The sequence below is a fragment of the Myotis daubentonii genome, chromosome 2, assembly GCF_963259705.1.
Source record: "Myotis daubentonii chromosome 2, mMyoDau2.1, whole genome shotgun sequence".
In the NCBI taxonomy this organism is placed as follows: domain Eukaryota; kingdom Metazoa; phylum Chordata; class Mammalia; order Chiroptera; family Vespertilionidae; genus Myotis; species Myotis daubentonii.
The window spans coordinates 9,510,055-9,651,887 of record NC_081841.1 but is presented as its reverse complement, the minus strand read 5'-3'; the positions used below and the strand labels follow the sequence as shown (position 1 = coordinate 9,651,887).

Here is a 141,833-nt window from a genome sequence, read left to right as displayed (position 1 = left end):
GGTCCCAGCCCGGCCCTAACAGCCAAATTCACACACCACACCCACTGAACCAACATCTCTGTTTGGGGGGCACCTGCAGCCAGCATCCTGTTTTCCTGGCCACGACAAACACCTGGGAACCTCCAGGCCTTCATATACTCACCCCCCCTGCCTCCATTCTATCCACCTGGAGGCCTGCTGCTCTTGCTTCAATATCCAACTTCAATATCCCCTCCCTGAGGCCTCACAGAGGAATCGACTGCCCCTCCCCTGAGAGGGTCTCACAGCAGGGCCTGCAGTCCCGCTCAGGGCACTAACCACATTGCATTGCAGCGCGAACTGAAAGGTGGTCCCTCCCACCAGCTGTAAGTAATGTGAGGGCAGAGGCTGTGGTCTCTTTCCCTCTATCCCCAGAGCCCAGGGCAGGGCCTGGCTCGCAGGGGAAGCAAATAAATATCTGATGAATGGATTCATAAGGGAATTAGAGTCAGCCTGGAAAGACAGAAAAAGCTCAAAAGCACAGCCTGAGAGGGTGGGGGTGGTCTACCCTTCGCTGTTCTCCGTGGGTTCCAGAGCCAGCCGCATCAGCACCAGCATCGCCTGGGAGGCTGCAAGCGATGCCCAATCTCAGGACCGCTCGGACCCACCGCGTCACAGTCTGCATTTAACGCGATGCCCAGGTACCTCGTGCATTTTCAGGTTTGAGAAACCCTGCAAGGGGCTGCCTCGCCCTCTGCGGTCACGCTTCAAGTATCATCATCGGGTGGGTTGTATGTGCACAGAACACGTTTTTAAGACGGCTAAAGCTACTCTCTTCTCCTCCTGGGAAAACTCCCAAACTTGACACCTTCCAGAAAACAGAGGGGCCCAGGGACATGTGCCCACACCCAGGACATAGCTGCTGAGACCACTTCCGCTCTCCCCCGGATTCTTGGCGCCGCAAAGACGTCCAAGGAAGAGACACAGCTTAGTTCTGGTGGGAAAGTCTCCGCTCGCCTGAGAAAGCGATCCATAACGGCAGGGGAGATCGATGGCGCGGAGATCGATCCCTGTGTATTTATGGAGCACGGGTCCCAGCTGCAGGGAGGTTCCGGGGACCAGACAGCATCTCCGAGCTTCCCCGGGACCCTGCTTCCCTTCCCAAGAATTATGGGATGTCCTTTGTCTCCGCTCAATACCGCCCTGGAGTTACAGAGCCATTTAGGAACGAATTGGCTCGTTTTTTTTCTGCCTCCCCCTTGCTCCCGGTGACAGGTCGCCCGGGCCCAGGAGTTATGAAAGGGACAGATAGGACACTTCACCGGCTCCCTCTGTCACCAGCCGGCCCTGCAGCGATAACTCCTCGCCAGATGTATCACATTTCAGGAAAAGAGAAAAGGTGAAAATTTGAGGTAGGCATTTTATTTTATCCCAGGTATGTTTACCCCTTGGAGGGAGAACATCGCATTTTTTTTCTGAAAAATTTCCCATTTTTCCCACCTCTCAACATGCCATACCTAGGAATCCCGACAAAGTGACAATGCAGGGTTTATATTTCCCCAAATTAGCAAAGCTACCTCCTAAAAGTAAACCTACTGCCAGAGTAGGATTGAGACAAGGCACTGTACCTCGCTGGGCCTCAGTTTCCCCACCTGTGAGGGTGGTAATCCCAGCTGCTAACACCACCTGCAGGAAAGTGCTACACACGGTGCCTGGAGCGTAGAGTAATTAATTCATACCCACCTATGACGTATTATTGTAAGAATATTAGCTGCCATGTGCTGAGCTTACATATCTCAGGCTCTCTGTGAAGTTAGATTCACTTACCACAGGGAATGTGCTGCACAGTGGTTAAGGCTTTGTGCCTGCTGGTTATTAGCTGGGGATGGGACGCCGGGTGAGTCATCTAACCCCAGAACATCCTCATCTGTGAAGTAAGGATGATAAGAATATCACAGGTTAAACGAGAGTCTACTTAGAACCCCATTAGGAACAGCGCTTGGAATGGGGTAAACCACCATCAGAGTTCATCTTCGCAGGAACGTGGTTGTAATTGTCACTGTCCCCATTATGCCAGCGTGGACTCTGAGTCTCACCTACAATAAACCACTCAAGGTCCCCCAGCGGGCAAGCGGCAGAGCCGGGAATTAAACTCAGGGGCCTGGCTGCACTGGGTCTCCCTGATTTCTGAGTAAAACCAGCTCACCTTCCGGGAAACCCATTAGAGCTGCCCCCACAATTGCCCTGACGCGCTTCCGGGTCAAGGTCACCCTGCTTCAGGTCACGCAGAAGCTCCCTGGCCCTCCTGCTTCCTGTGGGGTTCAGCCAATAGGAGGCAGCAGAGAGGGATTAGAGGACAGGGGGAGAGAGAGGGTGGAGCATTTGTTCTCTACTCCCTGCTTGCTGGGCAATGGTTGGCCATGGCCCTCTTCCTCAACCCCAGGCCCAGCTCCTGCCGGCCTTTCCCAGACTACAACTCTCTTCCTGACAAGCTCCCTCCCTTGCAACTTCAGGGGCTGATAGAGGCTCCAGGTGTTCCCAGGCTCAGGAACCTTCGCCATGCCCTGAAGGTTTCCTTAGCTCCACCTACACCTTGTAAGTAACCCCATGAGTAACTCAACCCCCACCGGTCCTGCTATGTGGAGGGCAGAGTTGGACTGACTGCCTTTGAACTCTAGGGAAAGGTCCAGGTAGGGGGTAGGATAGGTACCACCTGGCCTAGGATGTCATTTCCTCAGAGAAAAGGGACTCAGAGGGAAAGGGACTCAGAGAAAAGCATGCCCCCCAGATAAATTCTGGTTCCCAGGGATGGCCCTAGCGTCAGAAACATCTCCCAGCACACTCAGAAGGACACCCCTGGAGAAGGGGTCCCCTGGGCAAACCCAACTGGCTTTTAGCTAATGCTGAAATGGACGTCTGAGTATGAGTCATGAGTGTCAGGTGACCCTGGGATAAGCAGCACAGTGGGTAAGAGCAAGGGACTCAGCAGCCAGAAGTCTCTGAGTTTGAATCCTGGTTCTGCCTTTTTGGTTTGGGTAAGTTAATTCTTCTGTGCTTCTATTTCCTCATCTACATAGATGACACATTAAGTACTCAGTAAATAAGTAAATATCAGTAATATGAGTAAACTAGAGGCCTGGTGCACAAAAATTTGTGCACTTGGGGGGTCCCTCAGCCCGGACTATGCCCCCTTGCAGTCTAGGACCCCTCAGAGGATGTCCACCTGCTGGCTTAGGCCCACTCCCTGGGGGATCGGGACCAAGCCGGCAGTCAGACATCCCTCTGGCAGCCCGGCAGCCCTTGGGAGATGTCCACTTGCCAGCGGGGAGCAGGCCTAAGCTGCAGTCAGACATCCTTAGTGCTGCTGAGGAGGCGGGAGAGGCTCTCACCACCACCGCTGTACTGGCAGCCATCAGCCTGGCTTGTGGCTGAGCAGAGCTCCCCCTGTGGGAGCGCACTGACCACCAGGGGGCACCTCCTGCATTGAGCATCTGCCCCCTGGTGGTCAGTGTGTGTCATAGTGACCAGTCATTCCCAGTCGTTCTGCTGTTAGGGTCAATTGCATATTATCCTTTTATTATATAGGATAGAGGCCTGGTACATGGGTGGGGGCCGGCTGGTTTGCCCTGAAGGGTGTCCCAGATCAGGGTGGGGGTCCCGCTGGGGTGCCTGGCCAGCCTTGGTGAGGGGCTGATGGGTGTTTGCAGGCTGGTCAAGCCCCCCATCAGTGGGGACCCTCACCCCATGGAGGTTTGGCCAGCCTGGGTGAGGGGCTGATGGCTGTTTTCAGGCTGGCCACACCCCCTTTAGGGTGGGGGGGTCCCCACTGGGGTGCCTGGCCAGTCTGGGTGAGGGGCTGAGGGCCATCTTCAGGCTGGCCAAGCCCCCGACGGAAGCTCCCAGCCTCTCTTTTTTTTTAATCTGGGATTTATTTACCTTCTATAATTGAAACTTTGTTGCTTTGAGTGGAGCTCAGAGCCTGACACGGCAAGCGGGAAGCTTGGCTTTCTCCATCTTTGGGGCAACCATGCCTCCTGCTTGCTCCAGCTCCGTGGCTGCCGACTGCCATCTTGGTTGGGTTCATTTGCATATAGTCGCTCTGATTGGCTGGTGGGCATAGCGAAGGTGCAGTCAATTTGCATGTTTGTCTTTTATTAGTGTAGATATGAGTAAATATCAGCTACTATTCTGAGTTGGATCCCCTTTTATGCTTCTGTATCTTTGCACGTGCTGTTCCCTCTATTCAAAATTCTCTCTCAAGCAAGGATAGTTGCCCTTCCTCCCTACTCTATAGCAGCAGTTGCCAACCTGGGGGCATCAGATCCTAGAAGTGGAGTGGGTGCAAGGGCCCTCAAACACACACACACCACCATCTACAGGTTAAATAAGTACAATGCCCCACAATGCATGAACAGCTGTTCTGCAAATGGCCGCTGCTACTCCAATCAATAAGATATGAGAACAATCTGGAAGAAATGGACAAAATCATAGAAACATACAATTGTCCAAGCTGAATCAAGAAGAAAGAGAAAATCTGAGAAGACAGCTTACTACCAAAAAGATCGAATCAGTAATCAAAAAACTCCCAACAAACAAATGTCCTGGACCAGATGGCCTCACAGGTGAATTTTACCAAATAGTAAAAGAAGAATTAACAGCTACCTTTCCAAACTATTCCAAAAAATTCAGGAGGAGGAAAGGGCCCCAAGATCATTTTGTGAGACTACCATTATCCTGATTCCAAAACCAGACAAAGACATTACAAAACAAGAAAATTATAGGCCAATATCCGTGATAAATATAGATGCAAAAATCCTCAACAAGATATTAGGAAATTGAATTCAGCAATACATTAAAAAGATCACATACCATGATCAAGTGGGTTTTATTCATGGGATGCAAGATTGGTTCAATATCTGTGAAGATGAAATACCACATAAACAAAATGAAGGAGCCCTAACTGGTTTGGCTCAGTGGATAGAGTGTTGGCCTGTGGAGTGAAGGGTCCCGGGTTCGATTCCAGTTAAGGGCACAGGCCTGGATTGTGGGCTCGATCTCCAGTGGGGAGCCTGCAGGAGGCAAACAATCAATGATTCACTCTCATCCTTGATGTTTCTCTCTCTCTCTTTCCCCTTTCCCTCTCCTTTTCTCTCTGAAATCAATTAAAAATACATATTTTAAAAAATAAAGGATAAAAATCATCTGATCATATAAACAGATGCAGAAAAAAAAGCATTTGACAAAATCTGGCATCCATTTATGATCAAAACTCTCAGAAGGGCCATATATGCCAAATCCACACCTAACCTCACTCAATGGGGAAAAGCTTAAAGTGTTTTCCTTACAATCAGGAACAAGACAGGGTTGTCCACTCTCACCACCTTTATTCAACATAGTATTGTAAGTCCTAGTCACAGCAATAAGACAAGAAAAAGAAATAAAGGGCATCCAAAATTGCAAAGAAAGAAGTAAAACTGTCATTTGCAGATGACATGATATTTTATAGACAAAACCATAAAGATCTCACCAAAAACTACTAGAACTATTAAGTGAATTCAGTAAAGTAGCAGGATACAAAGTAAATATTCAGAAGTAGGTTGTATTTTTATACTATCCAGAAAATTAAGAAAATAATCCCATTTACCATTGCATAAAAAAAAAATACCTAGGAATAAATTCAACCAAGGAGGTAAAAGACCTGTACTTGGGAATGCAGATGGTGCAGCCACTATGGAAAACAGTGACTTGTGTATCCCTTCAAAGAATTTTAATATTGTGCCTCAAAAAAAAATTATTATAATAACTGTATGGGTCCAGGTGAGCACTAGATTGCTTCATAAATTATATAATTGTCTAACCCTGTGCTGTACACTCGAAACTAATATAAAGTAATATTGAATGTCAACTGTAATTGAAAAGTAAAACTAAAATAATTTTAATAAGATTTGAAATAATTAGTGTTGCTAAATTCATATAGTCTCCTACAATTCTTCTCTTACTAAAAGTGCAATGAGAGAGAACCAAGATGGCGGCATAGGTTAACGCCGGAGTTTGCTGCTTTGAACAACTACTTCAAAAGTGAAACTAAAAGACGGAACGGACATCACCCAGAGCCACAGGAACGCTGGCTGAGTGGAAATCCTACAACTAGGAGGAAAGAGAAACGCATACGGACACTCAGAGGAGGCGCAGTGCTGAAGTCAAATTCTGAGGTGCGGAGTGCGAGGAGCGGGCTGGCGGCGGAGGGCGCGGTTGTTGTTTTCAATCGGGAGGGAGTCGCAGACTCTGAGCTCCAGATACAGGCGAGTCTTTAGGGACCCAGACTCAAACAGGAGAAGCGGGACTGTCTGGCTTCGGTCAGAGCCAGTGCAGCTTTCTCTCCCAGCTTTGCAGTGGGTGCTGGGACTCAGAGAGGCAGAGCCCCTGGGGACAAGACTGAGAGCCGCCATAACTGCTCTATCCGGCCCACCCTGTTGATCCTGTGCGACCCGCCCTACCCAAGCCCTGCACAAAGGCATTTGCCGGATAGCCTCAGGCAAAGGCTAGATTAGCACCTCCCTAGAGGACAGAAGTTCTCTCACTGCTGACACAGCTGATTCTCATAGCCACTTGGCCTGGAGGTCAAACCCTCCCTGGTATTAGCTACAACAATCAAGGTTTAACTATAAGCATAACAAAATGCGGAGACAAAGAAACAGGACAAAATTGTCAATGGAAGATATAGAGTTCAGAACCACACTTTTAAGGTCTCTCAAGAACTGTTTAGAAGCCGCCGATAAACTTAATGAGCTCTACAAGAAAACTAATGAGACCCTCGATGTTATATTGGGGAACCAACTAGAAATTAAGCATACACGGACTGAAATAACGAATATTATACAGACTCCCGACAGCAGACCAGAGGAGCGCAAGAATCAAGTCAATGATTTGAAATGCGAGGAAGCAAAAAACACCCAACCGGAAAAGCAAAATGAAAAAAGAATCCAAAAATGCGAAGATAGTGTAAGGAGCCTCTGGGACAGCTTCAAGCGCACCAACATCAGAATTATAGGGGTGCCAGAAGATGAGAGAGAGCAAGATATTGAAAACCTATTTGAAGAAATAATGACAGAAAACTTCCCCCACCTGGTGAAAGAAATGGACTTACAGGTCCAAGAAGCGCGGAGAACCCCAAACAAAAGGAATCCAAAGAGGACCACACCAAGACACATCATAATTAAAATGCCAAGAGCAAAAGATAAAGAGAGAATCTTAAAAACAGCAAGAGAAAGTAACTCAGTTACCTACAAGGGAATACCCATACGACTGTCAGCTGATTTCTCAACAGAAACTTTGCAGGCCAGAAGGGAGTGGCAAGAAATATTCAAAGTGATGAATACCAAGAACCTACAACCAAGATTACTTTATCCAGCAAAGCTATCATTCAGAATTGAAGGTCAGATAAAGAGCTTCACAGATAAGGAAAAGCTAGAGGAGTTCATCACCACCAAACCAGGATTATATGAAATGCTGAAAGGTATCCTTTAAGAAGAGGAAGAGGAAGAAAAAGGTAAAGATACAAATTATGAACAACAAATATGCATCTATCAACAAGCAAATCTAAGAATCAAGTGAATAAATAATCTGATGAACAGAATGAACTGGTGATTATAATAGAATCAGGGACATAGAAAGGGAATGGACTGACTATTCTTGGGCGGGAAAGGGGTGTGGGAGATTTGGGAAGAGACTGGACAAAAATCGTGCACCTATGGATGAGGACAGTGGGTGGGGAGTGAGGGCGGAGGGTGGGGCGGGAACTGGGAGGAGGGGAGTTATGGGGGGAAAAAAGAGGAACAAATGTAATAATCTGAACAATAAAGACTTAATTAAAAAAATAAAATAAAATAAAATAAAAAATAAAAAAATAAAAGTGCAATGAGATATCTTCCATTATATTTCTGTCACTAATTATGTGTGTGTGTGTGTATGTGTGTGCCTTTATGCTTACAGAACAAGGTCTAAAGGACACACCACCAGCCAACAGCGCCCACCCTGGAACGTGGACAGTAGAGGGACCCCTGTGCTCTCAGGGGAGACTTCTGCTCTCCTGGGTGCTCAGGGTGGGCTGGGAAGAGCTAAAGCCTTGCCTTGGGTCAGAGACCCCCTTTTCCCTCTGAGCACCCCTCACCTAAGCCCTTCCTGCGCACCTACCCCTGACCCCCACAAAACTGTCTTGTGCTTGACTGGGCTCTTAGACTCCCTCCCTCCCCACCCCTAAACACCCAGAGTTACCTGGAGAAGCAGAAAATGAGATGGCCAGTGAGTGAATGAATGAGCGAGTGAATGCGTGGAAGCAAATGAAGGAGTCATACTGTAACATTAAGGACCCATGCAAACCTCAAAAAGCCCAGGCTTTTCAGGCAAGACTATGAAGCAGAGAAAGATGTTTTAAATCCTCAGTAAAAATAAACACAATAGTGCTGTTCTGCAAAGGCGTGCTTCTGCGACTGATGGAGGGTCTCAGGAAAGGACCAGCCAGAGTCAAGGCCAGGAAGGTTAGCAGGGCTATGAGGCTTGCCCGTGGGGTGACATTGGCAAGGGGTGCAGTCAGTAGGCTGGTCAGGGCCATTTGTCTAAAAGAAATTACAAATAGTCTAGGCAATCCTAGCAATGAGGCCTGGGGGTAGGGCACAGGCTAGGGTGCCTCGGGTATCAGGATGTGTGGTCGGCAAGTGGGGCCTCACTGTGTCAGTCCTCACTGCAAGACCCTGAGTGACTCCATGCCCTCTGTGGGCCTTGGTTTTCCCATATTGAAATGACTGGATCTACACCTAGTGGTGGCTGCTGGCCAGGAGCCATTCCCCTTCTAAGAGCTGTCATTTCTTCAGACAGATGCCCAGAGCCCAGAATTCCCAAAGGGAGCAGGAGGAGGAAGAAAAGGGTCTCCCTCCTCTGATGGACCAGGAAAGGACCAGCAAGCACTAAGTATAAAGCGACACAACCTGTGAGAAATGACAGAGAGAAAGGAAATGGGGAAATGAACAATTTCAAGCCTGCAAAGTAGCTTTGCTCCCAAAGGAGCTAAGGAAGGCGCTTAAAGTTCAACTCTCTCTCGGAAGACAGAATGAAAGATTCGGGAGCCAGAGGCTGTGAACACAAGGTGAGAGCAAACGTTTACCAGAAATATTACAGGACAGGGGGTTATGTCCTTCTATTCAAAGATAGCATACAAATCGGTAGGAAGACACAGTAACCCCTCGTGGGAAAATGAGCAAAGAACAGTCAATTAATAAGAAGGGCGGGAATAAATGGTTACAAAACCAAAAAAAAAAAAAATGGAAACTCTAACTAACATAGACATGTACATTAAAATAACTATTAGACACAATTTTTTGCCCATGAGAGAAGCAAAGTTCTTTGCTTTTAATAAATGTTCATTGGAACGTGCCAAACATTGAGATGATATATTCCCTTAATAGGTGTAAATTTCCCCAACCTTCTTTGAATGCATAACTATAGCCATTGAAAGTTCATATCCTTTGGTCATTTAATTCTGTTCCTCGGAATTTAAGCCAAGGAGATAATTAAAGATATGTACAGAGATTCATATAATAAAGAAGCAGCAGAAACCACCCAGACATTAACAAGGAAATGAGTTAAGTACATTCATATAATGAGCATATAGGTACATTCATATGATGAAATGCAAGCATGGGTGGGAAGTCGTTTTTTCCCAAAAACATTCACTGGCATGAAGAATCCCTCACAATATAATGTTAGATGAAAATATAAGACACAAAACTGAATATGTAATGATACCCACAGGTAAAAATATGCAATGTTGGAATGCATAAACATGGGCATGGGAAGGAACGGGGGGAGGTGCATCAAAATGGTAACAGAGAGTCTCATCAGGAAAAAATTGTTTAAGATATAAAAGGCTTTCAGATAAAACTTGGGATCCTCCAGGAACAATTAGGCTGCAATCAGATTTCCTTTTAAATTATCCTATATAATAAAAAGCTAATATGCTAATTAGACCAGATGGCAGAACAACCTTCCAGAACAACCAGTGGGTGGGGCCTCAGGGCCACGAGGCAGCCGTGCTGTGAGGGCCGAGTCCCTTGCACGAATTTTGTGCATTGGGCCTCTAGTATGAAATAAGCCTTGAATCCCACTCTCTCTAAGTAGAATTACACAAAAAGAAAAAAAATATATTAGTCGTTCATTCCACAAACTCAGAGTACTTTTATGCCCAACATTATAGTAGGTTTTAAAGCTATACAGACAATAAATAAGTCAGAGACCCCAATACCAAAGACCTTGTTTGTGGCCAGATAGGGAAAAAGTAGCCCCTCAGTGTGGCTCAGTTAAGCATCGACCTATGAACCAGGAAGGTCACAGTTCGATTCCCAGTCATGACATACGCCCGGGTTGTAGGTTCAGTCCCCAATGTGGGGCATGCAGGAGGCAGCTGATCAATGATTCTCTCTCATAACTGAAGTTTCTATCTCTCTCTGTGTCTCCCTCTCCCTTCTCTGAAATCAATAAAAATATTTTTTTAAAATATAGGGAGAAAGCATGCACTATTAATTATGGTAGAATGCAGATGGCCCAATTAGAAACCTAGGCAGAGAGAGACTAACTCCCAGCACCCAAGAAGTGCAGGTAAACTTTTTGGAGGGAAAGGGGGGAGGGAGACGGGGGGAGAGAGGAGAAAGCTATTCTAATAAGTCTTGAAAGGCCTATAATGGTCAGTCAGGTGGACCAAGAGAAGGCAGGAAATTCAAGGTGGAGGGAACTGCATATGTGTGGGAGGCAAAACAATGCTCACTGCCGGGGTCCAACCCCAGCAGGTCCAGGGGTCCCCAAAGGTGTGGACGGAGTCGGTGAAGAAGGAATGGTCTCGATCTCCAGAGAGGTTCTGCTTAGGATCTCTAGCCAGGTTCTGTACAGGTTCTCCAGTCAGGTTCAGTCACCAGGTTCTAGTCAGGCTCTCCTGCCAATCTCCGCAGTCAGGTTCAGTCCAGGATCCCCTGCCATGCTCTCTCGCCAGGCTCCGCCTCCAGGCTCCGAGGCCAGTTCCTGTCCAGGATCCTCCGGCATGCTCTCGCCAGCGAAGTTCTTCTGTCTCTAGAGCATGTTCTGTGTAGGTTCTGTGCCTAGGCTCTGTCTCTCTTGGTCCTGTCTTCCAAGCCCTGTGTCCTTAGTTCTGTGTTCTGAGTTCTGTGTCTGAAGTTCTGAGTGTTTCTGTCTTGTTACAACTGTATTTATACCAGTTGATTCAATCCTATCAATCTCTATTACAAAGGTTAGGGCGTTTCTTATCTCCATTCCAGGGAGAAAAGATTATGTAGTTTAAGCATGATTGTTCGTAGTTAAAGGGATTAATTACCCGCCTGGCACTTAGTTGAGGGGTTTTATTCCCTCCCTAACTTCAGGGGAAAATCCCTACCTGGGGAAAACAACCTTTCTCAGAGACCTTGGTTAAAACACATAGTGCCAAGAAGGTGAGCAAACATATTAAGAACAGTATGCCATATATGCCAGGTCCCTTGAAACAGCAAGCATGGACCGGCTCCCGACAGCTCACCCCAAAGATGTCCATGTCCTAATCCCTGGAACCTGTGAATATGTCGCTTTACATGGCAAAAGGGACTTTGCAGATGTGATAAAGGTTGAGGACCTTCATATGGAGAGATTAGCCTACATTAGCTACTTGGGCCCAACCTAATCACAGGGGTCCTTTAAATCAAAGGATCCTTCCTGGCTGTGTTCACAGGGAGATGTGACTACACAAGAGTGGCCAGAGAGATACCATGTTACTGGCTTTGAAAACGGAGGGAAGGATGCAACAGCCTCCATCCAGAAGCTGGCAAAGATAAGGAAATGGGTCTTCCCTCGAGCCCCCAGAAAGGAATGAGGCCCTGTCAACACTCCTGATTCTTAGCCCAGTGAGACATGCTTCAGACTCTAACCCACAGACATGTAGCGGAATAAATGTATGTTGTTTCAAGCCACAAGGTTTGTTGTCACCTGTTACAGCAGCAATAGAAAACTAGTACATTGTGCAAAGGCGTGGAGATGGGAGACTGAGCTGCATATGGAAGGAACGATGGTGAGCAACATGTATTGATCACCTGCCAAACTCGGTTCCTCACTTCTGCTTTGTGCAAGACCCTCTCGCAGCTCACAGACCAGGGATAGAAAAGTGGCAGAGGGCTCAGGGAGGCTCCAAGGAGGGCAAGACCAATGTGCCTGGGGGACTGGGTCAGGGCTCCATTGAAAAGGAGATCGCTGGGTTGGTCTCGAAGAGTGAATAGCCATGACCAGGGAGAAGGGCCTTCCAGATTGAGGAGCAGCATGAGCCAAATCACTGAAAATAGTTTATCTGGGGAACGGCAAGTGGTCCAGGGCAACCCAGTGGTCCAGGGCAGAGCTGAAGTGTTGGGGACTCAAGCTGGGCAGGAATGACCAGCTGGTGAAGGGCCTTGAATGGTGGGTTAAGGACTTTGAACTCTACCCTGTAGGGAACAGAATGGGGCATTTGACTCTTGGCAAAGAATGAGCCTGCTTTTCTTCTAAGTCCCTGATGCACTGGGACTTTCTGGAGAAGAGGACTTCCAGGTCTGGGCCAGCAAAAGACACTCAGACCGCACTGAGCCGGGAGGCTAGGAGGCTGGGAGGCTGAGCCATTGGGGAGACCAGCCTGGGACTGGCTGGCAACAGCTTTACTCACACCTGTCCCCAGGCCTCTAGCATCACTCCTCTCCATGACACATTTCCAAACAGCAGCAGACAGGGATTGGGGGGTGGGACTCCTTCTCCCCAGAAGAAGATTGGCCCGGACACCGAGGGCAGGCCTGGGCCTTCAGGTCAAGGAGCCGTGGCTCTGGGGGAGGAAGGCGGAGGGCAGGGAGCAGGCAGGCCGTGACCCCTGGAGTCTCCTTCCCACCAGAAGTGGGGCTCTGATGCCCGCATCCCCACAGGGCAGGGAGAATCAGCAGCTTTGGCCACTGCCTGGACACCCCTTGCAATGCCTTGAGCACTTTGGTGAAAGGTGACTCCTTTTTCCATCCTTCTGGGCCTGTGGGACTTATCATAAAAGACTCTCTGCTGCCAAGTCTATAGGAGAAGATGCCTTCTAAATCCATTAAGTTGCTAACGCCTGCACTCGCAGACCAGCGAGAAGGGTGCGGGATTGATGGATGTACTTGTCATATTTATGGTTTGTAGCCGTGTGATTAATGGGCTTTGTGGTTTATAATGCAATGCTCATTTCACTCTGCTCTTTAAGCTCCAGGTGATTTATCGGGCCTGGCATTGCAGTGCATTGCAATGGGGTGACAGTGATAACATTTTATCACCCTGGATTATCAATTAGTCTCCTCTGAGAAAAGCATGTCCCAGGGTCAGGATGAGAGCAGGATGGGGAGAGGGGTGCTTCTTGACACATCTGCGCCCACCACCTGGGGACCCCAGCCTTTCTCCCGGAGAGCCAGCTCTCTGTCCACCTCTGCTCCACCAGCCCTGTCTCACCGAGGGACTGTGAGGGCCTGGAGGGTGGGACTGTGAGGGCCTGGAGGTGGATTGTGAGTGCCTAGAGCAGCGGTTCTCAACCTGTGGGTCGCGACCCCTTTGGCAGTCGAATGACCCTTTCACAGGGGTTGCCTAAGACCATCCTGCATATCAGATATTTACATGACGATTCATAACAGTAGCAACATTACAGTGATGAAGTAGCAACGAAAATAATTTTATGGTTGGGTCACAACATGAGGAACTGTATTTAAAGGGCCAGAAGGTTGAGAACCACTGGCCTAGAGGGTGGGCTGTGAGCGCCTGGGGGGTGGACTGTGAGCACCTGGAGGGTGGGAGTGAGTGCAAGCCTCCCCTATCACCCACACCTAGTGCGGGGCCTGGCACACAGGAAGTGCTCAACCCAAGCACTCATAAGGGCCAAAGGCAGGGTGAGCAGGAACCTGGGGCAGAGGCAGGAGCCCAGGCACATCCTGGTGAGATCTTGGGAACCAGACAGGACACAGTCAAGTAAGAAACCCAAGTGTAGGTCTGACCTACTCACATGCAGTCACCTACCCCTCCACTTTCATCCCAGCCTCTCCCTCTAGGCCAGTGGTCGGCAAACTCATTAGTCAACAGAGCCAAATATCAACAGTACAACGATTGAAATTTCTTTTGAGAGCCCAATTTTTTAAACTTAAACTATATAGGTAGGTATATTGTTATTAACTTAATTAGGGTACTCCTAAGGCTTAGGAAGGGCCATACTCAAGGGGCCAAAGAGCCGCATGTGGCTCTCGAGCCGCAGTTTACCGACCACGGTTCTAGGCGCTCACAATCCACCTCCAGGCGCTCACCCCCTGTTCTGCTTCTGCCACTGGTGGGTCATCCAATCAGTGCCCACCAGAGCCAGGTGCAGATACACACAGGGAGCCAGACGGAGGGGGCCCGGCCCTCGGGGCCTTGCAGCTGATGGGGAGTCCAGTAACACATAAGTGAGCGGGCACTTAAGTGCACAACTACAAATTAACATGAGCTGTGAAGACCAGAGAGGGAAGTGAGGACCAGACTAGCAGGGGCGGCCTTCTCCAGATGGGGCTCTGGGGGAGCCTCTCCAAGGGCCTGGTGTTCAAGTTCAAGGATAGAAAAGCAGGGCTGGCAGTCAGGGTCCACGTGGGGCCTTCGTGTGAGTCAGACACGGCCTGAGCAAGTGCTCACAGTGGGAGGACAGGCAGGAGGTGTCCCCGCGTGCAGTTCACAACCTGCACAACTGAACACAGTGTATGCCTGACCCATTTCCGGGCTCCACCCATGTCTGGACTTGGCGACCCAGTTGGACCTTCTGATTTTTTTTAATATGTATTTTTATTTCAGAGAGGAAGCGAGAGAGATAGAGAGATAGAAACATCAATGATGAGAGAGAATCATTGATAGGCTGCCTCCTGCAGCCCCCACACTGGGAATCAAGCCCGCAACCCAGGCATGTGTCCTAACCGGGAATCGAACCGTGACCTCCTGGTTCATAGGTCGATGCTCCTGGTCTGGGCTTTCTGATTTTGACCTTTCGTGCTTCCAAGGGCCTCTGCTCACATTCACCACTGGTCCCCTCCCGCTTTGGGCTGCCCTGCCTACACCCCACCCCACAGACCCAGCTCTGGACTCAGGGAAAGCAGGTGTTGGTGTGAGCCCTGAACAAGAGGACACAGACACTGAAGCAGAAAATGAGTCAGTGAGTTAGCGGTTAGCACAGAGGAAGCAGAGAGGACCGCGGACAAGGCGCTCCCTTAGGGCGGGGGCCACGGAGCCATCACCTCTGGATCCCAGCAGCCCCAGAGCCTGGCACAGAGGAGGCACCCAGCAACGCTGATGGGAGGGGCCAGATGAGGGAGGACAGAAGGGAAAGAGAGGAAGGGAGAACCTCGGGGACAGAACCCAGACAGGCAGCCCCAGCAGCAGATCCACGGAGCAAGGGTGGGAGAGGGACAGCCATTAAGGCCACTGCTGTCATCCAGCTGAGAGACGATAGTGGACGTAGAGGACATAACAGCGGACAGAGAGAGAGGGCACATAATTGAGATGTATTCTCTGGCGGGCTGGATGGGGAGTGCCAAGGGGCAAGGAGGGATTAAGGATGATTTCTGAGTCTCTGCCTTGATAAAAAACCATGAGTGAGATGGGGAAGATGGGGAGAAGAGCAGGGGTGAGAAGCCGGGGCTGCTTGTAGAGTTCTGAGTTTGAAATGTCTGTGAAATATACAAGTGGGAATAGACAGCTGCCAAGGAGACGGTTGGATACACACATCCGAAGTTCAAGTTCACGTGGGCTGAAGAGAGGAGTCAGGGACAGACGAGGCCCAGGAGGAGGTCAGCCTTTGGAGGCTGAAGAACCAGACAAGAAGTGTGCGTGAGCGTGAGCAGGGCAGCAGGAGGAAAACCAGCGAAAGTGTGGCTTCATGAACCCAAGACAGAGCAGTGTTCCTAGAAGAACCGGAATGAGCCCCAGGAAGAGATGCCGAGAGGCCAGTTAAGTCAGGAACACAAACATCCGCTAAATGTGGCCGTTTGGGGTTCAAGTTGGTGGATGTAGGAGCCAGTGTCTGATTGGAGTGGAGAGCGAACGAGAGGAGAGGAATTCATTGGAGAGCGAATGACAGGAGGGTAATAAACTCTTTCAACAAGTTTTACTGAACAGGGGAATAAAGAAGGGGGGAGGGGAGAGCAGGAGGGAAATTTGGAGTCAAAGAAGGGTTTTGTTTAAGATGGGGAATACTACAGCTTGTTTGTCTGCGATGGGAATGATCCAGACTTTAGAAGGAAAATTGATGCCACAGGAGGGGAGAGTCGCTGCAGCATATCTAGCGCCCGGGTGGAGGGGGGCCTGGGAAGGGACAGCTCATCATTTGTACCAGGAGGAAGCAGAGCTGGACACACACAAGCCTCGCACACATGAGACGCTCAGTGTACGTGAAAATTATACTCTACCGCCCGCCTGTCTTCTTGGCCCAGACCCACTGCCTGCTCTCTGCTTATTCCCGACAGACCCGTGGCTGCCTGGTGTGCTGCCGCTCCTCTTCCCAGGCACACCCCCACACCCCGCTGTTCCTCACCTGGCCTGGCCATAGCTGGCCTCCGTTCTCAGCACTCCCATGCCTGAGGCGTCCAGCAAGGTGCCAACAAGCAGGACAGGCCCTGAAAGGCAGGAGAACGTGGCCGTGCCCTTGGGGACACGGGGAAGGTTCAAGGAGCTGGCAGCCCAGGAACTGGGCCGCCTGCACAGCCACACAAAGCCAGGGACCTCTTGCCAAATGGTAGTGACATGTCTGAATGGAAAATTAAAATGCTGTGAGTCCCCGTTCACTGCAAAGGGAATCACCGTCCAAAAGTTCAGGGATGTAAGAAACAAAACTTATTTTTGCCATCACTGAATTTAATTCCTCTCTTAAGCTTTTTTTTTGTTGTTGTTTTGTGTTTTTTTTTTGTGGCAGCAACTAAACCTCATGTTGTTTCTGGTCTACTCTCTACTGGGTAGTACCATATCCTCCAGAGCTTAAATAATGTCAAAGCACAGGCGTAAAGAACAGGATTTGATCTTCAGGCCTCTCACCATTTGCGTCTCCGGAGAGTCTGCTCTGCTGTGTGTCCTTGTCCCAGCAGCAGGGCCTGCAGGCTCTCTCACAGCTGAATTCCGCTCGGGGCCCTCAGAAAAACCGCTGGAAACGGGTGAGGCTTCTCGTGGCCTCTGTGGTGCAACTGGGGTCCAGAAAAGTCATTCTCTGCTCCCCGGGAAACTCATGAGCCTCGCCCAGTAATCTGTACCTGACAAACACCTACAAACATTTCTACTGAATTTCACAAGCCAAGTGGGGCTCAGAAGAACTACGGGGTGTTTCCATCTCCCAAGGCTCACGCAGGAAAAGGGGCACATGTTTCCTCGCTATCAGACACCAACATTAATTGGGAAATTCTCTCATTTCTCCTCCCCTTTGTTTTCCCTGGAAAGAAAAAACAAATAGAGCTCTTTCTAGGGACTAAACATCTAAGCTCCAGTTTTCACTGACTATTGTTTCTTCCTTATTCCAGAAGATTTGGATCTCCTGAGGGGAGGGAGCGGGGGTTAAAACATATGTATTCTTGAGTAGAGATTTTATGTGGTGAATTCATCAAAGCTTCAATTTTTTTTTAAATTTTTTTTAAACTCCATCTCTATATGAAATTAATTTTTTTTTATTTTAGAGCCACATACCCAATAAGAACCCCAAGCAGGATAAATACAAATAAATCCTCACTTAAGCGCATCACAGTCAAACGCTGAAAAGATAAAGAGAATATCTGTAAAGTATCAAGAGAAAAACGCCACGTCATATACGGAAGGGACAATAATAAGAAGAATGACGGCTGACGTCTCAGTGGAAACAAAAGTGGCCAGAAAACAGTGGAACAGCATCTTTGAAGTGATGAGATAAAGATACATGTTGTAATCTCTAGAAAAATCACTTTACAAAACCATAGAGTACAGCTAAAAATAATAAAGGAGATTCAATTAAATACTAAAAATTACTTGACTCACCAAAAAAAAATAGTCAAGAACCCTAGCTGGTTTGGTTCAGTGAATAGAGCATCAGCCTGTGGATTGAAGGATCCCAGGTTCAATTCTGATCAAGGACACATGCCCAGGTTGCAGGCTCAATCCCCATTGGGGGTAGGGGGGGTGCAGGAGGCAGCCGATCAATGATTCTCTTTCATCATTGATATTTCTATCGCTCCCTCTCCCTCCCTTCCTTTTCTCTCTGAAACCAATAAAAAACATATTTTTAAAAATATATTTTTATTGATTTTTTTACAGAGAGGAAGGGAGAGGGATAGAGAGTTAGACACATCGATGAGAGAGAAATATTGATCAGCTGCCTCCTGCACACCCCCCATCGGGGATGTGCCCACAACCAAGGTACATGCCCTTGACCGGAATCGAACCTGTTACCCTTCAGTCCGCAGGCCGACGCTCCATCCACTGAGCCAAACCGGTCAGGGCTAAAAAACATATTTTTAAAAAAAACAAACAGTCAAGAAAGGAAGAACAGAGGAACAAAGAATAGATGAGACAAACGAAAAACATCTATCAGGATGGACGATCAATACTTTCATTAAATGGCAAAGGACTAAGAATTGTAATTCTAAACCAGAGAGTTTGAGTAAATTTTATAAAAGAACTAACTACATGCTATGAGAAACAAAAACTCTTTCAATATCAAAACTGACAGATTAAAAGTAAAAAAGTGTAAAAAAAAAAAAAAACACCTGTAAACACTAAGCACAAGAAAGCTGGTACATCTATATTAGACAACGTGGGGAAAGGATAAAGTGAACAAATTTCTTGAAAAACACAACTTACCAAAACCAACACAAGAAGACAGAGAAAGTCCACATAGCCTTATACCTGTTAAAGAAATTGAATTATTCAATAACCTTCCCACAAGGATAATTCCAAGTCAAGATGGTTTAACTAATAAATTATAACAATAAATAAATAAAACCAACTTTACAGAAACTGTCATAAATTGAGCTCCCCAAGAAATAGGCTTTGAGAGAGAGTTTTGGTGAAGTGGTTCATTGGAGGGTGTTCTTAGGAACACCTATCATGGAGCAAAGGAAGAAAGATTGAGGAGGAGAAGTTGAACAATGATGGAGTTGCAACAGAGGTTTCGGCCTCTTTAAAGCTGCCCCAGAGGAAGGACCAACCCTTTGTAGTCCCACATCAACCTAGTCATTGTGTGTAGACGAGGCAAGAGGGCAGCACTGGCCCAAGGGCAATTCCTGGGCAGGAATCGTCAGCAGGCACCATCCCCAGAAGCTGGAAGATGACTGCTTCACTTCAGAAAACGAGTTTCTGGAGTGGATGAGGGTACCACAGGGCCTATCATAAACTTTTTCAGAAAGTAGGAAAGGAAGAAACATTTTGCAACTCATTCTGAGACCAGCAAAGATTCAATAGCAAAAACTGAGAAATATATGACAAGAAAGAAAATTACAAGCCAATATTCCCCTTGAGCATGAATGCAAAATTCCTTAATAAAATGTTAGCTACTTGAATCTGCAATATGGTAAAAGGATAATACATCATGACCCAGTGCTCTTTGTTCCAGGCACTTAAGATTGATTTAATATAAAAAAGAAAGCAATGCAATTCTCCATACTAGAGGAATGAAAGATGAAAATCACATAATCATCGCAAAAGATGCAGAAAAGGCATTTGACGAAACTCAATTCCCATTCATATATTTTTAATCCTCAGAAAACTAGGACTAGAAAGGAGCTTTCTTAATCTGATAAAGGGCATCTGTGAAAAATCTACAGCTAGCATCCCTCTTAATAGTGAAACATTGAATATTTTCTCCCTGAGATTGGGAACAAGTCAAGAATATCTGCTCTCACCACTCCCATTTAGCATTGTACTGGAAGTCCTATCCAGAGCAACAAAGAAAAAAAAAAGGGAAATAAAAAGCACAAAGATTGGAAAGGAAGACATAAAGATATCTTTATACACAAATAAAATTATTGTTTACATAGAAAACTCTAAGGAATCTACAAAAACACTAATAAAACCAATAGGTGAATATAACAAGTCCCCAGGATACAAGACCGGTGCATAAAAATTAATTGTATTTCTATATACTAGAAAGGAACACTGGCATATTAATATATTTAAAACAACCTAATTAAAAACAGCATCAAAAATTAATTACCAAAGAAAGAACCTAACAAAAGATGTGCAAGACCTCTCTATTAAAAATTAAAGATCTAAATAAATGAGGAGATACCATGTCCATTCTCTCAAATTTATTTATAATTCAATGCAATCTTAATTAAAATCCCAGCAGGCTTTTTAAAGAAACTGCTATGCTTATTCTAAAATATATGGACATGTAAAAGACCTAAGATGGTCAGAAAATCTTGAAAAAGAACAAAGTTGAAGGACTTTCACTATGACTCCAAGGTTTACCATAACACTGAGCAATCGAGACAGCATGGTATCCGTGTAAGGCAAGGATAGAGGGAACTTAAAGTATGACAGAGAAATAAGAGACAATCAAGATTGCCAGGCATCTTTTAAAAATAGAATTACAGAAATTGCCAAAACCGGTTTGGCTCAGTGGATAGAGCGTCAGCCTGTGGACTGAAAGGTCCCAGGTTCGATTCCGGTCAAGGGCATGTACCTGGGTTGCGGGCATATCCCCAGTAAGAGATGTGCAGGAGGCAGCTGATCGATGTTTCTCTCTCATCGATGTTTCTAACTATCTCTCTCCCTTCCTCTCTGTAAAAAATCAATAAAATATATATTTTTTAAAAAAATAAAAATAAAAATAGAATTACAGAAATAAAATTATAATTAAAATTTTAAATTCAGTGGATAGATTAAATTTGAAACAGCAAAAGAGATGATCAGCAAAACAGAAAACAGATTTGAAGAAAATGTCCAAAATGCCCATGAGATAGAAATGGGGTAGAAAAACAAAAAGGAAAAGTGAAGAGTAATAGAGAATAGAGTGAAAATGTTGAACAAATGTCTAATTAGAATTCAAAGTGAGAGAACAGAGTGAATGAGGAAGAGGCTATATTTGAAAAGATAAAAAGAAAAATATTAAGATGTTAGCAAAACTAATCCTATATAATAAAAGGCTAATATGCAAATAGACCAAATGGCAGAACGATTGGTCATTATGATACACACTGACCCCCAGGGGGCAGATGCTCAACGCAGGATCTGCCCCTGGTGGTCAGTGCGTTCCCACAGGGGGAGCGCTGCTCAGCCGGAAGCCGGGCTCATGGTGATGAACGCAGCGGCGGTAGCAGGCCTAAGCCAGCAGTCAGACAACCCCCCAGGGGTCCCAGACTTCAAGAGGGAGCAGGCTGGGCTGAGGGACGAATGTCATGCACCAGTCCTCTAGTGAAAGACATAAACCTAAAAATTCAAGAAAGCTCCAAGCAGGATAATTAAAAGAAAACCCTATCTTGCTACATCAAAGGCAAATTTCAGAATACCAAAGATCCTAGAATGTAGGCTCCATGATGGGAAAAAGCACCACCCACATAATAACCATCAACAAATACTTGTGCAATGGATGAATTAAACAGGAATGTTAAAAGAAGTCAGAGAACCCTGGCCGGTTTGGCTCAGTGGATAGAGCATTGACCTGCGGACTGAAGGGTCCCAGGTTTGATTCCAGTCAAGGGCATGTGCCTTGGTTGCGGGCACATCCCCAGTGAGGGGTGTACAGGAGGCAGCTGATCGATGTTTCTCTCTCATCGATGTTTCTAACTCTCTATCTCTCTCCCTTCCTCTCTGTAAAAAAAATCAATAAAATATATTTTTAAAAAATAACAATAAATTTAAAAAGTCAGAGAAAAGGGATCTATTACCTACATAGAAATATTTAAATTAATAACTGACTTTTTAGACACAATGGAAGCCACATGAAAGTGAATTAATATTTTCTAAGTGCTGAAAGTAACTGCCAACCTAGAAATCTGTACCAAGAGAAAAACTATAAGAATGATTTCTTACCCTTTGAGACAATTAATAATAATAATAATAATAATAATCCTAAATGGGTTAAACCAGTTAAAAGATAAAGACTGTAACAATAGATTAAATATCCAATTATATGGGTTCGCAGAAGGTTTGCCTGGCAGCCTGTAGTGGTTTTCTGGTCTGGTGCAGTTTCTGGGGTCTGGATAGGGTGGAACAAGAAGATGGATGAATATTTATTCACTGAAATCCTACTTGGTGATATTCAAAAGGAAATAATGTGGCTTACACAGATGCATGAAGCAAAACAGGATTTTTATAATGAAATCAAAGCTAAAGAAAAACAGGGTGAAAAGATAACGTGAAATCAGATTAGCTCACAATGCATCCATAAGGTCTTGAAGTTGGCTGGTGAGTTAACCCTGAGACTCCTACCAGCAAAAGCAAAGAGGAAAACATGGACATTATTCCATTCCCAACGTTCAAAGCATTCAATACAAACCAGTCAAGAGAATGGCAGCTTTTCCTGGTACAGAGACCTGAGAGAAAGTAGTCCTCAATAAAGGGAAAGTATGCAAGGTAATGAACACCACTTTCAACATATCCCAATAACAAATACAAGGACCTATTTGTTTGTCCTAATCTTACCTAATAATAGACAAACATGCAAATTGACTGTGCCTTTGCTATGCCTTAAGCCACGCCCACCAGCCAATCAGAGTGACTATGCAAATCAACCCAACCAAGATGGCGGCCAGCAGCCATGGAGCTGGAGCAAGCAGGAGGCTTGGTTGACCCAATGATGGAGGAAGTCAAGCTTCCTGGCCGGCTCTGAGCTCACTCAAAGCAACAAAGTTTCAATTATAGAAGGTAAATAAACCCCAGATACCTGCTTCCAGTCGCCATGGCCATGGAGCTGGAGCAAATAAAAAAAATAAAAAAAATAAAGGAAAGGCTGGGAGCTTCAGTTGCCCAGGGGTTTGGTCAGTCTGAAAACAGCCATCAGCCCCTCACTCAGGCTGGCCAGGCACCCCAGTGGGGACCCCCACCCTGAAGGGGGTGTGGGCAGCCTGAAAACGGCCATCAGCCCCTCACCCAGACTAGACAGGCACCCTAGTGGGGACCCCCACCCTGAAGGGGATTTGGGAAGCCTGAAATCAGCCATCAGCCCCTCACCCAGGCTGGCCAAACCCCCATGGGGTGAGGGTCCCCACTGGGGGGCTTGACCAGCCTGCAAACAGCCATCAGCCCCTCACCCAGGCTGGCCAGGCACCCCAGCAAGACCCCCACCCTGATCCAGGACACCCTTCAGGGCAAACCAGTTGGCCCCCACCCATGCACCAGGCCTCTATTCTATATAATAAAAGGGTAATATGCAAACTGACCCTAACAGCAGAACGACTGGGAATGACTGGTCAGTATGACACACACTGACCACCAGGGGGCAGATGCTCAATGCAGGAGCTGCCCCCTGGTGGTCAGTGCGCTCCCACAGGGGGAGCTCTGCTCAGCCACAAGCCAGGCTGATGGCTGCCAGCACAGCAGTGGTGGCAGGAGCCTCTCCCGCCTCCTCAGCAGCACTAAGGATGTCCGACTGCAGCTTAGGTCTACTCCCCACTGGCAAGTGGACATCCCCAAGAGCTGCCGGGCTGCCAGAGGGATGTCTGACTGCCAGCTTGGTCCCGATCCACCAGGGAGTGGGCCTAAGCCAGCAGGTGGACATCCTCCAAGGGGTCCCAGACTGCAAGGGGGCATAGGCCGGACTGAGGGACATCCCCCCCCCCCCCGAGTGCACAAATTTTTGTGCATCGGGCCTCTAGTTTCTTATAATGTCCTTCAATGAAGGCCAATAGGAAAGCAATTCTACAAGGGCCCAGACAGTAAAGTTCAAATATATGTCCCACTTGACCCAAGGACAAAATTGATAAGAACTGGGTAATGGCTCTTGACTGTTTGGGGTGTGGGCCACTCTGAGGACCCAGAGAAAGCACAGGGGTGTCAAGAGTGTCTCCTGGAAGAAGTGACACCTTTGCTGAGTCTCAATGCCATGCTCACGAGGTCCTCATGTGTTGGTTTGTTACCCTTGGATCCCATTAGAGCTGAATAACAACAGCAACAATGATAGCAGTAATAACAGCAGCAGAAACATCTATATATGAGAGGCCCAGTGCACAAAATTCATGCACTGGGGGGGTGGGGGGTATCCCTCAGCCCAGCCTGCACCCTCTCCAAACTGGGACTCCTCAGGGGATGTCCGACTGCTGGTTTAGGCCCGATCCCCACAGGCCAGGCCAAGGGACCCCACTGGGCCTCTAGTAATACATAACATGCTTACATAGGACCATGGATCAGACACTTCTTTAAACACTTGGACAAGTTTTGTAAACCCCTCCCCCATGCACACACACAATTCTTCAGCAAGCTTGTATAGATTTCCTTTCCTAGACAAGGAGTAGGCATTAAAAGGCCACACAGTAGGTTTTTTAAGAAGTGGAATAAGACAGAGACACCCTGTTTCCTCTCTCAGAAAGCTAAGCAACCTGAGACAAGGAGCAGGAAGACCAGTGTGGAGGGGCTGCAGCAATCTTAGTACGAGATGGTAGAGAAAGGATTACATATACTAGCATATAGAAATGGGAGAGGCAAGGATGTCAGGCCAGTGTGATGAGGGGCCATGGAGAGGGAAGAGTTAAATCGAGGTTGTTTTGCTCCTCTGTCCCCATCTGTAACACAAGGGCAGTCTCTGACCCTCTGATTATGTGAGCGGGCCTGTGGGCACAGCAGCAGCGCAAAGGTGGGTGATGCTCATCGTGTCTGTTGATTGATTTTACACTGATGGTCTTGACGTGCTACCGAGCCTTCTGAACAGAGGAAATGAACTCACAGCCACTGCAGCTTTGTTCTTGGGTGTCTTTTCATGACTGTCCAGAGGTTTTAGAAAGGCTCCCAGGTGTCGTACACTGAGCTGGGGACCCCAAGATAAGACTCAGCTCCTAGCCTGGAGGAGCACCCAGGCCGCAGTCCCGACTTGGGGAAGAAAGGTCTCCTTGGATGCTCAAAGGCCAGCCTGGGAGACAGACATGAAGAGCCAGGGGAGACCCGGCCAGGCCATGCTGCCTGGGACTCACAGGAGGGCCGGATGGATTCCAGGGCTGCCACTTAGAAACAGACTGTCAGTCACGGGAAAACCCATGAGGATGATTTTGTTCTCGAAAACAAGTAAATCTTAAAACCTTATTACATGGGGAGGAAACTGTCAGAGGGATTTGAATGCCGTTAAAATATAATCAGGACTTTTCAGCACGTAGGTTGTTTCCTTGCCTATGAAAACACAAGCTCTTGTCAAAAAAGAAATAAACAGCTGAATGCCACTGTGACCCTTGAGAAGTGGCCTGGTGGGGCAGGAAGGACAATGGAGAGGGACTTTGTCTCGTCCATCCTTTCCAAGTCATACCACCTCTGTGGATGTTAACGTCCCCACGTCTGCGACCCCTGCAACTGTGTTTGCCCTGCCCTTTGCCCTGAGTCCACAGCAGCTGGTCACTGCACCTACCACGTGCCAGGCGCCCCACCAGGAAGTCCACCTGCATTTACCATCTCTATTCGCAGGGACAGGCTGTTACTATTTCATTGTGGTCGAGGCCACAGAGAGCTGACATTACTTCCTGAGTTCAGAGGGCTGTGTGGGTGGACCCAGAGCTGTCTCTCGCTTTAAACCATGTGCAACTGCCCGGCCCATGTGGCTCAGTGGTTGAGCATCAGCCTATGAACCAGGAGGTCATGGTTTGATTCCCAATCAGGACGCATGCCTGGGTTGTGGGCTCAATCCCCAGTAGGGGATGTGCAGGAGGCAGCGGATCGATGATTCTCTCTCATCATTGATGTTTCTATCTCTCTCTCCCTCTCCCTTCCCTTTTAAAAAAATAAAGAAAGAATAATATTTTTTGTTAACTGTGCAACTGAAGTCGTCTTTGGGAGTCTGGGCCTCCGAGGAAATAACCCTGGTAGACACACACCTGACTGTGACGCGCTGGAGGGACGAGCTAACACCATCCACTCTTCTGACCTAGGCAACTCTGCAGCCAAAATGAAGGACCCAGGTGTCTGAAGAAGACATGCGTTCCCACCACTTGCCTCTCTGTGGCAGGTGCTCATGAAGAAATAGTCCCGAGTGGATGGAGTTGCCTGAAGTAAAGCCATACATCCCAGCCTCTGTCTTCCTCCTGCCTCAGTCCCTCCCAGAGCTTCCCACCCACCCACCCACCCCCCATCGCCACAGAGCCCAGCGCGCCTGCAGATCCACATAGGAATCCCAAATTAGCTCAACCTGCCTCCCAGCTGCTGGATGAGCCTAATTAGACCAAATTAATAATTTATTCAAGCAAAATGAGACATGCCAAGACTCTCCGGGGAGGCCAGGAAACGATAATGCCATCTTATTAGAGAAATGTGTCAACACCCCATGCAGACACTTTGATTCTGGGACGGAAGCGGGAGGCCGGCAAGTTTGACATAATTCGCCTTCTGAGGCCAGCGCTGGGTCCTCCCTCCTGCACCCTCCAGGCCTGGCACCTCCCGCCCCAGGTGGGGCACTCCCGGGCTCCCCCTTCTCCTACCCCTCCCCCTCCTCCCCGCCTCTTCCTTCACCTGACATGTCATTAACCTAAACTCTCAGGATCACACTCCCCCACCAGAAAGGAAAGCCGACGACAAGCTAATATTTTCATGTCACACACTGAGTGATTCCTACATAAAAATTAACAGGCACTTGACAAAGTCATAATTACTAACTAATGATGCATTATGCCATTTCCATAATTAGTCGTGTTATTGATATTTCCTTCCGACCACAGAGCCGGTGGGGCCACCTTTACTCATAGTGAGAGACTTGGCTAGTCTGTGTGTAGGCTAAGAGAGAACTTCCGGGGAACACTTTCCTTCTAACACCTGAGGCTCCCTCGCTCCTGGGGGCCAGTCCCCTCTGGAGCTGCTTCCTCTCTTCGGAGAAACAGGAGCACCGCCCATCACCCCAATCCGTGGGCACAGTGTCCATTGGAGGACATTGGATTTCTCCCATGTCCCAGCCCTGCGGGGCATGTCAGGTGAAATGTGGAAGTCTAAGACGTCTATGGAACTTTGCAAGCAGCCTCCTTCACTCACCATGCTCACAGCCACCCCCCTGGAAAGTGAGTCTGTTAATCCATTTTACAGATGAGAAGACTGAGGCTTGGAGAGGTGAACTGATGCGCCAAGTGCACAGTGAGCATGCAACGCTGGGATGCAAATGCTCATCTTCTGATTAAAAGCCTGGGAGGCTGCCCTGGCCAGTGGCTCAGTTGGTTGGAGCCATCGTCCTGTGCACCAAAAGACTGCAGGTTTAATTCCCCATCAGGGCACATGCCTAGGTTGAGGTTTGATCCTCAGTCAGGGCTCATGCAGGAGGCAACCAATCAATGTTTCTCTCTCTCTCTCTCTCTCTCTCTCTCTCTCTCTCTCTCTCTCTCTCTTAAATCAGTAAAAACATATCTTTGGTTGAAGGTTGAAAAAAAAACCCTGAGAGGCTGTGGCATCTAGTGGGGTCAGACAGCAGGTTCAAGCACTCGCTCATCCTACAGGATGTTGTGAAGAGTAAATAAATTCCCACTCTTATACGATGAATTCTATTACCCTGTGTTACATTCTATCATCTTACAGTGTCCTTCGAGTGCCCTGCACTTGACTTGTGAGTGACAGGACAGATACTCGGGAGAGAAGCACGTGCCTGGGGAGTAGAGCATCTTGGGAGGAGCTATTTTAGAGGGACGATCAGAGGAGGCCTCTCCAAGGAGGTCACCTTCATGGGGACCCAGTGATGGGAGGGAGTGTGCACGCTCCTCATTGGATTGGGGAGGGGGGGTTAGGCAGACGTCTCGCTCTCATGCGCTTTCTGTTTTGGAGGCAGTCTGGACCTGTGAGTGAGGGTGACAGGAGGTGGCCCTGGCCACTAGATGACATTTCTGCTCGCTTACCGTCCGTCTCCTTGTGAGAACCGAAATGAACGGGACCCCCTTGGGGCCGGGCCTTATTTCCTGGGCTCTCCACTGAAGGCGCAGTGCCTGGCCTGGGCAGCACCCAGTAACCGTGGTGAGTGAGCGACCAGTGCTGGCGGGGAACTCGGTGGAATCATGGATGCCCCCAGCTCAGCAAAGCACCTCATTAAGGGCGAGGGCTCCGTCACTGCTCACTGCTCTCTCTGCCTCCACCTCTACTGTGTGTGCTTCCTGGCCACTGACCACGCCCAGCTCTGTGCCAGGCGCAGTGAGCGGCGCGGCCAACACACGCGGAGCTGGAGCTGAGAGCTTCACACGGGTTATTTCACACAAGCTGCGCAAAGACCCCAGCAGGTAAGAATGATTATTATCCCCAGGTTACAGATAAGAAAACTGAGGCACAGAGAGGTTAATTAACCTGCCCCAGGTCACACAGCTAAGGGGCAGAGCCAGGACTGGGACCCAGGAAGTCTGGCACCAGCATCCATCACTAACTAAACAGCCTGTGCCTTGTGGAGATAAGTGAGGCAGAATCTTACTTATCAAGTGGACCAGATGCACAAAACAGAGTAAGGGCTCCACACATAATGACTTACTTAATCAATTAATTACTCACACATGGCATTGAGGGAGAGGGGAGCCACTCTGGCCACAGGAGCCACACTTACACTGTCCCTTCTCGTGGTCAGCATGGATTTACCCTCACTGAAGCTAGGAGGTCATTTAAGTCATCATTTCAACTTCCTGCAGCTCTGGGTAAATCAGAAAAGGGCAACCTGCCCTGGCCGCTGTGGCTCAGTGGTTAGAGCATCAGCTTACCCACCAAAGGGTCATGGGTTCAATTCCCAGTCAAGGGCACATACCTGGGTTGCAAGTTGCATCCTGACCCCTGCCGGGGCGCATATGGGAAGTAACCAATCAATGTGTGTGTCTCTCTCACATCGATGTCTCTCTCTCTCTTTCTCTCTCCTCTTCCTCCTTCTTCTTCTCCTCCTCCTTCTCCTCCTCCCCCCTCCACTCTCTCTAAAAATCAATAGAAAAATATCTGACCGGCCAGCATGGCTCAGTGGTTGAGCGTCGACCTATGAACCAGGAGGTCAAGGCTCGATTCCCAGTGCGGAGCGTGCACAAGGCAGCGATCAATGATTCTCTCTCATCACTGATGTTTCTCTCTCTCTCTCCTCCCTTCCTCTCTGAAATAAATAAAAATATATTTTTATTTTTACGAAAAGAAGAAGAAATATCCTCTGGTGAGGATTAACAGTAACAACAAAAAGGGCAACTTGCCGAAGATCTTTTCCTTTGAAGATTGGTGGGGAAGGAGGCGGGAGTGCAGGGAGGGCGGGAGGCGGAGGGGGACTGTGGGTTACAGCAATCAAGATTAGATTTGAAATAACTTACGAGGTGTCACATGGAAAATGGGCCTTTAAGTGGAGCCCAGTGCGCCTTCGCCGGCCATTTCTCTTCTCCCACCCGCAGAGGTGTTCTCGCTGCGCTCTCCGCCTCCCTCCCACCTCTGAGCTGCGCACGGGCACATTTCGGAGGAGCTGAGAATTAAATCAGAATTACATGTCTCTGGCTGTCTCTTGGACGAGTGAAACAGTTCCCTCTCATTGGCGCCTGGAGGCTCGGGGGGCCAGGGGCGGGTTAATAATAATAATGATGCTGGGTATTCACAGGCCACTGTTCAGCATGAAGCTCCTGCAAACATTATCTCGCGGCGCCTGTATCATTAACTGGTAACGGAGCTTTCAGCCCGAAGACACGGGCTGGAACGGCCCCCAGGGCTAGTGAGCACGGAAAGCAGCTTCAGACAGCCTGGATCAAAGGGCTAGTGCCCTGTAGAACCACCAGTGTCTCCCGGACCCTCACCCCCCTGCACAGGCCGCCCCCCTGTCTGAAGGCCCCAGGGCCTTCGCCGAGGAGGTGGAGCTCAGCAAGGGGAAGGCAGAGGGGCCAGGTCGGGTAGGGGCGCTTCCTGCTGCCAGTCACAGAACATCAGACTGACATCGACAAGCCAGGGGCTGCCAGAGCCATCGCAGCATCTCAGGGAGGCCAGGCTGTGTCCCTGCAACTCTGTCCTTCCCTCGCGGTGTAAGACGGCTGCGGCTGCTCCAGGCACTGTGCGCACGTTCCAGGAAGGGTGAGAGGAGGCAGGGGAGAGTCTAGACAACCCTATCTAACCCTCTTACCAGAACAGCAAAAAATGTCTTGCCCAGCCAGTGTGGTTCAGCAATGGAGCGTCAACCTATGAGCCATGGTTCGATTCAGGTCAGGCCGCCTGCCTGGACTGTGGGCTCGATCCCAGTAGGGGTCACGCAGGAGGCAAGATTCTCTCTCGTCATTGATGTTTTTATCTCTCTCTCCCTCTCCCTCTCCCTTCCTCTCTGAAATCAATAATTTATTTTTTTTTTAAACTGTCTCAAGCCCTAACCAGTTTGGCTCAGTGGATAGAGCGTCGGCCTGCAGACTGAAAGGTCCCAGGTTCGATTCTGGTCAAGGGCATGTACCTTGGTTGTGGGCACATCCCCAGTAGGAGGTGTGCAGGAGGCAGCTGATCGATGTTTCTAGCTCTCTATCCTTCTCCCTTTCTCTCTGTAAAAAATCAATAAAATATATTTTAAAAAAATAAATAAATAAAAATAAAAAATAAAAACTGTCTCAAGAGCCCTGCCCCCACACCCAGCGGATGCCCACTTACATCTCATTGGCTGAAATGGGATCACATAAACCACCCAGCTCTACTCTGGATGAGTCACCAAGGGAGAAAGTGTTCGGAGGGGCTGTGGGCCTAACCAGCCAGCAGTGCAGGGCCGTGAAAAGAGCACTGTGCAGTCGGACAATCGGGTTCTTCTATCATCCGGATCTAGGGTCTCAGTTTTCTCACCTGTGAAATGGGCAGCATTGAGCCAGATGAGCTCTGGCTCACACTGAGTCCATCTGAACTGCTACGGAAGTGCCCAGCGCTGACACGGAAAGAGGCTATTTCCTTGACCCTCGGCTGTAACCCCCAGCTCCCTGCTCTGCTCCGAGGTTGTCAGCCCTGAGCAGTGGGGGTCGGACCCTAGTATGAGAGGACAAAAAATTCAGGCCATGGGGAAATCAGAGGGACTGGGAGGTCAAGACTCCTGGGTTCCCTTTCATCGTTCAAACTGCTCACTCCCCAAGGGTCTGGCTGTGTCCAGTGTAGAGTCTTCCAATCAAAACTCATGTCATCTGCAATAATAAGAATGTCAAACATTGAAGGAAGCTTCACTATTCACCAGACGTTATGCTAAGAGCTTCACCTGGGTTATCTTATCAAATCCTGACAATCCCATAATGCAGGGGTTATTAATACACCCATTTGATAGATGAGTAAACTGAGGCTCCAAGGCCTGCCCTTGCCTGACCTCACACAGCTAGGAAGTGGAGGAGCTGAGGTTCAAACCCAGAGTCTTGCCAAGAGCCCAGGGTGTTAACACAACATAAACTTTCTCCTCTACCCATTCATTATTCTGCTTTTCCTATCCCCCACTCCCTCCCCCACCTCCCCCCATGGCAACCCCCTGGGGTCCGCACTGTCCTCCCCTTTTATAGGTGAGAAAAGCAAATCTCTGACGTGTAGCATGACGGTCCTAAAGAGACCGGCTGTGGAGGGCAAATGGGAACGGGGCACTGGCCCTGGCCAAGCTCTTGCCACGATGCCACGCCATGCGGGAGCATGTCTGGGAGGCTCCCCGCCTTTGCAGAGGCCCTGTGTCAGCCTGGCCGGCATGGAAGTTTCCAGAAAGCCAATCAGCGCTGACCCTGCTTGGCCTCTCCTGCTAACTCTGGAATTTCCCGTCAGTAGCAGCCTGGGAGGGGCACCCTGAGTGGGCTGTTATTCCATGTAGCCCCCATAATACCCAGCTGCCTTGGGGTCCTGCCTGAACACAGTATGGCTGGCGTTTGAAGAAGTATTGTATTCTAAGCGAACAGTCTCTACACTGTGGGGTTGTCTTTTGAGAAGCAGCATCCATCCCGATGTGAAGTCTCTCACAAAACTTCGAGCGAAGGACATTGTAATACACAACAAACATCTCACAGTCCTCTTTCCCCAATTTCCTCAACGTCTCCCACGAGCACCCCCCCCCCCCAAAAAAATCCTCTTTCCCTTTCTCCAAACCTCCCCAAACGCTTCTTGTCTTTCTCCCATTCTTGCTCAACTTCCAGATGCAATCCTTTTGCCTGGAGCGGGAGCTGTTCCTCCTCTTCCGGCATCGGTCAGCCAGCCTAAGTGCCCACTTCTGCCTGGCTGGTTATCCCAGCCCTGAACCAAGGCCAGGAGCCGACCCGGCAAAGACAGAGCCCTCCGCAGCCTGGGAGGGCAGGGGAGGCGCCCCGACAGGGGCTAGTCTGTTTCCTGTCCCAGGCACAAGTCACAGTTCAAAGGGCTTCTCACACCACGCTGCTCGCTGCGAGGACACATTCCTAACCTGCTCCACATCGGTGGCGCCTTCTCGGGTCTAGAAAGCAGTTCCCTTCACATCTCTCCTCTAATCCTCACAGCAAGCCTGCTCGGTGACTGTCAGGATCGCCCACACTTTGTAGACAACGGCATGAAGAACCCCACAAATAGAGTGGTTTTTCCCAAGGACAGAGCCAGAGGGAGACCTAGAGCAGTGATGGCGAACCTTTTGGGCTCGGCGTGTCAGCATTTTGGAAAACCCTAACTTAACTCTGGCGCCGTGTCACATAGAGAAATTTTTTTATCTTTGCAACCACAGTAAAACAAAGATTTATATTTTTGATATTTATTTTATATATTTAAATGCCATTTAACAAAGAAAAATCAACCATCGCTGACCTAGAGCAATCCTGCAGGCGCGTAGCGGCTGCCTCAGTGAATGCCGGCTGGGATGCACGCGGGCGTGGACGGATGGGAGGCTGGCTGGGTGAACGACTCGTAGGCCCACACGTGTTCCCCCCACATCGCCTTGTCCCCAAGACGAATGCTACTTGGGAAACCTCCCCAAAGAGCTCTTCTCTGAATTTCCTCCTCTGGTCACCGCTCCCCTTGCTGAGATGGGGGCCTGGGTGGAAGGGGGTTTCCCGGCAGGAACTGCAGAGTCCATTTGACGGCGGCCCTGGTTTCAGCCTGTGGTCCCCCACCCCTCAACGCCCCCCACACCTGATCCCCAGAACCTTCCTCCCACCACCACCAAGGCCATTAGCACCTCTGCCCCTGCTGTGGGCTCAGCTTCTCACTCTCTCACGTCAGACGCAGAGTGAGCACTGAGCCTCCGTGGGATGGATGTAAACACTCGACACCCAAAGTGGAATCCCCAGACCCACAGCTTCAGCATCCCCCCCACACACACACACACCCCAGGAGCCTGTTGGAAATTCGGAATTCCATGAAGGTCTATTTCCCCAACCATTAGCATTGGCTGTGATCACATGACTGCCCTTGGCCAGTGACTGTGAGTGGACGTGAAATGGGTGGAGACTCTTCATGTGCTTACCTGGTTTGACATCTTGTGCTCCATCCTACCTTGAGGGGAGTCAGGGGAGCATGTCTTGGGTAGGCGCTGACCCAGACATATGGGGCCGACTGAACCTGGAGCCACACCCACCCAGCCCAGAGAGCCCTCAAGAGCCACAGCTGGCCCCCAGGCCCAGGCCAGAGGAGCAAGTGCTTGTTGCTGCATGTCGGTGGTTGGGAGGAGGTGGGCGGAGGGGGGGGTTGTTAATCAGCCGTATCTCAGCAGACACCTGACCAATACAGGAAGTAACTGATGCAGGAAGTACTCACCACACAACAGGCACTGTGCTAGGAGCCCGGCCTGTGTCTTCTGGTGCAATCTTCACCATCAACCTGCGAGATAGATGTTATCACCAATGAGGCAACTGAAGCTCACAGGGGTTATTTCCCAAATTAACATCACGGAGAGTGACAGAACCAGATTTTGTTGTTGTTGTTGTTAATCCTCAACAGAGGACACCCTTCCATTGATTTTTAGAGAGAGTGGAGTGGAGGGGGAGAGACAGAGAGAGAAACCCCCATGTGAGAGACACATCAAGCGGTTGCCTCCCACATGCGTCCCAACGGGGGCCCGGATTCAAGCCTGCAAGTGAGGCCCATGCCCTTGACTGGAATTGAACCCAGGACCCTCCAGTCCGCAGGCCGATGCTCTATCCCAGCCGTGGGCAAACTACAGCCCGTTTGAAATGAATAAAACTAAAAAAAAAAAAAAGACCGTACCCTTTTATGTAATGATGTTTACTTTGAATTTATATTAGTTCACACAAACACTCCATCCATGCTTTTGTTCCGGCCCTCCGGTCCAGTTTAAGAACCCATTGTGGCCCGCGAGTCAAAAAGTTTGCCCACCCCTGCTCTATCCACTGAGCCAAACCGACTAGGGCAACAAGACCAGATTCTGACACCTACCAACTCATTACATGATAATGCACAGTCCTCTTATGATGCATACATTTTTTTAGTTAGAAAAAAAATAAAGTCTTTAAAAATAAAACTTTAAAAGGTCTCCGCCTGGATCGTTGGAGAGCTGTTGTCATCAGAACCGCTCTGGTGGGATTCGGGGGAGCTCCGTGGGTGCGGTGTCAGCCCGAGGGAGAGAAACTTCCTTCTGTCTCCTGCCAGGCCGCGGGAGACCTGCTGTGCAGGTTCAATGTGCGGGAAAGGTCATACACGCTCCTCCCCATTGATACTCCGTGTTGTTCCGGGCAGATCCCAAAGGAGGCCTGTCAGGGTGCCACTCCTCCTCCCCTGTCAATAAATCATCGGTTTCATTCAGGGGACAAAGTGCCCGGGTCAGGAGATGAACCAGGACTGATCGGTCCAAGCTAGTCATGCTATCTGGGTTTTTTTTATATATATATAGCTATATATATTTTTTTATTGATCTCCGAGAGGAAGGGAGAGGGAGAGAGAGATAGAAACATCAGTGATGAGAGAGAATCATCAATCGGCTGCCTCCCGCACGCCCCTCACTGGGGATCAAGCCCACAACCCAGGCATGTGCCCTGACTGGGAATCGAACTGTGACCTCCTGGTTCATTGGTTGATGCTCAACCACTGAGCCACCCAGCCAGGCTCATGCAATCTTATTCCCCTTTGTAGGCATTAGGGCCAGGAATAGGCATTAGGGCCAGGAATAGGCATTCGCCCCAGTTCTGGAAGGATCGCTCAGGGAAGCCTACAGGTATTTCTGGAAAAGCTACTTCTCCCTAACCAGAGAGAGACACCCTCTCCCTTACTGCTGGGTCACTGGGGCGAGGACATGATGCTCGAGGCTGAAGCAACCACCTTTCAATCCTGATAGGAGACATCGCCAACACACCGAGAATGACAGAGAAGAAAGACAGAAAGATCTGGGCCCATGATGGCATTGCTGAGTTGCTGAAACAGTCCTACCACTACTTAACCTCCCATTACACCAACAATTCGTCTTCTTGGGCTTTAACCCTTTGTACGCCATAAGCGTCTATCGACGCTTTAAGAAATCATTTTTCGTGAGAATTTTCAACTGAAAATATTCAAGAACACCTGAATTGTGAGTGATACATTTATTTTTATAATATTCATTGCAAATTGATTTTTTAAATTAAATTCAAAATACCACGGCGTGTGGGGATGGTTTCCGTTTTGGAGGCGTGGCTGTTAACTGGTTAAGCCCCTAGCAGTTGGGTTTTCTATTCCTAAGCAACAAACATCTGTTTTCATTATCTACTGCTGCATAAAACTACACAGACTTCTCCTTTTAAAACAATGCACATTTGTTATCTCGTCGTTTCTGGAGGCCAGGAATCTGGGCTGCGCTGAGCTGGGGCTTGGGCTGCAATCGAGGTGTCTGCTGGGCCTGGGATCTCATTGGGGAGGACTCTGGTTGGGACAGCATTTGGGCCTCTCCACAGACAAAAAAAAAAAAAAAAAAAAAAAGGCTTCTCATTCATTTCAGGATCCACAGTGATTAACACAGGGCTTGGCACATGGTAAGTGCTACATAAATGTTTGTTGAATGAATAAATGATTGCATGAATAAATAAGTGAAAAAATCCAGCGCCTTGCAACAACATCTACATGCCCAAATCACTCTATCGGTTGGCAAGGGGTGAGTCCTGGAAGAGCTTCTGCTGACTCGGTAATTTCTGCCACTCTGCCCTGCCCTCGCCCGCCATCTGCGTCTTCCTTGGTCTAAATACGGGATCACTGCGAACCCCAATGCAGAAGAGACCCCAGGACTCTAAAACTAAGACACACCACCAAGTGCAATTCCAGTGTAGCTCGGAAATAAGCACCTAAAACCATTCCTAGAGAGAAGCTTCCGGAATTGTCTTGGTCTCTTAGACAAAACAACGGGGCTCTGTGATGGGAAGGCAGATTTGGGCTCACCCTGAAGAAGAATTTTCTGCCAGGTCTCTGGACCTATGTTGTTCGTCAGTTTTATTTAGTTCGTGAGATTCCACGTGTAAGTGAATTCGTGTGGTACTTGTCTTTCTCTGACCAGCTTATTTCACTCAGCGTGATCCTCTCCAGGTCCCTCCATGCTGTCTCAAAGGGTAAGACAGCTGCATAGCATTCCATGGTGTAGATGTACCACAGCTTTTTTATCCACTCATCAACAATAAAAATAAATTTAGGAAAAAGAAGAAGAACTTTCTTCGAAGGTTGGAGTTGTACAATAGTGGAACAGGCTGTCTCAGAGAACCAGGAGCTCCCCATTCATCCACGTTAACAGTTCCCTACGGAGCACCCACTGGCCCCCGGCGTTGGATTAGTGCAGGGCACCACATGGGAAGGTAACAGCCCCCCGGGAAGGTAACAGCCCCCCGGGAAGATACGCTGGAGAAGCCCAGGCAAGCCTGTGCGATTCCAAGAATCCTGCAGACAGGGTCCTCTCCATCGCAACCCCAAGACACTGGACCAGGTGACTTCCAAATATTAGATTTTTTTTTTTATCCTGATGACCCTTTTCCAGTTAATTTCATGGAGGACTAGTAGCTTCTAGGGATCTCCTGGAGAGACTGGAGAAGATACCAGATATCCCTGTCAAGAAATAGTGGGTAACTTAAGTACATTTAATTATCTCTCAAGAAAACTGGGGTACGGGGACGTAGATATGAACCTTTGCTCATCCTTCCTCCTCGGCACTCAGGCCCCTTCTGTGGCTCAGGTGCCCCTGGCACCCCTCAAATCTCCAAACAAACCTCACCCCTCCTTCAAAGTATTCCTGACCCTCCTCGCGTTGGCCCTGCACAGTAATCGTGAGAGCAACAATGGACATCGGGCACTCTGCTGTGCATTTGTCATTTAATCCTTTCAGAGGCACTACCATGCCCATTTTACAGATAAGTAAACTGAGGGTAATTCCAGCCCTGGCTCTGGCTCCAGAGCCCGCGACCTTGCCACTCTCATAGCACGTTAACCTGCATCACCTGACCTGCTTGTCGCATTGTCTCCCCCCACCACCAGGCTCTGAGCTCCGCAGGGCTGGGCCTTGTCTGACCTGTGGATCCCTCTCCTCATCTCTGTGTTTCCAATGCCAAGTTCAACGCCAGGTGCATCCTGGGCCTCACAAAGGCTCGGGGAACGAACGAACGAACGAACGAACGAACGAACGAACGAAGGCATGGCTCCGCCTCACACTGGTAGCCGCCTGTCGCAGTGATCAGGAAATCTGCTGTCCCTTTGACTGCGGTTGTTAACAAAGAATCTCAGTGTGGGATAATGAAAGTTACAGCATGTGCCGTCTGTCCATGCCGCCTCCCTCTGTCTCGGTGCATGCCCGTCTGAGTGAACAGATAGCTCACGCTGGGATTTACTAAAAAGGCATTTAATTCAGCGCACACGTCCCCGACCAAGCCTAGTACTGGCAGCAATCTCTTCCATGCATTACCATTCTGATTCCCAGCGCGGAGAGACGGTGGTGGCTTGGTAGACTTTTTTTCTCCTCTCACCGGTTGAGTTACTGTCTGCTTTTGTGGAATAAATTGCTATAAATTGAGTTACCAACACTCTAAAATGGGGAAATATATTCTCGGTGCTATACGGGCAGTTGACAACATTATGGAAATACACAAAGTGTGCGTCCAAGTTTATGCGCATGGTGATGAGTGGTGATGGATGGTGGGAGGATGGGGGTGACGGTGGTGGCCTCGGGCAGAGGGACACACACTGCCTGCTTCTCGGCCACTGCACCTGGGCCCAGGAGGGAGCCTTAGAGGTGGACCGCTAGGAAGATTACAGCTCAGGATAAACAAGGGGGCCGATCGCTGGGAAATAAAGTAAGAGCAGCCCAGTAAGAAGCCTCCTGGGGACATTGTTGGCCCCCACCTTCCTCCCTCACACGGCTCTTCCCTGTCCTGTGACCACCTCCCAGCTTCCAGGGGCTTTGCCTCCAAGGGTGGCACCTGCAAACACCCGTTGGAAGCCAGGCCTTGGGTTACGGGAGTGGCCCTGCAGCTTTGCAGACCCCTGGATGCAGATCTTGGCCAAAGACTGTGGGGCTTGCTCAGAGAGGTGGTCAGAGGGCCCCCTGGAGCTGTGGCCCGTGTCAGAGGGCAGGACAGTGGGGATGTCCCCGCGGGCCCCTCTGAGGGACTCAGGGGCCCCTTTGCTCTCACTGTTCCCATCCCCTTGCCAGTGCAGGCCCCTGGGGACACAGGTCGAGCCTGAGCTGGAGAGAGGGAGGCGAGCACCAAGGGGAACACAAATTGAGGTTCTGAGCTACAAAGAGCCAGAGAGCCTCAGGATCTGCCCTGTAGTGGAGGGTCAAGGTAGCACCCAATGCGCCCCCACCTGGTTAAGAAGGTCCAATGCATCCACAGGCACCAGCTGCTGAGTGCCAGTCGCTGAGAGCCAGCCATTGAGTGCCAGCCGCTGAGTACCAGCCACTGAGTACCAACCGCTAAGTACCAGTCGCTGAGTACCAACCACTGAGTGCCAGTCGCTGAGTACCAGCCACTGAGTACCAGCCGCTGAGTACCGGCCACTGAGTACCAGCCACTGAGTGCCAGCCTCTGAGTACCAACCACTGAGTACCAGCCGCTGAGTACCAGCCACTGAGTACTGGTCACTGAGTACCAGCCACTGAGTACCAGCCACTGAGTGCCAGCCGCTGAGAGCCAGCGCCAGCGCTTCTCCTGGGTGAGCTTGTTCCATCCTCTCAGTAGCCTCAGGAGGAAGGCAGCCTGGCCTAGTGTGCAGCTGAGACACGGGAGCCTTAGAGATGACTCTGTCTGCTCGGGAGCATACAGGTGACATGAGCAGAGTCTACATTCACACCCAAGTCGGTCTGTCTGGGCTTTAGGTTCATTTTGGATGCCTTCTTCATGGACTGGTAGGGGAATAAACAAGTTATGGTATAGCCACACAACAGAATACTACTCGGTAATATATAAAATGTAATAAAAAGGGAAAGAATTACTGATGCATGACACATGGGTGAATTCTCAAAAATACTGGTAGTATGCTCAGGGAAAGGAGCCAGACACAAAAACCACCTTCTGTAGGATTCCACTTTTATGAAACTAGAGGCCCGGTGCACGAAAATTCATGCATTTGGGGGGGAGGGGTCCCTCAGCCCAGCCTGCGCCCTCTCGCAGTCTGGGACCCCTTGGGGGATGTCTGACTGATGGCTTAGGCCCACTCTCCGGGGGGATTGGGCCTAACCTGACAGTCAGATATCCCTCTGGCAGCCTGGGAGCCCTCGAGGGATATCCAAATAATGGCTTAGGCCTGCTCCCCGCTGGAGGCAACACAATCAAAGTGTCTCTCTCACATTGATGTTTCTCTCTGTCTCTCCCCCTCCCTTCCACCACTCTCTCTAAAACTCAATGGAAAAATACCCTCAGGTGAGGATTAACCAAAAAAAAAGAAGAAGAAGAAAGAAAGAAAGAAAGAAAGAAAGAAAGAAAGAAAGAAAGAAAGAAAGAAAGAAAGAAAGAAAGAAAACAAAAACAATGAAAGGAGAATCAGAAAGTGTGTCCAAAAAGAGGCCAGGTGGCTCTTGTCTCAGTCCTTAACTTTCCCCGGCTGCTGGGGCCCTGGAGACCGGGAGGTGAGTTGGGGGCAGAGTGAAGCTAAGGGAGGCAGCAGAGGAGGACCAGTAGGGGGAGCAGAGTCCTTCCTGGTCCTGGAGGGAGAACTGATGTTGGCTGGCCCACCCCCTCCCCCCATCATCCCCTGCCCCTCCCCCCCCCATCCACTCAGGTTATCCTTGGGTCCTCAGATACCTGACTCCACCAGGATTCAAGACCTCCCCCTAAGGGTATGAGCAGAAGCAAGGAAGCTCTGGCCACATTAAGGCCTGGGCTGGAGGGGGTGATGGGAATAGAGAAATAAGAAGAAATCAGATGAAAGGTGGCAGAGTAGAAGGGACAGAGGAGCGGGAGTCAATATCTGGCTGGAAGGAGCCTTAGAGATGAAAGAGACCTTGAAGCCTAAACTCTTTTGGCTTTTATAGCAATTCCTCCCTCCTCTGACCACACTTACTAGTAAGAGGGGAAAGTACTTCTAAACTGGGCCAGCAGCACCCTCTAGTGGCCACTGGGAGGAAAGCCTCAAAGGGCCCAGAACCTCCCTGACACACCCACCTGCCCGCACATCCTAAAGCCTGGCAGGTCCATTTGGCCATCAGCTTCCAGGAAGTTTCTCCTCAGCCTGTACCCCCACCCTCCGACCCCAGAGTGTATCATCATGATGAGAGGCTCAGAGATCAGCATCTCTATGTACAGTTAGTCATAGTTTGATCAGAAGCAAGGAACTACCCTGTTGAGCTTCAATTTCCTTTTCTGCAAGTAAGTGTCTACCTCAGAGGGTGGGTGCTGGGAGCCGGTCCATCCTTGCTGTTTCAAGGGACCTGGCATATATGGCATACGGTTCTTAATATGTTTGCTCACCTTCTTGGCCCTGTGTTTTAACCAAGGTCACCTCTCCGAGAAAGGTTGAATCCGCAGGTAGGGATTTTCCCCTGAAGTTAGGGAGGGAATAAAACCCCTCAACTAAGTGCCAGGCGGGTAATTAATCCCTTTAACTACGAACAATCATGCTTAAACTACATAATCTTTTCTCCCTGGAATGGAGATAAGAAACGCCCTAACCTTTGTAATAGAGATTGATAGGATTGAATCAACTGGTATAAATACAGTTGTAACAAGACAGAAACACTCAGAACTCAGGAGACAGAATTCAGAAGACAGAACCTACACGGAGCCTAGAGACAGAAGAACTTCGCTGGCGAGAGCATGCCAGAGGATCCTGGAGAGGGACTGGCCTCAGAGCCTAGAGACAGAGCCTAGCGGGAGAACATGGCAAGGGATCCTGGACTGAACCTGACTACAGAGATTGGCAGGAGAACCTGACTGGAACCTGGACACTGAACCTGACTGGAGAGCCTGGACAGAACCTGGCTGGAGAACCTAGCGAGGGAACATGGCTACAGAACCTCGCTGGAGATCCGAAGCAGAACCTCTCTGGAGATCCGGGCTAGAGATCCTGGCTAGGCTGCTGATCAACTGAACGCTGTCTCCGTGTCATTCCTTCTTCGCCGACTCTGTCCACACCTTTGGGGAACCCCTGGACCTGCTGGGATTGGACCCCGGCAGGTGGGTCTAAGGATTTCATAAGGTGACACGTGGAAGTGCTTTAAACAAAGGCATTTTGACATGTAAGTTATTTTTCAAGGAAAATGTATTGACGTTGGCATGTTTTTCCGTGTCTGAATCAACTCTTCTGGAGATATCACCTTTACTCGGCACTCGAGGCCCCAATCCCACTGTGCAGGGTAGAGAGGGTGTGTGTGAATGCACCTCACGCACCTCTCCGCAGACCCCCAAGGAGTGAGGAGGGAGTGTAGTCGCCTCCAGAGTCCCTGCATTTCCCTGCCTAGTGGGCCATACAGGCTTTCTAAACCGTCAGCGTGAGCGAATGAATGACTGGAGAGGGTCGCTACACAGATGCCAGATGAATGAAGCTCAATGAGCTGTTTTGTTTTATTTTTTTCTTCTGACTATATTTTGGCGTAAGTTCCGATTTAGAGAAAGTTTCCAAGACTAGCACAGACTTCTCATGCACCCTTCACCCAAACTCCCCTCCTGTGCAGGGTCCCTCCTGCGCTCGCCCTTCTCTCTCCACAGAGGTGAGTGTGCGGTGCCTTCTGAATCTTCTGGGGGAGCTGCAGACACGATGCTCTTTGCTCCCAAATCTTCTTTACATGTTTCCTCAAAACAAGGTCACTCTCTTACATAACTGCAGTCCAATGACCAGAATCAGACAGTTACCCTGAAGGCAATACTACTGCCTACTGCATGGACCTTAGATTTCACCAATTGTCCCAATGATGTCACCCAGACAAAAGAAAATCCGGGACCATGCATGGCATTCATTGCATTCAGCTGGTATGTCTTTTTGGTCTTCGTTAATCTGCCAACGCTCCCCAGGGCATGTGTGTGTGTGTGTGTGTGTGTGTGTGTGTGTGTACATGTGCACACTCATCATGTCCATGCACATGTGGTGACATTTTTAAAGAGTTGTTTTAGGCTGACAACAAAACTGAGAGGGAGCTACAGAGATTTCCCAGACACCTACTGGCACTGACATTTTTTAAGAATCATATTGTAGAATGGCCTTCGTTTCGGATTTGTCCGGTGTCTTCTCATAATTAGATTCAGGTTATGCATCTTTGGTAAGAATGCATGGTGTCGTCACTTCACTGGGTGACCGTGGAAATAACACTTAATCTTTCAGAAAGTCATTCTCCTCATCTGAGAAATCAATAGGGTGGGACCAACCAGGTACTAAAAAGAGAATGTAATGTGTGTCTCAAAAGCTACCCAGCAAATGGCTTGGTGTCCGTGAGCATGTTCTTTGGTTTGCTGGGGAGCATGGGCCATTACCAAGTGTGTCCACCATATTGGTTTCTCTTACTCTAGACTTTACCAGGAGATGGCAGCTTTGAGAATATTTCGAAAGAGGAAAATCAAGAGGTTATTAAAGTTATTTCGGGAGGTATGGGTGAAAGATCAACCTTAATTAGTCATCTCAGAGATAGGAGATATGGAGAGGAGGAAGAGAGAAGCCCCCCAAATCAGACACAGAATGGAACTCAGGAAGCCAAGGGCACACAAAAATACAGAAGTCCATTCAACCACTTTGAAAAGCAACTTGGCAATATCCGGTAAAGATGTGCCCTAAGATACAGCGTTTCCCCTTCTCAAGGAAGTTCTCACACACTTGCACAGGGACTTCAACACAATTGCTGTGCTGTTGCTTATAATAATTTCTTAAATGGATACCATGTAAATGCCCATATTGATAAAAATGAATAAATAAAATGGGGTGCATGGCCACCATAGAACACTATACGGCTGTGAAGATAAATTACCTGGATGTGGGTGTGTCAGCATAGAGAGCAAAGACATAATTTTGTGTGTGTATGTCACAGCTTGTTTCCAGTGTTGGTGTTTTATGCCTTTTTTTTCCTGATCAGCTCGAAACTAGTCAGTTTTATTGATCTTCTCCAAGTACAACCTTTTTAAAACAAACCTTTATTTGAAATAAAGTTAGACTTACAAAGATAGTAGAGGAAGTTCCCGTATACCCCTCACACCGTTTCATTTCCTCTGATGTTTATTATCTCACACTAGAGGCTGTGCACCAGTGGGGTCCCTCGGTGTGGCCTGTGGAAATTGGCTGAAACCGGCAGTCCAACATCCCCCGAAGGATGCAGTAGTGCGAGAACCGGCAGGCAGCCAGGGAGGAGGCCGAGCCCCAGCCTGCACCGCGCAGCTCCCATTCATCCCGGCCCCGCTGCACCTGCCACTGCTCCGAAGCTCGCTGCCACTCCTCTGCGGGCACCGCCACAGCTGTGCTCGCCAGCAGTGAGCCCAGCCTCTGGCGCCCATTGGTCAGCTGAGTGGCGCTCCTGCTGTGGGAGCACACTACCACCAGGGGGCAGCTCCTGCATTGAACGTCTGCCCCCTGGTGGTCAGTGCGCGTCATAGCGACCGGTCCATTGGTCAACCAGTCAACCAGTCAAATGATTGCTTGGGCTTTTATATAGAGAGAGATTACTCCTGTCAATTTGTCAAATCTAAGAAACAAACACTAGTAATTACTATTAAGTAAACTCTAGACTTTGGATTTCACCCTGCAGACGCCTAATGAATAATGAGGGAATAGGAGAACACCTTCATACACATCTGTGGCTTTATGCTTGTGGTTTGGTCTTGTTCTATATATGATGAAATAGAAATTGTATATATTTAAGGTGTTCAACATGTTTTGATATATATGCCTATTTATATACCTTGTGAGATTATCAAATTAATATACATATCTATCAACCCCCATAGCTACCCTTTGATCAATATCTTCCCTTTCCCTCACTCCCCAGCCTCTGGTAACCACCCCTTCTCCTCTGTTACTATAAATTTGAGGGTTTTGTGTTTTGGTTTTGTGGGCTTTTTGAGATTCCACCTGTGACATCATGCAGGTTTGTTTTCTGTGTCTGCTTTGTTTCACTTAGCACGATGCCCTCCGGGTTCATTTCCTTCTTTTCTGTGCTTGAATGATATTCCTTTGTAATATGTGTTTTTCTTTATCCATTCATCTGTCCTCACTTAGGCTGCTTCCAAGCCTTGACTATTGTGAATTATGCTGCAATGAACATAGGGGTGCAGCTATCTCTTCAAGACACTGACTGTGACTCTCCTCCTCCCCCTCCCCCATACGGTATATACCTAGAAGTGGAATTGCTGGATCACAGGGTAGTTTTCTTCTTGGTTTTTTTTAGGACCCTCCATACTGTTCTCCACAGTGGCTGCACCAACCTACCTTTCCACCAGCAGCGCACAAGGGTTCCTTTTCTCCGCTCCCTCCCCAACACTGTCTGTCCTCTGACTTTTTGATGCCAGCTGGGCTGAAGCGGTACCTCCCTGTGGCTTTCGATTCGCGTTTCCCTGATGATTCGTGACTTTGCGCACCTTCTCTTGTACCCCTTGGCCATTGGACTATTTTCTTTGGGAAAATGTCGATTGAGGTCCTTCGCCCATTTTTTACTCAGGTTGTTTGGTTTATTTTGCTACTGAGTTGTACGAGCCCTGCATACATTTTGGGTAGGAACCTCTTATCGGACGTGTGGTTTGCAAATATCTTCTCCAGTGCGGTAGGTTGCCTTTGCACTGTGACCGGTGCCTTTGCTGTGCTGAAGTTTCGAGTTTGATACAATCCCCGCTTATGTATCTTTGCTTTTGTTTCTGAGCTTTTGGTGTCATTACCCAAAAAATTAAAAAAATTAAAAATCCTTCCCAAGACTAATGTCAAGGAGCTTTCCCCTGTTTCCCTCTAGGACAGTGGTTCTCAACCTTCCTAATGCCGCGACCTTTTAGTACAGTTCCTCATGTTGTGGTGACCCCCAACCGTAAAATTATTTTCATTGCTACTTCATAACTGTAATTTTGTTACTGTTATGAATCGTCATGTAAATATCTGATATGCAGGATGTATTTTCATTGCTACAAATTGAACATAATTAAAGCAGAGTGATTAATCACAAAAACAATATGTAATTATATATGTGTTTTCAGATGGTCTTAGGGGACCCCTGTGAAAGGGTCATTCGACCCCCAAAGGGGTCGTGACCCACAGGTTGAGAACCGCTGTTCTAGGAGTTGGATGGTGTCAAGTCGTACTGAGGAGGAAACTGGTCTTGCAAGGCGATGCACTGCCCTGGGGGGGAGGGTTGTTATGCTGGTGCCGGACCATCGGATGTGGCCTGACACCTGGGGGCCTTCCTGCAGGGCCACGAAGGGGGCAGGGGGCATGGGGCATATCTGCAAGACAAAGACTCCAGCGGGATACACATAGACAGGCTCTCTGCATGTTTCTTCGCTCTGGTTTGGAAATGATTCCCCGAGTCCACTAGTGTTCATAAACAGGGTCCCTCTTTCTCTAGGAAGCATCCTTGGTATTTCTTTGCTCTTCGGTAACATTACAGTTCAGTCTTTAGTCAATTTTGGGTTGGTTTTTGCATGCGGTGTAAGAGGGAACGGCACATTCTTTGGGTCCCAACTTTCAATGTCTTCTTACCTCCCTTCCATGCACAATGTCAACGGTGTGTCCTCGTGTTTAGCAGGAGGAATAGGGAGCCGTTTACCTACATCTCCCCAGCACTGGGTGACTCCTTGCGTTTCTTTTATCTTTCCTGTCTCTGCTTAGCAAGCTTCCTGTTTCCTCCACCTTCCTGACCATATGGAATGTAATTACTGTTTTTTAACAGCCCTGTCTACTAATTCTATCATCTCTGTCTTTTCTGGTTCTGTTTATATTGGTTAATTTTTCTCCTCATTATGGGTCATATTTTCTTGCTTCTTTGTACGCCTGCTCATTTTAGTTGTTGTTAATCCTCACCCGAGGATATTTTTCCATTGATTTATGAGAGGGAGTGGGAGGGAGGGGGCAAGGGGAGAGAGAAAGACATTGATGTGAGAGAGACACATCCATTGGTTGCCTCCCACACATGCCCCGACCTGGGCTGGGGATCAAACGTGCAACCCAGGTACATGCCCTTGACCGGGAATTGAAGCTGCTTTGGTGCATGAGTCGATGCTCTAACCACTGAGACACACCAGCCAGGACACACCTGGTAATTTTTGTTGTTGTAATTTTTACTGAAGGCCAGATATTGTGTGTCACCGTGTTGGGCTCTGGGTATTTTGTATTTCTATAGATAGTCTTGCACTTGGATACAATTAAGCTACTTGGAAGCGGTTCGGTCCTTTCAGGGCTGATGTTTAAGCTGTGAGGCGGGACCAGAGCAGCCGTTATCCCAGGGCGAAGGGTCCCCACTGCTGAATGTTTTAGCAAATACCCCTGGGTGACGAGGTGTTTCCATTCCAGCTGATGGGAACCCGAACTAGTCTCAGCCCTGCATGACCTACAGAGCCCACTCCCTCTAACCCAGTGGTTCTCAACCTTCCTCATGCCGCGACCCTTTAGTACAGTTCCTCATGTTGTGGTGACCCCCAGCCATACAATTATTTTCGTTGCTACTTCATAACTGTAATTTTGCTACTGTTGTGAATCATCATGTAAATATCTGATAGGCAGGATGTATTTTCATTGCTACAAATTGAACATAATTAAAGCATAGTGATTCATCACAAAAACAATATGTAATTATGATGGTCTTAGGTGACCCCTGTGAAAGGGTCGTTCGACCCCCAAAGGGTTCGCGACCCACAGGTTGAGAACCGCTGCTTTCATCCTTTGAGCCGTTCTTTCCGGGCCTTAGCTAGTTTCCTTGCACACATGCGCTCATCGGTCTTCAGCTGAACACTCAGGGGGGCTCTCTGTGGAGGTCCTGAGCTCTCTCTGCCTAAGAATCCCGGCCACCTTGACCTCCCAGACCCCCAGCTTCTGCTCCTCAACTCAAGGAGACCACCTGGCTCCCCGGGGCTCACCCTTCCCTACACCGTCGTCTGGAAACTCCAGGCAGTGAGCTGAGACCATGTGGGGTTGCTCTCTGGATTTCAGAGGTCACTGTCCCACACTGCCTGGTGTCCAGTGTCTACAGACCCTGGTTTCATACATTTTGTCTAGAATTTTTTAATTGTTTCAGGACAACTCTGGTCCCTATTATTCCAATTTGATGAGAAGCAAAGACTCCCAAACGTGTACTGTTGAATGAAAAACACAAGTTGTTACCAAAGGATACCTAGCGCTTAGGATCCAGAGGTCCCAGAGCACTTACACAGCTTTGAGTAACAGTGCTGCTACAGCACAACATGACATAGCACCTGACGTTGCTCAGAGTAACAGACAGCACCTGCCAGGTGTTGGGCACTGCTGGGTAAGTGCTTTTCTTACTCATTTCCATTTTGAGGAGAGGCACTGGGGCCCAGAGATGTCTAGTAACTTGCTCAAGGTCACACAGCTAGAAAGTAGCAGAGTTCAACTTTAATCTAGGAGGTCAGGCTCCTGAGTTAATGCCCCTAACCAGCAGGCCACACTGTCTGCCATGAATATATGTCTGGGACAGGGGGGACACATACTAATTTCATTTCCTCTGAGACCAGAGAGAGGAGGAGGAGGAACTATGGGTGCTGGGGATAGGGATGAGGCTTTAACTATGTTCATGTTTTCTTTACTAAAACTTATCCTATATAATAAAGAGGTAATATGCAAATTGGCCATCACTTCAACACACAAGATGGCCACCCCCATGTGGACACAAGATGGCTTGCAGGGGAGTGCAGTTGGGGGGGGGGACCAGGCCTGCAGGGGAGGGCAGTTAGGGGTGATCAGGCTGGCGGGGGAGGGCAGTTGGGGGTGATCAGGCTGGCAGAGGAGGACAGTTGGGGGCAATTGGGCCAGCAGGGGAGGACAGTTAGGGGCAATCGGGCCAGCAGGGGAGGAGTTAGGTGTCGATCAGGCTGGCAGGGGAGTGGTTAGGGGCAATCAGGCAGGCAGGCAGGTGAGCAGTTGGGAGCCAGCAGTCCTGGATTGTGAGAGGGATGTCCCAGATTGGAGAGGGTGCAATCTAGGCTGAGGGCCCCCCCCCAGTGCACAAATTTCGTGCACAGGAATATATATATATATATATATATATATATATATATATATATATATATATATATATATATATATATATATTAGAGGCCCGGTGCACAAAAATTTGTGCACTCGGGGTTGGGAGAGGAGGTCCCTCAGCCTGGCCTGTGCCCTCTCACAGTCTGGGACCCATCAGGAGATAAGGACCTGCTGGTTTAGGCCTGCTCCCGGGTGGCAGAGGGCAGGCCTAATCCTAGGTGTAACCCCTGGTCTGGCTCAGAGCAGGGCCCATTGGGGAGTTGGGGCCCCGCCTCCTGTCATGCACAGAGCAGGGCGGATTGGGAGGTTGCCATGCCACCCTCAGTCATGCTCAGGGTAGGGCCGATTGGGGGGTTGGGGCACCACCCCCTGTCACACTCAAGGCAGGGTCCATAGGGAGGTTGCAGCACCACTCCTGTCATGCACAGAGCAGGGCCGATCAGAGGGTTGGGGCTCCGCACCCTGTCACACTGATCCCGGTGCTGGGAAGCCTCGCTGCTCCTGCTCCGCTGATCCCAGGGCCAGGACGCCTCTTGGCTCCCCTGATCCCTGGCCCGGAGGCCTCTCAGCTCCGCTGATCACCGGGGCGGGAGGCCTCTCTGCTCCGCTGATCACTGGGGCCGGGAGGCCTCTCGGCTGATCACCGGGCCAGGAGGCCTCTGGACTCCGCTGATCACCGGGGCTGGGAGGCTTATGGACTCCGCTGATCACCGGGCCGGGAGGCCTCTGGACTCCACTGATCACCGGGGCCGGGAGGCCTCTGGACTCCGCTGATCACCGGGCCGGGAGGCCTCTGGACTCCACTGATCACCGGGGCCGGGAGGCCTCTGGACTCCGCTGATCACAGGGGCCGGGAGGCCTCTCGGATCCGCTGATCCCAGGCCCTGAGGCCTCTCTGCCCTGCTGCTTCAGGGCTGTTTGGCTTCGCTCTGCTTGGAGCCTGAGTATGCAAATTAACCGCCATCTTTTAGCTTCTATAATTGAAACATTGTATCTTTTGGAGTTGTTGCTTCAGGAGCTCAGAGCCCTGCAGCTGCGGGGATCCTTGACTTTCTCCATCGCTGGGGCAACCAAGCCTCCTATTCTCAGCTGCCTGGCTGCCAGCCGCCATCTTGGCTGACAGTTAATTTGCATATCTCGCTGATTAGCCAATGAAAAAGGTATCGGTTGTACGCCAATTACCATTTTTCTCTTTTATTAGTATAGGATATATTAATTCAATTCAAAAACTGAAGGCATTATAAGTAGAATAATGTTAACATTTGTTCAAGCTGGTAAGTGGGTACATAGATGTTTGTATTTTGAAATATATTACAATTTAAAATTATTTTCCTGTGGTTAAAAAAGAAAAAGAGAAGAAGAATAGTCAGCACCACAGGCAGCAGGAGAGAGAGGCAAGCAAGTCAGAAGAAGGTGGAGGCTGGCCCCAGCCCTTCCACACTAAGTACAACCTCCTCCCTTCCCCCCTCAGTGTGGCCCAACCTCCGCCGCCACGCCCAGGAACTGACCCCAGGGGAGGTGCCATTGCTGGTCCTTCAGTGATGCAGCCCTGAGCCTCCCTTCACCCGTTTCTCTCACCAGGATGCCCTCCCACCCCCCTTCACCCCACCCCGAGGGCAGGGACCAGCTCTACGGCTTCCTCTTTCCTGCAGCCCCGGGACCAGGGAGCCCCTCTGGGCCCCAAACAGCAGAGAAGCAACCAGCCAGATCGCCCAAGACTGGAGGGGAGAGTTGTGGCTCAAGAGATAAAGCACGGAAGGGCAGGCGGCAGCTTGACCCAGGCACTGAGCCTCTGCGGGCCCCTCTCAGCGTCTTTCCCATTTTCTCAGACGAGCTCCTCCCCACGGCGGGAGGCCTGGCTGTGGGCAGCCCCAGGCTCACAGCCGTACAGCTGGGATGAGAGACACAAAGGACCTCATGCCTCCATCTGAAGTTTTAAAACAGCCCAGGAAAGCTCAGGCAGAGGGATGGGAGTACCCCGGCTGCGTGACGTGCCCACTCCTGAATCTGGGCAGCGCTGTCCGCACAGGGGATGCGAGGTGGACTGAGCAAACCAAACCCACTGGCCTATGGGGACTGCCAGCCTGAGAGAATAGAGCGAAGAGGGAGGGATTTGCATAGCAGGACCCAGCCGTCTAGAGGGCCAGCTTCTCTCTGGCTGTTAGTGTTTTTTAACATGAGCCATAAATTTCTTCCTGTCTCTTAATGTAGTTTTCATTAGGTCCCACCACTCCCAGTCAAAAGGGACCTGACTAATGTACTAATGTACATCCATGCATCATCTCCCATCAGGACTAGGAGACAGAAGCTGTTCAAAACACAGCTGAAAAGGGCAAAGCATGGGGAAAAATGGTCTGAAGAAAATGCCCAAATTAAGCACAACCATGCTCTGGGCAGTGCCACTTGGGGCAGGTGGACCAGAGCACAACCCCAGCCCAGGGGGCACCCAGGCTTCATATATCGCAGATACCATGGGACAAGGCATGCTACTCACAAAACCCACTGTGACCAAGTCCCTCTCCATCTCAGGCTCCCATGAGGACCCTCCTTTCCCTCTTTCCAAGTTTCAGAGACAAAGGAAGCATCATGGGATATTCCATAGACGATATTTTCCCACTGAGGCTCCGAGGAAAGTCTTGTACCTCTTCCAGGAGCTATGACCTCCTGCCCTCCCTCCCCGCCATTTCCGGCTGAGCTAGCCTACAGCACTCGTCTCACCAGAGAAGCCTCCCCTGATGACAATTTTAAAGAACATTCCTTCCCACCTCCACCCGCTCCTGGCATTTTTCTCCACCTTTGATCATCACCTAACAGGGTATCTATTTATTTTCTGCCCCTCAACCTAACTAGACTAGAAGCTCCAGTGGCACAGAGACTCTGGATTTTGTTCACGGTCCTATTCTCAGCACGTAGGACAGTGCCTCATGTATGCTGTTTTCAATAAATATTTGTTAAATGAATGGATGAATGCATGTGCAGTGATACGAGACCAGGAGCGAGTGAATGGAAAGAGCAAGATGAAGAGTGATCCGCCTTCAGGTGTACAGGACGTTACAATGAGCAATAACGTGACAGTTCCATCCTCAAGTGGGATCAAAGGAAGGATGGGACAAGGGGACTCAGGGGCTTTCAGGTTCAAGCTAGCGATACAGATATTGTTTTTGCCTACCTAGCACCCATTCACCCTTCTGACAATACTCCCTGATTTTCCTTCTGTCGACTCCTACAGGGCTGAGCATGTGACCTGATCTGGCCAATCACCCCTTTGCTCATAGTGACTGCTTTCTGTTTGGATACATGATCCGATTCAACAAGAAGAGCAATCCCATGATGCCCGCCAAAACATATGGGGGGAAAGAAACCTTCTCTCCAGGGACACTGCTAGCGGTAAAGTCTGCGGCTGTTAGAGTCACCACGGGGAACCTGGGAAGAAAGCCGACCCAGAAGACAGCACCCTAGAGAGGTGTCAAGAGACCTGAGTCCCTCCCTGGGATCCAGCCACGCCTAAAGGTACTGGACAATTCAATAGCGTCAGCCAAAACAACTCCTTTTCTGGAGAACTGCTTGGAACTGGGTTTCTGTCACTTACAACTGAAAACATACTGACCACTATTTAAAAACAAGCGGGAATTACATTGTTAAGGCTTTTAAATACCCCACAGGGAAACCTAATGTCAGGCAACGTGTCCTAGAAGTGCAACCCCAGACCTTTTGGTGAAACTCATTGCCTTTCTTTTTAGTGAGGAGGATGGTAATTGAGAAAAAGGATGCTAGTTTTATTTATTACTAGAGGCCCGGTGCATGAAATTCGTGCATGGGGGGAGGGGTCCCTCAGCCTGGCCTGTGCCCTCTCGCAGTCCAGGAGCCCTAGCTCCTTACCGCCCACCTGCTTGCTGCTCCTTACTACTAGGCTCGCTGCCCCTTAATGCTGCCAAAGAGGCAGGAGAGGCTTCTGGCTGGGCGGCACTCCACCTGTGGGAGCTCACTGACCACCAGGGGGCAGCCCCTGCATTGAGCATCTGCCCCCTGGTGGTCAGTGTGCATCATAGTCATTGTGGTCGGTCAGCCTTAGCGATCGCTTAGGCTTTTATTATATAGATTTGCATTTTCACTTTGGGAATAAATTCAACAACTTGCTCAGGCATTTTAACATCTCACCGTCTCACAGTTATAAGAGCAATAGTTAAATAAAATCCAATATTCTACTCGGTGCACAGGGAGAGAGACCATGATATGGTAAAGAGAGCACTGAACCAAGAGTCCAATAATCTGGTTTCTTTCTCATCCTTATCTGATCACTAATTGGCAGTGTGGTCTAAGACCAATCATTTTGCTTCCCTTGGTCTTAATTTCTAAGTATATAACATGAGCAGTATGACTACATCACCTTCAGGCACCTGTCCAATTCAGGAATGGCAAGCTCACTAGGACAAGGGCTCCTAATCTTTGATGGAATCCAAACCCCAGAAAAATACCCACGTGCATAAACACATAATTTTGCATAGAGATTCATGGAGTTCACAACTGTAAAAGCCAAACTATATCTCTAATGTCTCTGCTCTGCAGTAACTAGGACACTGCTGCTTGAATTCCCCTGGTGATGAGGAGCTCACTACCTGAGAGAGTGGCCAAATACAATTAAACTGCTCTAGCAAAATAAATTCATCTTCATATTGAACCCATTGGCCCAAATTCTCCAGAGGAATACAGAAAAACCCACCTCTCTCCTGTGTATGACATTTCTTCATTTCCCTGAAGACTGTTTCTAACTTTGAAATGCAAATAACTTGTGAGGAGAAACGCAGACGATCGCCATGCAAATTACTCTACAGTGTGCTGTCAGAAAAATAAGTTCTTCCGCCCCACCCCAGCTATGCCAAACACCCAAATGCAGATGCTCAATGCCAAATAGGCACCACGACTCTCAATGTGCATGGATCTAGGTTCTGCAGAGGGGGGAATTCCTGCATAAAAACATCTTGAAGGAAACAGTAGAGTCTTTGGGGCATAACGCTGCCTTAAGAATCAGAAAGCTTGGAGAAGTATCCTGCCGCCCACTCCAACTACCTGTGTATGGTTAGGCAAGTCCCTTAAGCTCATCTGTAAACTGAGACAAAACCCACATCAATGCGATGCGGGGAGGACTAACGCCAATTCTCCGTAGAAACCGGCCCCCGGGCTCAGCCTGCTGCGCGGCGCATTCGATGCGCTCGGCGCTCCCCACCAGCGGGATTCCCCTTCGGGTCGGAGCCTGCGCTCTGGGCTCGACTGAGCCTCCCTGGCCGCTCGCGCTTTTCTCTCCGGCTCCAAGATGGCGGCGGGCGGCGGCGCGGAGGCGGGATCCAGGCGAGCCGAGTGAAGGTAGCGGCGAGCGGAACCCCCACGAGGCCGGGCCGAGCCCCCACCCCGAGGCGGCAGCGGCCCCGCCCCGCCGCCACCCGCCGCCCGGGGCCCGCGACACCGCTCCGGGGGCGCCCCAGACCCGCCGCGGCCTAGCCCCGGGGCCGAGCCGGGGACTGGAGTAGCGGCCGCAGTCCGCCCCCGGGCAGGGGCTGGAGCGGGCCGAAGGAGGAGGGCGGGCGGGAGCTGTTCAAACCGGGAAGGCGGGAAAGCTGCGGGGCCGGGAGGGGGCGTGCGGCCGCCGCGGGGGCCTGCGGGCCGGGGCCGCCCCTCCCCCTGCCCGGCCGTCTCCGCCCTCGGGGGCGCCGGGAGGCCGCCGGGGACGCGGGAACCCGGGTCGGGGCCGCGGCGCGGCTGGGGACCCGGGGTGCGGGGTCCCCGGGGCTGTCAGGTGGATCGGGCCCTGGAACCGGGGCGATGGGAGGGCCGGGGCCTCGCGGGCCGGAGAGGATGCAGGGAGCCTCCTTCCTTTCCTCTCCGTGGAGCTTTGTTGAACCAGCTGTTGCCGCGAAGCTGCCGGGAGAGCCCCGTGGGTCTGCCGTGGGCACCGCCAACGCGGTGGCCCCGGGGGGCTCTGTGTGGACGTGGCCCGGCGCCGCGTGGACTCTCCTCTGCGTGGGGCCCATGTCCCCCCACGGCTGCTCCTGGTAGGTTCGCGCACTTGCTTCGCTATCACGCCGAAGAGGAACAGCGTCGACCTGCCTGCTTTCCGATGGTTCAGGTGGCGGCTGGTTGTGTCTCCTCGTAGCAGAACAAATAAATAAATGAAAAAGCTGCCTCCAGAGTAAAGCCTGTTGATGGGAGGAGGCCCGTCCAAGTGTGCGTCGCCGGCGGCTGGGAAATGCGTGTGGCCCGCCGACCCGTGCGGTGGTCGCGCGGTTCCGTTTCCGTCGCCCTGGGGTGCGCGGGTTCGGCCCCCACCCCGCGCGGGGGCATCGCTGCAGTTGGCAGAGCTGGCAGGGGCTGCGAGTGCTGCGTAGGTAGGGTAGGTGCCTGGAGGAGGGAGGGGCCAGAGCCCGGAGTCGCTCCGTGCTGAGATTGGAGGCGATGTGGACCAAAAAGTGAGAAGACATCACCTGCTCCCGCCCGAGAAGTGAGGACCGCAGACCGGCGGAGACAGGCGGCGGCTGGAGGCGCGTCTTCCTCCCGCACCGACTGGCCTGCCACGTTCCCGCCGGGAGCTCTGAAGAGGAGGACTGGACCCGGGTTTCGGGGCTGCGCTTGCTGCCTGGTTTCAGGGGCTCGCTTTGTTCCCTCCGTCAGCATCCATTCACTTTCTCGGCTGAACAGGCTTGGTAATGGTCGCTCAGACTTCCTCAGGAACGTCCCCTTCCGACACTTTTTCACCTTTTCGGTATTTATCATTGGGACTTTCAAGATGACCAAGTACTCCTGGAGGTTTTGGATTTCACCCAATTACTTTGGCTAATCCGGAAAGCTGTGCCTGAACATGACGCGAATACTCACCTGCGAGAGCAGAGAAGCGCTGCCGCCGCCTTCTTACACCCTGAACAGTCCCCAAAGAGCCATTTGACAGTTTGCACGTTTCGTAGGTACACGTTCTTTATGATGGTCTATTTCTCCCATAAACAGCATTGAAGAATGAACTTTCATTGATGTTGTCATTCCCGATCCCACTGAGTGGAACAGAGATGTGAAATTATGCCTGCCTCTTCAAGTTGACAACATTTAATTCTATAAACTCCAAAACGGTAGAATTCAGTAGAATGGGTGTTAACACCTGTTTTACATTTGCCAACACTTTAATGTCAATTTTCATTAATCCTCACAATCTGCTGCCTAACCCTGAACTCTGAACTTATCATGGATAATATCCAAGATCCAGAAGGGATATGGGGAGTCATCTGATCTTACATATATATGTTGCCCTAACTCTGCCTGCTTGCACACTGTTGCTTGAGACTTATTTATCTGGTTTCATCTTCTTAAGTTAGCAACCAAAACTAACTCCTAGGCTGCAGTAATATCCTGATTTTAAAGTACTTATAAAGTTAGGCTCCATCAGTTGCCCATCTGGGTGGCACAGTTCATTTACTCTGTTTAATTGTTTTTTTAAGCTTGTGGCTGCTGCCCCAATATCAGTGAATTGGACTTCCTTCAGGCCTCATTCTCTCTCTTTTTTTTTTTTATGGGTTATTTAATCCTATATTTATAAAATGCTCTTCACTGTTTTTTATGGAAATTTAAATAGTAGCAGGCCTGATTCTAATACATATTGTGCCTTTGAGGATCAGCTTCTAATTTTATGTTCCCTTTCAGAGCTTCTTAAATTCACTGATTGTTTTCCAAAGCAGTCAGTTATGAGACGGAGAGCACTTTTCATAGTGCAGTAAGAGGCCCTTGTTTTCTTAGACTCTTCAGAGGTACTGACTTCTGTTTTGACAGTTGCTCAACTCTTTTATGTTGGTTTTGATATTACCAAAGGGAAGACCTGGTTATAAGGCTCCGGACCTGCCTCTGCTTCATATAGAAGTGCATTTTGTTGTTGACAACAGATGGTTGCCATATTGATGACGTAGAATAGTTAAGACTTTTATTCTCCATTTCTCAAACATTCTTTGCCAAAATTCATTTGGTAGGGGAAACATTTAACTTGAAGTCTAAAGTAGCGGTATCTCTTGGCATTATCAGCCTATGAAAACTAATGGGATCTATATATTTTTCTAATAAACTCAGTATTTCAGGGCCAATGAGATGATATGCTATTTTCAAATGAATGGATATAATTCCCTAAGATACTCCCCCTCCACCCCTTTTGGATTTAGTGTCACGTGGGTGGAAAGAGGACAGTAATTTCTATTGGAGAAAGTTTAGTGCTAAACATGAAAAACTGGCTACATTATGTACCTTTCCTCCTTATATTTGTACATGAGACCTAACTTTATATCCCCTTCATTTCCTTAGAAAAGGCCTTTGAGTAAGCAGTTTTTCAGTTTATCTTTAAAACAATTCAGTTCATTTTGTTGTTTTTTCTTCACTCTAGCTTCTCTTACCTTGACCAAGTCCACTCTTCATTCCACTTCTTAGAAAAGTAAAGAAATGCTTTTTTATGTTTCTTAATCTTGTAAATCGTTCTGGGTAATACTTTTTTCTTTGTACTTTCAAATTAGGCAGATCTGTGCATTGTATTTTATCTGACTTGTGCTATTAAGTTGAACATTTCCCTTGTTAATGAAATTCATCTTTTCTTTTACAAAAGTTACATATTTCAGTATTATCCACACCTACTTAAAGGGATTGGCAGTGTCTCATTGAAGTGTCCTTCAGCATTTCTAAATTTCACTGTAGTAATGCAGGTAAAATAAAACTTAAACAAATGACCAATCAGATCAACTTTTAAGCATGTCTCTAACTGGATGAGAACATTTTCAGTGTATTTAGTATATAATTTCTAAATTTCCTGCAAAGACTTTCCCTGCAGGAATTGTGACATTGCCTGTCCTTAAACTATTTGAAGAACTTTATCTTAGTGTGTAGTTCACAGCTTGTTATCTTCAAAGTCAAAATGGACATGTAACTTGAATGCCAAAAAATAATAACAAATTCAAGAAATAAAATTTGTATATTACAGTAATTTTTCAAAGTAGTGAAAATCTTAATAATCGTAAATATTTTGTCACCAGTTGACAAATATTCATTCTTATTTTCACCTAGCCTTTAAAATGTTAAAGGCTGATAGTGTTGAAAGCTGTCATAGGGCCAACTAATATAAGAAGTGTACCTATTTTTACACTTCTGTGATTTGAGCAAATTCATATAGCCTAACAAAATGTATGCAAAACATATCCTTCGGCTCTGGCTGGTTTGGCTCAGTGAATAGAACATCGGCCTGTGGACTGAAGGGTCCCAGGTTTGATTCCAGTCAAGGGCATGTGCCCAGGTTGCGGGCTCAATCCCCAGCACTGGGTGTGCAGGAGGCAGCCGATCAATGATTCTCTCTCATGATTGACGTTTCTATCTCTCCCTCTCCCTTCCTCTCTGAAATCAATAAAAATATATATTTAAAAATATAGCCCTAACCGGTTTGGCTCAGTGGATAGAGCATCGGCCTGCAGACTCCAGGGTCCCGGGTTCGATTCTGGTCAAGGGCATGTACCTTGGTTGTAGGCACATCCCCAGTGGGGAGTGAGCAGGAGGCAGCTGATCGATGTTTCTCTCTCATCGATGTTTCTAACTCTCTATCCCTCTCCCTTCCTCTCTGTAAAAAATCAATAAAAATATATATATATTAAAAAAAAAATATATATATATATATGTATATATATATATATATATATATATATATGCTTCAAAGATCTTTAATATCCCTATAATGTCATTGTTATGTCTGTCTAAATGGCAGTGCAGTAGATTTTAGCCTGTTGCCAATCCAAATGGTAGGACTTTGTAGTCTCGAATGTGGTGCAATCTGTCTTCCTCCGCATCCTGCTTTATCTGCATTTCGTAACCATGTTGAACCTATCCCTCTGACTTAATGTCGGTGTTTACTCTATCTCAGTGTTGTCAGTCCTGTTGGCATTTCAGAAATTCTCGTTAATTTTGAAGTAATTTTTATGTGGGAGGTATTTTATATACTTCCTCAAACAACAACTTTAATTCATGAATCAAATCAAATTAAGGCAAGTGCACTTCCTACAGTTTCAACCCCACTCTATTGACAAACAGAATGAGGAGGTGCCAAAACACTCCTTTATGCCTTGCTGCCCTTCCGGTCTGCCCTTGGATCACCACGCATTTCCGTCTGGAAGGTTGCATCTCCACAGTGATGTCGCATTACAGGAAGGTTTTCCTTCTTTGTTTCTCAGGCCTGGTCCTGGAGACGGGAAGGACCCTGGACACAGTGACACTTCTCAAAGGCCCTGCAGGACCGCCATGGCTTATGATGACGCCGTGAAGAAAGAAGGTATGACCCCTTAATCCGAGAAGCATTTCAAAGGGTGTGTCCTCTGCAATCCTTGCAGCCCATGGACCTAGAGACCAGGACTGGCCATCACAGCCTGGACTCCCAAGTGATGATCCAGAGCACTGTTAAGCCTCCACGTCATCCCCAGCCTGGGCCCATGGAACGAACACCAGCACAGGGTTCCAACACAGGAGTCTGAAATGTAGTGTACTGGGGCGATCCCCTGCAGCACTCGTGGTCCTTGCCAGCTCCATGTGCAGGAGTCTGGGGTAGGAATCACACACTGGACTCCCGCAGAGCAGCACAGCACGTGAATCCTTGTTCTTTGCAGCCTTACCTCTGCAAGTCGGTGTCCACCTGCCAGATCACAACTGAGAACCATGTCTGAGAATGCACGTTGGGCCTTTCCATAGCATAGAAGTATTGCTTCTTCAGGTTTGATTCTTGTATTTGCAGCCAGGTCTTCAAGAAATATTCTTGTCTCCTTGGATTTCGTGTTCCCGTGGACTTACTGAAACATTATTTTAATTTGGAAATGGAGGGACGGTTGCATTACAGATGTCATTTGGTTGTTACTTACTTGACTTTCTCATTTCCTTTTCTTCCCAAATGAACCTGTGCTTCTCAGATTGCTTCGATGGTGATCACAGCTTTGAGGACATAGGACTAGCAGCTGGCAGAAGCCAACGAGAGAAGAAACGTTCATACAAAGATTTTTTAAGGGAAGAGGAAGAAATCGCTGCTCAGGTCAGGAATTCTTCCAAGAAGAAGTTAAAGGTAAATTCTAAACATTTGAATTAGGAAAGTTTTAACTATCACATATCGTATTTCCTAATAGTTGGAGAAAGAATTTCTGTTAAAAGCTTTTAAAAAGAAAAACAAACATCTTTTGTATCTATTTTCATTATTTTCTGTTTTATTTTGTTTCCCGAAGTCAGAAATCATCGAAAAACAAGATTGGTTCCAAGCTACTTTTGCCTCATCATCTTATTCATGGGTCAATTCTTCCTCTTTAATTCCAGGATAGTGAGTTTTACTTCTTGGGGACGGACACGCACAAGAAGAAGAGGAAGCACTCCTCTGATGATTACTACTATGGAGGTAAGGATGGGAAGGGGCAGCAGGTGGGACAAACACATCACTGGTTCTTGGAGTCGGGGTAGGGGAAAGGGATCCAGATGTTGCTGACTCAGTGGCCTATTTAACAGGACAGTGGTTCTTGTTCTGAGTGCCGATAAACCAGTGTGAAGGAGGAGAGAGGTGGAGGGCTGGTATTTTGGAGGATTCAGCATAGAAGAACAGTCTTCATTTGTGATACACCAGGTACCAGGTTCCTTCTCTCCCCAATCACCCACTTATCTTGTGCCCAATGTTATCTAGCATCCCTTTTACCATAAGTCATCCTGGGCCCTCTGGCCTGCACCTACGGGTTAATTCTCAATCCAGTGGACATCTGCTCATAGACCACCTTTTCTTAGCTGTGTGATGCACATAGCTGACAAGACTAACTCTTTACTAGAATGGGTCTGTCCTGGACACAGAAACAAACAACACTCTGTCTGCAGTAAACCTGAATTGTAACCTCGTTGACCCTTGAACAACGCGGGGGTTTGGGGCGCTGACTCTCGCACAGTTCAATCCACATATAACTTTGACTTCCCAAAAACTTAACTGCTAATGGCCTATTTTTGACCGGAAGCCTTACCAATAACATAAACAGTCAACACGTATTTTGTATGTTATATGTATTACATACTTTACTTTTACAATAAAGTAAGAAAGAGAGAAGACAATGTTATTAAGGAAATCATAAGCAAGAGAAAATACATTTACAGTATTTATTGAAAAAACCTGCATATAAGTGGACCCGTGCAGTTCACACCATGTTGTTCAAGGGTCACCTGTCCTCATAATCCCACAGCTATAGGCTATTCTGTGTATGCTCTGTGGTTGCTGGTGAAGACTCAGTGAAGAAAAACAACTGTAGTGGCGAGAACTGTCTCCAGGGTCTGAGGCAGGGTCTACCAGGCCAAGAAGCACATGGGCATCCTCTCTGAATGTTAGGAATCAATTGAAGGACCTCCCCTTAAATCACTCCTGTTGGCTTCTTCCTCGTGTTAGTTGGGTGTTTGGGGGGGTGGGGGGTAGGGGGGGAGAGGGGAAACTTGTTGGAAGTTGCTTTGTCACATGGACACTACTTCTCTTGGTTATTTCTAGATATTTCGTCTTTGGAATCGTCACAGAAGAAAAAGAAAAGGTCCAGCCCGCAAGCTGCTGATACAGCTATGGACCTGCTGAAAGCTATCACTTCCCCGCTGGCCACAGGCTCCAAGTCCTCCAAGAAGACAGGGGAGAAGTCCTCTAGCTCTTGTAGCCACTCGGAGAGTAAAAAGGACCACCACAGGAAGAAAGTCAGTGGAAGCAGTGGGGAGCTGTCCCTGGAGGACGGTGGTTCCCACAAATCCAAAAAAATGAAACCGCTCTTGGTGAATACCGAGACACTGACCCTCCGTGAGCCTGACGGTTTAAAGATGAAGCTCATTCTCTCCCCAAAGGAGAAGGGAAGCAGCTCCGTGGAGGAGGAGTCTTTTCAGTACCCCTCTCAGCAAGGGGCTGCGAAAAAGTCCTCTAAGAAATCAGCTCGGGATGAGCAGGGTGCTTTACTCCTAGGACACGAGTTACAGAGCTTTCTGAAAACAGCCCGGAAGAAGCACAAGTCGTCCTCAGACCCACATTCATCTTCTGGCCCTGAAGGCTGTGGGTCTGATGCCTCCCAGTTCCCAGAACCCCACAGTGCTAATCTGGATCTGCCAGGGCTTGAGCCTATCCTAGTAGAATCAGACTCAACCTCTGGAGGGGAGCTCGAGGCTGGTGAGTTGGTGATAGATGACTCTTACCGGGAAATCAAGAAGAAAAAGAAGTCAAAGAAAAGCAAAAAGAAGAAGGACAAGGAGAAGCATAAGGAGAGACGCCATTCCAAGTCCAAGAGAAGTTCAGGCCTTTCTGGTGCAGTGGTGGGAGAGAGCACAATGACTCCTGGCCCTCCTCCCAGCATCCCCTACCCTGCAGCAGCCGCCCCTCCCCCGCCGCTTCCTGGCCTCCACACTGATGGGCATAGTGAGAAAAAAAAGAAAAAGGAGGAAAAGGATAAAGAGAGAGAAAGAGGAGAAAAGGTAAAACATTTTTTAAGGTGTGGTGGGGGTAAGAGATGAAGCAGGGTCCTGGCTTCATCTGGTTGGAGCATCGTCCTGTGCATAGAAGGGTCACTGGTTCGATACCTGGTTCGGGCGTGTACGGGAGGCAACTAACTGATCCATGTTTCTTTCTCACAATGATGTTTCTCTCTGTCTCTCTCTCTCTCTAAAATCAATTTTTAAAAAACATATCCTCAGGTGAGGATTTAAAGAGAGAGAAAGAGACAGAGAGAGAGGGGCAGGTTTGTCCTTGATAGTAGTAGGTAGATGTGGAAATAAGCAGCCGAGGTGAACCACTGGGAATGTAGCAAGGTAAATCTCTTGGAATGACACAAAGTATAAAATATTACCAATGGCTGAGTATGTCTGATACAAAACAGCAATCTTAATTATTCATGGTTTTTCTTAATGGAGTTGTTGTCCCACTGTGTCAAGCATAGGGAGGGCGGTCAGAGAAAGCTTAAAGAAGGAAAAGGGTGTCAGTGGAAGGGAAGGCATGGAGGCAGAGAGGTGTTTAGGAAGTAGCATTGCAAAACTACTGAACTCCAGTCCTGCGTTTCTAGCTGCCTGATACAGCTTTCTACCTGAATGCCTTGGGTACTTCACATCCCCAGACCTGCATCTCCTCCTTTATCTCTCTCTGTATTCCCCATTTCCTGCCACTCAACCCAAACTCAAAACTATGTGCTTCCATGGACTGTGTGGGAACTGAACTTGTTTCTTACCACCATTCCTCTGCTCATTTTCTTCTAAGCCCTCTTCCCCTTCTCACATGTTGAACCTGTGCATTCCCTTCAAGACTTAATCAAATGCCACCTCTTCTAAGACATCCCGGCCCTCCAGTCAGAATTAACTTCTTGATTGATTTGAGAGAGAGAGAGAGAGAGAGAGAGAGAGAGAGAGAGAGAGAGAGAGAGAGAGAAACATCGATTTGTTGTTCTACTTATTTATCAATTCATTGGTTGTTTCTTGTATGTGCCCTGACTGGGGATTGAACCCACAACCTTAGCATATCGGGACACTCTAACCAACTGACCGACCCAGCCGGGACCAGAATTAACTTCTGAACTCTCATAACACCTTGCTATTTCTCCCTTATTACACTTACTGCCATCTTTGTACATGTTCCATTTCCCCTGTTAAAGACTATTAGATTCTTACAGGTGTTTTAACTCGGCAGGGGCTGTTTTAGTCACCTTAATAGTGCCTTCAATTCCTTTATGTCCTTGGTAAGCATTTTGTGATATGGCAAATAAGTGACTATGTCGATGAAAACATGTATTAAAAAACGCAGGTTGGGAGCAAATGGCAGAGAGTTTTAAATTCCAAAATAAAGGATTTGGCAGTGGACACTTTGGGGTTATGAGTAGGGTGTAGATATGCTCTAAATCAGCAGTCGCCAACCTTTTGGACCTCACAGACCACCGGTTGGCGACCGCTTTTAAAGGTTTCCTTAAAACAGTGGTCGCCAACCTTTCGGACCTCACAGACCACCAGTGGTCTGCGGACCACCTGTTGGCGACCACTGCTCTAAATTATAATTTCAGAATAAAATGATAGAGCTGTACCAGGTGGTTTAGACTGAAGAGCGACTTGAGACAGACAACCCAGAAGCTTATTCTAGTCCAAAATCAGTTGTCAAAGCTGATAGAAATAAAATGGGAGACAGGTTCAGGAGCAACTGAAGGGAAAAGTGACATCTGGCCACTGGGCTTGGATCTGGGAAGCCAGAAATACAAGTGAGCATAAAGATGTCCCTTAAGGTTTTGAACCTAAGTACCTTAGAAAATAAAATTATAATCTCCTCAGTGGTAGGGAGTTATTTGTAATTTCCCCCAATTGGCCAGCAGTTGCTAGTGAAAAAGAATTATAGTCAGGGCAAAAGTCTTCTTATGAATCAGTATTTGATTGTGACTGTCCAAACCTGAAGCTGTCAGACTTTGAATGTAATAATTTATCCAACAAATATTTATGGGACACATACCATGCTTTTTAAACTTCTCTGAAGCTTTAAACAAATATCCTGTCCTGGGTTTTGTTTCAGTATAAAAAAGAACTACCTGAAAGTCCACCTAGACAGAAATGTTTCAGGAATCCTGTTCCCTCAGTCTACAGTGAGCAGAGACTGGAGAGCCAACTGTAGAAATGCTGAAGGCCTCTGTCCCCTTTCTCCCTTAGAGTCTATGACCAGGGCTGTAAGCAAAGTAGGAAGCAAGAAGACTGGCTGGTTTGGGAGAAGATAAGTTAGGATCAGAAATATAAGTCTTTGTTTTACTATAGTTGCAAATATCAAAAAATTTCTATATGTGACACGGCACCAGAGTTAAGTTAGGGTTTTTCAAAATGCTGACATGCCGAGCTCAAAAGGTTCGCCATCACTGCCCGAATAGGACCCATACAGACCGAATGAGATGATGCGTGGGGATGTGTTTAGGGCTTCAGTGTGGCAAGGTGCCATAGCAAACTCAAAGGGGCACCATTAGATATTTTAAATACATTAAATTTTCTAAAGAAACAGCAGTACTTGACATCTGTCAGAAACCTTGGGAATTACTAGCTCAAAGTAATTCACAGTTTCAGTATCTTCTCATGTACATGTCTTTTACACATTAGTGGACAGGTCATAAATATTAGTTGTTAGAATCATCTCACTGGAATTTCCAGAGAGTAGTGGAAATGCGAGGCCTAGGATTCAGTAGAATGGTTGAAACTAGGGTTAGAAGTTGGGTGCTCCTGTGCAGTGAATGAAATATGTGAGTGGACCGGAGGGAATAGAGCCCGGAGCAGAATCTTACAGAACACTCACCTGAGAGCACTGGCGAAGGAAGGGGGAGCAGGTGTGTGGGAGGAAAACCAGAGAGGGGTCAGTGTCACGGAAGGGAGAAGACAGGCAGTCTCAGAGTAGACGGTCTCATGCTGGAGAGGACAAATTGTTACGTGTGGTGGGGAAAAATAGGAGCCAGATGGGCGGAGTTCAAGGGATAGTGAGCAGCGAAGGCAGCAGGGGTGGGACTCTTACTGGAGAATTTTGACTGATACACAGGAGGGAAATTGGACTATCTCCCTAGTGACAGGAAACATTTTCAGTGTTGAGTTCTATTTGGGAGGTGGGTGTTCTTGCTTGCTTGCTTGTATCTTTGTTGTTGAATCTTGCTTTCTAAGAAGGAACAGAGAAATCACATGGTAATATTTTTTTTGAGCACAGCAGTTTTTAATTAAAGGAAAAATTTCATATATACCAAGTAAGAGAAATTCTAAAACAATCAAATTTTAAGATTAAGAAGGGTATACATTTTTGGTGTCAAAAACAAGAAACGTTCCTCCCAAACATGACTTTTCTACAAAGCTAGTAGCCAGAAAAGTAGAAAAGCATGATCTTACTTTCCTGAATGTATTTCTCTTAAGTACAGAAAAGTGATTATACGTTCACTATTTACTGACATACTCAGCTGAACTCACTGGGCAGCCTTGAGCATTCCTTGTGTTACTTATCCATGATTACTCTTTAATATATAACTTCCTCTGGTGTATCTGTTTGCTCATTTGTGCTGTTTTCCATTTATTCAGGAAATACAAGTGGCTGATGTACCATAAAACATTGTTCACTGATCGTAACTAGTGAATAAAAGAGCTCACTGCAAATGTGAGCAGGGTTATTCTCTGCAAGATTCATCACATGGTAGTATCTTAATGACTCCCCTTAAAGATCATCCCATTAGAGTGGAAGTTTTTGTGTGTATATAGGAAGCACAGGACATGGTAACATTTCAAAGTTTTATTAAATCAACAAAGCCTATCCACTATCACTCAAAATAATGTTGCCACTTCAGAGAGGTGTCCTTTAATTATCTGTATGTTTCCAGAATGTCTACATTTTCTCTAAGCAAACTAAGGCTAACCAGGTGTCCTACTGCCTGGCACACCCAGGCATTGTTGCCAATTTACTAAGCTACAGTCTGAGCTATAATTAGACTTGTGATGGTTGTATATACATTCTCCATTGGTAAGACTGAAGCTGAACATCAGCAGTAAGTGGTGAAAGCTAGTAACTACCATCTATGAGTGCCTGCTATGTGCCAGGCTTTCCTAGGCATTTTACATGCATAGCAGTCCTGACTGATAGGTACCATTTGGCAGAGGGGAAAGCTGAAAAGACGTGGAGCCAGAATTTTAACATGGGTTTCTTTAACCCCAAACCTGTACTCTTTCCATTCTACCACATGCCTTTTTAAAACTTTAAGAGATGGCTACCCAGTGCCATAATACCTTTTGACAAAGCTAAAAGTAGGTTGGTTTTAGGTCAGAGGAAATCAATATAGTGTGCTGCTGTCTGAGATTAGTCCTACTAAGACGTATGTAAAGATGTTTTTAAATTAAAGAGGCAGAATATGATGAAATATGAGAGCTTGGACTCAAATTCAGCAGACTTAGATTCTTGTTCTGCTACTTTAGCCTTGTCCTCTTAAGATTGTTTCCTCACTTCAAATGAGGTTATTAAGACTAAATTAGGTGATACACGTAACACACTTAGCACAAGGCTCAGCTCAGTAAATAGTTGTTTTATAATTACTGTTGATTTCATCCTGAATTCTTCAAAAGCGTAAAATGAAAGCATCTTTTTAAAACTTTTTCAACCACCAATCACGTTAGACTAAACAAGGAAACTATGCTTTTATGGTTTTGTTTTTGTTTTGCTCTGTTTTTGCTTTTAGGAAGCAAACACTGCACTATCTCACCTATTTGGAAATAGTTAAGAACCAAAACAGGGTCTCTAAGGAGCAAAAGCAGATGTTATAAAGTGAGTTTCCTGCAGCTTCTGGGAGCACTTCAGGGGTGCTGGGGAAGGAACATCACCTAGAGATGAATCACGTGAGCCTGCTCTTTGTGGAATAGCGCTCTGGCACTCAGCTACTGCACCTACAGGGTGCTGTGAAGATCGGATGAGGTAATACAGATGAGTGCACACTGGCCTTTCATGCACAGCTGAGTCGGTCGGTCTTACTCGGTACTCAGGCATTGTGCCAGGCACTTGCCAGGTGCTGTGGACAAGCATGAGCGGGATAGTGTCAGTCTTGGGTGTAGTAAGAGAGGTTGGAAAGTGTTCCGTGTGATGGACCTCAGCAGAGACAGGTGCTGAGGGAGCATGCGGAGAGCCTGGAGGTGTTCGAGAAGGTTTCCTGGGGGAGCTGTCATCTGAGCCGAATCTTGAGGCCAAAGATGAATTAAGGAAGAAGGTAGAGCTGAGTAAGAATTAGTAAATTACAATAGTAATAGCTATATTTGTAGAGGTTTTACTCTAGTGTTCTCAGCACGACACTAAGTTTTTTAATCTATGGTATATCTGAATTTTTACAAGAACCCAATGAAGTGTCAATATTATCTCCATTTCACAGAAATAAGCCCAAAAAAGTGATATTACCTGCCCCAGGACACACACCTATTTAGTGGCAGAGTAGGAATTTGAACCCAGGTTTTTCTGATGACAGGGTCCATTCTCTTTCCACTATACAGAAAGTATTTAAATTGTAGACAGGTATATTATGAGAGATAGCAGAAGTACAGCATATATTTTAGAAAGATTTCCATTCAGAATGGTCAAAATAAAAGCTTTGGTGTGAAAACCTTACTTTGCACCCTGTCCTTTAGCCAGATCAGACTTAGGGATCTCAGTCCAGTTCATTCGCAAGAGCATCAGTTGTCATGGTTATGAGTACGGGCTCCAAAGCCAGACTGTCTGAGTTCAGATGCTGGCCCTGCCACTCCATTGATATATGACTATGGATCTCCGTTTCCTCGTGTTTAAAATGGCAGTGATGATGGCACCACCTAGTGTGGTTGTTAAAAGGCTTAATTTCCATAGATGTCTCCTACACTATTCATATTAATGAAGAGATCAGACCCTCTCATCAGCAGAAGAAAGCCAAGTTGTATTTTTAAGATTTCTAAATTATGTTTTTACTTAACCCTCAGAAAGTTTATCCTTTAAAAGACATTTTTAAACTAGAGTCATGAGAAGGCTTGAAGAGTAGTTTTTATCATATTCTCAGAGTCTAAGACCCCAAAGAGTTAATTAAGCAGGACTGTTTTATAAAGAGCATTAAGAAGTTGCTCTTTGAAAGATCTTGATACTGTGACAAATTGCTGGGGTCCAGCCCCAGCAGGTGCAGGGGTCCCCGAAGGTGTGGATGGAGTCGGCGAAGAAGGAATGACACAGAGGCAGCATTCAGTTGATCAGCATGGTTGGGGTCTCTTGCCTGGTTCTATTGCCAGGTTCTGTAGGTTCTCCAGCCAGGTTCTCCAACCAGGTTCTAGTCAGGTTCTCTTGCCAATTTCTGTAGTCAGGTTCAGTCCAGGATCTTTTGCCATGTTCTCTCACTAGGTTCTGTCTCTAGGTTCTGAGGCCAGTTTCTATCCAGGATCTTTTGCCATGTTCTCTCCAGCGAAGTTCTTCTGTCTCTAGGTTCTGTGTAGGTTCTGTGTCTAGGTTCTGTTTGTAGGTTCTGTCTGGGTTCTGTGTGGGTTCTGTGTAGGTTCTGTGTCTAGGTTTCTGTATCTAGATTCTGTGTGTAGGTTCTGTCTTCTAAGTTCTGTCTCCTGCTGTCTTGTTACATCTGTATTTATACCAGTTGATTCAATCCTATCAATCTCTATTCCAAAGGTTAAGGCGTTTCTTATCTCCATTCCAGGGAGTAAAGATTATGTAGCTTAAGCATGATTGTTCGTAGTTAAAGTGATTAATTACCCGCCTGGCACTTAGTTAAAGGGTTTTATTCCCTCCCTAACTTCAGGGGAAAATCCCTACCTGGGGAAACAACCTTTCTCTGAGAGGTGACCTTGGTTAAAACACATAGTGCCAAGAAGGTGAGCAAACATATTAAGAACAGTATGCCATATATGCCAGGTCCCTTGAAACAGCAAGGATGAACCGGCTCCCGGCAACAAATGTCATCAAACATTTAAAAGGATGTTCTGGCTGTAAAATTACAACATTGTGAGTCACAGTAAGTGGACTTGTTACAAGTTATTTGCTACAATTAATACTAATGTATCCAAGTTTTCAAAATATTAACATTTTATTAAAGGGCAGTTCATGTTATTCCAGATCCACTGTGGATCACTTGCAATACTTGCATGAGAAAGTCTGACTGGAAATAACTGGCCTTTCATTTAGACCAGGGGTGGGCAAACTTTTTGACTCGAGGGCCACAATGGGTTCTTAAACTGGACCGGAGGGAAGGAACAAAAGCATGGATGGAGTGTTTGTGTGAACTAATATAAATTCAAAGTAAACATCATTACATAAAAGGGTACGGTCTTTTTTTTTTTTAGTTTTATTCATTTCAAATGGGCCGGATTCGGCCCGCGGGCCGTAGTTTGCCCACGGCTGATTTAGAATCTCGTGGGAAGTTTTGTATGTGTAGAATCATCCATTGTTTGTGTGTTTTTAACTACTAATTTATAAAAATGTCTGTGCCCTGGGAAAATTTTAACCAGTTTAATTTGGAACTTTGGGAAAAGTTTTCAATTAGCAATAATCGCGCCTCGGATAAACCTCATTGGCTACGATACTGCCACTGCGCAAAGCTTAATTTGGAACTTTAGTGCACAGGCTGAAGTTGCATCTTGTGCAATGATTAGTTTCTAAGGTCAGCACATAAGGTGGAAGCTGTTAGTCAGAGTTTCCCTTGAAGATGCCCCAGGAAGACTCCACAGTGAAGGCCAGCAGGGTCTGAGTCCGACAGAATGCCAGCCCAATGCAGCTAGGTTTCCTATCTTCTGCACCAGGGAAGTCATTGGCATATTTGCAGGAGCCATCATTTTACTATTTTTAACGTTAGCTACTCTTGATTAGTAGTGAGTTGTACACCCTGAGAGAGACGTACAGGAACTATCTGGGGAAAGCAGATTTATCCTCTTTCACACGCCAAGGAATAGGTACTTGGAGCGGAATCACCCAGACTGGTCAGTCCAGCCCTCACGCATATTCTCATTCTCTCTCTCTCTCTCTCTTTCTCTCTCCCTCTCTCCCTCCCCCACCCCCCCACCCCCCCCTTGAATATAGAACTTGGGGAAGCTTGGTGTGTTGTGTGTGTAGTGCTGCTCCATTGTGTCTTATTAGAACACTTAAAGCATTTGGGGATGTGAAGCTGCCACAAAATTAATGAAGGAGAAGCAGCACCCAGAACTCCAACCTCCTTCAATAGGGCTGGCTTCACCAACAGAAGAGTGAAAATGGGACCTTTACTATTTAAATGAAAAGTTTAAAGTAAAGGCCGTGTTGCTGTTTTCTATGTGTGAAAAAGCTTGTATTAGCTTTTTGGATGCCACAAGTTCTATTTTGAAAAAGGCAGGGAATAGAAAAGAACTCATAGTAGATTTCTATTGTAGCATAACAAATTACCACAGACTCAGCAGTTTAAAACAGCATTTCTTTATGACCTCCCAATTCTGTAGATCAGAAGTCCAGATAGGGCTCCACTGGGCTTTGCTCAGGCTCTCGCAGACTGAGCCCGAGAGCCCTGTCCAGGCTCTCACCTGAGAGACGAGGGCCCCTTCCAAGAGTTGGCGGCTCCTTCGGGTTGCTGGCAGCGTTCAGCTTCTTGCCGTTGTGGAACTCATGGCACCTGTTTCCTCCAAGGCCAAGGCCAGCAGGAGCGTGTCTGCGCTGCATCTTGTTTCCTTCATGGGCTCACCTGACCAGGTCAGGCCCACACTGCATAATCGTAATGACTGGCTTGGATTCACTCACTGGGGACCTTAATTCCACCTGCCATCTCACGTGAAATAATCGTGGGAGTCAATATCCCATTGCAGTCACCGTCCTGCCCACACTCCAGGGGAGGGCATTAGACAGGGCTTGTAAACCAGGGGGCGGAAGTCGTGGGAGCCATCCTGGATTCCTGCCTACCACATAAATAATATTACTGAGTACCTACTGAAGTGCCCAACACTGTCCGATTCATTCCCACCTTTGAGTAAAATGGCACTTTCCAAGTTTGACCTATAGGGAGACTAAAGCTCGGGGAAATGAAGTAATTTGTGTAACTAGTAAAGAGTATGATCAGGATGCTAACTTAGATCTGTTGGCCTCCAAAACCCCACTCTCCGTTTTGCCACACTGTCTCTGACCCACCCTGCTGCTTCTCCCTCTTTTCCAATGTATTTGCTCTCCTCCAACCTCACTGTCCTGGCTGTAGGCCATCCTCACCCGCCCCTGGCACTATTGCAGCAGCCCCCCGCGTGGTCTCCCCACCTTTGCTCTTACTCCTCTCCAGGCTCTTCTCCACGGCCCTAAAGTGCAATTTGGCCATGTCACTTCCTGCTTGAAAAGCTTGACTACTTGAATCGCTTCTGTTGGTTCATACTGTAATACAAACATGTCAAAGGCTAACACGGGCCAAATAAATGAGGCATGTGGCATGTGGCCCGTGAGTTTGACATGCTTGCTATAATACATAGGTTACAAGGCATCCATCTGTGGCTCTGCTTGCAACTCTGACGTCATCTCTCACCTCTGTTTGAGGAGAGTTACCACATGTTCCCTCTGCCTAGAACACTCTTGACCTCTCTTCATCTGGCTAATTCTACCCAGTTTTCAGGCCTGGGTTAAATGTCACTTCCTCCAGAGGCTAATTAGGTGAGATGCTCCTATTACATGTTCCTGTAGCATCCAGTACTTTCCCTATAACATTGTCACATTCTATTACCAGGATATATTGATCTGTGTGTCTGATTCCCAATATCTGGCAGAAAGTGGATACTCTAATATTTATTAATAAGCTAGAGGCCTGGTGCATGGATTCGTGCACCAGTGGGGTCCCTCCGCCTGGCCTGTGCCCTCTTGTGATCCAGGACCTGTCAGGGGATGTCAAAGGCCCGGTGCACAGATTCTTTTTTTTTTCTTTTTTTTTTTTAAATATATTTTATTGATTTTTTACAGAGAGGAAGGGAGAGGGATAGAGAGTCAGAAACATCAACGAGAGAGAAACATCGATCAGCTGCCTCCTGCACATCTCCCACCGGGGATGTGCCCGCAACCCAGGTACATGCCCTTGACCGGAATCGAACCTGGGACCTTCCAGTCCGCAGGCTGACGCTCTATCTACTGAGCCAAACCGGTTTCGGCCCGGTGCACAGATTCAGTCCGATCCCCACAGGCCAGGCTGAGGGACCCCAGCGGTGCACAAATCCGTGCACCAGGCCTCTAGTATGCATATAAAATCTTTGGTTAATCTCTTCCTCTCCCCCTTTCCCTCTGAGATTCATCAGTCTGTTCCATGTTTCTATGCCTGTGTGTTGAGCATCTGCCCCCTGGTGATGAGTGCGCGTCATAGCTACCAGTCGAACAGTCACTTAGGCTTTTTTTTTTTAAAATATATACATATTTTATTAATTTTTTACAGAGAGGAAGGGAGAGGGATAGAGAGCTAGAAACATCGATCAGCTGCCTCCTGAACACCCCCCACTGGGGATGTGTCTGCAACCAAGGTACATGCCCTTGACCGGAATCGAACCCGGGACCCTTCAGTCCGCAGGCCGATGCTCTATCCACTGAGCCAAACCGGTTAGGGCCACTTGGGCTTTTATAAATATCGATGAATGGCAAAATACTTTGATAGGTAATTTTTTTGTGTTGCCTTTGAAATCTTTCCTAAAGTCTCTATCACCTGTAAGAAGAGCTCTCCACTTCTTATATGTTTTATTCAGGATCAAATAATTAGTAAAAGGGAAAGCTGGGGAAAGATGGCGGGCCTTTAAGCTCTAAAGTTAATGTGTTTTCCACTATTTTGTGCTGCTTAACTGCCTTAGAATGTGAGCTCATCCTCTTAACTACTCACCCTTCCCAGTGCAGGTACTCAGTAAATGCTAGTTTATTTTCTACATAACTGAATAAAGTCCTTTAGAAGAGTTTTAAGAGGAACCTTTTCTTTATTAAGTGGATTTGGAGCTAATATATTGGCCAGGAGCTGTGTTTAATTTTGAAAAGTTTTAATTTTATGTTATAGCCTGGGGGAATAGGGAGTATGAAAACTTTTACAGTATTATATAGTGTTTGAGAAAACATTGTTAAAACTCCATGCATGTTTAAAAGTATGACCAAATGAGCTATGAACTCTCTCAAGAACATACTCTTTCTATTGTCAATATTTAATAGTGAGATTGATTCTATAGTTGAAAAAGATGTGGTTAAGTATAGACTTCCACAAATTCTTTCATCATGTACTCCAGTAATTGGCAGGCCTATGGCTAAGCTATTTAAAAAGATTAGTTTAAAACTTTTGAAGCTGAATTTGTAACAAACATGCCACAGTTTTCATATCCAAAGAAGTGCTTGCTGTCTCCTTGAAAGCACTTACTTTGAAAGCTATCAGGAAAGTTTCTGTTCCTCAGAATGGTTTCAGAATTGCTTTTGTTCATTATTTTTTAATTTTTCAATTATTTGACATACAGTATTATATTAATTTTAGGTATTCAACATAATGATTAGACATTTGTGTAACTTAGGAAGTGATCCCCCGGATAAGTCTAGGACCTATCTGACTCCATGTGTAGTTACTACAATATTATTCACTATATGCTACATGTATTTTATATCCCATGACTGTTCTTATAACTAGCAATTTGTGCTTCTTAATCCCTTCCCTTTTTTCACCTATCCTCCAATCCCCTCCCATTTGTCACCCATCAAAAATTAGAATTCCTTTTGGAATTAAAATCAGAGCCATCACATAAGCTTTTTATTGTCATCAGTCTCTGCCAGTCTTTGGCCTTTGAGGGTAATTATTTTATGGAAACAACATTAAAAAGTAAGGTGAATAAAGTGTACACTCAGGTTAAAACAATACGCAACTCTGAAGTCAAGAAACAGGACTGTGTTGTTTGTTGGTTTGCTTTTATCATAAAATTGGACACTTAAGACAAACAAAAGTTCCCAGTAACTTTTCAAGCACCAAACATTCATCATCATAACTGCAGGACAGGAAGGACTGTGTTGGGAGCAGATGGAGGACTGATCCACATAACTCGATGCTTACAGACGAAGTTTTAAAGGAAAGCATGCTAAACACATCTCAGTTTATTGAATAAAGATTATAAAGGGATAATCTTTTCTTTTTAAATAGTAACTTCTTCTGTAAGGAAGCAACTTTCTTTCTTTCACTGCCCCAAAATGCATAGCCCAGGCTACCTAGGTGGTACTCAATTCTGGTGTTATCACTTAGTTTAGTTGTAGTCATAACTACACACAAATCACTACTTTCTGAGTTTCCCTTTTCTTGTCCTCAAATGAAAGGTTTAGACAGGTGCTACCTAATGAATCTTTTCAGGTAGGGAAACTTAACCTTTTCCCCTCTGTCTATGGATAGTTGTAAAATGGAATGCATAGGAATATGTCATCTTTTGTTTTAAATATCCCTCATTGAACTGGCTGTTTCTCGAAAACCATGCTTTGCTCTTGGAATTGTCATAATCCAGTGAAGAGCAAACATACTTCAAGTAGTACAAAGTAGTTTGTTGGAGTGAAAGAGGTTCATCCTACCTTGACTACCAAAGAATTCTCTTGTTATTTATTTACCTCACCTGAACCACAAGAATGTGAACAATGACATAATGGTAGACTACAAGTGACAGTAAAAGCAGGATCAGGAAAATTATAAGATTAGAAATCAAATGCAGAGGAACAAAAGAACATAGATTTGGCTCTTGGCTTTCACAGTTTAAAAGGAAATTATGTGGTTGTTATTTCAAAGATGAGAAAAGTGACATCCCGGGAGAGGTAAAGAATTTGTTCAGCACTCAGTTTTGAAAGAATACATAATATGAGATTGTACACAGGAAGGCTGGGGGCTTTACAAGTAATTACCGCACAGCTGCAGCAGTCTGAAACATCTAAAAAAGAGTTAGCATGTGCTTTTACCTCCTAAGCATTACTGATAGTCATCTCAGTATTGATGATAAGAAGCAGGGATTAAGTTAATGATCCTCTCTGGGAAAGCTGGTTAGTAGTTTAGTACGCTTTCCTGGATGGAAAAGGATGTTAGATTCAGAGTTACTTGTGTTCTGATCAACCCTGTTCTGTTCTCATGTGGCTCCAGCCAAAAAAGAAGAACATGTCGGCCTACCAGGTGTTCTGTAAGGAGTACCGCGTGACCATCGTGGCTGACCATCCCGGCATAGGTAAGAACATTGCTCATCTTCGTTTCCACTTTCCACGTGCACCTCGGAAGCAGGGCAGTTAATTCAGTCAGGAGGCAGCTTCTCCCCTAGTGTTACAGGAACCCAAATCTCATTTTTCCCCCCAAATCTGCAAGTCACTCTAGATTTTGTCTTAGTTCACCCCAACCATAAAAGTGATAAGCTTTTCATTTATATCTCTTAAGTTCATAAAATGGAAAGCAGTAAAATTAAATATTATGAAGCTCAGTACATAAATGTGCAGCTGCTTATTTCCAAGATTCTACAGTTGACCTTTTCCTTAAACTGCCCTTGGGTGTGCAGTTGTGAGATGACTTATACTGTCACATTTGTCTGTGTATTAGAAGTTAGTGAGGTGAGAGAAACACTGCACCACAGACCTTGGACAGGCACTTAACCTCCATAAATCTGATTTGCCTGAGATGTAAATAGTTTCCCGAATTTCTCATCACGGTGCTGGGAGGCACATGTGAAGGACCATAGCAAAGCCTGACCTTGCCGGGCAGGTGCAAGGGCAGCACACGCCTCTGGAGGATGCTTCTCAGCGGCCGCAGGGAAATTCTTCTTGGTACCGAGCTCTCAGAAATTCAGGAAAAATCTAACATCCTTCCTCAACTTCTACAGCACATATTTTCTTTAACCTAAGTTGATAAGCCCTGGATTGTGGGATCGAATTCAAAGACACCAGAAAGATGCTTAACGAACAAATCCCTAGAGAGGAGATGCGAGAGGATTTGAGTCCACCTCATGACCACCACAGGGGTCCCTTCCCTATAAAAAAGAATCAAGAAAACTGGTGGGCCCTAGTTGGTTTGGCTCAGTGGATAGAGCATCGGCCTGCGGACTGAAGGGTCCCTGGTTCGATTCTGGTCAAGAGCACATGCCCAGGTTGCAGGCCCAATCCCCAGTTGGGAGGCGTGTGGGAGGCAGCGATCAATGATTCTCTCTCATCATTGATATCTCTCTCCCTTCCTCTCTGAAATCAACAAAAATATATTTTAAAAAAGAAAACTGGTGGGGTTTGGTTTGGGTTGGTTTGGTTTTCTGAAAGAATATTGTGCTATTTGGATCTGATTTTCAGAAACTTTTCCCAGTTTTTGCTCTCATCAATCTTCTGTTTTGTTGATAGTTAAACCTTTATTTTATTGAGCTTTTTACTATTTTTTGACAGATTTTGGGGAACTTAGTAAAAAACTGGCTGAGGTGTGGAAGCAATTGCCAGAAAAGGATAAACTGGTAAGTACACTTTATTACAAACATATTGTTTTAATTGCTTGATGCCTTCTCAAATGTATGATTCTCCCATAGACCACCCAGGCAAAGAACACTGAAATAGTGAAACAATGACAAGTCAATGAAAAATGGCTTAGTAGAGGGCATTAACTCTGGTTGGTGACAGTGTACTCTGGGTAAAATTTAGCTGCACGGAGGCTGTTTTTTCTAACCTCTTCTAATTTTTTTTTTTTTTTGCAACAGTCTTACATTTGAGCCAAAAGGTGACCTAACTTGGACAGTGATTAAACTGTTAAAAGAAAAAATCCCTTTACTACAAACACCTACTAGTCAGCCCATGGTCTGAGAAGTGAGGAAAGGCATCCACTTAATAGTCACTGCAAATAATAAAACTATGGGACTATGTTTACTAGGGAGCCAGGTTCCAGGCCATCATCCTCATCACCCACTACCAGATAATGTCCCGTACTGTGAAGAAGCTAATGAGACTGTGATAACTATCATGACTGAGTCATAGTCACTTTCCAGTAGGCTGATACGAAGGCAGTCTAGGAATTAGAATTACCACCGTGCTTTAAGGTATAGCTCCTCTGGGTAAAACAACCAAAATATTTCTGACCTAGGTAGCTTATCTTTAGTTTCTATTTTTCACATCAATGTTAACCTACTATTGGTATTGCCAACTAGCAAGTTAGAAGAAATATTTAAACCACATGGACATTATACCAGCCAGATGTATACTCCATGATTTTACATTGTGATCTTAGAGATCTAAAATCAATGCTGAGATCTGACCATTAGCGTTGAGGAATGTTTGCAGTGCTCTAAGTTCGGACAGCAATCAGTGTCTGTGCCTGCCCAGTGGCCCTCCGCTTGAGAGTTAGCATCAACCCTCTGCACTGTCCCCTCTCGTTTCTTTATTTTACTCTTCCATGACTGCTTTCCCTTTTACTTTTACTTTTTGATTGATTTTATTTTGCAGATTTGGAAGCAAAAAGCTCAATATCTGCAACACAAACAAAACAAAGCAGAAGCTACAACTGTGAAAAGAAAAGCATCCAGCTCAGAAGGCTCCATGAAAGTAAAAGGTAGTGGCCACATCCCTCTCCTGCTTTGCTTTTCCCCGGAGCACTGTAAATTCTGCTGCCTCTCTGAGAAATTGGGAGAGCAGCCTACATTAGAAGCAGAGCTTGATACCCAGGTTTTATTACTGAACATTATAGGTTGAAAAGGCATTTAGAAAGCATAAATCAGAAGTCAGCAAACTTTTTCGGTAAAGGGCCAGAGAGAAAATATTTCAGGCCTTGCAGGCCCAAGTGCTTTTTCTGTGACATATTCTTTGTTTTATCTACAACCGTTTAAAAATATAAAATTATTCTTACCTCAAGACCATACAAAAACAGGTCATGGGCCAGATTAGGCCCACAGTCCATAGTTGTGCTAATACCTGGCATAGCTCCCAAACAGGGAAAATCAGGAAGGACATTTTTGTGGTGTTCAAGGCCATCGGAAGCTTGGGCTCTCTATTTCGTCTCTGTTCTCAGCTTCCTCTGCAGGAGTGCTGTCACCCCAAAAGAAGTCCCCGCCCACCACCATGCTGTTACCAGCCTCCCCGGCCAAAGCCCCTGAGACAGAGCCCATTGATGTTGCTGCTCATCTGCAGCTGCTGGGAGAGTCCCTCAGCCTCATCGGACACCGCCTGCAGGAAACAGAGGTGAGCACAGCCGTCCACAGCGTGACTCCAGTGTCGGATAGAATTTGAGTTCATCCGTTCGTTCCACATAGATGCATTGAGCAGCTGCTGTATGCTAGATTATGCCAGGTGTTTAGGATGCAGTGATAAAGAAGACATATAGTCATAGAAACATCTGGAGATTTGGAATCAAAGTTTACACTAACCCCATCCTATTGAAGCAGCGGCACAAAAAGAAATTCAAATAACCTGTACTTTCCCCCAGCTTTATTAAGATACAATTGACATATAACCCTATAACTTACTATTTTTTAAATGCAGTGGGAAAACTGAGTACAAATCCCATGGAAGTTTTGATCACTTGTAGTTCTAAGACAGTTTGAGTTTTTCTGTACATTTCCAGCAAGGTCTTCAACAGATGGATTAGGTTGTATGGAGGATTAAGAGTTCCTCTACTTTTTTCCCTCTCTCTTCCCCCCCCACCCCCCACCCCCCACCCCGTTGAATTTATTGGGAGACACCGGTTCATAAAACCATACGGGTTTTAAAATAAAATAAAAAATGAATAAATTAAATTTTTTTTAAAAAAGAGTTCCTCTATGAGAATAGGTAGCAAATAGGGAAATTGAGGTTCTTAAGCTCTTCATTACTCTGCGCTGTGATTGAATTACACAGTGCAGTGTGCCCTCGGGAGATCTTGGTCCTTTTCAGTTTCAAAATCACTTAACCTGCAAAGCTGTCATATTCCATTTCTATTACCATACTCCATTTCTAATTGTATTGCCCCCTTGGCTAACTCAGCATAGTATTTCAGTTTTCCACTGGGTTCTACTAGTGGAGCAAAGAAATCAGTCTCAGCCACTGAAGCCATTTTAAGCTGAAAAATCAGTGTAGGAATATAGAACCATTAATTTGCTTCTATGTGAAAGTTGAATTATTATTCAACAAATAAAATGCCAATGGCCACAAGATCTAAGTTCTTTGACTAGTTTAAAAAATTTAGCAGTTAGAAGTTAGAACATAGTCTACTCTAGATGTCTAGATACGGCAAAACAACTAGAGTCCTTTCATGTAGGCTGATGTCTGAATGGCTGTAGATACTCATTTAGATGTTGTATATTTTCTAAAAGGTTAGAATTTAAAATGATAGCCATATTCCAGATTTTTCTTCATATTTCCATTTAGTTTAACAAGTATTTGTTGAGGATAATGCATTACTTATAGAAAATCTGAATAGCTTCCTTATTATTTCCTACCATCAGGAAACTTCCAATTTAATTGGAAAAAGAGAACATAAATTAGCAAATCATAAGAAGCCAGCTTCTGTGAGCAGTTGCTGAATTACACATACATCATGACCAAAAAAGGGAAAGAATTTTGCAGAATCTCTAGTCTGGTTTTTTTATATAACAGTCTAATTGAGATGTAACTCACTTACCATAAATTCACATTTTAAAAAGTTAGTGGGCATTAGTATAACCACAGAATTGTGGCCCATTTCTACTACCTATTTCCAGAACATCTCCCTTATCCTTTAAAGAAGCCCCATTGCCTGTAGCAGTCTTTCCCATGTACCTTCTACTCCATTTTTTCTGAGACTTTAACATCTGCGTATATCCTCACAATTAGGATGCAGTTTTCATGTACCACTTATACTGTTATTTACTTTATATTTTTATTTAAAGAAATCTGTGCATGCTTTCACAATATCCTCAATATCATGAATGTGATATTCTTTTTTTTCTAATCGTCAAAATGGATTCTATCACTGTAATTAATGTTCACCTATATGCCACCTGAAATTACATTCTACACTTTAAGGAACATTGATTTTATAGGATTTGCTCATTTAAAGATTGAATGCCTGAGGCCTAATTGAATGCAGTGACTAGTACCAGTTTACACAACGATTTGTGACCCAGCCCAGCTTGCGTCACTTCTAACCTGTCCTCATTCCGTTGTTCTGTGCCCGCTGAGGCAGACTAGTGATGGAGAACAGAGAGAGGCGGGGAGTGAGAGGCTCTGGGAGGGGGACCTGGAAGGCTAGATAGCAGAGTTTGTCTCATGGATATGTTTGAGAGAGATTCCAAACAGGAAAACTGAGCACGTCTGTTTCTAACCTCAGGGTCTCCCACAGAAACAGGTTAAAGGAGGCCTGGTAAGACCCCCACCCCCACTTTAACCAGATCTGTTAGCTCTTTTGTATATTGGGGCCCACATACGGTTTGTGTGTGTGTGTGTTTTTAATATATTTTTATTGATTTCAGAGAGGAAGGGAGAGGGAGAGATAGAAACATCAATTAGGAGAGAGAATCATTGATTGGCTGCCTCATGCACGCCCCCTACTGGGGATCGAGCCCACAACTTGGGCATGTGCCCTGACCAGGAGTGGAACTGTAACTTCCTGGTTCATAGGTCTGCCCTCAACCACTGAGCCACTGCAGCTGGGCCAGTGAGTGTTTTGGAGCTTACTGTATGGGCAACACCAGTAGTTATTGGGAGGCTATACAAAGGAATAGGACATGGTTCCTGCCCTCAAGTTGCTTATAATCCATCAGGAGAGTCAGTATTCTATTACAGTTGTATAAAATATTATCTATAATTAACTGTGAGGCAAAAGTAGTGGAATAATATTACTAATTTGCTAATTTTCTTTGAATGGTTACTCAACCAGCTTTGGTTCAGAGTGCTTTATAGGGATTCTTTCACTTAATTCACACTGCGGCTTCCTGAGGCAGAATTTTTGTTCCTCCGATTTTACAGAAGGAAATAAACAAAACAGAGACTTAGAGGTTAATTAACTAGGTGGTGAAGCAGAGCTTGAATTTGGTCCATGCTCTTCACCCCATCCCGCACTGCCTCCCATGGAAGTGAGCGATGGGAAACACTAGGCCAGAGGGTTAGGGGAGGGAAAGTTGGTACTGGCAAGGCCTTGACACTAGGCAGTTGTATGAATGATGGTGGCTTCAATAGGAGAAGGGTCCCTTTTTCTCATTGTAGCGCAGTGAAATTGAGAAATGTCCAAAATTAAGAGGCCTAGCAGGCAGCTAGAAATGCAGTTTTGGAGTCTAAGTTGTTGGTAATAGTAATAATTACTGGTACTTTTGAGCACATATCATGAACCAGGCACCAAGCCAAGTACTTCTGTCTGTTGTCTCACTTAATCCCCTCTGTGCTGCAGAGCTGTTAGTGGTCTACTTTACGGGTACAGCCTAGGAAGCAGCTTGCCCAGTACAGAAACAGTGAGTGGACTAGCCCAGCAGGCCTGGCCGAAATCAGTCTGGGCAGGACCCTGCTCTGCAGCCTCCAAGGAGATGTAGCCTCACAGCACTCCTAGTTGAAGCGGATTATACAAGAGCTGGGCAGGGGTATTTGCAGCAAGCAGCCTTATTTCTTATCTCTGAATCACAGAGATACAGACAGCATAAATTATTTAAGATGTTAAAAGGGACTACATTTTCTTCTTTTTGAGAGTAAACAAATCAACCCAGAAAAGTGATATCAGCTATCAAAGGCCACATACTTGGAGAAGTATGTGCATGTTTATATTGCATGCTAATGTGTAGGGCTGTAGAAGTCTCACAGTTGTTGCATTTGAGCTATATTTGTGGCCTCGTAAGAAAAATATTTTTGCATGCCTGACCTCCGCAGTCTTCCCAGCCGCTCTCCAGAGTAGGGAGGGCATTTGTTACTATTCCTAAATACAGGCTTTTCCCCTACTATTCAAGACTAACCCAAAGTTGGATAGAGGGTAAGATGAGTAAGGAATATAGCAAAGAAACCTGTGATTGTATTGTAAAAGTTTTCTTTTTAAACAACTTACAGAGTTCCCAAAGCAGATACCTTCCAATTTTGCTTAGTTTCCTAGTACTGCCTAAGACTTAAAGAAAGTGAGGAAATGGCCCTAGCTGGTTTGGCTCAGTGGATAGAGCATCAGCCTGTGGACTGAAGGGTCCTAAGTTCAGTTCCATTCAAGGGCATATGCCTGGGTTGCTGGCTCAATCCCCAGTGGGGGGTGTTCAGGAGGCGGCCAATCAATGATTCTCTGTCATCATTGATGTATCTATCTCTCTTTCCCTCTCCCTTTCTCTCTGAAATCAATAAAAATATATTTTTTTTAAAAAAAAGAAAGTGAGGAAATGAACCACACGAGGAGAGAGCATCAGGAGTGGGGTTCCCGTTACAACTGATGCCCCTCTTGTGCTCTCCCTTCTAGGGCATGGTGGCTGTGTCTGGCAGTTTGTCAGTGCTTCTGGATTCCATTATCTGTGCGCTCGGCCCCTTGGCGTGTCTGACCACACAACTACCTGAACTGAATGGCTGTCCCAAACAGGTCTTGGTGAGTTTTCCTTGGAGTTTTGGAGCCAGAACCCTCGGGAGCCAGAGAGGCCCTGTCTTAAAGAGCTCCGTCAGGCACAAGTTCCTATGGTTGCCTGGCATCTAGCATATAGGCTCCCTCCACCTATGGGCCCAGGAACGTGATACTGTGTAACTCATTCAGCATGCCATGCTTTCAGTGAAACCAAACATGCCATCCCCTAAAATAGTCCTGTGGAGGGAAGCATTCTAGCCCTTGAGGTACTGCAACACCTGTGTCTCCTGTGTGTTCCACACTAAGACGTACAGGAGTCTTCTGCCTCTTTTGTCCTTGTCAATGGGAGAAGCCAGCAGAAAACCCTCTAGCATAACAGACGCAGGATGCCATCTTCATCCTCCCCGTTTTCTCACACTCTGGCTTTTCTGTCTCACCTCTGTCCCCTGAACAGAGAAATAGGGGTCAGGGAACCGAAGCTTAGTACTCTGCCGCTGAACCTTTCCCCTTGTTCTGCAGGCAAACACACTAGACAACATCGCTTACATCATGCCTGGGCTGTGACAGCAGAGAATCCTGGGACGGAAACCTTGGCCTACCCCATTGCTGGTTTGTGTATTATGACCGTTCCAGATCCCTTCACTAGCCACTGGGTGTAGGTTTTAAATTTTTATATACATACACATAAATATATATATATATATAATGTACAATATATACATAGGATTGTAACTACTTCGCTTTTAATAATTTTATGAAATGGCAAAGGTTTAGCCAAGAGGAAACCTTGGCATGAAAATGGGCTTGGGATTCTTTTTTCTCCTGTGGTGGATCGATCAATCTGCCTTAAAAATCAATGTTACTTGAGGGCTGGGGGCTTGTTCTGGGTGCCAAGTGCATCTCTTTATGGACAGCTAAAATGTGATTTTTTTCCCCAAGCTCAGTTGTACCTCCAGACTCATCACTGACCATTTGCCTTACCTGTCTTACAGTCTGAAATGTAAGAGGAAAGATTATGGGAAGATGCCAGTTGACTGAGAGTGCTAAAGCCTTTCAACTTGAAGTGTCTTAGGTGGGAGCTGATAAAATCGTTCCTGTCTGAGAGTTATTGCAATGGCTTAGGTCAGCGGTTCTCAACCTGTGGGTCGTGAATCCCTTTGGCGGTCCAATGACCCTTTCACAGGGGTCGCCTAAGACCATCCTGCATATCAGATATTTACGTTACGATTCATAACAGTAGAAAAATTACAGTTATGAAGTAGCAACGAAAATAATTTTATGGTTGGGTCACAACATGAGGACCTGTATTAAAAGGGCCAGAAGGTTGAGAACCACTGGCTTAGGTGAACCTAGTAGGGGGTTCAGCCCAGTTCCTGCGATACAGGTGTCCATGTCTCAGTGTATTGTAATCATTGGCAGCCTCGGTAGGGGCCAAGGAGTTTTGTGAGCCCTGGCAGCATAAAATGCCCTGAAGAGAGTAACGCTGTCGTGCCACCAGTTGAACTGCATACATTGTGAGCTGACGCAGAGTCTTTGGCCTGCAGAACGAAGAGCTGGTATCTTCCATCTGGCAGCATTCGCTTAGCTACCAAGTCCTCACAGGTTCTGCTTAATTGCGTGGTGGCTGTGGAAGATGAACTTGGCCCAGTGGGATTCTTGGGTTCATCATATTGGCTCCCCTGGTGGGCAGATACAGTGTTCTGCATTCCACACATAAGTGAATTGCAAAAAAAGTAGTTGATTCTCATGTAGGTTTATTTATGTGCGCGTGTGAATGTGTTTTAATTATGTGTATTTAACTCTTTAAAATCTTAGATTTTAATTTATCCTGTAAATTTCTGTATATATAATTTAATAACAAAAGCCTCCACCAGCAACAGCATGTGGAAGATACAGATTGTTCTTTCTTCCTCCCTTCCCTCCTCTTAAAACTCCAAATCATCTGCATTTGAAGGTATTGTGCCTCAAAAAGGAATCATTATGTCAGGATTCTAGTTCTTTATAATTCAATAATGTGAAGAAAGTAAATAAAAAGGAATGTTTTCATTCCCAGCTGCCCTCATTTCCAAAGAACCAGACTTTTGCTTCCTAGATCCAAAGAAGACAGCTGAGCGCTTCAGGGTTCTTTTTAAATGTGTGAGCTTCCCTGCCAAACACCAGCTCTGAGGGAACTTTCCTCCCCAGGCTCCACGGAGCTCCGCAGCCTCAAAGTAGAGGTTTGAGGACAGTGCAGCCAGCCCGCACCCTGTTGAATGCCTTCCCTTCTCCCCACCAGAGCGGTCGCGGGGCTGTTTCTTAATGGTATTCTGGCTGCTGAATGCCTTTCTCATCTCAGAGCAGTTTTGAGATTTAATTGGGGAAACAGAAGGAAAGGGGAATGTTTGGGAACCAAAATCAGGAACAGAAATCTTGTTTTGATTTCGTGTGTTAGAACCTGTACCATGCCTCATCTGTACCCACGGAGGTTTCCTGTTTGACACAGGTATCAAGGAGGGGCCTTGAAGACATGGCTTAGTACCGAAAGAAGTCAGTCCTACCATGGTCATTTGTATACATTCATGAAATCCTGAAGACCTGCTTTTTGTTTGTTTTCCTTTAAAATCCAATCCTATTGTATTTGTATTTAAAATTTGTACACATTTGTATAATAACCTGTACCTTGTGGTATTTGGTACTAGTGGAGAAAAAAAACTTTGGATTCAGACATTCTTGCAATTTTTATATCATTGTTTTATTTTTGTTTTTAAAATAAATCCTAGTGGTTTGATCCAAATTCCATTACAGTTGTATAAAGAAATAAAATTTTGTACTTATATTATTAAAAATCACATTTTTAATATTTATAGTCCAGTCTCAGCTATCTTTTCCCTGCTGCCAACCAAAGTTGCTCTGGAAGTATAAAACCTGTTTTTCACACTATATCCTACCATAATATTCTTTTTTTAATCCATCTGGAATAGAGGTCAAGTTTCTGATCTTAGCCATTTTCCTATCGTCTTGCTCTGTTTCTGTTAACTTTTACATTGTGGAGTCTTTTATGTTCTCTCTTTTGCAAACTACAAACCCAATGACTCTGATAAATATAGCTCTGGTTCACTGACAAATAAAACTGCATGTACATTAGTGTGTACACCTAACTCAAGGAAATACCAGTCTTGCGTAAGATTCACATCTGAATCATGTGTTCCAATATATTTCATGCTGTTTCAGTACTGTCTTGACTTAGTGATACTGGATCAGTCACTTAATCTTTATAGGCATCCGAAGTCCCATCTATGAAACAATGTTCATGTCACTTCCCTATCTCTACGCCAGAAGCCAGCCAGGCTGACATGAATGTTTAGAAATATTCTGAACATTTAATGTATAGAGACTTGACCTTTCAGGGTGTAAAAATTTCAATGCAAAGACAAGGTGTTAATAGCCATAAATAGTGAAATACTATGGTTAAAAGGCTAACTTCTTATGGAGTAATTTGCATATTTTATCTCATTTAATCCTCCCACAAGCCTTATGAGTATTATTCCTCTTTACAAGTGAAGAGACAGATACAGAAAGGTGCTTTTCCTAAGGTTATATGGCTATTAAATGGCAGAGCCAGAATAAGCACACTGGTATAGCCAACCCCAAAGCCTAAGCTCTCTTCTACCCGAAGCCACTTTCAAAGGTAAATTGTGTATGTAATTCATCAGAATCTTTCCTCAGTATTATCGATAGTACTTAGCAAATGTGACTGTAGGAAAACCTCTGAGACCTTTCATTGTTCATATGTCCTTTTGTCCTAGCTGCATTTTATGATAACAGGCCTCACTTTTCTCATCATACTATTGTCTTTAAACTTTGGAGGCAAAGTATCGTGATTTTTGTCTACCAGTATATAAAGGATGTAATAGATTACATTACATTTATGCAATATGTCAGTCTTAAGGGACCTAAATATTTACGTTCAAGGAAGGCATTTGATATTAATAGTGCTAAACCACTTAAAATGAAAAATTAAAAACATTTACTGAGTTTGATTTTTCTTAGCAGACACACATTTAAAACATAGTATTTGCCACATATTCTTAGCTATTGTGTTGACAAAATCCACAAACTTCCATTTCTAATTGGAAAGCTATGTAGTATTCTGTTTACATGGAGTTATATTCCACTCCCTGTTTAGGGGACACTTGATTGTTTCTGCTTTTTTGCTATGAAGGATAAACCTTATGGCCGTTTTGTTCTTGGCAGTAAAGCCAAGATCTTCTCATAATCACTTTATACCAGAGTGATGTAGGAAGGCAAGAACTTCCGGTAAATCACCCCACACAAACTAATGGAAGAATCCAAAGGAAGTTCATGCTAAATATACTCCATACAACCAAGCAATAATCTTAAATGAAGAAAAATATGGATGGTACCCGACATGAAATTCATCTTCCTCTTATAGTCCAAAAACCATTACTGAAAGGTAGATTGACTTAAATGTTCCTGTTATTGTGCTGGACAACAGTGGTGAGTGAAGTAGACATAGTACCCCAGCCCTCATGAAGCATCCAGACTGGTAGGGAGAAAGGCATTTATGAAGTCTCACATGCATTATTAAAACACTTCAAAGCACAGCAGTCAGGACTTCCATTAAGTGTTTATATTGTAAAGAAGTCGGCCGTTAGACAGGCTGACATCTGTTAAACAGGTTAACATGCAGAAGTGATTGTAAGTTCACAGATTTTCCATCATCCTAAATTTGTGCAGAGTCAGTTTACTGGCCTTCCAAGTTTAAGAATCACACACAGACAATTTGGTCAATAAATACTAACGCCCCATACCACCAAAGCAGTGGTTATTGGCTCTTTTGGAGTCTTTAGAAGAAAAAAACATAACCCATCGATCAGGCATCTAATGTAGGTGACATCTGAAACATGGCCCAGACAGGAAGGTTGAAGAACATAGAATTACAAAGCTGGGAAAGGTCTCTAAGAGCCTTAATTCTCAACTTGGGGTCAACAGCTGTGCTTCAGGGACCCCCAAACTCCCCGAAGTTATATTGGATCTCTGCCTTTTCAGAAAGGCTCGTGGCTTCAAAATTCTCAAAAGAGCCTGTGACCTAAAAAAAAAGCTGAGAGTCCTTGCACTAATTCCAGCATCCAGAGAAAATGGGAAGCTGTTCGAATCACTCTGTAAAGTAATGGCAGAGATGGGTCCCAGGCACTGTTCGCGACTTCTGCGTGCTTTCTGCTACCTGGAGCGCTAGCCCGTCCCAAGCTGAATTTATTGGGTCGGCCCCCTGTCCAGGGAGCGCAAACTCCTGGCTCTTGTCTCCTATTTGAGATACGGGGCTGCAAGCAGGCCTCAGCTTGCACCTGGGAGACCTCGACCTCAGATGGGAAGAGTCCTATTAGGACAGGAAGACAACAGGCCAGAGAGGGTATCTACCCCCTCGGTGGGTGTGCAGTCACCGTGACGTCCCAACGATTAAGACATTTAAAAGTGAGCGCTGCGTCCGAGCTCGCTCTGTAACCTTACCCAAGTCACGGCTCTGCGCCGAGACCCGGTTTTCCAGGTGCGTTACAAGACCGTCAGGCCACGCCCCTAAACCTTCAATAAGCCTTGGGGGCGTGGCTTAGGGAGCACCACGCCCCCAGGCCCCCTACCGCCCAACGTCGTGCGTGACGTCCGTCGACGGCGAGTGAGCCTCAGTGAGGTCACTGCCCGCTCCCTCGGAGTGCCGACCCTCCTCAGGGGTGGGGCCTGTGTCCAATTCCAGACTCGCTCCGCTCCGCCCCCACGGGCGCCTCCTCGCGGGCCAGCCGGCGCGTCACGTGACGGGTCGGCGGCGCTGGCGGTTGCTGTCAGCTGATATCACGGGTTGGTGGCAGCGGCAGCCGTGGCGATGGACTTTCTCCTGGGGAACCCGTTCAGCTCTCCGGTGGGACAGCGCATCGGTGAGTCCCCGGAGCCTCGCCCAGCCCTGCCGCGAGGCTCCGCGCCCAGCCTGAGCCCCCTCGGGCGCCCGAGGTCCCCAGCCGCACACCGGAGGGAGGCCGGGAGGGGAACGAGGCTGGCGCGTCTCTCCCAGACCTGGCCCCGCCCCGTCTCCCGCCCCTCTTGATTGACAAAAACCGTGGCCCATTAGGAAGCCTCGCGTCGTGATGGGTGCCTACAACAGCCAGTAGGTAAAGAGAGAGGGCGGGTCCTCTCGCGGCTCAGCCAATGGACGGCAGCTGGGGTCGCGAATCCAGGGAGAAAGTTTGAAGGGTTAAAGGGACGACGTGGTTTTGCAGTCGTTGGTTCTTGGTTCTCTCGGTGTGTCGTCGTCCCTTCCCCAACCCAGGGCGCGCCGCCGGGTCTCTGGCCCTCTCGTTCCTGGCTCGCCGGGCCCTCCAGACACAGATACCTGAGAAGGGCTAGAAGCCCATTCTCCTGGGATCGGAGATTGGGGCTTGGCGCCTGGGCGGCGACTTGTGGGGGCGGCGGGAGGCTGCTAGGCAGCCCTGCCTCCGGCCCCGGCCAGACCCTGGGAGCCCGCTGGACGAGGCGGCCGGTCCTGGAGGCCGAGGTCTCGGGACGTGCCCTCCTGGGCAGCCCGCGCCCACCGGCATCAGCTGGACGCAGAGTGGCCGGCGCTCTGGGCTGGAAGTGGCCGTAGGAACCACCTGATCGCGCCTCCCGCGTCCCTCGGTGGGTGGCACAGCCCAACGGAGTCCAGGTCTCCTGACTCCCGACTCCCTGTGGACGGGAGACTTGCTGGTTCTATGACGTTACCGCCCTTGCCTAGGTTTCCTCTCCTGTAATTAGGGGATCACAATGGCCCCTCTCTCCGAGGGGTGGTTGTGAAGATTGACTCGTTAATTAGAACGGGTGCCCGGCTCCTTACCGGTGCTATATAAAAGGAGGTCATGTTTATTACCATTGTTACTGAAATGCCAACAAGTGAGGCTCGGCGGGGGGGGGGGCGGGCGCGGGGCGGGCAGGGCAGAGAGCGGTCCCTCGCAATGGCTGGACAGCAGGTCTCGTGGGTGCTCACTCCTGCGCACCCCATGGGAGGACGCACAGGCCGAGCCCCAGACAGCTGACACTCACCCGGGAACAGCCTGGCTGAGCCTCCTTGTTGCACGAGGAAACCGCAGGCCCTTCAGTGACATCCTCTATTCGCGTCTTGGCTGTTTTTCAGCCTGAAATCCAGACTGGGAACATTGGATCTTGTAGGCAGAACTCTCTTTCCCTTCGTTCTGTCCTGGGAGACAGGCCTCACGTAGGTCTGCCGACCAGCTGTGTTGTAATCGCCACCGTGGCTGTTAAGGGCCCTTCCGAGGCTGTGTCATCAAACTTCTCCAAGAGGGGTGTGGCGGCAGAGGATGTGCTCACCGGAAGCTCCTGGACCAGGGAGGGGTCCTGCCTGCTCAGGACCATCGCCCCCACCCCAATTCCCCCCCCCCCCTCCAGCACACCCCCAGGGAGTCACTGTTTGGGAGCTGAAAAGAGAACGCAGCTCTCCTTTCATCTCTGTTTCGCCAACTACAAATGGGGCTGCTTTCAACACATGCCAAGTGTGAGACGCGCTACTTTAAAAAAGAGAGTCTGGCCAAGTCAGCCACATCTTCCCGAGGCTTTCTAGAGAGGCTCGCCTGGACTCGGGGCCCTCGTGGTCAGAGAAAACAGCTTCTCTTCCTATGCTTAAGCGTGACCTCCTTGGGCAAGAAAGACTATCTAAATCATAATGCCTTAAAGCACAAGCCAAGTGTTGCTGCGGGAGGGGTCCTTACCCTGGGGCTCTCCCAAGGCTAACCTTTATGGCAGGCGGGGCCCCACCCCAGAGGTCTGGGGTAAAGCCCTAGAATTGGTATTTCTAACAAGGTCCCAGGGGATGCTGATGACACTGGGTTGGAAACCACATACTGAAAATCTACTCTAGCCCATTGCCTTCATTTTTTAAAAATAAGTTTTTATCGATTTCAGAGAGAGGAAGGGAGAGGAAGAGAGAGAGAGAAACGTCAATAACGAGAGAGAATCACCGATCGGCTGCCTCCTGCACTCCACCAACAGAGATTCGAACCGTGACCTCCTGGTTCATGGGTCGACGCTCAACGACTGAACCACACCGGCTGGGCCCATCGCCTTCATTTTACACAGGACACTGAGGCCCAGAGAGGGGAAGCTGGAAAGTGTGACTCACCCGGATCCCAGTGAAATGATAGGAAAGCTCAGATGAACTCCCCAGGGCCACTGAGGTTTGCACCAAAGCAGAAGAGGCTGTAAAAGTAAAATTAAATGAAGAATATCAGCCATTGAGTTAATGCTCTCAGTATTCCATATTTTTTCTTTTAGATAAAGAAGCAGAAGTACCACCGATATCTGTGATTATTGGTGCCCTAGTTTTAGCTGCTTGTATTTCTGTAAACTGCAGGAGTGAAATAATCTCAAGGCTGCCGACTCCGTCCCTGTTGAGAGTAGAGCCCCGTATAATTGGCGTCCCCAGGCACAGTGGTTCTAATGGTGTTCATCAGGGGTACCACTCACAGAGCTCCGGTGCTGCTCCCTCAACCTGCCCCTCTGTGCACCCTTCCGACCCCAGGCATCGTCACCTCACCCTGAGGTCTTCTCTGACCCCTTCAGGTCCAGCCATTGCTTTTGTGCTCTCTCATAAGCACCCCAGCACTCGGGCTCCCTCGCTGTCTGCCTTTGCACTTGAGCTTCCGCTTCCTCCACGGTAGAATGGTGGTCATACCAGCATCTACCTCTCACGGTGGGTGTGAGAACCAAGTGAGATATCCCTGGAGAGAGCCTGGCACCTTGCCGGGGGGCGTGACACCGTAGCTCTTGCTGTCACCATCGCCATTTGTATTATTTCCACCATCATCACACCAGCAGGGCACTGTCCCATTATGTTAGGGGAAAAGGAAGGTAACAGTTTGTGAGCAAATATCACGTGCCAGGTGCCATGCTAGTCTCCTCGGTATGACTCTTCAGGGTGGCCCTATAAGATATGCCTGTCTTTCCCCTTTTCACCAAAAGTCTAAGGGAAGGTATCACTGCCCGAGGCCTCACAGCTCATCAGGGTGGGAGTCCGGACACAGAGCCCGGCTCCTCTCTTGCATCCTCATCACGCTGCCTCTGGCTGACCACTGCTTAGGTGAAATTTACATCAGTCCCACCTTTCAAGATCCACAGTTGCTGTTCTACCTACAGACTAGGTTTCCTGGCTGTGACTCACACAAGGGTCTGGCCCGTTTCCAGGTCACTCTCCCTCACCTGAGAGTGGGAGACTTCCCAGGAGCGCAGGCTGTGGCTGGAAGGATCCGGGAGAGCTAGGACTAGGCAGTGTTGACACAGCCGCCTTCTTCAAGGATTTCAAAACCTTTCCCAGGTATTCTCTGAGGACACATCTCACTGGCCACATCTTAGAGACAGACGTCAGAAGGCAACCCACCAATCCATTTTCAGTTTCTGGCTGTCACCTCACCGCTGGTCTTTGAGCCAGAGACCCAGCGGACTCATGAAAGCAAGCGGCACACCAGCGACTGTAAATGTGGGCATCCTGGGGACCAGCCCCCAGTCGTCGGGGTAGGGGGACGGGAAGCTGGATGTGATGGGAGATCTCAGAGCCTAAGGCTGAACCCTGGGGTGGATGGGAGAGCGGCTCTTGGAGCCACAAGAAGGAATCGTGGACAAGAGACCACAGGTGTCCACTAGGGAGAGCATACCTCGGGCCCTCTGGGATGCCATTTTGGGAGTGATGAGCTGAAAACCAAACTGGACGCTCAAGCAACGTTGTCGAGGGGCCACCAGGCTGGGAGGCAGGAACCCTGGGTCCAGCTCCAGCTCTGTTCCTGCCACGCTCCCTCTGCATCGCCCGCACCCTTGTCTGTCAAGTAGCAGAGCCACCTGCTGTTCTCCCTGTTCCCCAGGGGACCGGTGGGGAACAACTGAGGGGACAGGTGAGGACAGGGAAGGATTGATACCAGAGGGAAGAGAGGAACTGATGGCCATTGTGGAGGAATGATAGGGCTGATTCCACAAGGCTCAGAGAGAGTCCAGTGCCAGCACAGATAGCTGTCCCTACCACCTTTCAGAGATGGAACTGGCTGCCTGGCTTGGTAGTGAGCTCCCCACCACTGGAGGTGTGAAAGCAGAGGCCAGAGGGAAGGGACTGTAAAGAGGAGTCCCGCATTGGCTGGGGGGTGGACTAGGCCAGTCTCTGCAGACTTTTCTGTAAAGGATCAGTAGTAATACTTCTGGTTTTGTGGGCCACTTGGCCTCTGTTGCAACTACCCAACTCTGCCGTTATGTTACAGAAGCAGAGGCGGCTGCATCTGTCCATGAATGAACGTGACTGTGTCCAATCAAACCTTAGTTATGGACACTGAAATTTGAATTTCATGTAATTTTCACATCATGAAATATTATTATTCTTTGGATTTTTCCCAACCATATAAAGGTGTAAAGACCATTCTTACTTTGATTGGCCCTACAAAAACACTGCATTTGGCACATGGGCTCCTAGTTTGCAGGCCGCTGGGTCAGACCAGCTGGCCAGAGACAGAACGTTGGAGAACAGTGTCTTCAAAGTGGGGTCCTGGGGCGCCCACATCAGGGATGCTTGAGGTCACTCCAGCCGTGGGCCCCCTGAGTCAGAATCTCTACCCCTTCCCACAGCTGCCAGGAAGCTCTGACTCCTTGATCTCCAAGTGCTGGAGCCAAAATCTGTCTTCAGGGTCACAGGGAATGATGTCGAGAAAGGGCTCTTGAGTCAAGTTAAGCACCTCTCTGTGCTTCAGTTCCTGCCTATAAAGTAAGGATAATAATAGCACCTGTCGGTCGGGGTTGTTGTGTTGTCATGTTGTGAAGCATTTGGCACAGTGCCTGCCAGACTATACGTGTCCATAATTGTTAGCCAGTGTGGTTTTCATTGGTGGATCATCATTGCTGGGGCACAGTCTGGGTTAGTGGCAGAGCCAGGGTGCCAACCCGGGGCCCTGACTCTCGTGCAGCCTGTGTCGGTCTTGGCGTCACTGAGAAAGAGCAGTCACTGGCTGGGTGGCAGCCACATTCACAGGTCAGGTTTCAGGGTGTGGGGAGAGCCGATTCTCACTTGGGAATTGGAGCCTTTGACTGCCCCTGTGGATGGAGCTGATGAATAGGTTTTGTTCCCTCACTGAGCTCAAAGAAATAAGAGTAGAGTCCCGGATTTCCGCTCTTTTGATTTTAGGGGGGAAAAAACAAAATCCCTCAGTGTCATCTATGGGGCCATCACCCATGAGCAGTAGGAGGATTCAGGACCAGTTAACTCCTTACCTCCTCGCCCAGGGCTGTGGATCCAGGCGAGGCTCTCCAGGCTCCTCCTTCGGGCACCACCTGTTTTATATCTGCCCCGGGCTGCCTTCAGTTTTATTTTCATGGTGTTTTCCTTTTGTTGGCTCACCTTTTTAAATTCGGCCTCTTCCTGTGTAATTATACCCATGAAATCATTACTTTGATGAGTTAGTTCATGCTCTTTTCCTAGTCCACATTAAATTGAATATTTAAGTCTAGAAACGTCTTTAAATGTACCCGTGAGACCATCTAACATGATCCTGGGTAGCACATTTCAGATGTAAGCCGTCTGAGCAGGGTCAGAACCCAGACTTCTGTGTCAGAACATCTGGGTGTAAATGCCAGCTCCACCCTTCCTAGCTGTGTCCCAGGCAAGTGACAAAGGCTCCCAGGGACGGATGCCTTGATGGACTGTGGGAACCTGGCAGTTGATGGAGAGCCAAACTGCTGTGCAGGCCCCAAGGACAGACTGGCTTGGCTCCTGGTGGGGCAGGTAGAGCAGGGAGGAAGGGAGGAGGGAAGAGGGGCAGGGGGCCAGCCAGACCGCAGGAGGCTGACAGTGGGAGGAGAACTGAAGGACAGACGGAGTTGTCCCCTGTTGGAGTGGAACTTGTTTGCATTGGTTACTGTAAACCCCTGGGGTGGTTAGCTTTATGTGCAACTTAGCTGGCCAATGGGACCCAGATATTTGGTCACACTTTATTCTAATGTTTCTGTGAAGGTAGTTTTTAGATGAGATTAGTGCTGAGGAAAGCAGATTACCCTCAGTGGTGGGCCACAGCCGGTCCGTTGACAGCCTTAATAGAAGAAAGACTGGCCTCCCCGAAAGAGGGAATTCTGCCAGGCGACCTTTGGGCCTGAGCTGTGCCTGTTCCCTGGTCTCCAGCCCGCAGGCCTACTTGTAGGTTTTTGACTTGATCACAGAGCCAGTCCGAGAGAGAAAGAGAGAGAGAGAGAGAGAGAGAGAGAGAGAGAGAGAGAGAGAGAGAGAGAGAGAAGAGAGAGAGAACATCTTTCACACACAGATTGGAGGAGGAAAAAAGAAAGTCACATACACCTTGGCCAGCCACTTCAAGCCTCTGCTTCACAGCCTTGCTCTCTCTTATCTGGATAGGCTTTTAAAGCCCTCCTTCACCTGCCCTGGCTGGTGTGGCTTGGTTCTTGGGTGTCCTCCCGTGCACTGAGGGTTGCTGGTTCAATTCCCGGTCAGAGCACGTGCCCAGGTTACAGGCTCAAACGCCAGGGCGGGGCATGTGGGAGAGCCAATCGATATTCCACTCTCCAATGCCTCTCTCTCTCCCCCCTCCCCCCTCTCCCTTCCTCTCTCTCCAAACATTAATAAAAAAAACCAAAAAACTCCTTAACCTGAGATGATTTTCATTTGGGCACTACAGTTGTTACATCAACTGGGACATGTGGGCTGTCTTTGTAGAGTATTTTAGGCTTCCCCTTGCGGCCTGTGGTTACAAAATGGCAGGGGAGAGGCAGCCAGGGTTTTGAAGAAGGACTGCTCAGCAGCTTAGGAAACGGGTGCAGCTTTCCAAGCCGGGTCTGGAAAGGGCTGTTCGTTTGAAAAGTTGGCTTCAAGACAGTTTTGCTGGGGAGGGGCGTGGAGGGGGTGGTAGTCTGCATTTGTAGTCGAAAATGTTTGTTTTAGTGCTTGCTGTGTGCTAGATAGGAGACCAAGCATTTAAAGTGCGTTCTCTCATTCGCGCTCACACAGCCCTGCAAGGTGAGTGAGTGCCTTAGTCCCATTCCGCAGGGGAGGAAGGGAGGCCCAGAGGACTGACTCCGGCACACCCCTGGTGAGGACTTGAACTGGGATGTGTCTGTGGCCAGATCCCACACCCAGACTTGGCTACCTCATTGCTTCCCCACAGAACTGAAGGGACCTGCTGGATTTCCTTTTGAGTGAAAATGTCTGGATCCATCTAGATTCTAGAACGAGTGTGTTCATGATGGTTCTGTCTATGTTTCCCCCGTCCTCCACCCCCTCCCACCTTTAGCACATGGTTTCATCCCGGTGCTTGCCTCCTGGAACAGGAAGCACAGGCAGGGCCCCAGCCACAGCTGCCAAAGGAATTCCACGTTTGTCTCAGGGGCCAGCGCAGGGTCACAGGGTCACAGGGCCACTCCTGGCTGCGAGGAGACTAGAAAAGCTAAACACCATGGACCAGGGGAAAGTACCTTCAGGACAGACTGTTGGAGTCCCCTCCATGTGGTGGGGTTAATAAATATCTACTATTGTTCCAGGTGCCTTAATACAATACCATATCAGCGTGAGCAGGTAAGCGAGTTCCCAGTTTCCGGATGGAGGGCCGCTGGCCTGCGTCCCAGCAGGATCAGTCAGCGTGGGAAGGCTCTAGAGCAGGTCCAGGTGCTGTGTTCACAGGAGCAGGATATTAGAATGGGGGGCAGATTCCTTAGCATGGGGGGCAGATTCCTTAGCATGGGGGGCAGATTACTTAGCATGGTGGGGGGCAGATTACTTAGCATGGGGGGGGCAGATTCCTTAGCATGGGGGGGCAGATTCCTTAGCATGGGGGGGGCAGATTACTTAGCATGGGGGGGAGCAGATTCCTTAGCATGGGGGGGGCAGATTCCTTAGCATGGGGGGGGGGCAGATTCCTTAGCATGGGGGGGCAGATTCCTTAGCATGGGGGGCAGATTACTTAGCATGGTGGGGGGCAGATTACTTAGCATGGGGGGGGCAGATTCCTTAGCATGGGGGGGCAGATTCCTTAGCATGGGGGGGGGCAGATTCCTTAGCATGGGGGGGGGCAGATTACTTAGCATGGGGGGCAGATTCCTTAGCATGGGGGGGGGCAGATTACTTAGCATGGGGGGCAGATTCCTTAGCATGGGGGGGGGCAGATTACTTAGCATGGAGGGGGGCAGATTCCTTAGCATGGGGGGGGCAGATTACTTAGCATGGAGGGGGGCAGATTCCTTAGCATGGGGGGGGCAGATTACTTAGCATGGGGGGAGCAGATTCCTTAGCATGGGGCAGATTACTTAGCATAGGGCAGATTACTTAGCATGGGGCAGGTTAGGAAGGGCACAATACTTTCCAAAAATAGTCACAGGACTGCCCGTTTGAAGAAAGTTCGTGGTTTCTGCACATAAGCTATTAAGGAGTCAATGGGGGCCAAAAGGTGGGGGTATTTCATTTAAATTAAAGTCTTACAAAGGTTTCTTGTGCTGATGAACATGGCCTCATCCTTCATTCAGTCATTCAGCAAACATTTACTGCAGGTCCCGTCTAGTGTAGAGAATTTGTTGATTCATGAGCTATAATTTCCACCCTTGAGCTCACAGCCTAATGGGAGAGACAAAGAATTCAGTACTATAGAGGTATTTTACCGACTCCACGAAACAGAGCTTGTGGCTGTGGTCTGTGCGAAACGCTGCTGGCCCAGAGTGAAGGAGCAGCCCGTGGGGTCAGAGCAGGCTCCACAGGGAGAGACCCACCTTGAGCTGGGCTGGGGAGAGTTGAGATGGAGGGGTGGGGAGGCGCACATTCCTGGAAGGAACACAGAACCCTGAAGGAGTAGGACTGACGGGCAGAAGGCCAGGGTAAGAGGAGGAAGTAGGGAGAAGGGCTGGGCCAGCTCTCCACCCAGCGTCTGGCCAACAGCGCCTGTGAGGCCCGGGGTAGCTCTGATTCCAGAGTGCAGCAGTCCTGTGGGGAAGCCAGGGCACCACAGAGCTGTCAGTCAGGGGGCCTCGGCCACAGGTGACAAGGACCCGGCCACCGTAGGCCGAACCCACCACCACTCCGGATTCTTGTCTAACAAGAAGTCTGAAGGCAGGTGGTTTCAGGGTTGGTGCGACAGTCAATGATGTCTTTAACATCCAGGCTCTTTCTCTGTCCTTCGCATGTTGTTTTGGTCTGAGCTAGTCACCTCCCAGGCTGACATCCCAGGCACCATGCTCCCATGCTAGCCTCTCACGGGAGGGAGGGAGGGAGGGAGGGAGGGAGGAAGGAAGGAAGGAAGGAAGGAAGGAAGGAAGGAAGGAAGGAAGGAAGGAAGGAAGGAAGGAAGGGAGGAAGGGAGAGAGAGAGAAAAGGCTTTTCCTCCTGGGCTGTGCGCTGTGCCCCTGTGTCCCAGCAGCGCCTCTCAGCAGTGCCACCCAGCAGATGTGTCCTTACTCCCCAGGGGTCAGAACCGGTCGCTTGCCCACTTCTGGACCAGGCACCCTGGGGTATGAGATGGCTGCTTTGGGCAGTGAGAAGGAAGGGACGGCTCTCGGGTGGGCCAGGAAGGCGGCTGCCGCTGTGGGGCTTGGTGTGGTTGCCTGCCTGAGTCCCTCCTTCCAGCCTGAGGTTGGTCTGTCCCTCTGCCTCAGCAGCCACTCCCTTCTCCCCTGGCTGCCTCACTCCTCCTGGGACCTCAGGCTCCCTCAGGTCCCTCTCCCAGTCCCTCAAGCCCTCCTTCTTCCCACCGTCCTGTCGACTCCTCCTTGATTCATTCACTCAGCTCATGCCTCTCCTCCACCGGAACCTCTCCTCCACCTTCCAGGCCGGGAGCTCATGCTCTACGCTCACTCCCACGGCACCTCCTGCTGAACCTTCCAGTGCCCTCGCTGGTGCTCACCCTCCTCACAGCTCCACAGGACCTGGAACTGACTTCCGTCCTCTCACTTGTCCATTTTGCACTAAGAATGCTTGTCCAGCTGTTACCCTGACCACTAGTACCACCTCAAGGGCTGGGATTCTGTTCTCCGTCTTTGCTCCTCCAGCACCTGGCACAGAACTGGACATACAACAGCAGCTCGGGAGCAGAGGGGGAGGGCAGCGAGGGAACAGGTGGCAGGAAGAAGGCATGCAGAAGGCAGGTGCCAGAGTGGAGGGGCTAAGGGACCCTCAGGGCAGAGGCAGATGGAGGGTGGGAAAGTAAACAGAGGGGTGTTACTTACAGCAAATTCCAAACATCACCTGTCATTCATCAATATTTCAGTGTGTCTCTAAAAGTTATGGAATAGGGTTATTATTTTAATACAAACAAGCCATAGCCATAATCCTATATAATAGGAGGAATATGCTAATTATCCATTACGCCATAACATCACGACCAACCTACAAGTGGTAGAAAGCTACAGGAGGGCAGGGCAGTGAGTTACAAGCAGAGAGAGCTACAGGAGGGCGGGGCAGTGGGCAGAGAGCTACAGGAGGGGAGGGCAGGGCATCAGGAAGAGAGCTACAGGAGGGCAGGGCAGCGGGAGGAGAGCTACAGGAGGGCAGGGCAGCGGGAGGAGAGCTACAGGAGGGTGGGGCAGCGGGCCAGAGAGCTACAAGCAGTGAAGAGCTACCAGCAGCGGTGGGTGGCCAGCTGAGGCAAGCGGCAGCGAGTTACTCGCGCACAGATTCGTGCGTACGGCCACTAGTACTATTATACACTTTAAAACTTGTACCGATGTGTTTTTAAAGCCTGAAAACAGTCAAGACTAGATAGAAATCTTCACAAAGGGTCACTGTGGGTCCTTTGAGTGATATGAGTACGTGACTTTTACACTGGAAAAACGGCATCAGTAAATGTGAAATGACTAAAAAGGAAATGACTGTGCGTGCGCTCGCGGAGGGGGCTCTCAGGAGAGGGCCTGTGGGAGCCGCCCAGAGCTGAGCAGCATGTGGCTGTCTTCTCCACCTGGTCAGCCAGCTCCCGGTCTGTCCCTGTCCCCTGGTCAGGCAACTGGTGGGACTAGGTCTGCTTTCCGCATGGGCCTTGAAGGCATGCCCTTGCTATTTACAGACCGTATTTCATTGAATCTAAGACATCATGGAGTGTAAAAAGGAAAAGCTGCCAACTGAGCTCTGAGAGGCCATCCTTTGTAAGAAACATCCCAGTATCAAGGGTTCAGGAGTGGAAAGGGGGAGCTCAGGGTCAGTGGAACAGAGAGCGCTATCCAGGGTGGGGGTAGGGGTGGAAGGGGACTCAGCAGTGACCTGGAGCAGCGCGGCCATCTGGAGGCTCAGCCAGCCCTTCTGCAAACATTGACCGAACCTGTTTTCTGCCCCACCAGAGAGTGGGGCTGGTGAGAGAGAGATGTCCCCAAGAGCTCAGAGCCCACCCAAGGCAGAAGAGAATCCTCCAGGCAGAGCAGGGTGAGAGTGTATGAGTTTAGGGCCACACAGGCCCCGGTTTCCCCCTCCCCTCCTGGGCACTGAGCATCACCTGCCCTCCCTCCCCCAACGTAAGGTGGTGAGGACGTGTCTTTGGTGGCCACTCTTTCCTGCTCTCAGCCCAAGTCAGGTCATGGTGCCTAGTGGCTATTGGTCACTGCTCCTGCCCTGACATTGTCTGGCTGATAAATCAATGTCCGTGAAGCCAACAGTCTTATCTTGGTTTGACAGATGAGAAAAGGGACACTTAGAGGGCTTGGGTCCTTGCCCATGGTCTCTGAGTGACGAGGGGGGGCCAGACTTGTCCTGCTCCAAGCCTGTGCCGCTGCCCCACCTGACTGCGCTTGCCACAGTGCCAGGCGGTGCCAGGCCGCTCTCTGGAGCCCTCTGGGGAGGCGGTGTCTGACCAGGCCCAGCATGGAGAGGACAGGCTACTGAGCAGGCAGACGGGCCAGCCAGCCCTAGACAACGTGCGGCCTAGCGGCTGGTGGAGGCTTGCGAGGCCTGGCCTCCTCTGGAGCTGGGACAAGAGCAGAACTGCTACCAGGCCATCGAAGGTTGCCACCAACAGCTCAGAGGTCAGAAGTCAGCTGTCAGTCTCTGGGAACTGGTCGCCATTGTCCGTGTTCCTATTCCCTCTTCTTAAAATAGCTAGCTGAGTTGCTTTTGTGGTTAAACACAGAACAAAACAAATATCCCCAGGTTCCTGTGGGTTCAAACTTCTGCCCTTAATGGAACACACCACCTCATGGAATCTTCATTCAGGAAGTCTCCCCAGTCCTGAGTCCACTCCCACCTGAAGGGAGGGAGGGAGGTGGTGCGTGTGGCAGGGCCGGGCCTGATCTGGGCACCCCCTCGTCACTGAAATTGTTCAGATGGGCCTGTCTCTCTCCTCTTCCTCTCCCCTTCCTGTTTAGTCTGCCTGAAACTCCCCTTTTTCCTCCCTCCGCCCCAAAACCACTCCATCCTCTGAATGGCTCTGCCCAGTGCTGGCAATGAGGACTAAAGAGTTTGCCAGCTGTGCTCAGACTCGTGCTCGAGGTCCCTCTGCACCCACCTTGATTCCTCGGGATGGCATCCTGACAGATATCCCAGCTGCCCCCGTAACCCCTTCTAAACCCGTGCCCTCTCCCCCAGGAGAAGAGGGGTGTCCGTCATGTTCAAGGGCCACTGGGGTCGGAAGGGATCTGATAGAGGAACTACTTCCAGGCTTGCTGGTGGAGCCAGGGGTCGGGGAGGAGGGGCAGGTGCCTGCATGGTCCAGGGAGCCCTCTGGGAAAGCAGAGCTCCCGACCCCTGAGCGAGATGGGCCAGTGGCATCAGTGGCCGCTCCTCCCTCACCACCTGGCACAGCCGTGCACCTCCGTTTCCTCGTCAGTTAGAGGAGGTGGTAGTGTGCACCTTACACGTCTGTGAGGAGCAGCCACACTTCTGGGAGCAGCTGCCTGCGCCAGGTGTTGCGGAGTGTACTAGTATAACGGGAACAAAAGCGTTGCTGTTGTTGAAGGGCCTGGGGCCTGGCTGAGGGCTCAGCGCCTTCGAAGGATTTGGGGCCCAGGCGGACACAATCACTTTCAAGTTTCAGAAAGTTGAGTGTGGGCAGGAGGGAGAATGGACGGGAGGAGCGAGGCAGGAAGAGCTGAGGCAGTGGTCCGAGAGCAGCGGGTGGTGGCCGGCTGGGCAGTGGAGGAGGGCGGGTGAGGAGATGGGAGGATGGGAGTCGGGAGCTGGATGTGCCGGTGAGCAGTCCGGGAGTCGGGTGACTAATCCTTCCGGCCTGTGGCGGGTCACTGAGACGTGGCTTCTGAGGGGCGGGTTCTGCATGGTGATTAGCCACTGCCCCCTAAACCGCAGAGTAGGTCCACCCTCTGCTCAGAGGGTGCCTGTCCATTCTTGGTTCTTCCCATTAGCTCAGTAAGTGCGTGAGTCCCCAAGGGTGGAGAGTGTGACTCCACATAATTGTAGGGTGAAGAAGTCCATCTCTCAACCCTTTTAAAGGGACCCCTTCCTCATCCCTCCCCCAGCCATAATCCAGGGAATACAGCAACCCCTCCCTGCCGCTGGGTCCCTGCCTGGATGCCTCAGCTGCCTGGCATGTGTCCTGGGCCGTCCTGGCATCCATCCGGCCACAAGGCCCAAGGTAGGACTCAGGGTGGAATGAAGTCAGGCCAGTTTCAAAACCAAGGTCACTGAAGCCACAGTTACAGGGAGCTGGCTGTGCTGGCCCAGCCCAGGGATTGCCCTACAGGATGGGATGGGCCTGCCTGCCTGGCTGGAACAGGACCCTTCCCAGTCACACGGAGACGGCCCCCTCTGTCCCGGCAGGCCTGAGCTCAGAGCCCAGCCTCTTTGGGCGCCATAGGGTTGGGGCCATGTCCATCTGGTCCGCCATTGCATCCCCAGCGCATGAGCAGGCCTGGCGCTTCAGCAGCTGTGCAGCCCCCTGAGCCTGTGTGTCCCTGTGAACAGGGTGATGCGCGCCTCCCTTGCAGGATGGTTGTGCCATCACATCACGTTCCATGTGCTGGTCCATCGAGCACTCCTGGTAGGTGAGAGCTGGCTGACAGTGAGGGGCCAGCGGGCACGTGAGCCCGGCAAGGTGTGAGCACTCACGCCTGGAGCCAGGGTCTGGGAGCCAGGGAAACGGCCCTGGTGTCTGAACCTTAAAGCGCTGATGAACTCCTGTCTTGTCACACACTTACATATGGTAAAAGTGCATGTGTGTGCCTGACGTACCAGCCAGGGGTACTGCGTGATGGAATGTGGCCTGGAAAAGGCAGCATATAAAACCGTCCATGCGCGCTGTGGTGGAACTTATTTAAAAACTGCGCTGTGTGCCCTAACCAGTTTGGCTCAGTGGATAGAGCTTTGGCCTGTGGACTGAAGGGTCCCAGGTTCGATTCCGGTCAAGGGCATGTGCCTTGGTTGCAGGCACATCCCCAGTAGGGGGTGTGCAGGAGGCAGCTGATCGATGCTTCTCTCTCATCTATGTTTCTAACTATCCCTGTCCCTTCCTCTCTGTAAAAAAAAATCAATAAAATATATTTTTTTTAAAAAAACTGCACTGTATGAGAAGAATCTAGAGAGGGGTGGTGTGTTCGAGTGGAGGGACAGCACTTCACTCTTAAAGAACATGTGTGAGTGTCCTCCATCATCGTTCCTGTGATGAACACCAGCGAAATAGTTTATTTATAAAAACAAAACAGAACACTCTATATTGCCCTGGCCAGTGTGGCTCAGTTGGTTGAGCATCATCCCCTGCACTAAAAGGTCACTGGTTCAGTTCCTGGTCAGGACACTTGCCCAGGTTGTGGACTCAATCCCCAGAGGGGGGCATGCAGGAGGCAGCTGATTAATGTTTCTCTCTCCCCCTCCCTTCCTCTCTCTCTAAAATTAACAAAAGCATTACTAGTATTTTTTGAAAAAACCAAAAACACTATATTGTCACGTGAAAAACAAGCACTCTGAAGCCAGCGCGGCTGGATTCGAGTACCTGCTCACCCGTTCAGTGCTCCGAGCCACGGCTTCTCACCGTCACAGGACAGCGCACTCCCAGCCCAGCGTGGCTTCTAATAAGAATTAAGTGACAAAACGGGACAGTGTAGGTGGCATAGCTTACACAGCGCCTGGCCGTCCTAGGTGCCCGGGAAGCATCCACTGTCCTCCCTCTCTTCCCGCCCGACCCCCATCACCACAGCACACCCCACCACTTGAGTTTATCATCTGGGACCCCACGCGCCTTTGTGACTTGTGCTTTCCTTCCCTCAGAGAAAGCTACCGATGGCTCCCTGCAGAGCGAGGACTGGGCCCTCAACATGGAGATCTGCGACATCATCAACGAGACGGAGGAAGGGTAAGCCGGCCAGAGAGCCCCCACCCCATCCCTCCACCTCTGTGCGCAAAGGCAGACCACCGTGTGCCCCTCGGGGCCAGGGGGCTGCAGAGGCCATCTGAGCCCCACCCCAGCAGGAACACGCATTTTGGAGCCATGGTCCCGTCAGCCCTCCCGGCAGATGGGTGAGAGGCTGGAGACGCCAGGTGTGCGGCTGGCCCGTGGCCCCAGACGCTCCCGCCCATTCAGCCTCCCGGCCGCACCCCAGCCGGGCAGGTCTTCCCAGGCCAGGCCAGCTGGCAGCTCAGATTAGGAGGCGCCCACGTACCTCTCTGCATCCTGTGGGCTGGAGTGTGTTAGGGACTCCGGCTTCCTCAGCGAGCAAGAACAGACTTTCGTTTCCTTAACGTGTGAAACCACAGGGAGGGCCGGGATCACGGGGAGGGCAGTGGAGATGACGCAAAACTGAGTGAGCCGTGGCCAAGCATTTTCGGGGCGCGGGCCACGGTGCCCTGCTCAGCGCCCAGGGGCCCTGCCGAGCTTGCACTACGGGGTATGGGGGAGGCACCACGGTGCTGGCTCCTGGTCTCTGACTCGCTGGCACTGACCAGCTCTGGACCTGGGCAAGTCACTTTAACTCTTTCCAGTCCTTCTAGCCATAAGCCCACAGCCCTGAGGGGAGCAGAGCGGGGATGCTCGTCCACTGTCCTCAGAGAAATCCAGGAAGGGTGGGGAGAGGCGTGGCAGGCACCCAGCAGGAAGGGCAGCCCGGCGCGGCCTCTGTTGTGGAAAATCAGGGGCAGCAGTTGGAGCAGGATCTTGTTTCCCTCTCCGTTCTTCACTGGGAGTCCAGTTGTCCTGTGGGGGTCCTCTCAGCCTGGCCGCGCTGTGTGATAGAGGAGCAGGCGGGGAGCGGGCAGGGGCACCCAGCTCGGAGCCCAAGAGGGGCTGTGGGCGACTGCATCAGGCAGTCAAGACCATTGGGGAGAGCTGACATCACGGTAGGGTCCTTGCAGACTGAGAAGGGCTCAGACACACCCCCTCAGGTGCGTGCTGTCGACTTGAGCACCTGTATTTCAGGCTCTGCACGAGGCCTGGGGACCCAGCAGTGAGCAAAGCGGGCGTGACCCTCGCCTCCCTGAGCTTGGCGTCTAGATTCAGTCTCTTGCCCACTCCTCCTTGGGTGGTGGCCTCCTTGTCATCCACTCTGGGCTCCTAGCAGAGTGCTGGGCACACAGTAGGCCCACAGCAAGGGCACACACACCAGAACTTCTGATCCCAGTGCCATGCCCTTTCTCTGGACCACTCTGTGAGAAGTGGGGACAGGTCCCTTTGGAGCTGAGGTGGCCACAGGTGAACGGCCCGCCAGGAGCGGACATCAGCTTCCCCCCAGGAGGAGCCCGAGGGCGAGGAGCTGCGCCTGGGTTTTGGGCTGCAAATTGCCTCAAACTTTTGGGATGGGCCCCACAACCCCGAGTGTCCTCTGTCACAGCCTGACAGCCTGCACGCTCAGCCCCTCATGGAAGTCGTTCCCAGGAAGGCTTTCCTGCCGCCTCCTCTCCTGTTGGGTGACCCGTGTCAGGGTTCCCGACTGCCCTGACTTGCCCCGAACTGGTGAGCACTGAGAGGCAGGCAGACGCCTGGTCAGACAGCAGGGCAGGCCCTCACAGCCACGTGCTCATGCTCCCACAGCCTCTCCCGCGTGCTGGGCCCTCGTCCCTGCCCTCTAGGAGGCCTCTAGCCGCGGCCCCGTCCGTGCCGCGTGGCTGTGCACGCAGGGAGGTGGAGGACGGGGACAGCATTGTGGCTCTGGAGTTGGGGGTCACAAAGGCTTTTAGGGAGGAGTGGTCGGTCTGGGCAATATATCGATGTCACCTGTTCAGGGCTGAGGGGCAGGAGCAGGGGTGAGGCATGGGGGTGGCAGTAAAGTACAGACGGGACAGGAGAGCTGCCACCAAGGTCTTCAGGCGCCCTCTGCACGGAGGTGCATCCACCCTCCCACCTACCGTGCCTCGGCCCCTCCCTTCCCCCCGCACTCAGGGTGCCCATCTTTCCTGCTTCCCACCCCCGGGCCCTGGTCCAGGCGCTTGCCTCTGTCTCACCCGCTGCCCTGCTCCCCACAGTGGGCTCCCTCTCATCCTTCTCACTCAGCTGTAGTGCCACCTCCTCGGAGAAGACTTCCCCACCCTCCCACACCCACTCGCTCTACCCCGGGACCCGCTCACTTCCCACCTGCGCCAGGCTCCACAGAGCATGTGACCTTCTGTGGAGCAGGGCCGTGTGGGCTTGTTCACAGTGTGTCCCCAGTACCCAGGTGAGGGAAAGGATGGGCGGGCAAGGAGCTGGCAGGACGGGCATTAGGGCTCTGCCTACAGTCACAGGTTCTTCACTTCCATCTGCACCCCAAGCCCCTGGGGCGTGGTGAGCACGCACATCCCCTCAGGTTCCGTGCAGGGGTCAAGAGTGGGGTCAAGGTTCTGGGTTTTTAACCAACACTCACATGTCCCCCCTCAGGAGGTCTGGGGGCCACACACTGAGAGTCCCTACCACGGATATTGGAGATCTACCCGAGGACTCTGGTGGGGCGGGTGGTGTGATGTGATTAGAGGCTGGACACACAGCAAACAGGGACAGGAGCAGGGAGGCGGCTCATAGGAGCCGTCCCATCTCCAGAGCCCCTGATCTCAGGCCGGCCCCTGCCTCAGCCATCCCTCCTCTTTTCCTCTGTCCAGTCCCAAAGATGCCTTTCGAGCAATAAAGAAGAGGATCACGGGGAATAAGAACTTCCATGAGGTGATGCTGGCTCTCACGGTGAGTGCCCCGTCTGGCTGGCTTGCTGGCCATGGCCAGACCAGGGTCCACTGGGGTTGGCTCCCCAGGCCCAGCAGGACACCTAGCCACTGGCGGCCCCTTTTCCAAGGGCTGGGAAGGAAGGGTCCTGGGCAAAGTGCTGTCCTGACTACACTGCTGGCGGGCACAGAGTGGCAGGAGGCCATTTGGGGAAAGTTCTCTCCAGCATACTGGCTGGTGAGCGAGCAGGCACATGGAGGCCCGTCCCTTGGAACCAGCCGTGGAGAGCCCGGGCCAGAGGGCCTGCGGGTGAGCCCACGCTTCCCCAGGGCAGGAAGCCTGGCAGGCGCAGGTGGGTGCTGATAGCGCCTGGATGTCCCACCTGAAAAATGAACATCAAACAAATTCTGGTGGCTGAGGACAGCCCTTGCCCCCAACAGGACGAGCCAGGCATGAGTGGGCATCCTGGCTGTCAGGGCGGGTTTGCTGGGGAGTGGGGCTGAGAGCTCTGTGCCAGCCTCCGCCACAACAGCCTTATATCCAGGTGAATCCGCTGCGCTGAAAAGTAAAGGCAGCTGCTTCCATGAATAGGAACAGGACACTTGGAGGGAAGCTCTCCACCGCAGGGTCCACCTGATTGAAAGTCCTCTTTGGTTTCCACCTGGAGAGCCACCTCCCTCCAGACTGTACTCAGCTCAGAAAGAGCATAGGACAGGGTTCTGTGGGTACCGCGGCCACTTAGCGAAGGGCCTCTGGCCAGCACACCGCCCTCTGCCCCGCCAGTGAGCCAGCCCGGATCCCACATCGTCCCTGCTTCTCTGAGGGCCGGGTCTCACCTCAGGAGGCTCCATCCTCTCCCAGGCTGCACTCTGGGACATCAGCCGAGTGGGAGGGTGGGGCCCGGGGTGCTCCCCTCCTCTCACGGGTGCTCACGGCACCTCCCGGCCTCCAGGTCTTGGAAACCTGTGTCAAGAACTGTGGGCACCGCTTCCACGTGCTGGTGGCCAGCCAGGACTTCGTGGAGGGCGTGCTGGTGAGGACCATCCTGCCCAAGAACAACCCCCCCACCATTGTGCACGACAAGGTGCTCAACCTCATCCAGGTGCGTGCTAGCGGGCGGGCGGGCGGGCGGGCGGGTGGGGAGAAAGGTGCCGCTGCTGCCGCCTTGATCTGTTTCTTGTTTAGGGCCACCTTGGCTGTCTACTGATTGGACGTTCAGAGTGTGGGGAGACTTGTCAGCATTGGGCCTTGCTGTGGAGTGGGGTGTCGGGGTGATGTTGTAAAAGGACCAGCAACTCGGGGCCAGAATTGCTGTTCTCTGGGACAGGGTAGGCGAGCTTAAAAGGGCTTCAGGAACAGTCTTTACCGGCCATGTCCCTTTGTCCCCTCAGTCCTGGGCCGACGCGTTCCGCAGCTCCCCCGATCTGACTGGTGTCGTCGCCGTCTACGAGGACCTGCGGCGGAAGGGCCTGGAGTTCCCAATGACTGACCTAGACATGCTGTCGCCCATCCACACACCCCAGAGGGTGAGGAGACTCGGGGACAGTGGGGAGGGGAGGCAGGAGCCGTCACCCGCTGCTTTCTGCAGCTGCTTCCTGGGGCCCCTGCGGGCCTCACTGATCCAGTCGTTTGTCCTCTAGACCGTGTTCAACTCAGAGACACCGTCCGGACAGAATTCTGCGGGCACTGACACCTCTCATCGGGGGGACCCCAGCCAGCACGTGGCTCCTGTGTCCACCCCAGCTGTACTCCCCAGCGACACACCCATAACGCCAACCCCTGAGCAGGTAAACGAGCCAGGGTCAGAGCCCCGAGGGGCACGGTGGAGGCTGCCTCCTCACGTGTCAGGGAAGACCCCCTGTCGGAATGAAAGGGACTGTGGGGCCTCTGCTGGTCCTCACAGCCACCCCACGGTGCCTGTTATTCCTCCTGTTTGGACGAGATGGCTCAGAGAGAGAAATTCACTCGCCCAGAGCCACACTGCTCAGCAGAGGCAGAGCTGGGATTCGAGCTCAGGTCTGCCTGGCTGCAGGCCGGCTCTGTCCTGTGCGTCAGCCAGCCTCCAGCTCTGTTCTGGGTAGAGCCTTCAGGCAGCACCAGGGAGAGGAAGTGCCCGCAGGGGCCCCTTCGCCCACAGCAGCTCACTGTCCTTGTGTGGTTTGCTTATGTGCTCACGTGACATTTGAGCAGAGGTTCTGGCTGAAAGCAATTTAAAACATCCACACAAATAATCCTGAAAACGCCTTGCATTGCATCCTGCTGCTTCCCGTGAAGCCCCAAGAAGAGGGGGCATAGTGTAAGATTCCCGGGGGCAGGCCAGGGCCTGGGAGAGCTTGGAAAGAGCACCCTCCTCAGACTAGGGGTCCCATGGCTTAGTCAGCCTCTGACCCTCAGCGTGTTCCTCCTAAAGCTGGAGGCGAGGTGCCCCCCAGCAGCCAGGAGCAGTCTGTGGGGGGCTGATGCTGCTCTCCCTGCGAGGGACGCCCACTGCCAGGCCAGTGTACGCTGGGTGCTTGGTGATCGGCTGCGGGGGTGTGGGACAGGGCCTTGCACTGTCGGGGTGCCCCTGGGAGGTGTTCTGCAGACTTCAGACCCATCATGTCAGCCAAGTGTAAGAGCTTAGCTGCCGAAAGTGCCGGTGAGAAAGGCACAGGTGATGGAACAAAAGTGGAACTTGACTTTCCAAAGTGCGCCAGCTGGTCTCTGGTACCGTATCATCGGGCCTATAAACCAGCTCCCCAGACAGCCCTTCAGCCCCGACCTGTTTGAAAGAAACTTGTGTACTTTGATATCATAAAATCACCTCCCAGAGTTGCAAATATTACTAGAGAAGTTTTCCTAACTGGACAGATAATTCAAGGTACAGGAAAACTGTAGCAAGGGTTGTAAAATGTATCTACCTGGTTATGACTATAAAGCAGTTTGCCTGAGGCCTGGCAGCTGCGTGGATGAAGACTGACTGCGTCCAGTGCAGAAGGTTCTCACCAAACCAAACGGGGCCGTCTGTGTAGCCTCAGAGCCCGTGGTCTCCTGGGACTCAGTCAGTCTTCGACGCCCAGTGATGTAACTCAGACTCGTAATTGGGTCCCACGTGCCCTGCACTCGCTGGATTTGGGAGCAGTGGTTTTTCTGCTCACACCAGGAGCGCTCATTAAAGAGGCCAAATGTAGCAAACATATTCCGGGTTTGGAAGGTGATAGTGAACCGTGGTGAATGCACCGCCTGTGTCTGAACACTGCGCTTCGTCTGGGGTAATGATAGTTGTCTCGTAAGATGGTGGTCAAGTTTGTTTGTTGTTGTTTTTTTATTTTATTTTTTATTTCAGAGAGGAAGGGAGAGGGAGAGATAGAAACATCAATGATAAGAGAGAATCATTGATTGGCGGCCTCCTGCTCAACCCCCACTGGGGACCAAGCCTGCAGCCCAGGCATGTGCCCTGACCGGGAGTCAAACCAATGACCTCCTGGTTCATAGGTCGATGCTCAAACACTGAGTCACGCTGGCCAGGCATGGTGGTCAGGTTTGATTAGCGATGTACGTTATGCGCTGAGGCACTTCTAATCGGTGGTTGGTAAAAGGTAGCTGCTATCACAGGCATCATAAATTTACATGGTGACATTCAGATTCTGAAATCCACTCGGTCACCTGATTTAGAACAAATGAGTGTTTCCCAAGGCGTAAGCCACTTAATACGAGACCCACGAGGTGTTCCATGATCAACGAGGTCTTCAGCCAGATGAATTTTGGAGCTTCCGTCCTGGTCTCTGGCCACCCACAGTGTGCACCGCGCTCAAAGGAGACCGGCCCCCACAGAGCCCCCAGCTTCAGACGGGGCCACTCTCTGCCCCCTCACCCAGGTGAAGGGACTGCAGCCTGATTACCACGATCCCCCAGCCAAGACCTCCGGCTCTTGGATCACTGAGAACCCCAACAAGTGCTAAGTCTGCCTCGTACTCCTAGGGGGGGCAGTACTGGGACTCATCCTCAGAGGAGCCTGGGACACACAACCACAAACAGACCAGGAGCAAGACAGAAAGCCTAGGGGAGGAGAGAGGGAGAATCCCATCCCGAGGGCGGCGCCGCTGACTGTCCTCTCCGGGGGAAGGCCCTGTGGGCCTCGTTAGCTGCCCGTGGGCCCAGGAGCTCTGGAGCTTCCAGCGGGCTCTGTGGTGCATCCGCCCTCCACTTCTCCTTTCGGCCTCCCTGCAGCAGGCTCCCCAGTTTGGAGATGATAACGGTTGGTAGAGCCTCTGTGAGGGGGGCGCCGAGTGAGGGTGCTGGAGGCCAGCTCCTCTGGGCACCACACCCAGGCTGGTGGCGCCAGGCTCAGGCCCCGTGGGCGGCATCGGCTGCAGGCCCCTGGCCTCTCTCACCGGGCGACGGTGTGTTTCAGATCGGGAAGCTGCGCAGCGAGCTGGAGATGGTGAGTGGGAACGTGAGGGTGATGTCGGAGATGCTGACGGAGCTGGTGCCCACCCAGGCAGAGCCCGCAGACCTGGAGCTGCTACAGGTGAGCCCGCATCCGCCCCCAGTGACTGTGCTCATGTGACCACACACATTCCCTCCCACCCACACTAGTTCCCATGCTTGCTCTGAACCCCTTCATCACACAGGAGATGTTAACACCACGGACTTGGGACTCCATCAGATTGGAATTCAGAATAGCTCCTCTGCCTCAGTTTCCTCATCTGTAAGATTGCTCTCTAACAGTAGCCTTCATGGTACAAGTTTGGCAATGAGACAAGGTTTACCCACTGTGCCTGGTCCGGAGTAAGCTGTGGATAAATGGTATTGAGAAAAAGCTGGTAGGTGAGATTTCCACCTTTCAGATTACAAGCTTGGCAGGCCGGCATGAGAGAGCAGCTGGTGTTGGGGCTGAGGCAGGTGGGAGCTGTGGGTCTTCGCTCCTGTGGGTCAGGAGATTTTCCACAGTCACATCCCCAGCTGGTGAGGGATGAGGGTCAGGCACTGAAGCAGGAGGAGCTGGGTTTGGGGAGAGGCACCTTCCCCAGGAAGGTCAGTTCATAGAGGCACCGAGAAAGCTGGGGGACCCCAAGGCCCAGGAGCCACAGAACCCATGAGGGGGTGATGGGGTGCTTGGTGTGATGGTCTCATTTTGTGTCTGTCTTCACGCTCCCGAGGGCAGGGCTAACCTGAGCTGACCGGGTGTCCCTGCCCTATGTCCTCCCTCCGGGGGCAGGAGGAAAGGCGGATTCTCAGAGTTGAAAGGACATGTGACTGTGAAGACCACATGAGGGCTATGAGAGAGGCGTGAGGGAGCTAGGAAGCGCAGGGCTGCTGAAGTGCAGTTAATTTTGTGTGTCCCAAGCCCGGGCTGTGGGTGTGAGTGATTGCTGGAGCAGGCGGGCGAGGTGCCCCAGGGACCTCGAGCACTTCCCAAGTGCCAGGCTCTGATGTGGACGCTTGATATACATTCACTTACTTAATCTTCACCCTCTCCCGTGAGGTAGGGACTCTTATCCCCATTTTCCAGGTCAGCAAACTGAGGTAGAGAGGTCATGTGATGCGCCCAGGGTCCCATGGCTGGTAAGCAGCAGAGCTGGGATTGGAGCCCAGGGCCCTGGCTCCAACTGCTGCTGTTGAGCAGACAAGGAAGTAGAAACAAAGCCGTAAGTGTTCTTGGTCGTGGAAGGAAGCGAGGGGAGGCCCACCGGATGTTGAAAGTCACTCGAAAGGCAGATAAGGAAAGCCCAGGAGAAGCCCTGACCTAGGAGGGGGCGGTTTAAAGGGTCCAGAAAGATCCAAAATCAGTATTGGACAGCGTCTGGTCTCAGTGATGCCTCCCGGAGAAAAGGGCTGGTGTGGTTGGAGCGTCATCCCACACACAAAATGGTGGTGGGTTCGATTTCTTTTCAGGGCACATACTTGGGTTTCCAATCGATGTTCCTGTCTCACAACAATGCTTCTCTCTCTCCCGCTCTCTCTCTCTTTCTCTCTCTCTCCCCCTCCCTCCCCCTACCCTCCTCCCTCTTCCCCTTCCTTCCGCTCTAAAAATCAATAAAAAGCATATCTTCATGTGAGAAAAAAAATTAATTAAAAAAAAAAAATTTTGTCCTAACCGGTTTGGCTCAGTGGATAGAGCGTCAGTCTGCGGACTGAAAGGTCCCAGGTTCAGTTCCAGTCAAGGGCATGTACCTGGGTTGCGGGCACATCCCCAGTAGGAGGTGTGCAGGAGGCAGCTGATCGATGTTTCTCTCTCATCCATGTTTCTAACTCTCTATCCCTCTCCCTTCCTCTCTGTAAAAAATCAATAAAATATAAATTAAAAAAACAACCTGTGTTTAAAAAAAAACACAAAACTTTACTTTTTTTAAAAAATACTCCAGGTTCTTTTCTTTTTTTTCTTTTTATTGATTTTTTACAGAGAGGAAGGGAGAGGGATAAAGTGTTAGAAACATCGATCAGCTGCCTCCTGCACACTCTCTACTGGGGATGTGCCCGCAACCAAGGTACATGCCCTTAACCATAATTGAACCTGGGACCCTTGAGTCCGCAGGGTGACGCTCTATCCACTGAGCCAAACTGGTTAGGGCAAAAAAACTTTATTGTTTTAAAAAAGCGCCCATCAGTGACATGATGACTAAATGCAATGTGGGCTCCTGGAACAAGAAATGCGTTAGTAGAGAAACTGGGGAAACGTGAACAAGCCTGTAGTTTAGCTAATAGCGTTGTAACAGTGTTCATGTCGTAGTTCTGACAAATGCCAGACTAAGGAGAGGTTGAGTGAAGGGTTACAGAAAATCAGTACTGTCTTGGCAACCTTTCTATAAATCTAACATCATTCCTAAATAAAAGTATTTTTTTTTAAGTAAGTCTGAGAATAATGAGGCAAAAATTCAAAATGTGGATAATAGTTGTAGTTAATCTGGTTTATTTATTTTTTAAATATATTTTTATTGATTTCAGAGAGGGAGAGATAAAAACATCAATGATGAGAGGGAATCACTGATTGGCTGCCTCCTGCATGCCCCCCACTGGGAACCGAGCCCACAACCCAGGCATGTGCCCTTGACTGGAATCAAATCTGGGACCCTTCAGTCCACAGGCCAAAGCTCTATCCACTAAACCAAACCAGCTAGGGCTTATTTATTATTATTATTTTTTAATATATGTTTTTATTGATTTCAGAGAGGAAGGGAGAGAGAGAGGGAAACATCAATGATGAGAGAGTCATTTATTGGCTGCCTCCTGTACACCGCACACTGGGGATCAAGCCTGCAACCCAGGCATGTGCCCTGACCGGGAATCGAAACGTGACCTCCTGGTTCATAAGTCAACACTCAACCACTGAGCCACACCAGCCAGGCCATTAGTTTATTTTTTATTTTTTTAAATATATATATTTTTTATTTCAGAGAGGAAGGGAGAAAGAGAGAGAAACATCAATGATGAGAGAGAATCATCGATCAGCTGCCTCCTGCATGCCCCCTACTGGGGATTGAGCCCATAACCCAGACATGTGCCCTTGACTAGAATCAAACACAGGACCCTTCAGTCCGCAGGCCGATGCTCTATCCACTGAACCAAACCAGCTGGGGCCATCTAGTTTATTTTTTATGTTTTGGTTACCAAAAATACCCCAGTACACCCAGAGAAGCTGCAGTTTGTTCGGCCAGGCCACCTGGCAGCTCTGTTCTTCACCTAAGCAAAGATGGCGACAGGGGAATGAAGTCTGCATGGACCAGCGTGTTGGTGAATGTGAGTGTGGAACACAGAAGTGGAATTCAGAGGCTCGTTTGCGGAGCCCCTGAAGCTGCTCTGTGGAGCTCCAGTCCAGGGTGGAGTCCGCTCTGCTCTCCAAGGTCACCGGGGGCCAGAGCCCTTCCAGGAGAGGTGGCCTCGCTCTGGTCCGGTGCCCATGCTTGTCCTACTTGCTTCCGCGGCAGGAGCTCAACCGGACGTGCCGAGCCATGCAGCAGCGGGTCCTGGAGCTCATCCCCCGGATCGCCAACGAGCAGCTGACGGAGGAGCTGCTCATCGTCAACGACAATCTCAACAACGTGTTCTTGCGCCACGAACGGTACCCAGCCTTGCAGCAGCCCACTCTCCCTCTCCCTCCCACCTACCCTGTGCCCTGGTCTCCCCACACGCTGACCTCTCATCTCCTCTCTAACACCAGGCGGGCCACCCAAGGCATGTATCCTCAGCTGTCTTCTTGCAGCGTGGGCATGCATGCCCCGCCTTCCAATACCTCTCCTCTCCTCGCCAGTTAGCCCTGCCCAGTGTCCCTGCGTCCAGCCCCCGGAGAGGGCAGCGGTGGTAGCTGAGCGTGTGGGCCCTCAGCCAGGCAGGCTGGTCTGTCCTTGCTCACTCCACCTCTGCCTGGCTCTGGGGCCTCGGACCACTTACTGACTTAATTAGGGCTCTTTGACTGCAAGTACACACAGCGTTTCCGGCTGACTTAGAAAAGGAATTGATTGGATGAATAGCCTCTATGAAATGCATAGCATTTCGTGTCCAAAGGAGAGTGAACAGCGAGGCCTCCCAACAGAGCAGGAGGGACAGACAGATCCTAGGGCAGCTCAGGGGTCTCTGGGCAGAACCTCCTAAACCAGCGATCACCAACCTTTCAGACCTTACAGACCACCGGTTGGTGACCGCTGTCCTAGACCACGTCCCCAAGGTGTCACCATCAGTAAATGGGTCCAAATGCTTCTTCACCTTGTGTCATTCTGTTCAGGGGCAGGTCCCCGAGAGAAACTGGCTCAGCTTTGCTGTGCCCACTGGTTGGGGGGACAGGAGGGCCCTTTGACGGCCGTCCCACCAGGATCATGGGCAATGGGGAAAGAGCAGGCTTGGCATTTGCCTGGTGGTACTTTCTGTTCACAACCACTCATGCTATGTCTGCTTGATCCTCACATCTGGGAGGCAGGTTCCACTCTCACCCCCCTTTTAACAGACAAGGAGACAAGTTCAGAAGTGATGTAACGTACCCACAGTCACACAGTTAACAAGGGACAAGGCCAGCACTCGAACAGACCCCAGACCCAGGTCTTCTTAACCCGCTTTGCCCACCGCCAGGCCTGCCGAGGGTGGCCAGTGGCTCGGGGCAGTGCAAGGATGTGTGTCTTTCACATACCACTGCAGGCCCTGGCACACAGAGGTACACAGGTAGATTACTGAGCAACTTCCACAGAAGTCCTCACCTCTGCCAGTGCCACGTGCATCCCATGTCCTCTAGTCTATTCCTATTCGTTTGACGCTGATCGTGACCGGAGTGGCCAGGTCATTGACAATCCAAATTGGGTCGCTTCTGCAAGTGAAAGGGGCACAGTTAAAAGTGCCCTCGGATGCCGGCATCACTGGGTCTGCCCAAACGAGACTCACCACTGCACTGATGCTGAGCCCACGGGTACAGACTAGAGGAGAACGGGGGGACCCACGGCACATGAAGGGCCCTGCCTGGCTGTGCCAAGGCGCCTCTCAGCCTGTCTCCCTGACTCACTCTTTCTGTCTCGTAGGTTCGAGCGGTTCCGGACCGGCCAGACCGCCAAGGTAAATGGCTCTGCTGTCACCAGATCGTGCCTTGTTAACAGAAAAGGAGGGCTGTGCTCATCACCACCCCATATCCTGTGCAAGATGCGCCTTCTTGTCTAGGCTCCTAGAAAAGTCCTCTTCTAGCTTTTTGTTTGTTTGTTTGTTTGTTTTTAAATACATTTTATTGATTTTTTACAGAGAGGAAGGGAGAGAGATAGAGAGCCAGAAACATTGATGGGAGAGAAACATCGATCAGCTGCCTCCTGCACATCTCCCACTGGGGATGTGCCCGCAACCCAGGTACATGCCTTTGACCGGAATCGAACCTGGGACCCCTCAGTCCGCAGGCCGACGCTCTATCCACTGAGCCAAACCGGTTTCGGCCTCTTCTAGCTTTTTATGTCACTGTCCCTTTAAGCTCTGCCACCAGCTGGTGCCCAAGGGTCTGCCCGCCCTCTAGAGGGAGCAGCAGAGCCAGAGGCCAAGGGGAGAAGCCATAGCTGCAGGGCACGGAGACAGCTCCTCAGGCCAGTGCTGCTGGCTGAGGGGAGCAAGGCCACGGCAGGGGCATGACGGTGGGTCTCCCTTTCCCCCAGGCCCCCAGTGAGGCCGAGGCGGCAGCTGACCTCATCGACATGGGCGCTGACCCAGCAGCCACTGGCGGCCTCTCATCCCAGCTGGCAGGAATGAGTAAGTGCGGGCACCCCTGCAGTTCTGGGGGTGCCATCCTGTGTTACAGTTGGAGCTGGAGCCCCCACAGCAGGGTGTTAGCCCAGACCCCACCCCACTGGGGTCCCAGGCTGAACCTTGCCACAAGACTGAGCCTCTGGGACAAGACATGGGACTCTCCCTCACAGCCCACAGTGGCTGAGCCCTCCCGGGCCTCAGAAGACCCGCTGTTCTGAGGTTGCCCTCGACACTGAAGTGTCCCTGGCCTGAATCGCCTGGGTGAGCGTGGGCAAGTCACTGGAACGTCCTGTGCCCTCCTTCCTCCTCTGGGATGGGCAGGAATAGGCACTTCCTCACAGCCGGTGATGAGGACTGAATGAACTCAGGCATAGGTCAGACTCAGAGCAGTGCCAGGCCGGAGTGGGCTCCTGGCACACGTTAGCCATCAAATCATTGACATATCACTGTGATTGGTTTTACTCTTACTGACTGACTGCTTCATGCCAAGCCCAGGAACTCACTCCGAGTGAGGCGGTAGCTATGCCCATGGTCCCGCAGCCAGCAGGGGGCTGCCCCGTTTATGCATCTTGCCCTGTGTGCACCCCTCTCTGTGCTGCCCACCCAGAACCAGCCCTGGGCCCGGCAGGGAGCAGCTTGGCCACGGCGCGTGCGAGAGCAGCGGGCGGAGTCTTACGTGTCTCTCTGTCCCCGCAGACCTGGGCTCCAGCAGCGTGAGGGCTGGCCTGCAGTCTCTGGAGACCTCCGGCCGCCTGGAGGACGAGTTTGACATGTTTGCCCTAACACGGGGCAGCTCGCTGGCCGACCAACGGAAAGAGTGAGTGGCCGGCCCCCTGCGGTTTGGGTCACTCCCCATCAGAGGGGACTCTCTCCCTGAACCCACTTGTTGGTGGGCACACCCCATGGAAGAGCACACAGCCCCCTGGTGTTCCCCCTCAGGGTGGCAGAGTTCCTTCCCCTAAGTCAGTCCCACGTGGCCCACAGAGCCCGTGGCCAGGCGGCAGACTCAGTGCCCCGCAGGCAGAGCTGGATGGGGAAGGCTGGCCTGTATGTTGACCAGCTGCGTGCCAGAATCTCGTAAGATCTGATCAGATGAGGAAACTGAGGCTTCCTCGGTGGGAGCCTGGGTCTGTCTGGTGCGAGGACAGTGTCTGCGACTCAGGTTCCCCCTGCTCTGTGCCCAGTGCACCAAGGCCCTGGGGAGGCAGGGAGGCTCCTGATAAGTCCTCAGGGGCTTGTCCAGTCATTTCCGTCGTTCCAGTCCCTACCATCCCACTCAGGTCTGCCCACTCTGCACCGAGCGGGGGCCTGTCCTTCCATAGGGCTGCCCACTTCCAGGGAGATGCCCTCAGCAGTCAGGGCACGAGGCCAGCACTTGCCTCAGCTTCCCCTGATGGACTCCGTGTAGGCAGGTCAGAAGCGGTGTGCTCGTCCTCAGCCCTTTGCTCATGACCCCCAAGTCTGGGCTGGGGCTGGCCAGATGGACAGCCAAGGAAAGCTCTGGATTGAGGACCCGTCCCAGTGGACACCCAGCTCCCTAGTGGTCATTCTAGGTCTTTGGAAACTGTCAGTGGGCCTCTGAAGAACACAGAACTACCCTCTCCACTCTGGCATGTCCAGGTGTAGCCCGCCTGGGCCCATGGGTTGCCCACAGCCTGCCCACTGGCCGTACCCAGCTCTGGGAAAGGGAGGGCTGATGGGCCATGAGCCACATCCTTATTCAGGCAGAGTCTATAGTCCCAAGCCTAGGGCTCTGGGACGGCTCATGGTTGCCATGGAATTAGGGCACGTGAGGCTGCTGTGCAGGTGGAAGCTAATGAGTCCGGTGGGACCTAACAGCCGGGAGGTGGCCCGCCCAGGAGGCCCCGGCAGGTGGCACACTGGCCACACCAGAGAGCCCTTGGCACCTGGCCCAGCTCGCCAGCCTGGCTGATGTTTGCTGCTACTGGAGCGAGGCCCTAGGAGAGAGAAAAGCACATCAGAACATCCTCTCCAGGACTTGCAATCTCGGAGAGAGAGAGAGATGTGCATACGGACCCCTGCCGTGCAGTGCTGAGTGCTGGAGGGGCGTACCAGGCACTGCGACCTGGACAGCAGGGTCGGGGGCGAGGGTCAAGATGGCCGTTTCAGGCCATGGGAACAGCATGTGCAAAGGTCAGAGGTAGGAGAGAGCAGGGGGTAGGACAGGTGGTCTGACACAGCATGTGCCTTCTCAGGTCATGGGTCCTGCGGGCCCCGAGATCGGCCTCCTCCCAGCAGAAAGTGCCAGCCCCTGCAGGGGCAGCAGTGTGCCCCAGCTCGGAGTTCCCCAGCCCTTTGTTCTCCTGCCTGGCTCCTTCCTTCTGCTCCAGCTGCACCTTTAGTCCTGGTCACCTGACTGGCCTTTCGTCTCCTCACCTTGTCCTGTCTCCTGGGACTCTCAGACGCTCCCAGGCCTGTCTGTCCACCTGGTATCTGGTGCCGGCTCTGCCTCCACTCACCAGCCCCTCTGTTTCTGCTCCAGCCCCGACCACAGCTGGCACAGTCCCGACATCTCCACCTGACCAGCCCTTCCGCTCGGGGCACCAAGGAGAGCGAGGGGGCATCTGGGCCAGCCCGGTCAGGGGTGCCTCAGCCAAGCTCTGCCGGAAGCGGGAGGCTTTCCTCAGCTTCTCCCACATCATCGTTCTGGGGCCACGGTCCACGCCCTGCCCATGCTGTGTCACCCTAAGTGTCTCATGTCCAGCTTCTGGCCTTACAGGGCCCATTTGAGGAGCAGCCCTCCCTCCTCTGTTGGGCATGGACCACAGACACCGGGCCCAGGTCTGCAGCCCTGTCTGGGCTGTGACATTGTCCTTCAGCGGTGGCTAGGCCCTCCCCTGCTGCAGGCACGGCTCCTAGCGATGGCGGAGCTCCTAGCGATGGCGGAGCCTCAGCCTTCAGGGCTGTGCAGGTGTGTGTGAGAGGGAGAGAAGGGGGGGGGTAGTTATTAGGAGAGAACATGCAGTTCTTGGAGGGCAGGGAAGCCTCGGTTTCTGTTTGTTCCAGGGCCAGACGTGCCCTGTTCTGCCTTATCCGCCAGCACCTGTGTGCTCGGGCACAGGGACAGCAGCGTGACGCTCCGCGCCTGAGGGAGCCGGCCTCCCTGGGCCAGGGCTTTGCACCGTCTTTGGCATCGCTTCCTCCTCGTTGCACTCACTGCCCAGATTTAGCCAGGGGCACCCAGCTACTCTCTGGAAGGATGAGGGCACACTGCCCACCGTCCGCCTCGGGTTGGCTCCGGCGAGACCCTGCAGATGGCCGGGCTCCAGCCCGCTGGCCGGGAACGCGAGCCGTGCAGCTGGGCGTGCGCTCGCTCATGGCCAGCTCCCCTGGCTGACTGCACATCTTATGGGGGAGTGGACCCCGGTGCTCTCCCAAGTGGCTGCGTGGGAATTTGGGGGGCTTATTCAAGAGGCCCCTTTAAGTACCACCCTGCGCCATTCCCAGGAGGGTGAATGGGTATGGCAGGCATTCAATGTAACAACTCCAGTTTCCAAAACCCGGAGCTGGTGCAGCCCGGCCTCAGCAGAGGGTGGGTGCTCCCCCGCCCCTCCCGGTGCAGGGATGTCCCTCCCCCTCCCCCCTATCCCCTCCCCCCACCAGTGCCCAGCTGGCTGGCACCCCCAGAGCATGGTTAGAATCACCCTCCACCTGCTGACAGACCGGAGGGCTGGGGATGTCGTGCAGTGAGCCAGCACCAGAGGGCCCCTCACCCAGCCGCCCACCAGTGAGCTTACTCCCCATTCAAACGCAGCCTTGCTCAGAACCACGGTTTGTAAATTATCAGGTGGGAGCTGCTCAAACAAAGTGTCTGTATAGGAGCTCTCCGTGAGCATGGGGTCATTGGCCCTAGTTCTCCTCCCTGGAGTTGGGCCAAATCTGATGTTGGCCCTTGGCGATCTGGTTCTGTCTTGGGCCAGCAGCACCCCCTCCCTCCTCCAGCTCATCCCCGCCTATCCCCCTCCATCACATCCGCGGGCACACCCTACAGCAAGGGCAGCGCTAATGGCATGGGGGCCTCTGTGTTTCAGGGTGAAATACGAAGACCCCCAAGCTACGGACAGCCTGGCTGGAGCCCTGGACGCCCGGCAGCAGAGCACCGGAGCGGTGAGCAGAGGCCCGAGGAAGGCAGAGTGCTGCCCGGGCCTCTGTGCCGGGCCTGGCTCGGCGTGCCCCCTCCCCCCCATTTGGTGCTCCCGTTGGCCCTTTGTAGCTGATGTGCGTGTTCCCCTATCACAGCTGAGGAAACTTAGTCCCCAGTTCACACGGGAGAAGAGTTAGAGCAGAGATCAGACCTGGCTCCCCCCGCATCGGCCCCCCAGCTGTGTCCTCAGGCTGGTGACCACCGTCCTGTACCGGAGCTCACAGTTGTGCCCACAGGGCTGACAATAGGATGCGTGAGCGTGTATTGAAGGTGCTTGGCCCAGACTGAGCTCAGTCAGTCCTCTGCCTCGAGTGTGGACAGAGGGGGACAGAACAGAGAACAGGAGCCGCAGCGGCAGCCCCGCCCCTCCCGCCCTCCGCCTTGCATTTCCTCCCAGCTCCCTGCCTGCCTTCCCACCGTACCACCCCCTGGACATCCTTGTAGTTCCCTTTACCTGCTGGCTGTGCACTGAGTGGCCGTCAGGGGCCAGCACCGAGCAGCTCTGTGGGCGACCCCTCCCCTTGGCCAGAGCTCCAAGCACACTGCCCATCCCTGTGACGTGTGTCTGGGCGCCGTCTGGACAGTGGGACTTCTGTCCCAGGAGGTGGACGGAGTTGCTCCTCGGGAAGTGGTTGGAGATGGCAGGGCCGGGGTGGAGAGGCAGGAGCAGAGGCGTGGCCGGCAGAGGAGAGGGTTGGGGCTTGAGGCCGGGCTGGGTGGGACTGGCTGGAGGGAGGCAGAGCCTGAGCGGCTGCAGGGCTCCGGGCAGCTGGGAGGAAGCGGTGGGCAGGTGTGAGCAGAGGGGCCATTCCTCCGGCTTCTGATATAGAAGGACCCACATGGAAGGGGAGAGCAGTGAGGAGGCTGTGAAAGTGCTCAGCCCACTGGGGTGTGGTGGACGGGGAGCCTGGCTGACCTGAGACCCCCAGCATCTCAGGCGTCCTTCCCAGGTCAGAACAGGCAAGACCTGGAGCACTGGAGGCAGGGCCAGCGGGCACCGGGCTTCCTATGTGCGTTCCGCCCCCCATTTTTCTTTGTAAGCAGTGGTTTGTCCAGCCTGCGCTCTGTACCAGGCCCTGCGCTAAACTCTCTACATCCCCCTCCAGGTCAGCACAGACCCTTAAGGGGCGTCTCCCTTTCAACAAAGCGGAAACAGTCCCAGAGAGAGGCTGGGTGAGACACTGTAACACCTTCATGTGGCCCTGGCACATGGAGAGGGATTTCATCTCTGTGGTGCTGCTGCCCAGGGTCCACCCTTCTGGTCCGTCTGGCTCCAAAGCCAGTGCTGGTACCGAGAGCCCAGGGGACTTGGAGCTCAGCCTTCCTGTCCGAGGGCCGGCATTCTGGCTCCAAGAACCTGGATGAACCGGGCCCTCTGGAAGTCAGCCAAAAGCACCTCCTCTCAGGCCACCTGGCCTCGCGGGCAGGGCCTGACACCACTGCCCAGCAGCACAATCCCAGCCACCCCTTCCTGTTGCAAACCCGGGAGCTACAGCCCAGAGACAGGTCCCTGCCCGGGGCACACGGCAGCTCGGGCCCGCCGAGAGCTGGAGCCGGGCTCCCTCCTCACTGCCTGGCAGTTACTCCGGGAGGAGACCCAGAACTGACCAGTGAGGCTGGGGCATCCCTGGGGGCCAGAGGTTTGAGTCACTTCACCAGGCGAGGGCGGGGCTATCCTCCAGGTGCTCCATCCGGCTGTGGTGAGGCTCTCCATGGGCCCTCAGACGGGACCCAGGCAGCCACACCCGGCATGGAGTCAGGGCCCGCTCTGAGGCAGCCAGGCTGGCCCCGGCTCACCGTCCTGTGAGGTGTGGGCGTGTGTGCCAGGCCCCTGTGGGGTCTGTCCAGGGTGGGAGGCAGAACTCCTGTCCCCCTCGCCCACCAGTTTGCTGGGCCCAAGGAGCTTCCTGTTGCCACCCGTCAACCTGAGGTGCCGTAACCAGTGTTTCTAAGCCCGAGGCACCCGTAGGAATCTGAGAGCCAGCGGCTGGTGGCTGCTGCTCTGCCATCCCAAGGGCGTGTCCAGTTGGACCAGGCCGCCAGCCGCCCGGCCCTGCCCTGTCCTCCCGCCTCCCTCAGCGTGACCCTTTCTCACCAGGGAGGCGGCAGTGAGAAGAGCCTCGGGGACTGGATGGTGAGACAAGGCATGGTGAGGCCCCCCGAGAGCTGGGGCTGTCCCTCGGGGCTCCCCCGGTGCTGCTGCCAGAGGGAGCAGGAGCCTCGGACCCAGAGGAGAGAGGGGCCTGCCGGCCCAGCCCAGCCCAGCACTCGGTGGCCCTACACCCCCCACTCCTGCTTTCTCGGCCTCTGGGGGCTCACTTCTGGCCGCCCAGGCATCCCCTCCGGCAGCTGAGAGCTCGTGGGAGAGGGCCCTGCTGGTGCCGCTGGTGCTGCTGGGAAGGCCCTCCTGCCTCTGCTCAGGGCCTCCTGCTCCCCACGGGGCCTCAGGCTGGGGAAGAGCTGGGGTGGAACTGGCCTGGTTGGAGAGAGGCTCGCCCTCTTCCCCAGGAGCTAACTGGTGGCTGGCATCTTGAGCATCCTCCCACCACCGGCTCACTCGGTCCTCACAGCGCTGGGCGGTGGGCTGGGCGCTGTGTTACTCTGAGGATGAGCCGGTGAGGTAGCTAGCCTCCAAGAAGGAGGCCCGCCTCAGCAGCCCCTGTCCACACAGAGCTTTGTGACGGGAGTGAAAAGTCCCCGTGCGCGGCCCCAGCCCCCCTGAACCCCCAGCCTGGCCTTTTCGGGTCATCTCGGCTCCTCCCTCCACATGGGCCCCTCCGCCAGGAATTCGGTCTGAACGTGCAGGGAGATCAGCTGGCAGCCCCTTCCCCACATCCTGCCCCCACCCTAACCCGCTGGCTGAGCCCTCCCTGGGCTCCCTGCCTTCCGCCAGCTGCCCCCAAGCCTGTGCGCAGCCCTGGGCCTTGCAGAAGCCCCCCCATCCCCACCCCTGCAGCCTGGAGCCTCGCCCACACCCTCGGGGTGGGAGCTGGAGGTGCATTTCTCCTCCTGGCCTGGCCTCTGCTTAGCCCACTGCCCGGCATCCCCTTGCCCACAGCCTGGCACCGTGGGCAGAATTGTGGGTCCCAGGCAGCTGGTCAGGAGCCATCTTGGGAGAGATGCTAGGATCTTGACTCCCAGAAGGGGCGGGCAGGTCTGACACCCCATTTCTAAGTGAGGAGGCTCAGGGAGGGTGACTGCCCCCAGCTCCCGGCCCGCCCGGCCTCACCATCCCCCTCCCTTCCAGATCCCCGTCACCCAGGCCTGCCTCATGGAGGACATCGAGCAGTGGCTGTCCACTGACGTGGTGAGTCGGGGCCGCCTAGCCCACAAGCAAAGGCTCAGGCCCGCTCCTCACCCACCTGACGGGGCTCCCTGGTTTCTCATGAGGAAGAGGCTGATCCTAGGGATGACGGGGACGCGGGGGGGGGGGGGGGGGGGAGACGGCCGGGCATTGCCATGGGACCCTCAGCAGCTGGCCGTGTCCCACCTTTAGAGGAGGGCCTGGCACTGCACCCTCCCCAGCATGCTTCCCGGGGAGGTCCCCGTGGGTGCCGGCTGAGGGCAGTCAAGCAGCCGTGACAGCGCTAGGCTCTGCACCTGACACACGCGGGGAGACGGGGCCACTCAGCCCATTTCACAGATCAGAAGACTGATAGCAGCTGAGCGATGCATGGGCCCTGCCCAGCCCCGCGGCCCCTACCTGCCAGCTAACCTCTGCTCTGCTTTCTCAGGGGAACGACACGGAGGAGTCCAAGGGTGTCACCAGCGAAGGTAGGACGCCCTGGCCCTGCCCGCCCACCCCCCTCCACCGCCCCGGCCTCGAGCCCACCCCAGCCTCTCTCTGTTTCTCTAGAATTTGACAAGTTCCTGGAAGAACGGGCCAAAGTGGCCGATCGGTTGCCCAGCCTCTCCAGCCCCTCAGCTGAGGGCCCCCCAGGGCCCCGCCCCGGCGCCGCCCCTCGAAAGCAGACCCAGGAGAAGGACGACGACATGCTGTTTGCCTTATGAGCAGACTGGCACCCTGCGCCCGGCCGCTGCTCCCACCCCTGGCTGGGCCTCTCCCTCCCTCGGTGTCAAGGCTGCTTGGGGTGGCGTGTTACCCCTTCTCTCCTCGAGGCTGGGCCAGGTTTGGGGAGTGGGAAGGCAGCAGGAACTGGGCGAGCAGGTCAGTTCCTCGTTGGGATCCTGGCCGCTCCTGCCGCCCCCACCCCAGCCGACCACTCTGACTGCTGAGACCTGGATGCCTGGACAGGCAGGCTGGCTGCTTGGGTGCCCCGGTGACCCTCCTGCCCTGGGTGACCCGTCCCAGAGGAGCCCTCCAGAGCCCACACTGCCAGCCGAGGCCTGGCCGGGAGCTGGAAACAGAAGCTTCTGTTGCAACCTCTGGTCCCTTCCCCGGCCCTGCCGCTTGGAGCCGGAGGCTCTGGCCCGCTGTTGAGGGCGGGGTATGTGGCTCAGCTGCTCGCTGTCCAGGTACGAAGCTGCACTTGGTGGGGCAGAGCGTCCGGCCCTGGCTGCAGGGGAGAGTTCGGGGCGTGCCTGGCGTACCTGTGGCCCCACCATCTCCTCCCTGCCTTTCCCCTTCCTCTTCCTCTTCCTGCCCGCCGGGCGTGGGTCCCCCACCTGTTGGTTGATCCTCTTGTACTGGGAGAGGTACCTTTATGTCCCCAATTAAAGGTAGAAAACCACCTGTGACAGCGTTCAGGCGCCAAGTGGGAAGTGACTTCTTGGTCTCTCCAGGGAGGGGGGCAGCTTTGGCGCTGGGAGCTGGGGGCCGGTGGCCATCCAGGGAGGGCATCTCAGATGGCCAGGCGGAGCAGCAGAACTGGCAGCCAGCAGCACCTCACGCCTCACACAGGCTCAGCACACTTTGCCCTGCCAGGAGGCCCATTGCTGTCCCTCTGAGTGACGTTCCTACATGCTCAGGGCACCTTCACGCTGCTCCCGCCCCTGCTGGGGGGGTGGGGGGCAGTTACAGGCAGGAGCACAGTGTAGGGTGGCGGGTGGGGGGTGGGGCTCCTGCAAGAGGAGATCGCCATCCTGTCGGGCACAGGACTAGGCTATACGCAGGCTCATGGGCCGTCACAGCAGCCCTGGGCAGAGCAGTTACCACTCGTCACAGATGCTGAGGCTCGACTCCGTCATGGGCCATGCTGTGACTGGGCCCCTTCTGCGCCTCGTGCCCCCACGTGGACACCAGCACCCATCTTATCTGCTTAGATCATGCAGAGGTGGCCAGGTGCTGGGGACTTTGGCCCTGGTCTGAGTGTCCACCGGCTGTATCTTGCCAGCCCGGCTGCCTCTCCAGCCGGCGTGACAGCAGGTCACACCCAGAGGCCCTTCCTGGGCCGCCGCTGGCTGGCTGCCACCACACCACACGCCCACAGTGTCTGAAGCCACAGCTGGATTCTGTGCTCAGTCCACGTGGTGGAGCAAGGCCCTGGTGCACCTGGGCTCTGTGACCCTCACTTGTGTAACATGCACCTTTGCCACTGTGCCTGCATGGTTGCCGCCTGCAGGCAGTGACTGTGGGGCGTGCACACACTCGCCCACATGCGGTGCGGTCAGCAGTCCTGGTCAGCTTCAACTCCCACAGACCTTCCCAGGGCCGGGCCTGGGAGCCCTGGAGACCGGGCCGTCTCACAGGACAGAGGGATGGGCTCCGTGAGCTCCCTCCCCTGTCCCTCAGCCCCAGCTCTCCACGTCCCCCTCCCTCCCCACCACGCCCAGCTGAGCTGCTGTGTGCAGTGCCTGGCCAGGCCTTTTTACCTCCCAACAGCTCTGGGGAGAATAGTTTTGACCACCGCTTACCAGTGGGGAAACTGGGGCTTGGGGGAGCAAGGACTGGCTAGCCACATACTCAGTAAGTAATGGGAGAGTGGGACCGGTCCTTTACACACGGTCTGCTGGGAGCCCCAGGGAACCAGCCGTGACTTAGGGGCTGGTGGCCCTGTTGATGCTGAAGTTCCGAGTGGCTTGTTCTTCCCTGCGGATGGTATCTGCCGAGTGCCAGCTGCACATAGGGCGTGGGCCTCGGTGCTGAGGATACAGGTGAATGGCTACCTGCCAGCCCTGTTGGGCCACACGGGAGGGAAGGGGACAAAACGGCAGACGTAAATTCAGTAAGTGCCACCTGCTCTGAAATGAAGGGAGGGGAAACTGAGGCAGAGTGATGGGGGCTGGATGTGAGGGAGGGGCCGAGGCTGGAGATGCAGGGTGGCCCCAGCGCAGAGCCCCACAGGAAGGGGACCAGGGAGACCACCCACTTCCCCTGGAAGGGGCAGCACTGGGCATCCCCCCCTAAGGCCCCTCCAGAGAGAGGCTGCTGGGCTGAAGGCAGGAGCATCGCGCTGGCCAGGCTGGGTTTCCTGGCGCAGGCGGTTTGGACCAATCATTCAGCCACAGGAAGTCTCTGGCTCCCACAAAAGTGGGCCAGCTGCTGGCGGGGGCCTTGGCCGTGTGCCCACAGGACAGGATTAATGAGGCACCAGCAGCTCTACTGGGCCCAGCTGCCTCAGAGGCAGCACATGTCGGGGGGGAGGGGTTGAGGGGAGCCCAGCTGGTGGGAGGGCGGGAGAAGGGGGGCCTTGGAGGTAGCCCCTGGGGCCTGGGAGGAGGTGATCGCCAGAGCTGCCTGGAAGCCCTTGGCAGAGGCTCCGTGCCCTCCTGGCTTCCCTGAGCCCCCAGGACCCACACGGCCTGGGCACTGCCCCCCGATGTCAGCATCCAACCTCCCCAGTTGTCCCCTGAAGCCTGGCGTGGCCGCTGCTCATCGTGAAGTGTGCTCAGCAGTCACCCTCACGGGGCGGTGGTGAGGGTCAGCTGGAAGGACAAGGACAGCACCTGCGAGAAGATGCCCCACGCGTCCTCAACGGCACCCTCCAGCCAGGCACCCGCCAGAGCACTGCCCCTGGCTCCGGGCGGTCTGGACTCCAGCTCCCCAGGGTGCTCGCTGCCTTCAGGACAGCCTCCGCTCCCACGACAGCCTTGGGCGTGGGCTGCTGCCCCGAAGGGGGCCCCCAGGAGCGAGGAGGATCCCCCAGGTGTCCTGGACCAGGTTTTTGAGGTGGCAGGAGCTCAGGTGAGTGCTCCAAGTGACCACAAGGGGGCAGCAGAGCTACACATAGCAGGTCCTGCAGCGGGGCGCCCGGGGAGGGAGGGTGTCTGCCCACCAGCTCCTGCACTGCCCCTCTGCCCTCGGTGCCACCACACAGGGGTCTTTGTCCCAAAACCCACGCCCCACACAAACTGCCCTCTGCCTCCACACCCCCACGCACTTCTCTGGTGGGGCTGGGAGCTCGAGCGGGAAGGATCTACAGCAAGCATGTCAAACTCAAAGGCTAACTCAGGCCAAATAAGGTGTACATTTATGTGGGCTGCAAAAAACCAAAAGCTTCGATTTTCGTAGAAACATAGCTTTATTTCCATAGAGACATGCTGAATACAAAGGGCTGAAATAAATGTTATCGTTAACATAAAACAGAACGTTTTTATAAAAAATTTTTTTCCTTAGGCATTAACTTACCAGACATTGAATAACTGCACAAATTAATAAGCGTAACGCAAATAAACCTATTTTTCTTGTTTTCCAAAAGCGAAATATTTCCTGTTGCGCACACCAAACAAGTTAGTCCAAGACTAATGACGTGGCCATCGGCCGCTAAAATATTCCCTGCTAGTATTAATGGAGAGAAATGTGTGCCTGCGTGTAAGGGGCGTAAGGGAAATGAATGCAACATGATCATAGTAACCAGTCATTAGCGAACATTGTAGTTCATTAGTAATTATGTATAATAGGATATTGTAAAAATTAAGTTACGAAATTTTCATTTAAACGTTTCTTACATATTGTTATGTTGGCTGGGCCACAGACATTCGTGTGGGGCGCATGCGCCCGCGGGCCACGAGTTTGACACGCTTGTTCTACGGGGAGACTCGACGGGATCCCCAGCCCTTGTTTACACCTGACCCACGGGGTTCTGGGGAGGGTTCGATGAGATGGGCTGGGGGCCAGCACATGGGAGCTCTGGGTGGGCACAACCCAGCCCTGTCCCCTGTGAGACCCTGAGCTGTGGGCACCTTCTCCATGGTGCCTGTGCAGATGCGCGCGCGCGCGCGCACACACACACACACACACACACACACACACACAGGCCTTCTCAGTGTGCACAGCATTCGGGTGTGTATTTTCCCATTCTACCTACATTGGTAGAAAAGCAGAGTTCATGCCAATAACTCCGTCAGTTCAGCACCACGATTCCTCCAGCACTGCCCTTCCGTGTGTATGACTCCCTTCTCCAACAGGGAGAACCCCCCATTATCCTGGCTGACCTGCTCAATCCTGCCAGTAGCCAGTCTCCCCTGCCACCACCCAGCCTGCCGACGCCCTCCTCCCCTCGCATGGGCCCCCTCTCGCCTGGGTGCACCCCAGAGCCCCTGCCCAGACCCTCCTCACCCAGTGCAGCCTCCTACCCCCACCCCAGCAGCACCTGGTCCTGCCTAATGGTTTGGGACAGATGGCTCAGGACAGGAGTGGGAGAGGAAGGAAGAGGCGGTTTCGTTTTCCGGGCGATCAGAGTAAGCCCTGAAGTAATGTCCGAGTCCCATTGTCCCACAAACCACCCAAACGTGTGCAGTTCCTGTCTTTACCCCTGCAAACTACCCCTCCCAGCCTCTGTATCAGAAGCCCTGGCTCAGCGCATCAGTTATCTCGTGTGGCCACAAGGGGGCGCCACAGACGGGCTTAAACAGCAGGAATGTACTTTCTGGGCTAGAGGTCACAGTGCCCGCCCGGTAGGGTGGTTTCTTCTCCTCGTGTCTGTGTTCTTATAATCTCCTCTTGTAAGGACACCCACCAGTGGGATTAGGACCCCGCTCACCTTAGTAACCTCCTTTCGCCTTAATCACCTTTTCAAAAGCCCTGTCTGCATACAGTCGGGTTCTGAGGTCCTGAGCGCTAGGACTTCAACAGATTGGGGGGGGGGGGGGACTCACTCAGTCCACAGGCAGACAGACCTGCACTCCCTGGGCATTCTCCCAGGCTCACTGCTCTGCTCTGCGCACAGCCGCAGGGCAGCACCACCTGAGCCCCCTCACTCCCCGCCTCCTCTCCTGCGGGCGGCTTGCAGGTCCGTCTTCCGGCCACCCTGGGGTTCACAGCCAAGAAGGACCAGCCATGGGACCAAGGGCAGACCAGATGGGGGAGCGGAGGAAAGGCCACAGGTACGGGGCCTGGGCAGGGGCTGGCCTCCCGGTCCCACCCACTGTGCTTCAGAGCAGATCCAAGGCAGTGAGCTGGCAGGGTTCACAACTGCCCTCCCCAGAGCAGGGCCATGCTGGGCAGCAGCCCCCAGGCTGACTTCTCCCCGTGCCTCTGACTCAGGACTCTCTGGCTCTCCCTGCCCCTCCCTAGGCCAGCCTGCACCCTCTCCCCCACCATCGGAAGGACTCCCTGCTAGGGCTGCCCTTCCAGGTGTGGCCGACAGAGGGAGGAGCCCACAGCAACCAGGGCCCCAAGCCCCAGTGGGTCAGAGTCACCTTGGCAGGGCCACCGTGGCATGGCAGGCAGGGAGACAGGCCCAAGGCAGGGAGGGGCTGCCTACCACCCAGGGCAGGGGCTGGGAGGCTCCTGTTCTGGCGGGCCAGGCCCGGGAAGAGGCAGCCCCACCCCAAGAGCTCAGGGAGGGCAGTGGGGGGTCCCCGTTGTGAGGGACCCAGTGTCTGGCCCACACAGCCGCTGACTCGCTGCTTGATCTGAGGCGAGCCCTTTCCTCTCTCTGGGCCTCAGTTTCCCCATCCATTGCCGAAAGGAGTGAATTAAGTAATCCTTAGGCCTCTTCCCACACGGCCATTCTGCCCATTCAACCACCAAATTCCACAATCCTCCCTCCAGAGAAGAAAGAAATGAGAGGCAAGAAACCCTCATAGCAGATAGTGGACATGAGGCCTGGGTCTGCCCACTCCCGCACCCACAGGCGTGGGGACACCTGCCACACAGGTCATCCGTCGGACAGTGTGGGTGTGGGGGGGGGCAGTTACCAGGCCTTGGGAGCCTCCTCACAGGGAGGGGGGACTGGATGCCTCTGGGGAGCTTGGCAGGCTCAGGAAGGAAGTGAAACCCCAGCTGGGAACATCCTGCACTCGCTCCACCCCAGCCCCCAGAAACGGGAAGCAGGTGCCTCCCCCAGAAGGAGGGCAGGGGCAGTCCGTGCTCCCCGCCCGCAGATGCACTTGGGGGTGGCACGCTGTGCTGCGGCTCCTGAGATGGAACGAAAGGGAATCTCCATTTTATGGAGAGAAGTGAGGCTCAGAAAGGTTGGCTACCAGTCCAAGGTCACACAGCTGGGAAGTGGACAGGCCCCCCTGAGTCCTCTTTTCTGCGAAGAAAGGGTGCATACGGAGGTTGGGATGGATGCATTTTCAAAATATATTTTTATTGCCCTGGCCGGGTAGCTCACATGTTTAGAGCACCGCCTTATACACCAAGGTTGTGGGTTCCATCCCTGGTCAGGGCACATACAAGAATCAACCAATAAATGAATAAATAAGTGGAACAACAAATCCATGTCTCTCTGTCTCTCTTTTTCTCTCCCCCTCTGTTTCTCTAAAATCAATAAATGCAAATTTAAAATATGTATATATATTTATTATTATTGATTTTAGAGAGGAAGGGAGAAATAGAAACATTAATGATGAAAGAATCATTGATTGGCTGCCTCTTGCACGCCCCCCACTGGGGATCAAGCCCACAACCCGGGCATGTGCCCTGACTGGGAATCAAACCGTGACCACCTGGTTCATAGGTCAACGCTCAACCATTGAGCCACACCTGCTGGGCAAGGATGAGATTCATTTTACACTGGGGCAGGGGCTATGTTTGAGGCTGCCTGGGGCCAGAAAAGTCACACTGTGTGTGTGTGTGTGTGTGTGTGTGTGTGTGTGTGTGTGTGTGTGTGTATACACGTGTGCACAGGCAAATGGGTGTGTGGCCCCGGGTCTGTGGGCTAGAAGGCACTGTTTAGTCTGCAGAAGCTTCCTGGCCACCCGTAGGCAGGAGGCTGGCAGGGACAGGCAGGGTCCCTTCTCGGGTGGTTGGAGGCCGGAGGTTGAAAACAGCCCGTGCCTTCTGGCCCCTCCTCCATCGCTCCCATCCCTTTCCTCCCATCCATTCACCACTGGTCCATCCCCATCCTGCCGCAGAGCACATATGCCAATCAGCATCCTTGCTCCATCACCGCTGTCCAGAGCCCGCAGACACCTGCCACTCAGAGGACACCAGGGCTCGTCACACAGACAGGACCACGGGGCACCAGCTGACAGGGGACAAGGTCTTTTCTGCCTTCCTGCCCCCACCACCCCCCACAGCCAGGCCAGAGGGAGGGCAGCGAAAGAGCAGCCACCCCAACCCCCTCCGAGTCCCTCCAGCAAATCCCTGAAGTGGGAGGGGAGGGGAGGTGGTGGGAGTCAAATCAGCTGTGAGACTGAACTTTGAGGCTGGACTGAGCTAGTGAGGAGAATGTTAGCAACATTGCCTGAGGGGCCCCAAAGGCAGGGGTGGGGGGGTGGGGGTGGGGGGGGATGGTAGGCTGGGCGTGGCCCAGGGCAGTGGTGGGAGGAAATGAAGGATGTTACCATGTCGCCGTCAGGTTTGCAAAGACAACTTACCTCTGCAGGGAAGAGGAAGGTGGCCCCCTGGAAGAGGGGGGACAGCTCAGAGACACAGAGACAGCCAGCCGGGTGGCTCAGGGGCTGAGCATCGACCTGTGAACCAGGAGGTCACCGTTCGATTCCCGGTCAGGGCACATGCCCGGGTTACAGGCTCAATCCTCAGTGGGGGGCGTGCAGGTGGCAGCCAATCAATGATTCTCTCTCACCATGGATGTTTCAGTCTTTCTCTCCCTCTCCCTTCCTCTCTGAAATCAAGAAAAATACATTTAAAAAAACAACAAAAAAACAACACAGAGACAACAGAGAGAGGAGTCAGGGGCAAGTGAGCCGCCACCCCCTGCAGGTGGCCAGGTACAGGGCGGGGAGGGAACAGTGGCCCCTGAGAGGGTTTGGTGTCTTCCATGGCCGAGTGTCACCCGGAGACCTTCCGTAAAGGCTCCGCTCACCAGCAGGGAGGTTTGCGGAAATGAGCCGGCAGGGGTGAGGTTTCGCGTCTGAGTCAGCACAGGCCCAGCTGGACCCTCGGGAAGAGGCGGGAGCAGCAGGGGAGGCGGGGAAGTGGCCCAGGGGCTCTGAACTCCGAGGACTCTGCTCTCACTGGACACGAGGGAGGGGACTGACCATCCACTCGGCCCTCCCCCGGGCAGTGTCTTCCTCTCACGAGGCCAGAATGAATTTCAAAAGGCTAATCTGACATTGTCCCACAGGTCCGCACCCCCAAACCCCAACACAGCCCTAAAACCCTTCGCCTGCTCTCAGGGTAAAGATGAACTTGCTGGCCCGGCCTCCAAGGCTGTGCAGGGGGAGGGCAGGGCCCTGCCAGACTCTCCAGGAGCAGGACACTCAGACACACAGGCTGTCCTTCACACCTGACCCCAGGGCCTTTGTGCCAGCTGCTCCCTCTAGAACTGCCCGCCCCCCAGGCAACTTACTCACCTCTCGGGACCCTGATCTCCTGACCAGGCCACTCATCCCTCTGGGTGCACCTCCGCGGCTGCACTGGCAAGGAGGAGTGGAATGGCCACAGGGGCTCAGAGCCCACGCCTCACACCCGTCCTCATCATGCCCTGGCACCGGGCCCGCCTTCGCTGCATCATGAACAGATTGAACGACCCCACCGTTTACCAGGGAGAGAGGAGAACGGCCCCCGGAGGGGCTGTAGGTGCCACAGACGCCATTCCCTTGCTCCACAGCGAGCAGGGCACCTGGACTTGTGCAGCCCAGTGTCCCTGAGTCCTGTGCCCTGCGGAGAATCCCGTGACACCAGGCTCCAGGTGACGTCTCTCCTCCTGCAGGGCTCAAGTTCAAGCTACATGCATGTCCCAGTCTTCTGCTCACTCGCTTCAGCGAGTGGGGAAGGAGCTGGGTGGCAAGGCCAGGGCACTTATCTTTATCAGTGGTCACAAGGACAAAAACACAATAATCATTACTTTCTACTGAGAAATCAGAATGAGCCAGGTGCAATGCAAAATATCTGGCATGGGTAATTTCATTTCAGACAAGCTTCGGAGGTAGGTACTATTATTATCCCCATTTTACAGACAAGAAAACTGAGGCCCAGAGACATGCAGAGGCTTGGCCAGGTCACAGGACTTATTCCTACTGGATTCAAAGCCAGGTCCTAGGGATGTGCTTAGCCACCAGGATTTAGAAGGAAAAACAGCCCAGCCGGCGTGGCTCAGTGGTCGAGTATCGACCTATGAACCAGCAGGTCACGGTTCAATTCCCTGTCAGGGCACATGCCCAGGTTGCAAGCTCAATCCCCAGTATGGGGGCATGCAGGAGGCGGCTGATCAGGTAGCTGATTGATTATTCTCTCTCATCATTGACTAGAAGACTTGTGTACGAATTTGTGCACCAGTGATTCGTGCACCAGTAGGGTCCCTCGGCCTGGCCTGCAGGATCAGGCCAAAACTGGCTCTCCAACATCCCCCAAGTGGTCCCGAATTGCAAGAGGGCACAGGCCAGGCCAAGGGACCCCACTAATGCATGATCAGGGAGGGACACGGGAGGTTGGCCAGCCAGGGAGAGACTGAGGGAGGGCTCCAGGGTGTGTCCGGCCTGTCTTGCTCAGTCCTGATCCGCTGGACCCCAGCAGCAAGCTAACCTACCGGTCAGAGTGTCTGCCCCCTGGTGGTCAGTGCTCATCATAGTGAGCAGTTGAGCAACCTTAGCATATCATTAGCATATTATGCTTTGATTGGCTGAACGGACAACTGGACGACCAGACACTTAGCATATTAGGCTTGTATTATATAGGATGTTTCAAACCCTCCCTCCCTCTTCCTTCCTCTCTGAAATGAATAAATATGTATATATATACATTTTTTAATACAAGGAAGAATAGTGTCATGTGTATTAATAGATCCTGTTTCCCCTTGCTCAGTGGCCACTTCCTGTTTGACACAAAGGCACTTTTCCTGTCCTACATAATCAGTCACAGGCCTGATCAAAGCAAATTAAAAATCTGGTTCTGAAATGCATCTGAACTCTGCCACCCACCAGCCAGGTGACACAAATCTAGAACATGGGACATTTTCAACGTAACCAACCTGTCTCTTCAAAACAATTCTTCGAGTCTATGTCACGAAGGACACTGACAAGACAACCTTGACTGAATTGGGCCGGGGGGGGGGGAGCCCTAAAGAACCGTTTTGGGGAACCATGGGAGAAAGTTGCATGTGGGCTGATATTAAGGGACATTGCAGAATCAGCAATCACTCCCTTTGGCATCATAATGCCAATGTGGACTGTGTCCTCGCTCTGATGGGTGAAGTGTCGTGATGCCTGTGACGTACTCTCAAGTGGTTCCGGAAGAAACAGAAGCAACACGTCCCCCGCAGTGCAGTGCGTGGTCTGAGGACAGGGTGGCGTCTGTTCATGGCGCTATTCATTTCGGCTTCTTGGGAGGCCTGGCGTTTTTTCTCAGTGAAAAGGGAGAAGGAGAGAGCGGACAGGAAAGGGTGGTTGATGAGCCTGCTAATTCAGAGCCCCGTCCGGTTTTAGAGTCTAGCCAAGCACCACAGACTGGGTGGCTGAAACAGTAGACACTTCTTCCCTCACAGACCTACAGGTTGAAAGTCCACGCGTCAGCGGGTTTGGCCTCTCCCGGGGCCTCTCGCCGAGGTTGCAGGCAGTCAGTGCGCCCTCCAGGCCTTTCCCTGTGGGTCATGCTCTGTGGGTCATGCCTCCGCCTGGAAGGACACAGTGGCTTAGGGTTAGGGCCCACCCTCCGGGCCCCATTTTAACTTCCTCGCCTCATCTTCACCCCATCTCCAAACACAGTCACATGCTGCCCGGCCTGTGTGGCTCCGTGGTTGACCGTCCACCTATGAACCAGGAGGTCACGGTTCGATCCCCCGTGTGGGGCGTGCAGGAGGCAGCCAATTAATGATTCTCTCTCATCAATGATGTTTCTATCTCTCTCTCCCACTTCCTTCCTCTCTGAAATCAATAAAAATATATTTTTTTAAACACAGTCACATTCTGAGGTATTGGGGGTTAGGGCCTTGAGAGATGAATTTGGGGGACCACATTTCTGCCCATAACAGACCTAAGGCTACCTTGAGCTTCACCCCAAACTCTGCAGGGGCACAAAGATGCCATTTCAGTCCACCTGTTCCTTCTCGCGGAGCCGAGGCTGGGCTCCTGGTAGGAGGGAGAGATCCGAGGGAGAGCTGTCCCTCCCCCTTCGACCCCACCCACATCCTCCTGGCACAGGCCTGCTCCCCCAGCATCACTCCACCCAGCACCCGTGACACACACAGCAGCTGCCTAGCCAGCTGCTCAGGTCAAAGTCATGCCACACAACCTGTGACAAGGCTCCTCCCTCCTGGATGCGGCATGGGGGAGCCCTCAGGCCTCCACTCCCAGCCAATCAGAGCACTGATGTGATCCTTCCTCCTGCTGTCACTCAGACTTGCCCCACCCCCAGCCCCGATGATAAAAGTTACATTTTCCATAGAAATGTAGGGAGTAAAGTTATAAAAATTAATAATTTACTTTTAAAATATATATATATATATTTTATTGATTTTTTACAGAGAGGAGGGAGAGGGATAGAGAGTTAGAAACATCCATGAGAGAGAAACATCAATCAGCTGCCTCCTGCACACTCCCTACTGGGGATGTGCCCGCAACCAAGGTACATGCCCTTGACCGGAATCGAACCTGGGACCCTTGAGTCCGCAGGCCGACGCTCTATCCACTGAGCCAAACCAGTTAGGGCAATAATTTACTTTTACCTATAATCAAGTAAAACACTCCAGAAAACTTAAACATATATCTACAGTTGACCCAGGAATTCTGCTCTTGGAGTTCTAGTTAAACCCATTATCAAAAAAAGCATAAAACACTTTTTAAAAATATATAATGAGCCAGAAATATATATATATAATGTATGTGTGCATGTACTGGACAGAGAGAATGAGTGATAAAGCAAATATATTTTTATTTGCTCAGCTGGTGTGGCTCAGTGGTTGAGCATCGACCTATGAACCAGGAGGTCACGGTTCGATTCCTGGTCAGAGCACATGCCCGGGTTTCGGGCTCAATCCCCAGTGGGGGACGTGAAAGAGGCAGTGATTCTCATCATTGATGTTTCTATCGCTCTCTCCCTCTCCCTCCTCTCTGAAATAAATAAAAATATATTATAAAATAAAATGACAGTTGAAGACTGCAGTAGTATAAAGATGAATATAGATAAAGCCAGGCTGGCTTCATTATTCTATATTTATTATTATTGCATTCTTTTTTTTTTTCCCCTTCTGATTTTGAGAGAAATTTAATTAAAACATTTCTGGGCACAAAGCCTCCTTTGCATCCCCGAGAAACCAGCTTACTTACCTGTGATACCGGACACTAAACAGGTCCGGGGCTGCCTGGCACTACTGGAGTCAAACTAAGCAGAGACAGATGGGGTTGAATCATATATGAGCATTTGTCACCATAACGCCAGCTGCATGGGGGAGCAGCAGGTCGCCCTGGAAATCCTGCTCTCGCCCACTGGGCCAGAGCGGCTTATAGGCGAGGGAGAAAGCTGCGTGCGGCTGCGAGCTGGCCAGTAGCCGGGGAAAGAGGAGGGAGGGCCCGCAGTCTGGCTTTCAGGTGCTCGAAGCCAGATAACAAGGCGGCTAATCTTCCATGATGTTGGAACACTCAGCCCCGCCCGGTCCTGGGGCTGCAGAACCGTCAACATTCCTGAGGCCAGCTCCCGGGACGGAACGGAACGGGGTCAGGGTCCAGGCACAGCAACCCAGTCAAAGCATGTCCTGTCCTCCTCTGCTTTTAAAATGCGTTTCTTTTTATAGCCCTGTTTTCCTTGTTGCGACACATCCCCCAGGTTCCCAGGGTCTGTAAGGAAACCTCTTACCCACAGTCAGCAAGGTGAATAACCATTAAACCACTGTGGTCCTATTCTTTTTTTTTTTTTATTGCTTAAAGTATTACAAAGGGTATTACATATGTGTCCATTTTATCCCCCCGCCCTAGACAGTCCCCTAGCCCCCCCTATCACCCAGTGTCTTATGTCCATTGGTTATGCTTATATGCGCGCATACAAGTCCTTTAGTTGATCTCTTACCCCCCTACCTCCTGCCCCCCAACCCTCCCCGGCCTTCCCGCTGCAGCTCGACAATCTGTTTGAGGCAGCTCTGCCTCTGTATCTATTATTGTTCAAAAGTTTATAATGGTCTCTATTGTCCACGAATGAGTGAGATCATGTGGTATTTTTCCTTTATTGACTGGCTTATTTCACTTAGCATAATGCTCTCCAGTTCCATCCATGACGTTGCAAATGGTAAGAGTTCCTTCCTTTTTACAGCAGCATAGTATTCCATCGTGTAGATGTACTGTGGTCCTATTCTTATCACGCACCCGTGCCCCCTATGACCTGCTTCCCTGACCTGCTGAAGACCCCGGCCTCCCCGGCCCTCCCCCTCCCATTGTTCCCCCCTTTGCCTCACCTTTCCATCCAGGCCTCGGCAGGGAGGGGAAGGCAGGTAAGTATATTCAAAAATAAAACAGACAATTCTCTGACATGAGTTATGCCCCTCCCCTAGTGTGTGAAAGCCACTGGGATTGTTTTTTGTTTGTTTGTCTGTTTTAAATATGCCTTCTTATCTTTCTCTCTCAATAGGAAAAACAAGTAGGAAGCAACCCTTTAACAGCAGGGGCTGGGCCCTTAGGATACTAAGGTGTTGAATGAATATGTCCACTGGATGGATTTTTGTGCAGCCTTCGAAATAGTGCTTACGTGAAAGGGTCTTGTACGAATTTGAAAACAGTCATGTTAAGCAAAAGGGAGGAAAAGGTATAAAACAGACATTATAATAGCAGTCAGCCCTAGCCAGTTGCTCAGTGGACTGTCAGCCTGTGAACTGAAGGGTCCCGGGTTCGATTCCCATCAAGGGCACATGCCTGGGTTTCAGGCTTGATCCCCAGTAGGGGGCGTGCAGGAGGCAACCGACCAGTGATTCTCTCTCATTGATGTTTCTATCGCTTCCTCTCTGAAATCAAAAAAGGATTATTTAACAATTTTGTTTGTTTAAAAGTCAAGGAAGCCGCCAAAACCGGTTTGGCTCAGCGGATAGAGCGTCAGCCTGCGGACCGAGGGGTCCCGGGTTCGATTCCGGTCAGGGCGTGTACCTGGGTTGCGGGCACATCCCCAGTGGGAGATGTGCAGGAGGCAGCTGATCATGCTTCTCTCTCATCGATGTTTCTGGCTCTCTATCTCTCTCCCTTCCTCTCTGTAAAAAATCAATAAAATATATTTAAAAATATATATAAATAAATAAAAGTCAAGGAAGCCAATAGACCCCATGGGATGTCGTTAAGTGAAAGGAGCTTGCCTCAGTTTTAAGATGGGGACACGGGCCCCAGAGAGACGCCAAGTGCGCCTTGAGCTGGGCAGAAGGACATCGTCCCGGCACTCAGTCCTGCCAACACCCTGCCGGGGAGACTGAGGGGCATTTGTTAAGGTCCCGGGTGAGTGTCTGCCACTGCCGGGCTCTAAGCCGCCCAACAGCCCTGCGCGGTGAGAGGAGACGAGGCAGGGTTTGGGGTAAAAAGAGGCGCGCAGGGTTCCCATCCAGGGACCGCTCGGGGCGCCCGATCCTGCTGAGTAATCCTTTCCCCAGCCAGCGCGAGGCTGCGCCTTTCTTGCTGAGTCAAGGACACCGGCGGCTTTTTGCTGAGTCACGGTCCCGAGGTCTGTTTTCGCTGAGTCACGCTCCCAGCTGCCCCGGTTTAATCCCTTGGGCCAAAGTCCTGGCATCCGGTGGAGCAGAGGCAGCGACTCCCTGGGGCCCGGCACGTACGGACTGGCTGACCGCAGAGTCCTGGCAAAGCCAAGCCTCCCTCCCCGCTCCTCCCACAGGTCCTCAGCCTGTCGTCCTCCTTGTCCCCGATTTAGGAAACGAATATTTCTCAGCAGCCTCTCACAGGCCAGGGGGCTTCATCAAATCGTAGAGCAGGGTCGGGTGGACACTGAGGTCCCAATTAGAGGGACAACGGCCAAACAGCCGGCCCGAACTTTTCCAAAACAAGATCCTGAACCGCTGGCTGCCCAGAGCAAAGAAGCAGGACAAGGAAATGCAAGGCACCATCTGGGTTGGAACCCCCAGGGCCATAGGCGAATCGGAGGTGTAGGCTTTAGTAATGAATGCGTAAGGAAGTCAAATTTCCCGGTGTCTATGATTGTGCTGCGGTTACAACAGACTATCCCGGTGATGAATTTGGGGGTAAAGGGACATGATGTCAGCAACTTACTATCAAGTGAGCCAGAAAGAATATGTATAATATATATAATGTATGTATGTGATGGAGAGAGAGAGAATGAGTGATAAAACAATATGACAAAATACTGGTGAATCTAGGTGACAATATACAGGAATCCTCTGTACTTTTTATTCTTTTTAAAAAAAATATATTTTTATTGACTTCCGAGAGGAAGGGATAGGGAGAGAGAGATAGAAACATCAATGATGAGAGAGAATCACCTATTGGCTGCCTCCTGCATGCTCCCCACCGGGGATCAAGCCCACAACCCCCAGTATGTGCCGCTTGACCGGAATCGAACCTGGGACCCCTCTGTCCGCAGGCCAACGCTCTATCCACTGAGCCAAACCAGCTAGGGCTGTACTTGTTATTCTTGCAGCTTCCCTGGACATTTGAAATCATTTCAAAGTAGTTACTTTTAGAGAGAAAAGGAAAAGTAAAGATCGGGTATCTGAGATTCAAAACTCCCAAATGAGAGTAAGGTTTGTCAGATGTTAGTGACCCCACCCTACTCAGAACCATCCAGAAATTTCTAGATAGGAAAAGACTCTGGCAGAATCCTGAAAGAGGAACTGGATGCGGCTCTCTGACCAAACCTGAGTTCCTCTGTGCCAGCGCCTCCCATCCCAGCCCCGTCCTGAGCTTCTTACAGATATTAAACCGACTTAATTCTCACCACATCCCCTTGAGCTGATTTTGTCAGATGAGAAAATAAAAGGTGGGAGGGGTTAAAGTGCACACATGTAAGTCATGGATACCAGCTTTGACTGCAGTTCTCTTGCTAAGAGCTCATTGCTTTAAACAGTCTGCACTACCTGGAAGTGCCTTGGTCAGGTTGGACCAGGTCTTGGGGCCACAAGTCAGGCTCCATATTGGCCAGGCCGTCACTGGGCTGTGCTCGTGGAGGCTGGGCAATGTTGGAGAAAGATGTTGCTTTTTTCTACACCGCCCCCCAACGGCCTCAAGCTCAGAGTCTCTGGACAGCTGGTTGTTTTTGAACTTGAGTGTGTTTTAGAGACAGGTGTACCTGACCTTGAGTCCCAGGTGAGCAGTGTGACCATAGGCAGGGAATTTAACTCTGCTAAGCCTCATTCATGAAAAATGTAGGGATTGGCTGCCTTGTGCCAGGCTCTGGGATAGGGAGGTAAACTCCACACGGTCCTGGCTGCTCTCATGGAGCTCACCTTCCCTGGGTGGGAGCCCCTGGGGCACAGGGAGCTCAGGGGAGGCCCCATCATGTGAAGGGAAAACATCAGGAAAGTCTAGGCTGAGTCTGTCCCACAGTTTGATTGACATATAGTTGCTCTGGCCCGGTAGCTCGGTTGGTTGGAGCATCGTTCAGGTACACCGAGGTTGCGGGTTCGATCCCTGGTCAGGGAGCATGCAGGAGTCAACCAGTGAATGCGTGGAGGAGTGGAACAGCAGATGGATGTTTCTCTTTCTCTAGGGTCAATT

General features: G+C 50.7%; 2 protein-coding genes, 1 long non-coding RNA gene and 1 other non-coding gene across 7 annotated transcripts; 2 read left to right on the top strand and 2 right to left on the bottom strand.

Moving 5' to 3' along the window:
* Positions 1-53,827: 53,827 nt before the first annotated feature.
* On the top strand, positions 53,828-85,386 carry HMGXB4 (HMG-box containing 4). 4 transcript variants are annotated; one of them, XM_059681683.1, is made up of 11 exons: positions 53,879-53,952; positions 58,818-58,915; positions 59,544-59,692; positions 59,938-60,016; positions 61,133-62,088; positions 75,204-75,285; positions 76,475-76,539; positions 77,519-77,624; positions 78,081-78,250; positions 82,446-82,568; positions 83,061-85,386. In XM_059681683.1, the coding sequence occupies exons 2-11, from the start codon at positions 58,885-58,887 to the stop codon at positions 83,103-83,105; spliced, it is 1,806 nt and encodes a 601-aa protein (XP_059537666.1). In that variant the 5' UTR covers positions 53,879-53,952; positions 58,818-58,884; the 3' UTR covers positions 83,106-85,386. The 4 variants fall into 4 exon arrangements, with proteins under 4 accessions (XP_059537665.1, XP_059537666.1, XP_059537668.1 ...); XM_059681682.1 differs by lacking the exon at positions 58,818-58,915 and having other exon boundaries at positions 53,828-53,952; XM_059681685.1 differs by lacking the exons at positions 53,879-53,952; positions 58,818-58,915 and adding an exon at positions 60,124-60,238 and having other exon boundaries at positions 59,556-59,692; positions 59,850-60,016.
* LOC132228839 (U4 spliceosomal RNA) lies at positions 69,553-69,695 on the bottom strand. The gene has a single exon (XR_009451452.1). It is a non-coding gene; the product is annotated as a U4 spliceosomal RNA (small nuclear RNA).
* An 89-nt stretch (positions 85,387-85,475) lies between the features above and the next one.
* LOC132227049 (uncharacterized) lies at positions 85,476-89,815 on the bottom strand. The gene is made up of 2 exons (XR_009451113.1): positions 89,607-89,815; positions 85,476-89,405 (listed from the first exon to the last, which is right to left on the bottom strand). It is a non-coding gene; the product is annotated as an uncharacterized LOC132227049 (long non-coding RNA).
* Positions 88,203-125,623, top strand: TOM1 (target of myb1 membrane trafficking protein). The gene is made up of 15 exons (XM_059681686.1): positions 88,203-88,468; positions 103,729-103,813; positions 106,525-106,603; positions 107,535-107,684; positions 107,974-108,108; positions 108,223-108,369; positions 110,976-111,092; positions 114,490-114,623; positions 116,065-116,098; positions 116,677-116,770; positions 117,464-117,584; positions 120,820-120,895; positions 124,180-124,239; positions 124,667-124,706; positions 124,789-125,623. The coding sequence occupies exons 1-15, from the start codon at positions 88,417-88,419 to the stop codon at positions 124,941-124,943; spliced, it is 1,479 nt and encodes a 492-aa protein (XP_059537669.1). The 5' UTR covers positions 88,203-88,416; the 3' UTR covers positions 124,944-125,623.
* The last annotated feature ends 16,210 nt before the right edge of the window (positions 125,624-141,833 follow it).

Bases quoted from the DNA above. Each gene is read 5' to 3' on its own strand.
- HMGXB4 (XM_059681683.1), top strand. From the start codon at position 58,885: ATGGCTTATGATGACGCCGTGAAGAAAGAAG. The intron at 62,089-75,203 runs GTAAAACATTTT...ATGTGGCTCCAG, and splicing joins AGAGAGAAAGAGGAGAAAAG to CCAAAAAAGAAGAACATGTC. The intron at 78,251-82,445 runs GTGAGCACAGCC...TCTCCCTTCTAG, and splicing joins ACCGCCTGCAGGAAACAGAG to GGCATGGTGGCTGTGTCTGG.
- TOM1 (XM_059681686.1), top strand. From the start codon at position 88,417: ATGGACTTTCTCCTGGGGAACCCGTTCAGCTCTCCGGTGGGACAGCGC. The intron at 88,469-103,728 runs GTGAGTCCCCGG...TCCTTCCCTCAG, and splicing joins TCCGGTGGGACAGCGCATCG to AGAAAGCTACCGATGGCTCC. The intron at 117,585-120,819 runs GTGAGTGGCCGG...TCTGTGTTTCAG, and splicing joins CTGGCCGACCAACGGAAAGA to GGTGAAATACGAAGACCCCC.